This window comes from Heloderma suspectum, chromosome 13, assembly GCF_057233095.1.
Source record: "Heloderma suspectum isolate Gila_16-S chromosome 13, 16-S_ref, whole genome shotgun sequence".
Lineage (NCBI taxonomy): Eukaryota > Metazoa > Chordata > Lepidosauria > Squamata > Helodermatidae > Heloderma > Heloderma suspectum.
In genome coordinates this window covers 7,665,757-7,786,673 of record NC_139470.1, presented here as the reverse complement: position 1 = coordinate 7,786,673, position 120,917 = coordinate 7,665,757, and the positions used below count along the sequence as shown (strand labels likewise).

The 120,917-nt window shown below is 46.9% G+C and overlaps 3 protein-coding genes and 5 non-coding genes across 12 annotated transcripts; 7 read left to right on the top strand and 1 right to left on the bottom strand.

The window, feature by feature from the left end:
- The first annotated feature begins 3,790 nt into the window (after positions 1-3,790).
- Positions 3,791-44,205, top strand: BRI3BP (BRI3 binding protein). Its single transcript, XM_084820121.1, has 3 exons — positions 3,791-4,085; positions 38,508-38,610; positions 40,379-44,205. The coding sequence occupies exons 1-3, from the start codon at positions 3,888-3,890 to the stop codon at positions 40,795-40,797; spliced, it is 720 nt and encodes a 239-aa protein (XP_084676247.1). The 5' UTR covers positions 3,791-3,887; the 3' UTR covers positions 40,798-44,205.
- A 12,749-nt stretch (positions 44,206-56,954) lies between these two features.
- Positions 56,955-101,246, top strand: DHX37 (DEAH-box helicase 37). Of its 5 annotated transcripts, none has more exons than XM_084820118.1 (27): positions 56,967-57,185; positions 59,493-59,662; positions 62,259-62,371; positions 64,657-64,972; positions 65,975-66,123; positions 67,883-67,975; positions 69,011-69,107; positions 70,228-70,341; positions 72,335-72,436; positions 73,056-73,170; positions 76,386-76,481; positions 78,218-78,288; positions 78,902-79,052; positions 81,592-81,674; positions 82,581-82,813; positions 83,224-83,335; positions 84,623-84,729; positions 88,485-88,673; positions 90,632-90,756; positions 90,835-90,951; positions 92,967-93,139; positions 94,093-94,150; positions 94,991-95,128; positions 96,120-96,214; positions 97,090-97,163; positions 97,857-97,954; positions 99,438-101,246. In XM_084820118.1, exons 1-27 carry the CDS (start codon positions 57,065-57,067, stop codon positions 99,515-99,517), a joined length of 3,390 nt encoding a protein of 1,129 aa, XP_084676244.1. In that variant the 5' UTR covers positions 56,967-57,064; the 3' UTR covers positions 99,518-101,246. The 5 variants fall into 5 exon arrangements, with proteins under 5 accessions (XP_084676245.1, XP_084676244.1, XP_084676243.1 ...); XM_084820117.1 differs by having other exon boundaries at positions 94,036-94,150; XM_084820119.1 differs by having other exon boundaries at positions 56,955-57,185; positions 90,632-90,951; positions 94,036-94,150.
- Positions 101,247-102,948: 1,702 nt separating this feature from the next.
- TRNAA-UGC (transfer RNA alanine (anticodon UGC)) lies at positions 102,949-103,020 on the bottom strand. Its single transcript has one exon. It is a non-coding gene; the product is annotated as a tRNA-Ala (tRNA).
- A 709-nt stretch (positions 103,021-103,729) lies between these two features.
- On the top strand, positions 103,730-103,801 carry TRNAD-GUC (transfer RNA aspartic acid (anticodon GUC)). The gene has a single exon. It is a non-coding gene; the product is annotated as a tRNA-Asp (tRNA).
- Positions 103,802-108,668: 4,867 nt separating this feature from the next.
- On the top strand, positions 108,669-108,741 carry TRNAF-GAA (transfer RNA phenylalanine (anticodon GAA)). Its single transcript has one exon. It is a non-coding gene; the product is annotated as a tRNA-Phe (tRNA).
- A 609-nt stretch (positions 108,742-109,350) lies between these two features.
- On the top strand, positions 109,351-109,422 carry TRNAD-GUC (transfer RNA aspartic acid (anticodon GUC)). Its single transcript has one exon. It is a non-coding gene; the product is annotated as a tRNA-Asp (tRNA).
- Positions 109,423-111,189: 1,767 nt separating this feature from the next.
- Positions 111,190-111,261, top strand: TRNAA-UGC (transfer RNA alanine (anticodon UGC)). The gene has a single exon. It is a non-coding gene; the product is annotated as a tRNA-Ala (tRNA).
- Positions 111,262-116,452: 5,191 nt separating this feature from the next.
- UBC (ubiquitin C) lies at positions 116,453-118,728 on the top strand. Its single transcript, XM_084819576.1, has 2 exons — positions 116,453-116,514; positions 117,275-118,728. Exon 2 carries the CDS (start codon positions 117,281-117,283, stop codon positions 118,652-118,654), a length of 1,374 nt encoding a protein of 457 aa, XP_084675702.1. The 5' UTR covers positions 116,453-116,514; positions 117,275-117,280; the 3' UTR covers positions 118,655-118,728.
- The last annotated feature ends 2,189 nt before the right edge of the window (positions 118,729-120,917 follow it).

Here is a 120,917-nt window from a genome sequence, read left to right as displayed (position 1 = left end):
AACTTCCTATCTTCAGGGGAACACTTTCCACATCAATTTGACTGCTGAGGAGTTCATGCGCATCTCTTTATTATTAAAAAAAGCACAGATTTATTGAACCATAAAAATATTGAGGATACCAATACATTTCAGGCTGTTTAGCCCTTCTTTAGGGGAATACCTCAGTGTGTGTGGGGGGGAAATAATAAAATCTGAATTAATATTTTTGCAGGGAACTAAACGTATGGGCACATTTTCAGAAATACAAATGTGTACATGACCTAGCTCAGAATGAATTGAGATCCTGAATATTTTTGTGGTTTAGTAAATCTGTGTGCCTTTAATAGCCTTTTACATCAGCATTTGGTGCAAACACCCTCTTTTGAGTATAGTCAAGGAGGATTTCACCACACATGTCATGGGGCAGGTTTGAGGTAAGAATTGTGAAAATATCGGCCAATCCTACTATTACAAAAGGGGAAACAGCACACCTCAAAACAGAGCTCCCCATAGTGATAAAAACATAGCAACTAAGGGTGCAATCCTGTGCATGTTTAGACAGAAAAAAGTCCTGCTGGCTGGGGAATGCTGGGAGCAGTAGGACTTTTTCTGTCTAAACATGCATAGGATTGCACCCCAATTATACACAATTTCCTGCCTTTTAATTGTTGGGGTACCATTAAAAGGTAGGAAATGGTCAACAATTTTAAGTTTTGTAATATCTTTTTTATCAGCATTGGGATGCCATTTTTATTTTTTGCCTCAGCTACCGCATCGTCTTGGGCTATCTCTGTGAACTCACAGCTGGCCATTTTAACATACACCTGTGCCACATGAAGCGTGTGGTGAAAAACCCTCCCTCTCCACACAGTAGGATGCTGCAGACCACTAAGCTGAGGACCCCCACCCCAGCTTTGTCATCTTCATATGGAGCCTAGCCCGCCTGTGCATTTGCGCATGATGGCTGCGCACCTAAGGTGGTGCCATGTGTGACCGAATGATAAAAGCGGTTGTCTCGGCCAGCCCTAAAGTTAGGCCAGGTGACACGGCCCCATCTCATGCAAAAGATTTTTGAAGCAGAGCCGTCCCAAGACATTTTGCTGCCTGAGGCAGAATAGCAAATCGTGCCCCAGACCCCAGCAAGTCAAGTTGCAAAATACCCAAAGCTGGCAAAGTTCTTTTGGTACCTTAAAACAGAAAATCCCACAAGCACCTCTCCCTGGCTGGGAGTAAAAAATGTTATAATAAATTAAGGGTGCAATCCTGGACACACTTACTTGGGAGCAAGCCCCATTGAACTCAGCGTGGCTTACTTCTGACTGAATAGACATTTATTTATTTATTTATTTATTTATTTAAGTGATGTTTAAGCATCTTTAAGGGTAGAACGCACCCATAGGATTGTGCAACAAATAAGAATTTGTTGCCATTTCAAAACACCCCAAATTAGCTACTTAAGGCAGCTGCTTCTCTCTGCCAAATGGTTGGACCCATCCTGTGAGTATCATTAAAAGCAGCAAATTGTCAGTAATTTAGGCTGCACTCCCATGACCATTTATATAGGAATAAGCCCCATTCGGGTGCAATCCTATGCATGTTTAGACAGAAAAAAGTCCTGAAACTCCCAGCATGGCTTTTTTCAGTCTATACGTGCACAGGATTGCACCTTTAGTGAAGCTGAATAGGGAAGTACAGGACTGCAGTGTGGTGTAGTGGCTAAAGAGTGTTGGACTGGGAGCCGGGAGATCCGAGTTCTTGTCCCCACTCACCCATGGAAGCTCACTGGGTGACTTTGGGCTTGTCACAGACTCTCAGCCCAACCTCCCTCACAGGGTTGTTGTTGGGAGGGTAAAATGGAGAGGAGGGTTATGTACGCTGCCTTGGGTTCCTTGAGGAAGAAAAAAAGGCAGGATATAAATGTAATAAATAAAATACAAAATACCTTTATCTAGGAGTAAACCCCATTGAACTCACAGGGGCTTACTGCTGAGTAGAGCACATGTGCTTGTATGCTCACAGATTATTTTTTTTAAGAACCCTAACAATAAAACAAAATGAATGGCTGTTTTTGTGGTAATTGTTTAAAAAAGAAAGGTTCAAAAAGAAAGTGTAAATATATAAAAACAAAAAGGATTATTGCAGAGTTGTTTTAATGTTTCCCTGCTTTTAATGCTCTTGTATGGGGGGTGGGGGGGTGGGGGTTGGTGTTTGTATTCTGTTAAGGTTTTATTGTTTTAAATGGCTGTACACTGACTTGATGGCTTTTTTTAGCCAAAAAAAGGCAATATATAAATGTTAATAACAAATAAATAATAAATTGAATTCAAAATAAATAATGTTAGGATTCAGATTTAGTCAGAGGAAACCCACTGAGTTTAATGGGATGTAATTTAGCAGTGACTAACTTAGGCCCCTTGATTTCAACAGGTCTACTCTGAAGTAGAATTAAATGTGGGTCCAACCCATTGGAGTAAGGGAGGGAGGGAGAAAACCGCCCATGCAGGGGTGCTGCCCCACCCTGATCCAGTGAAATTAATGTCTCTCCTCTGAAGGACTAGGTCTGGATCCAACCCATTTCAGTGGGCCTACTCTGAAGGAGGACTAAATAAGGATCCAATCTATTGGAGGGAAGTAGCCCGGAGGCTCTCTGCCATGAGGGGCCGCTGCTCATTGGGATTCATTGAAATCAATGGGACGTAACTCAACCGTGGCTACCTTATGTCCCATTGATTTCAATGCGTCTCCTCTGAAGGAGGACTAAACCTGGCTTCAAACCCACTGGAGGGAGGGAGGGAGCAACGGAGGCTGCCCGCCACGAAGGGGCCCTGTCCACCGAAACCCATTGAAATCAATGGGCCGTAGTTTAGACGTGACTAGCTTACGTCCGATTGATTTCAGGGGGGCTCCTCTGAAGGAGGACTAAACCTGGATGCAACCCATTGGAGGGAGGGAGGGAGGGAGGGAGTCACACAGGCTGCCCGGCATGAGGGGGCGCTGCCCACCGGGACCCATTGAAATCAATGGGCCGTAGCTTAGCCGTGACTAGCTTATGACGCATTGATTTCAATGGCTCTATTCTGACGGAGGACTAAATAAAGGATCGGGTCCACTGGAGGAACGTAGCCACGCAGGCTGTCCGCCAGGAGGGGCCACTGCTCATTGGGATTCATTGCAATCAGTGGGACGTAACTCAACCGTGGCTAACTTACGTCCCATTGATTTCAATGCGTCTCCTCTGAAGGAGGACTAAACCTGGCTTCAAACCCACTGGAGGGAGGGAGGGAGCAACGGAGGCTGCCCGCCACGAAGGGGCCCTGTCCACCGAAACCCATTGAAATCAATGGGCCGTAGTTTAGACGTGATTAGCTTACGTCCCATTGATTTCAGTGGGGCTCCTCTGAAGGAGGACTAAACCTGGATGCAACCCATGGGAGGGAGGGAGGGAGCCACGCAGGCTGTCCGCCAGGAGGGGCCGCTGCTCATTGGGATTCATTGCAATCAGTGGGACGTAACTTGCCCGCGGCTACCTTACGTCCCATTGATTTCAATGCGTCTCCTCTGAAGGAGGACTAAACCTGGCTTCAAACCTACTGGAGGGAGGGAGGGAGCAACGGAGGCTGCCCGGCGTGAGGGGGCACCGCCCACCGCGGCCACTGGAATCAGTGGGCCGTGGCTTGGCCGTGACCAGCTGGCGACGCACTGATTTCATGGGTCCGCTCTGCGGAGGACGACACGCGCATCCAGTCCGTCGGGGGGGGGGGGGGGGAGCGAGGCAGTCCGCCCGCCACGAGGGGCGCTGCCGGGCCGGGGAAGACCGGCGCGGCGCCGCGCGGAGGCGGGGAGAGCGCGGCAGCAGCATCCCGCCTCCGGCCGCCGCGGCAGCAGCAGCAGCAGCAGCGCGGGGCGCGATGGCGGCGAGGCGCGGCCGGCCGGCGGCGCTGCTGCGGCTCGTCGCCCTGGGCCTCCTCCTGCTGGCGGCGCCCGGCGCCCGGGCGGCGCGGGGCCGCGGCGCCGACAAGCAGAACAGCCTCCGCCGCGCGGCCAGCGGCGTCTACCAGGGCGCGAGCGGCCTCCTCGGCGAGGAGAACGTGCGCGCCCTGCACAAGGTGAGCGGCGCAGGGGCCGCGCCGGGCCGGGGCGCGAGGGGGCGGGCGGCGGGCGGGACGCGGCGGGACTGAGCGTGGGCAGGGCGGACCCATTTGACGGCGATGGCGGGAGGAATGCTGGGGAGAGTGCGCAGGGGTCCATGTCGCGGCAAGCGCAGAGGAATGCTGGGAGCAAGAGCGGGGCGGTCATTCCAGTAGCGCCAGGAGAACAGCCCTGGGGAATGACAGGGGCGATAGGTATAATGCCGGCTGGGGTGAAGTTAGAGTAATGGGGATAAGAATGGGATGATAAGCAGGAATAACAATAGGGATCCGTGTCGCGGCAAGCGTATAGGAATGATGGGAGGAAGAGTAGGGGCAGTCATTCTAATAGTACCAGGATAACAGCCCTGGGGAATGACAGGGGCGATAGGTATAATGCCGGCTGGGGTGAAGTTAGAGTAATGGGGATAAGAATGGGATGATAAGCAGGAATAACAATAGGGATCCATGTCGCGGCAAGCGTATAGGAATGATGGGAGGAAGAGTAGGGGCAGTCATTCCAGTAGCGCCAGGAGAACAGCCCTGGGGAATGACAGGGGCGATAGGTATAATGCCGGCTGGGGTGAAGTTAGAGTAATGGGGATAAGAATGGGATGATAAGCAGGAATAACAATAGGGATCCATGTCGCGGCAAGCGTATAGGAATGATGGGAGGAAGAGTAGGGGCAGTCATTCCAGTAGCGCCAGGAGAACAGCCCTGGGGAATGACAGGGGCGATAGGTATAATGCCGGCTGGGGTGAAGTTAGAGTAATGGGGATAAGAATGGGATGATAAGCAGGAATAACAATAGGGATCCATGTCGCGGCAAGCGTATAGGAATGATGGGAGGAAGAGTAGGGGCAGTCATTCCAGTAGCGCCAGGAGAACAGCCCTGGGGAATGACAGGGGCGATAGGTATAATGCCGGCTGGGGTGAAGTTAGAGTAATGGGGATAAGAATGGGATGATAAGCAGGAATAACAATAGGGATCCATGTCGCGGCAAGCGTATAGGAATGATGGGAGGAAGAGTAGGGGCAGTCATTCCAGTAGCGCCAGGAGAACAGCCCTGGGGAATGACAGGGGCGATAGGTATAATGCCGGCTGGGGTGAAGTTAGAGTAATGGGGATAAGAATGGGATGATAAGCAGGAATAACAATAGGGATCCATGTCGCGGCAAGCGTATAGGAATGATGGGAGGAAGAGTAGGGGCAGTCATTCCAGTAGCGCCAGGAGAACAGCCCTGGGGAATGACAGGGGCAATAGGTATAATGCCGGCTGGGGTGAAGTTAGAGTAATGGGGATAAGAATGGGATGATAAGCAGGAATAACAATAGGGATCCATGTCGCGGCAAGCGTATAGGAATGATGGGAGGAAGAGTAGGGGCAGTCATTCCAGTAGCGCCAGGAGAACAGCCCTGGGGAATGACAGGGGCGATAGGTATAATGCCGGCTGGGGTGAAGTTAGAGTAATGGGGATAAGAATGGGATGATAAGCAGGAATAACAATAGGGATCAGTGTCGTAGCAAGCGTATAGGAATGATGGGAGGAAGAGTAGGGGCAGTCATTCTAATAGTACCAGGATAACAACCCTGGGGAATGACAGGGGCGATAGGTATAATGCCGGCTGGGGTGAAGTTAGAGTAATGGGGATAAGAATGGGATGATAAGCAGGAATAACAATAGGGATCAGTGTCGTAGCAAGCATATAGGAATGATGGGAGGAAGAGTAGGGGCAGTCATTCTAATAGTACCAGGATAACAACCCTGGGGAATGACAGGGGCGATAGGTATAATGCCGGCTGGGGTGAAGTTAGAGTAATGGGGATAAGAATGGGATGATAAGCAGGAATAACAATAGGGATCCATGTCGCGGCAAGCGTATAGGAATGATGGGAGGAAGAGTAGGGGCAGTCATTCCAGTAGCGCCAGGAGAACAGCCCTGGGGAATGACAGGGGCGATAGGTATAATGCCGGCTGGGGTGAAGTTAGAGTAATGGGGATAAGAATGGGATGATAAGCAGGAATAACAATAGGGATCAGTGTCGTAGCAAGCGTATAGGAATGATGGGAGGAAGAGTAGGGGCAGTCATTCTAATAGTACCAGGATAACAACCCTGGGGAATGACAGGGGCGATAGGTATAATGCCGGCTGGGGTGAAGTTAGAGTAATGGGGATAAGAATGGGATGATAAGCAGGAATAACAATAGGGATCAGTGTCGTAGCAAGCGTATAGGAATGATGGGAGGAAGAGTAGGGGCAGTCATTCTAATAGTACCAGGATAACAACCCTGGGGAATGACAGGGGCGATAGGTATAATGCCGGCTGGGGTGAAGTTAGAGTAATGGGGATAAGAATGGGATGATAAGCAGGAATAACAATAGGGATCCGTGTCGCGGCAAGCGTATAGGAATGATGGGAGGAAGAGTAGGGGCAGTCATTCTAATAGTACCAGGATAACAACCCTGGGGAATGACAGGGGCGATAGGTATAATGCCGGCTGGGGTGAAGTTAGAGTAATGGGGATAAGAATGGGATGATAAGCAGGAATAACAATAGGGATCCGTGTCGCGGCAAGCGTATAGGAATGATGGGAGGAAGAGTAGGGGCAGTCATTCTAATAGTACCAGGATAACAACCCTGGGGAATGACAGGGGCGATAGGTATAATGCCGGCTGGGGTGAAGTTAGAGTAATGGGGATAAGAATGGGATGATAAGCAGGAATAACAATAGGGATCCATGTCGCGGCAAGCGTATAGGAATGATGGGAGGAAGAGTAGGGGCAGTCATTCCAGTAGCGCCAGGAGAACAGCCCTGGGGAATGACAGGGGCGATAGGTATAATGCCGGCTGGGGTGAAGTTAGAGTAATGGGGATAAGAATGGGATGATAAGCAGGAATAACAATAGGGATCAGTGTCGTAGCAAGCGTATAGGAATGATGGGAGGAAGAGTAGGGGCAGTCATTCTAATAGTACCAGGATAACAACCCTGGGGAATGACAGGGGCGATAGGTATAATGCCGGCTGGGGTGAAGTTAGAGTAATGGGGATAAGAATGGGATGATAAGCAGGAATAACAATAGGGATCAGTGTCGTAGCAAGCGTATAGGAATGATGGGAGGAAGAGTAGGGGCAGTCATTCTAATAGTACCAGGATAACAACCCTGGGGAATGACAGGGGCGATAGGTATAATGCCGGCTGGGGTGAAGTTAGAGTAATGGGGATAAGAATGGGATGATAAGCAGGAATAACAATAGGGATCCGTGTCGCGGCAAGCGTATAGGAATGATGGGAGGAAGAGTAGGGGCAGTCATTCTAATAGTACCAGGATAACAACCCTGGGGAATGACAGGGGCGATAGGTATAATGCCGGCTGGGGTGAAGTTAGAGTAATGGGGATAAGAATGGGATGATAAGCAGGAATAACAATAGGGATCCGTGTCGCGGCAAGCGTATAGGAATGATGGGAGGAAGAGTAGGGGCAGTCATTCTAATAGTACCAGGATAACAACCCTGGGGAATGACAGGGGCGATAGGTATAATGCCGGCTGGGGTGAAGTTAGAGTAATGGGGATAAGAATGGGATGATAAGCAGGAATAACAATAGGGATCAGTGTCGTAGCAAGCGTATAGGAATGATGGGAGGAAGAGTAGGGGCAGTCATTCTAATAGTACCAGGATAACAACCCTGCGGAATGACAGGGGCGATAGGTATAATGCCGGCTGGGGTGAAGTTAGAGTAATGGGGATAAGAATGGGATGATAAGCAGGAATAACAATAGGGATCCGTGTCGCGGCAAGCGTATAGGAATGATGGGAGGAAGAGTAGGGGCAGTCATTCTAATAGTACCAGGATAACAACCCTGGGGAATGACAGGGGCGATAGGTATAATGCTGGCTGGGGTGAAGTTAGAGTAATGGGGATAAGAATGGGATGATAAGCAGGAATAACAATAGGGATCAGTGTCGTAGCAAGCGTATAGGAATGATGGGAGGAAGAGTAGGGGCAGTCATTCTAATAGTACCAGGATAACAACCCTGGGGAATGACAGGGGCGATAGGTATAATGCCGGCTGGGGTGAAGTTAGAGTAATGGGGATAAGAATGGGATGATAAGCAGGAATAACAATAGGGATCCATGTCGCGGCAAGCGTATAGGAATGATGGGAGGAAGAGTAGGGGCAGTCATTCTAATAGTACCAGGATAACAACCCTGGGGAATGACAGGGGCGATAGGTATAATGCCGGCTGGGGTGAAGTTAGAGTAATGGGGATAAGAATGGGATGATAAGCAGGAATAACAATAGGGATCCATGTCGCGGCAAGCGTATAGGAATGATGGGAGGAAGAGTAGGGGCAGTCATTCTAATAGTACCAGGATAACAACCCTGGGGAATGACAGGGGCGATAGGTATAATGCCGGCTGGGGTGAAGTTAGAGTAATGGGGATAAGAATGGGATGATAAGCAGGAATAACAATAGGGATCCATGTCGCGGCAAGCGTATAGGAATGATGGGAGGAAGAGTAGGGGCAGTCATTCTAATAGTACCAGGATAACAACCCTGGGGAATGACAGGGGCGATAGGTATAATGCCGGCTGGGGTGAAGTTAGAGTAATGGGGATAAGAATGGGATGATAAGCAGGAATAACAATAGGGATCCATGTCGCGGCAAGCGTATAGGAATGATGGGAGGAAGAGTAGGGGCAGTCATTCTAATAGTACCAGGATAACAACCCTGGGGAATGACAGGGGCGATAGGTATAATGCCGGCTGGGGTGAAGTTAGAGTAATGGGGATAAGAATGGGATGATAAGCAGGAATAACAATAGGGATCCATGTCGCGGCAAGCGTATAGGAATGATGGGAGGAAGAGTAGGGGCAGTCATTCTAATAGTACCAGGATAACAACCCTGGGGAATGACAGGGGCGATAGGTATAATGCCGGCTGGGGTGAAGTTAGAGTAATGGGGATAAGAATGGGATGATAAGCAGGAATAACAATAGGGATCAGTGTCGTAGCAAGCGTATAGGAATGATGGGAGGAAGAGTAGGGGCAGTCATTCTAATAGTACCAGGATAACAACCCTGGGGAATGACAGGGGCGATAGGTATAATGCTGGCTGGGGTAATAGTGTAATGGGGATAAGAATGGGATGATAAGCAGGAATAACAATAGGGATCAGTGTCGTAGCAAGCGTATAGGAATGATGGGAGGAAGAGTAGGGGCAGTCATTCTAATAGTACCAGGATAACAACCCTGGGGAATGACAGGGGCGATAGGTATAATGCTGGCTGGGGTAATAGTGTAATGGGGATAAGAATGGGATGATAAGCAGGAATAACAATAGGGATCAGTGTCGTAGCAAGCGTATAGGAATGATGGGAGGAAGAGTAGGGGCAGTCATTCTAATAGTACCAGGATAACAACCCTGGGGAATGACAGGGGCGATAGGTATAATGCTGGCTGGGGTAATAGTGTAATGGGGATAAGAATGGGATGATAAGCAGGAATAACAATAGGGATCAGTGTCGTAGCAAGCGTATAGGAATGATGGGAGGAAGAGTAGGGGCAGTCATTCTAATAGTACCAGGATAACAACCCTGGGGAATGACAGGGGCGATAGGTATAATGCCGGCTGGGGTAATAGTGTAATGGGGATAAGAATGGGATGATAAGCAGGAATAACAATAGGGATCAGTGTCGTAGCAAGCGTATAGGAATGATGGGAGGAAGAGTAGGGGCAGTCATTCTAATAGTACCAGGATAACAACCCTGGGGAATGACAGGGGCGATAGGTATAATGCCGGCTGGGGTGAAGTTAGAGTAATGGGGATAAGAATGGGATGATAAGCAGGAATAACAATAGGGATCAGTGTCGTAGCAAGCGTATAGGAATGATGGGAGGAAGAGTAGGGGCAGTCATTCTAATAGTACCAGGATAACAACCCTGGGGAATGACAGGGGCGATAGGTATAATGCCGGCTGGGGTGAAGTTAGAGTAATGGGGATAAGAATGGGATGATAAGCAGGAATAACAATAGGGATCCATGTCGCGGCAAGCGTATAGGAATGATGGGAGGAAGAGTAGGGGCAGTCATTCTAATAGTACCAGGATAACAACCCTGGGGAATGACAGGGGCGATAGGTATAATGCCGGCTGGGGTGAAGTTAGAGTAATGGGGATAAGAATGGGATGATAAGCAGGAATAACAATAGGGATCCATGTCGCGGCAAGCGTATAGGAATGATGGGAGGAAGAGTAGGGGCAGTCATTCTAATAGTACCAGGATAACAACCCTGGGGAATGACAGGGGCGATAGGTATAATGCCGGCTGGGGTGAAGTTAGAGTAATGGGGATAAGAATGGGATGATAAGCAGGAATAACAATAGGGATCCATGTCGCGGCAAGCGTATAGGAATGATGGGAGGAAGAGTAGGGGCAGTCATTCTAATAGTACCAGGATAACAACCCTGGGGAATGACAGGGGCGATAGGTATAATGCCGGCTGGGGTGAAGTTAGAGTAATGGGGATAAGAATGGGATGATAAGCAGGAATAACAATAGGGATCCATGTCGCGGCAAGCGTATAGGAATGATGGGAGGAAGAGTAGGGGCAGTCATTCTAATAGTACCAGGATAACAACCCTGGGGAATGACAGGGGCGATAGGTATAATGCCGGCTGGGGTGAAGTTAGAGTAATGGGGATAAGAATGGGATGATAAGCAGGAATAACAATAGGGATCCGTGTCGCGGCAAGCGTATAGGAATGATGGGAGGAAGAGTAGGGGCAGTCATTCTAATAGTACCAGGATAACAACCCTGGGGAATGACAGGGGCGATAGGTATAATGCCGGCTGGGGTGAAGTTAGAGTAATGGGGATAAGAATGGGATGATAAGCAGGAATAACAATAGGGATCCATGTCGCGGCAAGCGTATAGGAATGATGGGAGGAAGAGTAGGGGCAGTCATTCTAATAGTACCAGGATAACAGCCCTGGGGAATGACAGGGGCGATAGGTATAATGCCGGCTGGGGTGAAGTTAGAGTAATGGGGATAAGAATGGGATGATAAGCAGGAATAACAATAGGGATCCATGTCGCGGCAAGCGTATAGGAATGATGGGAGGAAGAGTAGGGGCAGTCATTCTAATAGTACCAGGATAACAACCCTGGGGAATGACAGGGGCGATAGGTATAATGCCGGCTGGGGTGAAGTTAGAGTAATGGGGATAAGAATGGGATGATAAGCAGGAATAACAATAGGGATCCATGTCGCGGCAAGCGTATAGGAATGATGGGAGGAAGAGTAGGGGCAGTCATTCTAATAGTACCAGGATAACAACCCTGGGGAATGACAGGGGCGATAGGTATAATGCCGGCTGGGGTGAAGTTAGAGTAATGGGGATAAGAATGGGATGATAAGCAGGAATAACAATAGGGATCCATGTCGCGGCAAGCGTATAGGAATGATGGGAGGAAGAGTAGGGGCAGTCATTCTAATAGTACCAGGATAACAACCCTGGGGAATGACAGGGGCGATAGGTATAATGCCGGCTGGGGTGAAGTTAGAGTAATGGGGATAAGAATGGGATGATAAGCAGGAATAACAATAGGGATCCATGTCGCGGCAAGCGTATAGGAATGATGGGAGGAAGAGTAGGGGCAGTCATTCTAATAGTACCAGGAGAACAGCCCTGGGGAATGACAGGGGCGATAGGTATAATGCCGGCTGGGGTGAAGTTAGAGTAATGGGGATAAGAATGGGATGATAAGCAGGAATAACAATAGGGATCCATGTCGCGGCAAGCGTATAGGAATGATGGGAGGAAGAGTAGGGGCAGTCATTCTAATAGTACCAGGATAACAACCCTGGGGAATGACAGGGGCGATAGGTATAATGCCGGCTGGGGTGAAGTTAGAGTAATGGGGATAAGAATGGGATGATAAGCAGGAATAACAATAGGGATCCATGTCGCGGCAAGCGTATAGGAATGATGGGAGGAAGAGTAGGGGCAGTCATTCTAATAGTACCAGGATAACAACCCTGGGGAATGACAGGGGCGATAGGTATAATGCCGGCTGGGGTGAAGTTAGAGTAATGGGGATAAGAATGGGATGATAAGCAGGAATAACAATAGGGATCCATGTCGCGGCAAGCGTATAGGAATGATGGGAGGAAGAGTAGGGGCAGTCATTCTAATAGTACCAGGATAACAACCCTGGGGAATGACAGGGGCGATAGGTATAATGCCGGCTGGGGTGAAGTTAGAGTAATGGGGATAAGAATGGGATGATAAGCAGGAATAACAATAGGGATCCATGTCGCGGCAAGCGTATAGGAATGATGGGAGGAAGAGTAGGGGCAGTCATTCTAATAGTACCAGGATAACAACCCTGGGGAATGACAGGGGCGATAGGTATAATGCCGGCTGGGGTGAAGTTAGAGTAATGGGGATAAGAATGGGATGATAAGCAGGAATAACAATAGGGATCCATGTCGCGGCAAGCGTATAGGAATGATGGGAGGAAGAGTAGGGGCAGTCATTCTAATAGTACCAGGATAACAACCCTGGGGAATGACAGGGGCGATAGGTATAATGCCGGCTGGGGTGAAGTTAGAGTAATGGGGATAAGAATGGGATGATAAGCAGGAATAACAATAGGGATCCATGTCGCGGCAAGCGTATAGGAATGATGGGAGGAAGAGTAGGGGCAGTCATTCTAATAGTACCAGTATAACAACCCTGGGGAATGACAGGGGCGATAGGTATAATGCCGGCTGGGGTGAAGTTAGAGTAATGGGGATAAGAATGGGATGATAAGCAGGAATAACAATAGGGATCCATGTCGCGGCAAGCGTATAGGAATGATGGGAGGAAGAGTAGGGGCAGTAATTCTAATAGTACCAGGATAACAACCCTGGGGAATGACAGGGGCGATAGGTATAATGCCGGCTGGGGTGAAGTTAGAGTAATGGGGATAAGAATGGGATGATAAGCAGGAATAACAATAGGGATCCATGTCGCGGCAAGCGTATAGGAATGATGGGAGGAAGAGTAGGGGCAGTCATTCTAATAGTACCAGGAGAACAGCCCTGGGGAATGACAGGGGCGATAGGTATAATGCCGGCTGGGGTGAAGTTAGAGTAATGGGGATAAGAATGGGATGATAAGCAGGAATAACAATAGGGATCCATGTCGCGGCAAGCGTATAGGAATGATGGGAGGAAGAGTAGGGGCAGTCATTCTAATAGTACCAGGATAACAACCCTGGGGAATGACAGGGGCGATAGGTATAATGCCGGCTGGGGTGAAGTTAGAGTAATGGGGATAAGAATGGGATGATAAGCAGGAATAACAATAGGGATCCATGTCGCGGCAAGCGTATAGGAATGATGGGAGGAAGAGTAGGGGCAGTCATTCTAATAGTACCAGGATAACAACCCTGGGGAATGACAGGGGCGATAGGTATAATGCCGGCTGGGGTGAAGTTAGAGTAATGGGGATAAGAATGGGATGATAAGCAGGAATAACAATAGGGATCCATGTCGCGGCAAGCGTATAGGAATGATGGGAGGAAGAGTAGGGGCAGTCATTCTAATAGTACCAGGATAACAACCCTGGGGAATGACAGGGGCGATAGGTATAATGCTGGCTGGGGTAATAGTGTAATGGGGATAAGAATGGGATGATAAGCAGGAATAACAATAGGGATCAGTGTCGTAGCAAGCGTATAGGAATGATGGGAGGAAGAGTAGGGGCAGTCATTCTAATAGTACCAGGATAACAACCCTGGGGAATGACAGGGGCGATAGGTATAATGCTGGCTGGGGTGAAGTTAGAGTAATGGGGATAAGAATGGGATGATAAGCAGGAATAACAATAGGGATCAGTGTCGTAGCAAGCGTATAGGAATGATGGGAGGAAGAGTAGGGGCAGTCATTCTAATAGTACCAGGATAACAACCCTGGGGAATGACAGGGGCGATAGGTATAATGCCGGCTGGGGTGAAGTTAGAGTAATGGGGATAAGAATGGGATGATAAGCAGGAATAACAATAGGGATCCATGTCGCGGCAAGCGTATAGGAATGATGGGAGGAAGAGTAGGGGCAGTCATTCTAATAGTACCAGGATAACAACCCTGGGGAATGACAGGGGCGATAGGTATAATGCCGGCTGGGGTGAAGTTAGAGTAATGGGGATAAGAATGGGATGATAAGCAGGAATAACAATAGGGATCCATGTCGCGGCAAGCGTATAGGAATGATGGGAGGAAGAGTAGGGGCAGTCATTCTAATAGTACCAGGATAACAACCCTGGGGAATGACAGGGGCGATAGGTATAATGCCGGCTGGGGTGAAGTTAGAGTAATGGGGATAAGAATGGGATGATAAGCAGGAATAACAATAGGGATCCATGTCGCGGCAAGCGTATAGGAATGATGGGAGGAAGAGTAGGGGCAGTCATTCTAATAGTACCAGGATAACAACCCTGGGGAATGACAGGGGCGATAGGTATAATGCCGGCTGGGGTGAAGTTAGAGTAATGGGGATAAGAATGGGATGATAAGCAGGAATAACAATAGGGATCCATGTCGCGGCAAGCGTATAGGAATGATGGGAGGAAGAGTAGGGGCAGTCATTCTAATAGTACCAGGATAACAACCCTGGGGAATGACAGGGGCGATAGGTATAATGCCGGCTGGGGTGAAGTTAGAGTAATGGGGATAAGAATGGGATGATAAGCAGGAATAACAATAGGGATCAGTGTCGTAGCAAGCGTATAGGAATGATGGGAGGAAGAGTAGGGGCAGTCATTCTAATAGTACCAGGATAACAACCCTGGGGAATGACAGGGGCGATAGGTATAATGCCGGCTGGGGTGAAGTTAGAGTAATGGGGATAAGAATGGGATGATAAGCAGGAATAACAATAGGGATCCATGTCGCGGCAAGCGTATAGGAATGATGGGAGGAAGAGTAGGGGCAGTCATTCTAATAGTACCAGGATAACAACCCTGGGGAATGACAGGGGCGATAGGTATAATGCCGGCTGGGGTGAAGTTAGAGTAATGGGGATAAGAATGGGATGATAAGCAGGAATAACAATAGGGATCCATGTCGCGGCAAGCGTATAGGAATGATGGGAGGAAGAGTAGGGGCAGTCATTCTAATAGTACCAGGATAACAACCCTGGGGAATGACAGGGGCGATAGGTATAATGCTGGCTGGGGTAATAGTGTAATGGGGATAAGAATGGGATGATAAGCAGGAATAACAATAGGGATCAGTGTCGTAGCAAGCGTATAGGAATGATGGGAGGAAGAGTAGGGGCAGTCATTCTAATAGTACCAGGATAACAACCCTGGGGAATGACAGGGGCGATAGGTATAATGCTGGCTGGGGTAATAGTGTAATGGGGATAAGAATGGGATGATAAGCAGGAATAACAATAGGGATCAGTGTCGTAGCAAGCGTATAGGAATGATGGGAGGAAGAGTAGGGGCAGTCATTCTAATAGTACCAGGATAACAACCCTGGGGAATGACAGGGGCGATAGGTATAATGCCGGCTGGGGTAATAGTGTAATGGGGATAAGAATGGGATGATAAGCAGGAATAACAATAGGGATCCATGTCGCGGCAAGCGTATAGGAATGATGGGAGGAAGAGTAGGGGCAGTCATTCTAATAGTACCAGGATAACAACCCTGGGGAATGACAGGGGCGATAGGTATAATGCCGGCTGGGGTGAAGTTAGAGTAATGGGGATAAGAATGGGATGATAAGCAGGAATAACAATAGGGATCCATGTCGCGGCAAGCGTATAGGAATGATGGGAGGAAGAGTAGGGGCAGTCATTCTAATAGTACCAGGATAACAACCCTGGGGAATGACAGGGGCGATAGGTATAATGCCGGCTGGGGTGAAGTTAGAGTAATGGGGATAAGAATGGGATGATAAGCAGGAATAACAATAGGGATCCATGTCGCGGCAAGCGTATAGGAATGATGGGAGGAAGAGTAGGGGCAGTCATTCTAATAGTACCAGGATAACAACCCTGGGGAATGACAGGGGCGATAGGTATAATGCTGGCTGGGGTAATAGTGTAATGGGGATAAGAATGGGATGATAAGCAGGAATAACAATAGGGATCAGTGTCGTAGCAAGCGTATAGGAATGATGGGAGGAAGAGTAGGGGCAGTCATTCTAATAGTACCAGGATAACAACCCTGGGGAATGACAGGGGCGATAGGTATAATGCCGGCTGGGGTGAAGTTAGAGTAATGGGGATAAGAATGGGATGATAAGCAGGAATAACAATAGGGATCCATGTCGCGGCAAGCGTATAGGAATGATGGGAGGAAGAGTAGGGGCAGTCATTCTAATAGTACCAGGATAACAACCCTGGGGAATGACAGGGGCGATAGGTATAATGCCGGCTGGGGTGAAGTTAGAGTAATGGGGATAAGAATGGGATGATAAGCAGGAATAACAATAGGGATCCATGTCGCGGCAAGCGTATAGGAATGATGGGAGGAAGAGTAGGGGCAGTCATTCTAATAGTACCAGGATAACAACCCTGGGGAATGACAGGGGCGATAGGTATAATGCTGGCTGGGGTAATAGTGTAATGGGGATAAGAATGGGATGATAAGCAGGAATAACAATAGGGATCAGTGTCGTAGCAAGCGTATAGGAATGATGGGAGGAAGAGTAGGGGCAGTCATTCTAATAGTACCAGGATAACAACCCTGGGGAATGACAGGGGCGATAGGTATAATGCTGGCTGGGGTAATAGTGTAATGGGGATAAGAATGGGATGATAAGCAGGAATAACAATAGGGATCAGTGTCGTAGCAAGCGTATAGGAATGATGGGAGGAAGAGTAGGGGCAGTCATTCTAATAGTACCAGGATAACAACCCTGGGGAATGACAGGGGCGATAGGTATAATGCCGGCTGGGGTAATAGTGTAATGGGGATAAGAATGGGATGATAAGCAGGAATAACAATAGGGATCAGTGTCGTAGCAAGCGTATAGGAATGATGGGAGGAAGAGTAGGGGCAGTCATTCTAATAGTACCAGGATAACAACCCTGGGGAATGACAGGGGCGATAGGTATAATGCCGGCTGGGGTGAAGTTAGAGTAATGGGGATAAGAATGGGATGATAAGCAGGAATAACAATAGGGATCCATGTCGCGGCAAGCGTATAGGAATGATGGGAGGAAGAGTAGGGGCAGTCATTCTAATAGTACCAGGATAACAACCCTGGGGAATGACAGGGGCGATAGGTATAATGCCGGCTGGGGTGAAGTTAGAGTAATGGGGATAAGAATGGGATGATAAGCAGGAATAACAATAGGGATCCATGTCGCGGCAAGCGTATAGGAATGATGGGAGGAAGAGTAGGGGCAGTCATTCTAATAGTACCAGGATAACAACCCTGGGGAATGACAGGGGCGATAGGTATAATGCCGGCTGGGGTGAAGTTAGAGTAATGGGGATAAGAATGGGATGATAAGCAGGAATAACAATAGGGATCCATGTCGCGGCAAGCGTATAGGAATGATGGGAGGAAGAGTAGGGGCAGTCATTCTAATAGTACCAGGATAACAACCCTGGGGAATGACAGGGGCGATAGGTATAATGCCGGCTGGGGTGAAGTTAGAGTAATGGGGATAAGAATGGGATGATAAGCAGGAATAACAATAGGGATCCATGTCGCGGCAAGCGTATAGGAATGATGGGAGGAAGAGTAGGGGCAGTCATTCTAATAGTACCAGGATAACAACCCTGGGGAATGACAGGGGCGATAGGTATAATGCCGGCTGGGGTGAAGTTAGAGTAATGGGGATAAGAATGGGATGATAAGCAGGAATAACAATAGGGATCCATGTCGCGGCAAGCGTATAGGAATGATGGGAGGAAGAGTAGGGGCAGTCATTCTAATAGTACCAGGATAACAACCCTGGGGAATGACAGGGGCGATAGGTATAATGCCGGCTGGGGTGAAGTTAGAGTAATGGGGATAAGAATGGGATGATAAGCAGGAATAACAATAGGGATCAGTGTCGTAGCAAGCGTATAGGAATGATGGGAGGAAGAGTAGGGGCAGTCATTCTAATAGTACCAGGATAACAACCCTGGGGAATGACAGGGGCGATAGGTATAATGCCGGCTGGGGTGAAGTTAGAGTAATGGGGATAAGAATGGGATGATAAGCAGGAATAACAATAGGGATCCATGTCGCGGCAAGCGTATAGGAATGATGGGAGGAAGAGTAGGGGCAGTCATTCTAATAGTACCAGGATAACAACCCTGGGGAATGACAGGGGCGATAGGTATAATGCCGGCTGGGGTGAAGTTAGAGTAATGGGGATAAGAATGGGATGATAAGCAGGAATAACAATAGGGATCCATGTCGCGGCAAGCGTATAGGAATGATGGGAGGAAGAGTAGGGGCAGTCATTCTAATAGTACCAGGATAACAACCCTGGGGAATGACAGGGGCGATAGGTATAATGCTGGCTGGGGTAATAGTGTAATGGGGATAAGAATGGGATGATAAGCAGGAATAACAATAGGGATCAGTGTCGTAGCAAGCGTATAGGAATGATGGGAGGAAGAGTAGGGGCAGTCATTCTAATAGTACCAGGATAACAACCCTGGGGAATGACAGGGGCGATAGGTATAATGCTGGCTGGGGTAATAGTGTAATGGGGATAAGAATAGGATGATAAGCAGGAATAACAATAGGGATCCATGTCGCGGCAAGCGTATAGGAATGATGGGAGGAAGAGTAGGGGCAGTCATTCTAATAGTACCAGGATAACAACCCTGGGGAATGACAGGGGCGATAGGTATAATGCCGGCTGGGGTAATAGTGTAATGGGGATAAGAATGGGATGATAAGCAGGAATAACAATAGGGATCCATGTCGCGGCAAGCGTATAGGAATGATGGGAGGAAGAGTAGGGGCAGTCATTCTAATAGTACCAGGATAACAACCCTGGGGAATGACAGGGGCGATAGGTATAATGCCGGCTGGGGTGAAGTTAGAGTAATGGGGATAAGAATGGGATGATAAGCAGGAATAACAATAGGGATCCATGTCGCGGCAAGCGTATAGGAATGATGGGAGGAAGAGTAGGGGCAGTCATTCTAATAGTACCAGGATAACAACCCTGGGGAATGACAGGGGCGATAGGTATAATGCCGGCTGGGGTGAAGTTAGAGTAATGGGGATAAGAATGGGATGATAAGCAGGAATAACAATAGGGATCCATGTCGCGGCAAGCGTATAGGAATGATGGGAGGAAGAGTAGGGGCAGTCATTCTAATAGTACCAGGATAACAACCCTGGGGAATGACAGGGGCGATAGGTATAATGCTGGCTGGGGTAATAGTGTAATGGGGATAAGAATGGGATGATAAGCAGGAATAACAATAGGGATCAGTGTCGTAGCAAGCGTATAGGAATGATGGGAGGAAGAGTAGGGGCAGTCATTCTAATAGTACCAGGATAACAACCCTGGGGAATGACAGGGGCGATAGGTATAATGCCGGCTGGGGTGAAGTTAGAGTAATGGGGATAAGAATGGGATGATAAGCAGGAATAACAATAGGGATCCATGTCGCGGCAAGCGTATAGGAATGATGGGAGGAAGAGTAGGGGCAGTCATTCTAATAGTACCAGGATAACAACCCTGGGGAATGACAGGGGCGATAGGTATAATGCCGGCTGGGGTGAAGTTAGAGTAATGGGGATAAGAATGGGATGATAAGCAGGAATAACAATAGGGATCCATGTCGCGGCAAGCGTATAGGAATGATGGGAGGAAGAGTAGGGGCAGTCATTCTAATAGTACCAGGATAACAACCCTGGGGAATGACAGGGGCGATAGGTATAATGCTGGCTGGGGTAATAGTGTAATGGGGATAAGAATGGGATGATAAGCAGGAATAACAATAGGGATCAGTGTCGTAGCAAGCGTATAGGAATGATGGGAGGAAGAGTAGGGGCAGTCATTCTAATAGTACCAGGATAACAACCCTGGGGAATGACAGGGGCGATAGGTATAATGCTGGCTGGGGTAATAGTGTAATGGGGATAAGAATGGGATGATAAGCAGGAATAACAATAGGGATCAGTGTCGTAGCAAGCGTATAGGAATGATGGGAGGAAGAGTAGGGGCAGTCATTCTAATAGTACCAGGATAACAACCCTGGGGAATGACAGGGGCGATAGGTATAATGCCGGCTGGGGTAATAGTGTAATGGGGATAAGAATGGGATGATAAGCAGGAATAACAATAGGGATCAGTGTCGTAGCAAGCGTATAGGAATGATGGGAGGAAGAGTAGGGGCAGTCATTCTAATAGTACCAGGATAACAACCCTGGGGAATGACAGGGGCGATAGGTATAATGCCGGCTGGGGTGAAGTTAGAGTAATGGGGATAAGAATGGGATGATAAGCAGGAATAACAATAGGGATCCATGTCGCGGCAAGCGTATAGGAATGATGGGAGGAAGAGTAGGGGCAGTCATTCTAATAGTACCAGGATAACAACCCTGGGGAATGACAGGGGCGATAGGTATAATGCCGGCTGGGGTGAAGTTAGAGTAATGGGGATAAGAATGGGATGATAAGCAGGAATAACAATAGGGATCCATGTTGCGGCAAGCGTATAGGAATGATGGGAGGAAGAGTAGGGGCAGTCATTCTAATAGTACCAGGATAACAACCCTGGGGAATGACAGGGGCGATAGGTATAATGCCGGCTGGGGTGAAGTTAGAGTAATGGGGATAAGAATGGGATGATAAGCAGGAATAACAATAGGGATCCATGTCGCGGCAAGCGTATAGGAATGATGGGAGGAAGAGTAGGGGCAGTCATTCTAATAGTACCAGGATAACAACCCTGGGGAATGACAGGGGCGATAGGTATAATGCTGGCTGGGGTAATAGTGTAATGGGGATAAGAATGGGATGATAAGCAGGAATAACAATAGGGATCAGTGTCGTAGCAAGCGTATAGGAATGATGGGAGGAAGAGTAGGGGCAGTCATTCTAATAGTACCAGGATAACAACCCTGGGGAATGACAGGGGCGATAGGTATAATGCCGGCTGGGGTGAAGTTAGAGTAATGGGGATAAGAATGGGATGATAAGCAGGAATAACAATAGGGATCCATGTCGCGGCAAGCGTATAGGAATGATGGGAGGAAGAGTAGGGGCAGTCATTCTAATAGTACCAGGATAACAACCCTGGGGAATGACAGGGGCGATAGGTATAATGCCGGCTGGGGTGAAGTTAGAGTAATGGGGATAAGAATGGGATGATAAGCAGGAATAACAATAGGGATCCATGTCGCGGCAAGCGTATAGGAATGATGGGAGGAAGAGTAGGGGCAGTCATTCTAATAGTACCAGGATAACAACCCTGGGGAATGACAGGGGCGATAGGTATAATGCTGGCTGGGGTAATAGTGTAATGGGGATAAGAATGGGATGATAAGCAGGAATAACAATAGGGATCAGTGTCGTAGCAAGCGTATAGGAATGATGGGAGGAAGAGTAGGGGCAGTCATTCTGATAGTACCAGGATAACAACCCTGGGGAATGACAGGGGCGATAGGTATAATGCTGGCTGGGGTAATAGTGTAATGGGGATAAGAATGGGATGATAAGCAGGAATAACAATAGGGATCAGTGTCGTAGCAAGCGTATAGAAATGATGGGAGGAAGAGTAGGGGCAGTCATTCTAATAGTACCAGGATAACAACCCTGGGGAATGACAGGGGCGATAGGTATAATCATGGTAGGGGTAATAGTTAGAATAATGGGGATAATAAACAGGAATAACAATAGGGATAAATGTAATAGTTAGAATATTGGAATAATGGGAGCAATTGTTGGGGCAGTTATTCTAATAGTAACACTATAACAACCATGGGGAATAACTGGGGCGATAGGTATAATAATGGTAGGGGTAATAGTTAGAGTAATGGGGATAATAATGGGCATAATAATGGGCATAATAATGGGGCTAATAAGCAGGAATAACAATAGGGATAAATGTATGAGTAAGTGTATAGGAATAATGGGAGCAATACTAGGGGCATTTATTCTAATAGTGACAGGATAACAACCGTGGGGAATTATAGGGGCGATAGGTATAATTATGGTAGGGATAATAGAGTAATGGGGTAATGGGGATAATAAGCAGGAATAACAATAGGGATAAATGTATGAGTAAGTGTATAGGAATAATGGGAGCAATAGTAGGGGCAGTTAATCTAATAGTAACAGGATAACAACCGTGGGGAATAATAGGGGCGATAGGTATAATCATGGTAGGGGTAATAGAGTAATGGGGATAATAAGCAGGAATAACAATAGGGATAAATGTATGAGTAAGTATATAGGAATAATGGGAGCAATAGCAGGCCAGTTATTCTAATAGTAACAGGATTACAACCCTGGGGAATAATAGGGGCGATAGGTATAATCATGGTAGGGGTAATAGAGTAATGGGGATAATACGCAGGAATAACAATAGGGATAAATGTATGAGTAAGTGTATAGGAATAATGGGAGCAATAGTAGGGGCAGTTATTCTAATAGTAACAGGATAACAACCGTGGGGAATAATAGGGGCGATAGGTATAATCATGGTAGGGGTAGTAGAGTAATGGGGGTAATGGGGATAATAAGCAGGAATAACAATAGGGATAAATGTATGAGTAAGTGTATAGGAATAATGGGAGCAATAGCAGGCCAGTTATTCTAATAGTAACAGGATTACAACCCTGGGGAATAATAGGGGCGATAGGTATAATCATGGTAGGGGTAATAGAGTAATGGGGATAATAAGCAGGAATAACAATAGGGATAAATGTATGAGTAAGTGTATAGGAATAATGGGAGCAATAGTAGGGGCAGTTATTCTAATAGTAACAGGATAACAACCGTGGGGAATAATAGGGGCGATAGGTATAATCATGGTAGGGGTAGTAGAGTAATGGGGGTAATGGGGATAATAAGCAGGAATAACAATAGGGATAAATGTATGAGTAAGTGTATAGGAATAATGGGAGCAATAGCAGGCCAGTTATTCTAATAGTAACAGGATTACAACCCTGGGGAATAATAGGGGCGATAGGTATAATCATGGTAGGGGTAATAGAGTAATGGGGATAATAAGCAGGAATAACAATAGGGATAAATGTATGAGTAAGTGTATAGGAATAATGGGAGCATTAGTAGGGGCAGTTATTCTAATAGTAACAGGATAACAACCATGGGGAATAATAGGGGTGATAGGTATAATCATGGTAGGGGTAATAGTTAAAGTAATGGGGGTAATGGGGATAATAAGCAGGAATAACAATAGGGATAAATGTATGAGTAAGAGTATAGGAATAATGGGAGCAATAGTAGGGGCAGTTATTCTAATAGTAACAGTATAACAACCATGGGGAATAATAGGGGCGATAGGTATAATGCTGGTTGGGGTAATAGTTAGAGTAATGGGGTAATGGGAATAATAATGGGGATAATAAGCAGGAATAACAATAGGGATAAATGTATGAGTAAGTGTATAGGAATAATGGGAGCAATAGTAGGGGCAGTTAATCTAATAGTAACAGGATAACAACCGTGGGGAATAATAGGGGCGATAGGTATAATCATGGTAGGGGTAATAGAGTAATGGGGGTAATGGGGATAATAAGCAGGAATAACAATAGGGATAAATGTATGAGTAAGTATATAGGAATAATGGGAGCAATAGCAGGCCAGTTATTCTAATAGTAACAGGATTACAACCCTGGGGAATAATAGGGGCGATAGGTATAATCATGGTAGGGGTAATAGAGTAATGGGGATAATACGCAGGAATAACAATAGGGATAAATGTATGAGTAAGTGTATAGGAATAATGGGAGCAATAGTAGGGGCAGTTATTCTAATAGTAACAGGATAACAACCGTGGGGAATAATAGGGGTGATAGGTATAATCATGGTAGGGGTAGTAGAGTAATGGGGGTAATGGGGATAATAAGCAGGAATAACAATAGGGATAAATGTATGAGTAAGTGTATAGGAATAATGGGAGCAATAGCAGGCCAGTTATTCTAATAGTAACAGGATTACAACCCTGGGGAATAATAGGGGCGATAGGTATAATCATGGTAGGGGTAATAGAGTAATGGGGATAATAAGCAGGAATAACAATAGGGATCAGTGTCGTAGCAAGCGTATAGGAATGATGGGAGGAAGAGTAGGGGCAGTCATTCTAATAGTACCAGGATAACAACCCTGGGGAATGACAGGGGCGATAGGTATAATGCCGGCTGGGGTGAAGTTAGAGTAATGGGGATAAGAATGGGATGATAAGCAGGAATAACAATAGGGATCCATGTCGCGGCAAGCGTATAGGAATGATGGGAGGAAGAGTAGGGGCAGTCATTCTAATAGTACCAGGATAACAACCCTGGGGAATGACAGGGGCGATAGGTATAATGCCGGCTGGGGTGAAGTTAGAGTAATGGGGATAAGAATGGGATGATAAGCAGGAATAACAATAGGGATCCATGTCGCGGCAAGCGTATAGGAATGATGGGAGGAAGAGTAGGGGCAGTCATTCTAATAGTACCAGGATAACAACCCTGGGGAATGACAGGGGCGATAGGTATAATGCCGGCTGGGGTGAAGTTAGAGTAATGGGGATAAGAATGGGATGATAAGCAGGAATAACAATAGGGATCCATGTCGCGGCAAGCGTATAGGAATGATGGGAGGAAGAGTAGGGGCAGTCATTCTAATAGTACCAGGATAACAACCCTGGGGAATGACAGGGGCGATAGGTATAATGCCGGCTGGGGTGAAGTTAGAGTAATGGGGATAAGAATGGGATGATAAGCAGGAATAACAATAGGGATCCATGTCGCGGCAAGCGTATAGGAATGATGGGAGGAAGAGTAGGGGCAGTCATTCTAATAGTACCAGGATAACAACCCTGGGGAATGACAGGGGCGATAGGTATAATGCCGGCTGGGGTGAAGTTAGAGTAATGGGGATAAGAATGGGATGATAAGCAGGAATAACAATAGGGATCAGTGTCGTAGCAAGCGTATAGGAATGATGGGAGGAAGAGTAGGGGCAGTCATTCTAATAGTACCAGGATAACAACCCTGGGGAATGACAGGGGCGATAGGTATAATGCTGGCTGGGGTAATAGTGTAATGGGGATAAGAATGGGATGATAAGCAGGAATAACAATAGGGATCAGTGTCGTAGCAAGCGTATAGGAATGATGGGAGGAAGAGTAGGGGCAGTCATTCTAATAGTACCAGGATAACAACCCTGGGGAATGACAGGGGCGATAGGTATAATGCTGGCTGGGGTAATAGTGTAATGGGGATAAGAATGGGATGATAAGCAGGAATAACAATAGGGATCAGTGTCGTAGCAAGCGTATAGGAATGATGGGAGGAAGAGTAGGGGCAGTCATTCTAATAGTACCAGGATAACAACCCTGGGGAATGACAGGGGCGATAGGTATAATGCTGGCTGGGGTAATAGTGTAATGGGGATAAGAATGGGATGATAAGCAGGAATAACAATAGGGATCAGTGTCGTAGCAAGCGTATAGGAATGATGGGAGGAAGAGTAGGGGCAGTCATTCTAATAGTACCAGGATAACAACCCTGGGGAATGACAGGGGCGATAGGTATAATGCTGGCTGGGGTAATAGTGTAATGGGGATAAGAATGGGATGATAAGCAGGAATAACAATAGGGATCAGTGTCGTAGCAAGCGTATAGGAATGATGGGAGGAAGAGTAGGGGCAGTCATTCTAATAGTACCAGGATAACAACCCTGGGGAATGACAGGGGCGATAGGTATAATGCTGGCTGGGGTAATAGTGTAATGGGGATAAGAATGGGATGATAAGCAGGAATAACAATAGGGATCAGTGTCGTAGCAAGCGTATAGGAATGATGGGAGGAAGAGTAGGGGCAGTCATTCTAATAGTACCAGGATAACAACCCTGGGGAATGACAGGGGCGATAGGTATAATGCTGGCTGGGGTAATAGTGTAATGGGGATAAGAATGGGATGATAAGCAGGAATAACAATAGGGATCAGTGTCGTAGCAAGCGTATAGGAATGATGGGAGGAAGAGTAGGGGCAGTCATTCTAATAGTACCAGGATAACAACCCTGGGGAATGACAGGGGCGATAGGTATAATGCCGGCTGGGGTAATAGTGTAATGGGGATAAGAATGGGATGATAAGCAGGAATAACAATAGGGATCAGTGTCGTAGCAAGCGTATAGGAATGATGGGAGGAAGAGTAGGGGCAGTCATTCTAATAGTACCAGGATAACAACCCTGGGGAATGACAGGGGCGATAGGTATAATGCCGGCTGGGGTGAAGTTAGAGTAATGGGGATAAGAATGGGATGATAAGCAGGAATAACAATAGGGATCCATGTCGCGGCAAGCGTATAGGAATGATGGGAGGAAGAGTAGGGGCAGTCATTCTAATAGTACCAGGATAACAACCCTGGGGAATGACAGGGGCGATAGGTATAATGCCGGCTGGGGTGAAGTTAGAGTAATGGGGATAAGAATGGGATGATAAGCAGGAATAACAATAGGGATCCATGTCGCGGCAAGCGTATAGGAATGATGGGAGGAAGAGTAGGGGCAGTCATTCTAATAGTACCAGGATAACAACCCTGGGGAATGACAGGGGCGATAGGTATAATGCCGGCTGGGGTGAAGTTAGAGTAATGGGGATAAGAATGGGATGATAAGCAGGAATAACAATAGGGATCCATGTCGCGGCAAGCGTATAGGAATGATGGGAGGAAGAGTAGGGGCAGTCATTCTAATAGTACCAGGATAACAACCCTGGGGAATGACAGGGGCGATAGGTATAATGCCGGCTGGGGTGAAGTTAGAGTAATGGGGATAAGAATGGGATGATAAGCAGGAATAACAATAGGGATCCATGTCGCGGCAAGCGTATAGGAATGATGGGAGGAAGAGTAGGGGCAGTCATTCTAATAGTACCAGGATAACAACCCTGGGGAATGACAGGGGCGATAGGTATAATGCCGGCTGGGGTGAAGTTAGAGTAATGGGGATAAGAATGGGATGATAAGCAGGAATAACAATAGGGATCCATGTCGCGGCAAGCGTATAGGAATGATGGGAGGAAGAGTAGGGGCAGTCATTCTAATAGTACCAGGATAACAACCCTGGGGAATGACAGGGGCGATAGGTATAATGCTGGCTGGGGTAATAGTGTAATGGGGATAAGAATGGGATGATAAGCAGGAATAACAATAGGGATCAGTGTCGTAGCAAGCGTATAGGAATGATGGGAGGAAGAGTAGGGGCAGTCATTCTAATAGTACCAGGATAACAACCCTGGGGAATGACAGGGGCGATAGGTATAATGCCGGCTGGGGTGAAGTTAGAGTAATGGGGATAAGAATGGGATGATAAGCAGGAATAACAATAGGGATCCATGTCGCGGCAAGCGTATAGGAATGATGGGAGGAAGAGTAGGGGCAGTCATTCTAATAGTACCAGGATAACAACCCTGGGGAATGACAGGGGCGATAGGTATAATGCCGGCTGGGGTGAAGTTAGAGTAATGGGGATAAGAATGGGATGATAAGCAGGAATAACAATAGGGATCCATGTCGCGGCAAGCGTATAGGAATGATGGGAGGAAGAGTAGGGGCAGTCATTCTAATAGTACCAGGATAACAACCCTGGGGAATGACAGGGGCGATAGGTATAATGCTGGCTGGGGTAATAGTGTAATGGGGATAAGAATGGGATGATAAGCAGGAATAACAATAGGGATCAGTGTCGTAGCAAGCATATAGGAATGATGGGAGGAAGAGTAGGGGCAGTCATTCTGATAGTACCAGGATAACAACCCTGGGGAATGACAGGGGCGATAGGTATAATGCTGGCTGGGGTAATAGTGTAATGGGGATAAGAATGGGATGATAAGCAGGAATAACAATAGGGATCAGTGTCGTAGCAAGCGTATAGAAATGATGGGAGGAAGAGTAGGGGCAGTCATTCTAATAGTACCAGGATAACAACCCTGGGGAATGACAGGGGCGATAGGTATAATCATGGTAGGGGTAATAGTTAGAATAATGGGGATAATAAACAGGAATAACAATAGGGATAAATGTAATAGTTAGAATATTGGAATAATGGGAGCAATTGTTGGGGCAGTTATTCTAATAGTAACACTATAACAACCATGGGGAATAACTGGGGCGATAGGTATAATAATGGTAGGGGTAATAGTTAGAGTAATGGGGATAATAATGGGCATAATAATGGGCATAATAATGGGGCTAATAAGCAGGAATAACAATAGGGATAAATGTATGAGTAAGTGTATAGGAATAATGGGAGCAATACTAGGGGCATTTATTCTAATAGTGACAGGATAACAACCGTGGGGAATTATAGGGGCGATAGGTATAATTATGGTAGGGATAATAGAGTAATGGGGTAATGGGGATAATAAGCAGGAATAACAATAGGGATAAATGTATGAGTAAGTGTATAGGAATAATGGGAGCAATAGTAGGGGCAGTTAATCTAATAGTAACAGGATAACAACCGTGGGGAATAATAGGGGCGATAGGTATAATCATGGTAGGGGTAATAGAGTAATGGGGGTAATGGGGATAATAAGCAGGAATAACAATAGGGATAAATGTATGAGTAAGTATATAGGAATAATGGGAGCAATAGCAGGCCAGTTATTCTAATAGTAACAGGATTACAACCCTGGGGAATAATAGGGGCGATAGGTATAATCATGGTAGGGGTAATAGAGTAATGGGGATAATACGCAGGAATAACAATAGGGATAAATGTATGAGTAAGTGTATAGGAATAATGGGAGCAATAGTAGGGGCAGTTATTCTAATAGTAACAGGATAACAACCGTGGGGAATAATAGGGGCGATAGGTATAATCATGGTAGGGGTAGTAGAGTAATGGGGGTAATGGGGATAATAAGCAGGAATAACAATAGGGATAAATGTATGAGTAAGTGTATAGGAATAATGGGAGCAATAGCAGGCCAGTTATTCTAATAGTAACAGGATTACAACCCTGGGGAATAATAGGGGCGATAGGTATAATCATGGTAGGGGTAATAGAGTAATGGGGATAATAAGCAGGAATAACAATAGGGATAAATGTATGAGTAAGTGTATAGGAATAATGGGAGCAATAGTAGGGGCAGTTATTCTAATAGTAACAGGATAACAACCGTGGGGAATAATAGGGGCGATAGGTATAATCATGGTAGGGGTAGTAGAGTAATGGGGGTAATGGGGATAATAAGCAGGAATAACAATAGGGATAAATGTATGAGTAAGTGTATAGGAATAATGGGAGCAATAGCAGGCCAGTTATTCTAATAGTAACAGGATTACAACCCTGGGGAATAATAGGGGCGATAGGTATAATCATGGTAGGGGTAATAGAGTAATGGGGATAATAAGCAGGAATAACAATAGGGATAAATGTATGAGTAAGTGTATAGGAATAATGGGAGCATTAGTAGGGGCAGTTATTCTAATAGTAACAGGATAACAACCATGGGGAATAATAGGGGTGATAGGTATAATCATGGTAGGGGTAATAGTTAGAGTAATGGGGGTAATGGGGATAATAAGCAGGAATAACAATAGGGATAAATGTATGAGTAAGAGTATAGGAATAATGGGAGCAATAGTAGGGGCAGTTATTCTAATAGTAACAGTATAACAACCATGGGGAATAATAGGGGCGATAGGTATAATGCTGGTTGGGGTAATAGTTAGAGTAATGGGGTAATGGGAATAATAATGGGGATAATAAGCAGGAATAACAATAGGGATAAATGTATGAGTAAGTATATAGGAATAATGGGAGCAATAGTAGGGGCAGTTAATCTAATAGTAACAGGATAACAACCGTGGGGAATAATAGGGGCGATAGGTATAATCATGGTAGGGGTAATAGAGTAATGGGGGTAATGGGGATAATAAGCAGGAATAACAATAGGGATAAATGTATGAGTAAGTATATAGGAATAATGGGAGCAATAGCAGGCCAGTTATTCTAATAGTAACAGGATTACAACCCTGGGGAATAATAGGGGCGATAGGTATAATCATGGTAGGGGTAATAGAGTAATGGGGATAATACGCAGGAATAACAATAGGGATAAATGTATGAGTAAGTGTATAGGAATAATGGGAGCAATAGTAGGGGCAGTTATTCTAATAGTAACAGGATAACAACCGTGGGGAATAATAGGGGCGATAGGTATAATCATGGTAGGGGTAGTAGAGTAATGGGGGTAATGGGGATAATAAGCAGGAATAACAATAGGGATAAATGTATGAGTAAGTGTATAGGAATAATGGGAGCAATAGCAGGCCAGTTATTCTAATAGTAACAGGATTACAACCCTGGGGAATAATAGGGGCGATAGGTATAATCATGGTAGGGGTAATAGAGTAATGGGGATAATAAGCAGGAATAACAATAGGGATAAATGTATGAGTAAGTGTATAGGAATAATGGGAGCAATAGTAGGGGCAGTTATTCTAATAGTAACAGGATAACAACCGTGGGGAATAATAGGGGCGATAGGTATAATCATGGTAGGGGTAGTAGAGTAATGGGGGTAATGGGGATAATAAGCAGGAATAACAATAGGGATAAATGTATGAGTAAGTGTATAGGAATAATGGGAGCAATAGCAGGCCAGTTATTCTAATAGTAACAGGATTACAACCCTGGGGAATAATAGGGGCGATAGGTATAATCATGGTAGGGGTAATAGAGTAATGGGGATAATAAGCAGGAATAACAATAGGGATAAATGTATGAGTAAGTGTATAGGAATAATGGGAGCATTAGTAGGGGCAGTTATTCTAATAGTAACAGGATAACAACCATGGGGAATAATAGGGGTGATAGGTATAATCATGGTAGGGGTAATAGTTAGAGTAATGGGGGTAATGGGGATAATAAGCAGGAATAACAATAGGGATAAATGTATGAGTAAGAGTATAGGAATAATGGGAGCAATAGTAGGGGCAGTTATTCTAATAGTAACAGTATAACAACCATGGGGAATAATAGGGGCGATAGGTATAATGCTGGTTGGGGTAATAGTTAGAGTAATGGGGTAATGGGAATAATAATGGGGATAATAAGCAGGAATAACAATAGGGATAAATGTATGAGTAAGTGTATAGGAATAATGGGAGCAATAGTAGGGGCAGTTATTCTAATAGTAACAGTATAACAACCATGGGGAATAATTGGGGCGATAGGTAGAATAATGGTAGGGGTAATAGTTAGAGTAATGGGGTAATGGGGATAATAATGGGGATAATAAACAGGAATACCGATAGGGATAAATGTAATAGTAAGAGTATAAGAATAATGGGAGCAATAGTAAGGTTATTTATTCTAATAGTAACAGTATAACAACCATGGGGAATAATAGGGGCGATAGGTATAATAATGGTAGGGGTAATAGTTAGAGTAATGGGAATAATAATGGGGATAATAAGCAGGAATAACAATAGGGATAAATGTATGAGTAAGTGTTTAGGAATAATGGGAGCAATAGTAGGGGCAGTTACTCTAATAGTAAGAGTATAACAATCGTGGGGAATAATAGGGGCGATAGCTATAATAATGATAGGGATAATAGTTAGAATAATGGGGGTGATGATGATGATAATGGGGGGTAATGAAGGTGGTGATAGGGATAATGAGGATAGCGCCTTTAGGGCTCAATCCTATGCATGTTTGTTTGTTTGTTTATTAGATTTCTTAATCGCCTATCTGGCCGGTCTCCCGGCCACTCTGGGCGATGTATAATAATACAAACAGTTTAAAACTGTGGGGATGAGGGAGAGGGCCTTCTCTGTGGTGGCCCCCACTCTGTGGAAGTCCCTCCCTAGGGAACTCCGCCATGCCCCCTCTTTAATGAGCTTCCACTGAGCATTACAAATGTGGTTGTTGAGGCAGGCATTTGGGGTGGGTTAGGGTATTTTTAGAAAATGATGTCTTTAATGTAGAATTTTGTTGTTTTAAACTGTTCTATTATATACTCTGTACATCACCCAGAGTGGCTGGGTGACTGGCCAGATGGGCGACTGGTAAATTTAATAAATAAATAAATAAATAAATAAGTTGAAAACAATAAAATTACACATTAAAACATCATTTTCTAAAATTTCCCTAGCCCACCCCAAATGCCTGCATGAACAGCCAAGTTTTCAATGCCTTGCGGAAGCTCATTAAAGAGAGAGCTGGCTGGGGAATGGTGGGAATTGTAGGACTTTTTCCTGTCTAAACATGCATAGGATTGTGCCCTTAATTTTATGGTTTTAACCAACTGAACTGATGGCGTTGATTCATTAAGTGCTCATTACAGTCATTGAGGGGTGGTTGGGTGTCCTGTAGAAGCGTAAGGGCAACTACATGTCTGTGTAAGTACCGCTTGTGTTTCCTTTTTGACGATTGTGTCAAATTGGAATAATTGTCACTGTTGTAATGAGAATGGCTTTATGATCTTGCAGTTTTGACAAATGGAACTGAAGTAAGTGCGTATAGCAATGGTTGGGGGCAAAGGGTCAGAAAGGTGAATATCTTGGCAAGAGAGTGTGGTGTAGTGGTGAGTGTTGGATTGGGACTCAGGAGACCTGGGTTCTAGTCCCCACTCGGCAATGAAACTCACTGACAGACTCTCAGCCTAACCTACCTCACAGGGTTATTGTGAGGATAAATTGGAGAGGAAGAGGGCTGTGTAAGCTGTCTTGGGTTCCTTGCAAGAGGAAAAAAGGTGGGATGTATATATAATAGTAATAACAATAAAAGAGGTGAAAGGGGAATGCAATACCCAGGTAACTAAATAGTCATGATTTCTTCATGACTTGTGTGGCTTTTTTACACAAATCGAGCAGAAAAGGGACCTATCAGGCTACCATTACAGATGGGTAACATGTTCTTTGGCCCAAAGACTAGATTGCAAAGGACAAAAAGCCTCTTGTCTCTTGGAACACTTCTGTAGAGGAAGGGGAGAATTTCAGTAAGTGCAGCTTTCCTCAGCTATGCTTCACAGTCAGCATCTGCTGAAACGCCCGTCTGCGCTACTACTTGAGGGAAGCAGTAGAATCTCTCTAGCTGTGTTGCTGTTTGAAGGGGGCATTGCAGTTGTAGATGAAGACGTTGAACATTGCAGGGGGTGGGCTGTATTTCTGTACCTATAGGAGAATGAAAGTTCTGATTGAAGTTGAACCTGGTGGACAGGACTTAAAACATTTTAGGGCACGTTGGAAGAACGGATAAAGAACACTGAGTTGGAGTGCAATCCTACGGCTGCTAGTCACTGGAGGCGTTCAAGACGAGGCTGGACAGCCATCTGTCAGGGATGCTCTGACTTGGATTCCTGCATTGAGCAGGGGGTTGGACTCGATGGCCTTGTAGGCCCCTTCCAGCCCTACTATTCTATGATTCTAGTTAGTGGCTAGACAGCTGTAGGATAGGTCAGTTCCCTGAGAACTGGCCTTCATCCCCTCCTGCACTTGCCTCATAGGCAGCACAGAACAGCCCTGCGCTCTGTATTCGGAAGAGGAGTGCGAAGCAGTGAAAACGGGTGTTCCTGGGCACGTGCCAGAGTGGGGAAGTCCGAAATCCAGTATGACACACCCAACATGTCATGTGGCCACTGCTTCCTGCGCTCCAACTTCCCGTGGAGGACGATCCCCTCCTCACTTCTCCTGCCCTGCATTGGATAGGCGGTCACCTCCGAGTTCGGAGGCAGCCACCTCTCCGGGTAGGATTGCTCCCTTAATGACCTTACTGCAACCTAGATGGCTTGTTTCTGACTTTGACGGATCCCTACACTGCCTGTCTTTTTGCTCTTTGGTTGTGCTTGCCTAACTTCCTGCCCAGGAAGCACTGAAATTGATGTTTTTCCCTCGGTGACCTCCCTCCCTGTGTGAAGGTGCTGTTTGAATGCAAAGCCTGGTGCTGAAATTTTTCCTAGAGATGCTGCCACCCTGTCTCATTCCTTCTCTTGTCCCCTGTAACCACAACGGAAAGGTCATATTTCTAAAAATAAAGCCACTTTGTGAAGATTGGCATGAGAAGTGAAGAGGAAAGTGGGGGGCGGTGGGGGAGAGGGAGAAAGAGAGAGTGAAATAGATTACATGAAATAAAAAATTCTTAGAGACCCTTAATGAAATAATGCTTATAAAATAAATGAAATAATGGTGGGGTCGGGGGAGGTGGGGGGGGGACATGCTGGGTTTTTTTTCTTCATTCCTCCTCCCTTCCCCATTCATCACAAGCTGATTCCTGGGCATCTCTTCAAAGCTCAGGTCTCAAAAATCAACTCTGGAAGAAATGGCTCAAACTGACACCTCATCCCAGGAGGCAAGAGCCTTCAGGCGCCCTTCCAGGGCTTTGAAGGAGAGAATGGCAAGAGCCTGTGGCTTTCTCTCTAGCAGGTCCGTGTCCTAAAATGCAAGTTCTTGATGTCTGAGAGCCTATGTTAAGCCTGACACTGTGTTTTGCTTTGCATGTGCTTGGGTTTGATTGAGAGTGGGCACTTCAAAGCATGCGGTGAATTCAAAGGGTGACGCGAACAGTAATAAAAGCATGCATTTAAGAACATAATGAAGGGAGGGCCTTTCTGATGCTTGAAAATGAAACCAACAGAATAGGATAGCATAGGAGTTCTCTTAACCTTTTGCTCCTTCTAAAGAAGCCGTTTTCAGACTTCCATCCATCAAGGGAACCCTTTATACATTCCTTTCTCCACCAAGGAGCCCCTGTGTATTACAGCACACCTTAGAATCCTCTGTACGCTCCCCATTTATGTGGGATATCAGCCAGGCATCACATCCTGTGCAAACTGACCTGGTTCTCACATAACGGCTTAACTGTGGGTTAATCAACCCATAGTCAGTTGCAGCTGTGCAGCAGCAAGTATGCACACTCATCACTGCCATTTTCCTGAACAACCCAGGAATGCCCCGATCTTAGGTTGTTATTACATTTGAACCCTGAAACTCTGGATTGTTGGGTTAAGTCTAGGTTGTTGTCTCCTAAACAACAAACCCAAAGTTTCCAGGTTTGCACATAAGAGTAACCCAGCAACGGGGCATACCTGGGTTGTTTCAGGAAAGCGGGCAAATGGGTGCGAACCAGCACATTCGCTCGCTTGTTCCTGTGCACTCAAAAACAAACCATGGGTTGTTAACCATGGGTAGTTTGATCATGTGAATTGGGTCTGTGTGTGCCTAGAATGTTCCCATTATCCCTCCCCCCTCCCGTGGCAGTGCATGGTGGGGAAACTTGCTTGTCTCACTAAGGAAACCTAGGAACTGAAAGCTACTGTGTGGGTTTTAGCTTCCAGCATGTTCTCTATGAAGTCATGTACTTTTTTCTCTCTCTTTCTGTTGGATAGTTATATAGCAGCGCACACATTTACTGCCAACAGCATGGTGGGAAGAAATAGAGATGATGCAGTCCCTGTCCACAGGGTTTACAGCCTCCATAGACAGCCAAGTGAGGTATAGGATGGAGAGGTTGGAGATTTAAATAATGGGTTTTGTAGTAAGGCCAGAGAAAAACAGCTGGAAATCAATAAAGCAGTGAAGGGAGGCATTGGACGGTGAAGAGCAGGAACTTAGGAGAGGTAATGTAGCTATAAAACAAGCATTAGGAGAGGGGCTTTGTGATTCACATGCAAAAGATTGCAGGTTAAATCCCTGGCATCTTCAGGTAGGGCTGGGAAAGATCTGGGCCTGAGATCCTGGCTGCCAGTCACTGTAAGCAATAAACTCAGTTGGAGGTTCTGTTTTCTGCAAATTCTATTCCAGTGGTCCACAGGAAGTTTGCAGAACAGTCAGGAATACTTGGCCCTGTGCTCGATTTGTTTTTTCTGACCAGGACCAGATTATGGAAGCAGGATAACAAGACCCTGGCCTAGTGTCCACGATTTACATAGCACAGAATTGTTGCCATAATATATTTTCTCCTAAATTTACCCGTTAAAAGGCCCTTCTCAGCAGCCTGGCTTATGACCATAATTTTCATTAAATGGCAGGGGGGGGGGGGCAGCGATGCCAGTGCTGAAGAAAATCAAATGTTATTACGGCGTGAGCGAAGTTTGTGCTTTGATTTGTAGAACACAAAAGTAAAAAATCTAAGTGGCCTGCCAAGAAATAAAGTAGTGGCCTGTGAAGAAAAAATAACGTTTGAGCTAGATGGTCTTCTTGCTATAAGGCAGCTTCTGATGTTCCTAGGGAGGGAAGACCTTGCCTGGAACGTAGCAGAGTGCAGGGTGGAAGAGACACAGATGAGGGAGGAGAGATTAATAGGGCCAGTAAAGTATAGCAGATCAGTCTGGGCAAGGCAGCAGAATGGAACTTGGGCGATGGGGGAGGCTTAGCTTGTATTCCCCCCCCAAAAAAAAACCCTCCCTATAAGTGGGGATGCTAGTAGATCTGGGAAATTGGTGGTCTTGACCCCTTTTCCCTGTTGCACTCATGTTTTTTCCAAGGAGGAACATTGAAAAATAGCGTCCCCCCACCTGTAGCCTGAACTGGCATGGTGGTATCTGTTCATCCTGCTGCATCTGTGGACCAAGCCGTAGTTCAGACCTGGAAAGAATACTAAGCATTGGGGAGTAGTATTCATGTGGAATATCTAGTCCAGCCTTCCCCAACCTGGTGCTGTTCAGATTAAGTATTCCCCAGCCAGCCCTGTTGGCTGGGGGATTCTGGGAGTTGTAGTCCCACACATTTGGAGGGCACGAAGCTCAGGAAGGTGGATCTAGTCATTCCGAAGCTCTTTGACAGCTGTATGGGAATGGCAGAGATCATACGTTTGGATAGCCCTTTTCACGAGGCTTTCCTCCAGTTCCTTTATCAGGGTCATCTTTACTCTGGGAAGCTTGTGCATGCATAAGAGGTGTTTGTTTGGTTTTAGCTTGCCCCAGGAGAGCGGTTTAAGTGCAGGACTAGTATAGCTACTTAATTTTGTTATAGAAGATGGAGGAGGAGAGAAATCTAGAAGAATGTTGGTGGAAGAAAAAACTGAGGCAAGATTTGGTGGCGTGCAGATATAGAGCAATGCTGTCCAGTTATAATTAGATGATATAAAGGGATAGAAGGGGTGGAAAAGCTTCTCACCATAGTCCATACGATACTGGAGACCTTGATGACATATGTTTTAATTTGGAAGAGTGATGGTAGCCCCTTTCATTGGCTTGGTACTGTACTGAGCATGTTTATAATTGAATTTCACTCTTCCCCACCAATATACTTCACAGTATTGTGTGGCTTGCCTGAAATTACAGTAATTTTTAAACTAACAAGAGTATCATTTTCACATCATTGACCTTCTTTGAACATCTTAACAGCATGTCAGTTTTCTTTCGTTCTGTAAATGCAAAGGACCTTTGTTCTCACAGACCTGTCATTAATTAGTTGAAAGTCTACAAGGAAAAACAACTCTCAATAAGTGAAACATAAGTTTCAGTTGTAGACTGGGAAATGTAAACATGTAAACATTTATTCCAGTTTATTTAGCACTCTTAAAGTGCTAAATAGTCTTTGCAGACTTGGGTTTACCTAGCCAGCGGTGGCCAAATTACTGCCCTTCAGATGTTTTGGCTTACATTTTGCCCACCTCGGCCTAGGCCCATTGAATCTATAGGTGTAGGCATGGGTAACTTGTGTATGGGATCAAGATATTAATATGCAAAGTACTTTGCAGTTTTAATTCTCACTGGAGCCCTGTGACGGATCTCACTGCTAGGTTGACAGCCCAGTGATAGAGTTCGTGCTCTGCTTGCATGAACTCCCAGATTCCATCCTCAGCATCTCCAGATAAAAAGGGTCTCAGGTAGCAGAGTTTGGAAAGATTTCTTAGCCTGAGACTTTAGAGAGCTGCTGTCAGTCATGCTTTGGGGCCAGACAGGCTAATGGTGTGACTCTGTGTAGAGCAACTTCACATGTCATTAGTTGCTTACACTTTACAGCTTGGATATCTGCTGCTTGAGAGTTCAGCACTGGAACCTGCTTTCCAGGGTCCAGATATAGAATCAGTATGCTTCTGATCATGTGCAGAGAACACTTTCACAAATTCTGGAGCCTTCCAGATCGAATATTGTGCCTTCCTTGCCCCAGTGCTGCCTTCATTTGAGGTTAAGAAGAACAGTGTAAGGGCCTCACTTACAAGTGTTGTCAATTGAATGAAATCTTTCAACTCTGTTTTTCGGCTCTGCTTTCCCAGTTTTTCTCCAGACTGACTGAGCGATTCGTATATGGTGTGGATGTTCTAGTAGATACATTCTGGAGAATATGGACAGATCTTCTGGATGTCCTTGGGATTGATGGTAGGTGTGGAAAAAATTTACAGAAGTCTGCTAAATATGAAGGGGATTCGAATAAAATTAGTATTTACAATTTCTAGGGGGTAGTTGTTTAGTCTACTGCAGCAAAAACAACAAAGGGGCTGTTCACACAACATGCTAACCCACACTCAATGGTTGAGTGTGGGTTGTTTTGAACCGTGGGTTGTTTGTTGAACCGTGGGTTAGCATGTTGTCTGAACGCAGCCAGGGTGGCTTGTTAACCATGCAATGTGGCTAATTTTCTCAAATAAACCCATTTGAGAACCCATGGTTTGTTGTTGGGTTGTTCAGGGTGGTTAACAAGCCACACTGGCTGCGTTCAGAGAATGCGATAACCCATGCTTCAGCAAACCAACCCACCGTTTGAAACAATGCACACCCAACTGCTGAACGTGAGTTAGCATGTTGTCTGAGCAGCCTCAAAGAGTCTTGTGGCACAACAAAGGCCAACAAACTAATTCTGGCATAAGCTTTCATGGACTATAGCCCACTTCATATGGAGCGTTACCCAGAGCTTCAGGTATATATATGGTATATATGGTGGTGGGACAGGATTGTAAACAGGGTGGTAGTGGGAGTAGTAGACATACTTTTTGGTTCACAGAGTGCTACAGTAGTTGTTGTACAATAGTTGTTAAACCACTGGGGTTGAGCAAGGACATCTTCGACAGCAGTTAACCACAGCTTCCTTTAAGGCAGTTGTACTATATCCTTGCTCAGAGAGGTGTTCACTACTGACTCCATCCACAAGGCTAGGCTAGTGCTGGCTGCCTGTATTAGCCAGGTTGGGAAAAGATTAAGAGAGCACATGATGGGCTGTGCATCTCGATGGATCCTGTCTATATCAGGCTATGCATGATAAATGTATCCATTGCGAAAGGACAAGCAGAAACCAAGGGCATCTTTTCCGTAGATATCTAATTTCATCCCCCCCTATAGATACATGATCAATAATAGCCATGGATGACATGAGGTAGTTCTTCGTTTGAATGGGTGGGTTTATGACATTGTACTGTTCCTGTAGTGGGTTCATGCATAAGGCACAGGATTGAATACATTTGCCCAGAAATTTAAATCCCTATCTGGAAGTCCAATTTCCATTAGGCAGACTTTCATTTCTCCAAAGAGGTGGGGGAAAACCTTGCAGTTTCTTCTCCTCTGCTTATAACTGCTCAAGGGAAAAGAGGAAGAAGGACTTTTAAAAGGTTTTTTTGTACTTGAACTAAATGCATTTTTTTGTTCAGTGTTCACCCCGCTTTTCCCTTCCATTTTGTACTAGTTGACGTTTCCAAGTGGTTCCAGGGGCAGCCCCAGGTAGAGTATATAACAGTAGTCCTATCGTGATATAAGTTGTGCACATAGGACAGGGGTTGGCAACATATGGTCCTCCAAATGTCTTGGCCTACAACTCCCATCAGCCCTCAACATTGGCTGTTCTGGCTAGGGTGATGGGAGTTGTAGGCTAAAACATCCTGAGGGCCACAAGTTGCCCACTTCTGATGTAGGACCGTGGCCAGGTCTGACCATACCAGGAATGGATGCAGTAGGCACACCAGTTGACACCCAGCAAAAGCACTCCAGCATGAAGTCTCAGCAGAGGAATTGCCATGATGAAATCATGTGTGTAGAATCATTCCTTCCGAACTCATTTGCTGCTTTTAATGTGTTGTCCATTTGTTGAAGATGTTGCCCATCTTCATGGTTCCAGGTAGCGACTGTATCTGATGAACCTTTCTTCTTTAATTTTCAGGTTCCAATTTGACCCATTATTTCAGCCCCGGAGCCCTCGCCAACAGCCCTGCTCGTGCTCTTTTGCTGATTGGCGCAGTCTTGCTTTCCTATTGGTTTGTGTCTCTCCTCCTTGGGTTCTTCTTTTATCTCTTGCATGTGCTATGTGGCCGATTCTTCTGGATCGTGAGGGTTGCCCTCTTTGCGCTGTCCTGCGTGTACATCCTCCAGAAGTACGAAGGCGAGCCGGAACATGCGGTCCTTCCCCTGTGCTTTGTCGTGGCTGTCTATTTCATGACTGGGCCAGTTGGCTTCTACTGGAGGAGGAATAGCCATAGCACTCTTGAAGAGAAGATTGACCACCTTGACAGCCAAATCAGACTCCTGAATATACGTCTTTCTAGGGTGATTGAAAACATGGACAGAGGCAATGACCAATGAAACAAGATTTAGTTCACCTTTGACACCAGCTCTCTTAGGAAATTGCTAAGCGCTGTCTCTAGTCCATGAAAAGTTAGCAAAGCAACAAACCAACACTGGGGTAAACAATGTGCAACGTTAAATGTTAAGAGTAGTTTATCTAGACAATATACTGAAAGAAAAAACAAAAATTACACTTGTAAAATAATCTTTAGCTGTATATTCAGAGATTTTCCTCCATGAGTAGAATTTTATCCGCTTACTTTTTTCCAAGCACTTAAAACATCTTTTGTAAAATGTTTTTATAAAGGCATATTAAGTAGTCTGTTTAAAATGACTAACAATTCAACTGAAGCTTTATGCAGATTTGACATTTTAAAAGAAGGAAGAAAGCTTAAAAGAATTCTACGAAATGCTTCTGCTGAGAAACGTTGTTTATAGGGGTCAGTTTCTCACCTTATTTTTTATTTTATTTTGCTTTCACCTGTGACTTAATTTAATTGCTTCGAGTTGCCTTTTCGTATAATTGCAAAGGAAGGTGTGTGTTCTAGCCAGATCAGAAGGTCACACATTGTGGCTTTTAATGACAAGAGAGAGCATCTTTGGGACAGCAAGTGCCCGTTAAAGCCCCCCCAAAGTGTTTCTTGTGTGTTTTTCCTTAGCTAGTCATACTGTAGATAGGCAGCCCTGATAGAGTTCCAGCGAGGGGGTTCCAGTGTGCACATAAACTTGACCTGTCTGTAACAGTTTCCCCCATTCACTTCAGTGGAGAGGGTTGCCCTGTATGTTCACACAGAAGGATACATTCTTGCTCCATGGTAATGAATCAGAACCACTCATTCCGGAGCTCTGTTACCAATGAGTAAAGGTGCAGATCACCAGAACTGCTCCTGCAAAAGCCTTCCTTGAACCACAAAAGCATTGCTGTGTTCTATGAAATTCCCACCCGTTTTAGCAGCGCTTAAGCAGGAGACACTGACCAAGAAAATTGGATTGTTTTAAAATATCGCTGGAAAGGCACAGTGCACAGGCAGTGCAGAGCTGGTCTTTGCAATACAATATTTTCTGAGCAGAAGTAATTTTAAATATACATTATGCATTGTCTTTAAAGAAAAGAGAGAGCTCCCCACCCCACAACAACCTCAGGACCCCTAGCAGCTTCATTTTTAAAAAGCAGGAGATAAAATAACATTGCTAAAACATTGGCTGCTGAAATCATTCTCAGGACCAATAAGCGGCAATAACTTATAAATCATACTTTCAGGAAGATCCGGTGCTTTTCTTCACTTGAAGTCGGTGTCATCTCCACAGTGGGTGTCTGGGGAGGACAGTCATGTTCAGAGTGCCAGGATAGAAAGAAAACCCACATTTGAGGGATCAGCAGTAATACTTCACCAGAATAGCGATATGGGATTCATGCTGTGAAAGGTGCCCATAAAACAGTGATGAGGCAGGGTGAAGTTTTCTACCTAGAACTAATCTTCTGTTGCCTCAGAACCAAATCCTTCCTAAGCTCCTGTTGCACTAAATTGTTATTTAAGTCATATTCAATAGCATGCTATTTCTTGGGAAGACTGAAAAAATATCAAGGGAGCCTGGAAATGCTCAGCCAAGTCCTGTCTGGTAGAGTGCCCACTAGTGCCCATAGGACTGGGCAGGATTTGGCCAGCTTCATTGCTTGGGTTGGATGAAACCGGAATTGCCATCCATATATATATGATGTAATTTTTAAAATGAAACTTGCTGCTTATGCTGACAATTATTGGCTGTTCAGATTTTTAAAAACCCAAACAGCCAGACAATAGGTATCTTTTTTAAGGTATCTGAAAGTGCGTTTCAGCATTTATTGAAAGTTGGCTTACAGGTAAGGTGTGTGTGCGCACGTGCGTGTCTGTCTTCCGACCCTCTGCTGTCAACTTGCTCTGGAGTTACTATCATTGACCTAAAATGGAACTACTTCCTGAGTAAGTACAGAGGACCACAACCGCCCTCTGCAATCAAATGCTCCAATTACTGTTGGGAAAACAAGTGCATCACTGGATTTCTTTTTAGTTGAGAAAACAAATGTAAAACGTATTCCTGTTGCTCAAAATCAGCTCATCGTGGTGGTTATGTAGGAAGAATGTATATATTTTTATACACAAACATTTAACTGTATAAGGTTATTGTTGAGAGAAATACTGATGTAAATTTCGCACACTGTGCTTGGACAGTATATGTAAAATTGGCTAACCTGGTGTGTGTCTCCTAGTTCTCTCCTGCCCTCTTCATTTATGTATGGTCTGTTTTTAAGATTAGACAGGAGCACAAACTATTGTCCACTGTACTTGAAAAATGTTCTGATCATTACCACGTAGTGCAGCTATTATGCTTTTGAAGGTAAATGTGATGTTGCATTAACTTTTTTCTCCAGTTCTATAAAATGCAAGCACTGTGTTTCCTGTAGTTGGCTCCTGAGTTCCGTTTTTCATAATCTCATCCCTAAGGGGACTTCTCTGTTTTTGTGCTGCTGCTGTATTTGAGACTCTGGAGCCCTTTTATGGAGAAGAGGGCACCTTTATCACTATTTAACTGAGGGTTACTTCGGGAGACGAGAATTTAAGTGACACGGCTGCAGGCACTGCAGTTGGCCACTGATAGAGGTAGGAATAAAACTTAGGCCTAACTACTAACTTAGGCCTATCTAGTTCTTGTCCTGTGGATTTTAGGTATATTTCGGTATTGCTGCCTGCTGGGATTTCTTCAGCGTAGACTGGGGTTGGATTTGCACAATGGTTTTATTCCTCTGCAAGGTGTCTTCTTGCATTTACCTCAACTGGCCCCATTTTGGTCAGAATTGCAGGCAGCTGAGCACAAATTGGTTCATAATGGGCAAGTGTAGGTGTAACATTCCTGATCTCTTACCCATGGTTAGGAAGCTCACATTCTTCCTTGGCAAGTGAATGTTCTGCTTTCTGTAACTGTACTGCTCTACATCTGCATTGGCACCAACCTTGGTTAATACTAACTAGGTTTGTCCTTGTAACCATGTTTACAAAGCAACCCTGGTTAGCATTATCCAAGGTTAGTACCAATAGAGAGACTGCTCCATGACAGCTAAAGCAAGCCACGGAAGGGAGTGAAGAACACATGTCCCCGAAAGGATGATGCATGCAAAACCCCACACTCTGTACCTTCTGTCTATGGTTAGATTGGCCCAAGGTAGGTGCAACACTCCCAATGTGAACGTGTGTTGAGCTATGTATACTCCTGGTGTACAAAAAACTATTGTGCATGTCTTCCCTTTGATGATCACTGATAAATGACCCATCTTCAGTTCCTCACATATTGAAAGCTACTGCTTGAGGGAACCCAATCCTTCTTTGGAAATCACAGTGTAGCAGCTTAAGGGATAAAAAAAAAAGCTGAAAGAGCTCCGCTTTTTGCCATTTACCCAAGATTAGACTGCTGTGCAGTATCTTGTCATCCATCGGTACAAATGTAGTAGAAGCATCATCCGATGTCTCGATCTTGTTGACAAACAGAACAGAGTTGCTGTATTCTGAATGTAATGCTTTTTAAGAAGTGAAACGATATTCAAGTACCGTGTACCAAGCCTGCTGTAGCTTAATGCCATATTTTGTCCTCTTCGGTGTAAATCAGCTTTTTAAAAGCTTGTTTGCAGAGTTAATATGGATGGTTCGTTGTTTCTGCTGTAGCTTTTTTTTTGATGGAGGTAAATTCTGTTTCCTGTGACTGAAGAGCCACCCCAGTAATCTGTATTCGGCAGCTAATGATCTATCTTGACCATTTGTTTTTTTCTTTTCGGGGGAGAACATTAATTTCTACTGTGTTCTGCATGTGAATTTAAACTTCTTGGATGATTCCATTGAGCTATGATGCCAAGTGTCATGTTTTGAAATCTGTCCTTTTTTTCTGTTAAGCAGAAGAAAAAAATATTGAGCATAACGCTGTTTATCTGCACTGAATATAGTGATTTCGTAACCTATTTTGGACATCTGAACTCAAGTATTAGGTAGTTTTTTTAAACAAAAACCAAAATTGTGTTGTGTTTAAAAAAATGATTTTTGTCAGAAGAAAATGTATGTATTGTTTTAATCTATGATCTTTAGGGAAATACTAGGTTCTACTGATGATGATGTGGAGTAGCCATGAAGATTTCAAAAGCTATTTTTTAAACTCAGCTATTCATGCCATTATTTATTATCTGACCACCAGATCAATGTACTACTATTTAGTGGATTGTTTGTAGACTGATTTCACAACTGAATTATGGTGTTGTGACCAATTAAAGCTTAAATGTTTACTGTAACTTTGCAATGGAGTGTTTGGGGGTCATCTTTTAAGGTGTTATTCCACTGGTTTGGGGACTGTGTTCTGGGGAATCCTGGGGCACTTTGGAAACAGGTTCAGTGATAAGAATATTAGTTAGAAGCGAACTCCTGAAAGACGGCCTGCCCAGGACCCACCATGACTAACCTTCCTCTGCAATACACAGTTGCAGAAGAACATTTGAGTGCATTCTAGCATGAGGGACCAGGGCCCCCCTATGAGCCTAGCCTCTGCTGTGCGTGGATGTGCAACACAGAACCATTTGGAACACATGGGTTCCTTGGCCATCCAATCAAAGTGGAAAAGTTTGTCTCCGTCCGTTAAAACCACTGGCTTTTTTTTTAATTTCAAGGGTGGGCCGCACATAGTCTGCGTAACTATTGTGCAGCATGCAGGACTTGGTAGAATCCAAGAACTGAATTTTTGAGAAAGCTAGATTCTAGTCTTCATGGGTTGGATCCAGATTTAGTCATTCTCAGAGTAGATCCATTGAAAGAAATGGGGCTTCAGATACTCGACTCAATCTGGATCTAACCCATTCTCTTTTTGGAGGTCAAATCAAGTATCTGCCTGGCCCAGCACTCATTGGCCATACAGCTTGCAAGCAACACATCATGGCATCCCCCCTCCCCCCCCCGCCTGCCCAATTGGTCTCCAATTTTGGGTAATCCAAGGTATCTGAGCCTGGAGATACTATTTTTAGATATCGCCTCTCTAATAGCAGTCAATAACCTATTCTTTGTAACTTTATTTAATCCTTTTTAAAAACCATCTAATCTAGGGACTTGATGCATTCTTTGTGCTTGTCCTTCCTTCAGCCAATCAGTTTCAAAGGCTGACTTTTAGGACTTTCAGAGATAATTCTCTGTGCTGTCTTCACACCATGCTATCGCCTATGTTGATCCTGATTAATGTGGCATCTTCTATTGATCCAACTCTTATTAGAGGAGCTGATCTTACAGTGAAGTACATCTACCCATTTACCTCAAATCAGCACTCTGTAATGTTACCTCCTGCCAGCAAGGCATGCCTTGAAATTTAAGGAAGCAGCTTAATCTTTTACAGTCTTGTAACGGTTCTCATTGTGCAGACTTTTTTTTAAAAGCCCCAAAGAATGGTAAAGCATGCTTAATCTGGATTAAGCAATCATGCGGTTCATAGAATTGTATATGTTTTGATCCTCAAACTAGAATTTTGCCAGCCATGGACGCTTAGGGCGCAATCCTATGCATGTTTAGACACAGAAAAGGCCTACAACTCCCAGCATGCTCCAGCTATAGGGCACAATCCCATGTGTGTTTTAGACACAGAACAGGCCTACAACCCCCAGCACGCTCCAGCTATAGGGCGCCATCCTGTGCATGTTTGGACACAGAACAGGCCTACAACTCCCAGCACGCTCCAGCTATAGGGCGCCATCCTGCGCATGTTTAGACCCAGAACAGGCCTACAATTCCCAGCACACTCCAGCTATAGGGCGCCATCCTGTGCATGTTTGGACACAGAACAGGCCTACAACCCCCAGCACGCTCCAGCTATAGGGCGCCATCCTGTGCATGTTTGGACACAGAACAGGCCTACAACTCCCAGCACGCTCCAGCTATAGGGCGCCATCCTGCGCATGTTTAGACCCAGAACAGGCCTACAATTCCCAGCACACTCCAGCTATAGGGCGCCATCCTGTGCATGTTTAGACCCAGAACAGGCCTACAACCCCCAGCACGCTCCAGCTATAGGGTGCCATCCTGTGCATGTTTAGACACAGAACAGGCCTACAACCCCCAGCACGCTCCAGCTATAGGGCGCAATCCCATGTGTGTTTTAGACACAGAACAGGCCTACAACTCCCAGCATGCTGCAGCTATAGGGCGCCATCCCATGCGTGTTTAGAAACAGAATAGGCCTACAACTCCCAGCACGCTCCAGCTATAGGGCGCCATCCTGCGCATGTTTAGACCCAGAACAGGCCTACAACCCCCAGCACGCTCCAGCTATAGGGCGCCATCCTGTGCATGTTTAGACACAGAACAGGCCTACAACTCCCAGCACGCTCCAGCTATAGGGCGCAATCCCATGTGTGTTTTAGACACAGAACAGGCCTACAACTCCCAACATGCTGCAGCTATAGGGCGCCATCCCATGCGTGTTTATACACAGAATAGGCCTACAACTCCCAGCACGCTCCAGCTATAGGGCGCCATCCTGCGCATGTTTAGACCCAGAACAGGCCTACAATTCCCAGCACACTCCAGCTATAGGGCGCCATCCTGTGCATGTTTAGACCCAGAACAGGCCTACAACCCCCAGCATGCTCCAGCTATAGGGTGCCATCCTGTGCATGTTTAGACACAGAACAGGCCTACAACCCCCAGCACGCTCCAGCTATAGGGCGCCATCCTGTGCATGTTTAGACACAGAACAGGCCTACAACCCCCAGCACGCTCCAGCTATAGGGCGCCATCCTGTGCATGTTTAGACCCAGAACAGGCCTACAACCCCCAGCACGCTCCGGCTATAGGGCGCCATCCTGCGCATGTTTAGACCCAGAATAGGCCTACAACTCCCAGCACGCTCCAGCTATAGGGCGCAATCCCATGTGTGTTTTAGACACAGAACAGGCCTACAACTCCCAACATGCTGCAGCTACAGGGCGCCATCCCATGCGTGTTTATACACAGAATAGGCCTACAACTCCCAGCACGCTCCAGCTATAGGGCGCCATCCTGTGCATGTTTAGACCCAGAACAGGCCTACAACCCCCAGCACGCTCCAGCTATAGGGTGCCATCCTGTGCATGTTTAGACACAGAACAGGCCTACAACCCCCAGCACGCTCCAGCTATAGGGCGCCATCCTGCGCATGTTTAGACCCAGAACAGGCCTACAACCCCCAGCACGCTCCAGCTATAGGGTGCCATCCTGTGCATGTTTGGACACAGAACAGGCCTACAACTCCCAGCACGCTCCAGCTATAGGGCGCCAGCCTGCGCATGTTTAGACCCAGAAGAGGCCTACAATTCCCAGCACACTCCAGCTATAGGGCGCCATCCTGTGCATGTTTAGACCCAGAACAGGCCTACAACCCCCAGCACGCTCCAGCTATAGGGTGCCATCCTGTGCATGTTTAGACACAGAACAGGCCTACAACCCCCAGCACGCTCCAGCTATAGGGCGCAATCCCATGTGTGTTTTAGACACAGAACAGGCCTACAACTCCCAGCATGCTGCAGCTATAGGGCGCCATCCCATGCGTGTTTAGAAACAGAATAGGCCTACAACTCCCAGCACGCTCCAGCTATAGGGCGCCATCCTGCGCATGTTTAGACCCAGAACAGGCCTACAACCCCCAGCACGCTCCAGCTATAGGGCGCCATCCTGTGCATGTTTAGACCCAGAACAGGCCTACAACCCCCAGCATGCTCCAGCTATAGGGTGCCATCCTGTGCATGTTTAGACACAGAACAGGCCTACAACCCCCAGCACGCTCCAGCTATAGGGCGCCATCCTGTGCATGTTTAGACCCAGAACAGGCCTACAACCCCCAGCACGCTCCAGCTATAGGGTGCCATCCTGTGCATGTTTAGACACAGAACAGGCCTATAACCCCCAGCACGCTCCAGCTATAGGGCGCCATCCTGTGCATGTTTAGACCCAGAACAGGCCTACAACCCCCAGCACGCTCCGGCTATAGGGCGCCATCCTGCGCATGTTTAGACCCAGAATAGGCCTACAACCCCCAGCACGCTCCAGCTATAGGGCGCCATCCTGCGCATGTTTAGACCCAGAACAGGCCTACAACCCCCAGCACGCTCCAGCTATAGGGTGCCATCCTGTGCATGTTTAGACACAGAACAGGCCTACAACTCCCAGCACGCTCCAGCTATAGGGCGCAATCCCATGTGTGTTTTAGACACAGAACAGGCCTACAACTCCCAACATGCTGCAGCTACAGGGCGCCATCCCATGCGTGTTTATACACAGAATAGGCCTACAACCCCCAGCACGCTCCAGCTATAGGGCGCAATCCCATGTGTGTTTTAGACACAGAACAGGCCTACAACTCCCAGCACGCTCCAGCTATAGGGCGCCATCCTGTGCATGTTTAGACCCAGAACAGGCCTACAACCCCCAGCACGCTCCAGCTATAGGGCGCCATCCTGTGCATGTTTAGACACAGAACAGGCCTACAACCCCCAGCACGCTCCAGCTATAGGGTGCCATCCTGCGCATGTTTAGACCCAGAACAGGCCTACAATTCCCAGCACACTCCAGCTATAGGGCGCCATCCTGTGCATGTTTAGACCCAGAACAGGCCTACAACCCCCAGCACACTCCAGCTATAGGGCGCCATCCTGTGCATGTTTAGACCCAGAACAGGCCTACAACCCCTAGCACGCTCCAGCTATAGGGCGCCATCCTGTGCATGTTTAAACACAGAACAGGCCTACAACCCCCAGCACGCTCCAGCTATAGGGCGCCATCCTGTGCATGTTTAGACCCAGAATAGGCCTACAACCCCCAGCACGCTCCAGCTATAGGGCGCCATCCTGCGCATGTTTAGACCCAGAACAGGCCTACAACCCCCAGCACGCTCCAGCTATAGGGTGCCATCCTGTGCATGTTTAGACACAGAACAGGCCTACAACTCCCAGCACGCTCCAGCTATAGGGCGCAATCCCATGTGTGTTTTAGACACAGAACAGGCCTACAACTCCCAACATGCTGCAGCTACAGGGCGCCATCCCATGCGTGTTTATACACAGAATAGGCCTACAACTTCCAGCACGCTCCAGCTATAGGGCGCCATCCTGCGCATGTTTAGACCCAGAACAGGCCTACAATTCCCAGCACACTCCAGCTATAGGGCGCCATCCTGCGCATGTTTAGACCCAGAACAGGCCTACAACCCCCAGCACGCTCCAGCTATAGGGTGCCATCCTGTGCATGTTTAGACACAGAACAGGCCTACAACTCCCAGCACGCTCCAGCTATAGGGCGCAATCCCATGTGTGTTTTAGACACAGAACAGGCCTACAACTCCCAACATGCTGCAGCTACAGGGCGCCATCCCATGCGTGTTTATACACAGAATAGGCCTACAACTCCCAGCACGCTCCAGCTATAGGGCGCCATCCTGCGCATGTTTAGACCCAGAACAGGCCTACAATTCCCAGCACACTCCAGCTATAGGGCGCCATCCTGTGCATGTTTAGACCCAGAACAGGCCTACAACCCCCAGCACGCTCCAGCTATAGGGTGCCATCCTGTGCATGTTTAGACCCAGAACAGGCCTACAACCCCCAGCACGCTCCAGCTATAGGGCGCCATCCTGCGCATGTTTAGACCCAGAACAGGCCTACAACCCCCAACACGCTCCAGCTATAGGGTGCCATCCTGTGCATGTTTAGACACAGAACAGGCCTACAACTCCCAGCACGCTCCAGCTATAGGGCGCCATCCTGCGCATGTTTAGACCCAGAACAGGCCTACAACCCCCAGCACGCTCCAGCTATAGGGCGCCATCCTGTGCATGTTTAGACACAGAACAGGCCTACAACCCCCAGCACGCTCCAGCTATAGGGTGCCATCCTGCGCATGTTTAGACCCAGAACAGGCCTACAATTCCCAGCACGCTCCAGCTATAGGGCGCCATCCTGTGCATGTTTAGACCCAGAACAGGCCTACAACCCCCAGCATGCTCCAGCTATAGGGTGCCATCCTGTGCATGTTTAGACACAGAACAGGCCTACAACCCCCAGCACGCTCCAGCTATAGGGCGCCATCCTGTGCATGTTTAGACCCAGAACAGGCCTACAACCCCCAGCACGCTCCAGCTATAGGGTGCCATCCTGTGCATGTTTAGACACAGAACAGGCCTACAACCCCCAGCACGCTCCAGCTATAGGGCGCCATCCTGTGCATGTTTAGACCCAGAACAGGCCTACAACCCCCAGCACGCTCCGGCTATAGGGCGCCATCCTGCGCATGTTTAGACCCAGAACAGGCCTACAACCCCCAGCACGCTCCAGCTATAGGGTGCCATCCTGTGCATGTTTAGACACAGAACAGGCCTACAACTCCCAGCACGCTCCAGCTATAGGGCGCAATCCCATGTGTGTTTTAGACACAGAACAGGCCTACAACTCCCAACATGCTGCAGCTACAGGGCGCCATCCCATGCGTGTTTATACACAGAATAGGCCTACAACTCCCAGCACGCTCCAGCTATAGGGCGCCATCCTGCGCATGTTTAGACCCAGAACAGGCCTACAATTCCCAGCACACTCCAGCTATAGGGCGCCATCCTGCGCATGTTTAGACCCAGAACAGGCCTACAACCCCCAGCACGCTCCAGCTATAGGGTGCCATCCTGTGCATGTTTAGACACAGAACAGGCCTACAACTCCCAGCACGCTCCAGCTATAGGGCGCAATCCCATGTGTGTTTTAGACACAGAACAGGCCTACAACTCCCAACATGCTGCAGCTACAGGGCGCCATCCCATGCGTGTTTATACACAGAATAGGCCTACAACTCCCAGCACGCTCCAGCTATAGGGCGCCATCCTGCGCATGTTTAGACCCAGAACAGGCCTACAATTCCCAGCACACTCCAGCTATAGGGCGCCATCCTGTGCATGTTTAGACCCAGAACAGGCCTACAACCCCCAGCACGCTCCAGCTATAGGGTGCCATCCTGTGCATGTTTAGACCCAGAACAGGCCTACAACCCCCAGCACGCTCCAGCTATAGGGCGCCATCCTGCGCATGTTTAGACCCAGAACAGGCCTACAACCCCCAGCACGCTCCAGCTATAGGGTGCCATCCTGTGCATGTTTAGACACAGAACAGGCCTACAACTCCCAGCACGCTCCAGCTATAGGGCGCAATCCCATGTGTGTTTTAGACACAGAACAGGCCTACAACTCCCAACATGCTGCAGCTACAGGGCGCCATCCCATGCGTGTTTATACACAGAATAGGCCTACAACCCCCAGCACGCTCCAGCTATAGGGCGCAATCCCATGTGTGTTTTAGACACAGAACAGGCCTACAACTCCCAGCACGCTCCAGCTATAGGGCGCCATCCTGTGCATGTTTAGACCCAGAACAGGCCTACAACCCCCAGCACGCTCCAGCTATAGGGCGCCATCCTGTGCATGTTTAGACACAGAACAGGCCTACAACCCCCAGCACGCTCCAGCTATAGGGTGCCATCCTGCGCATGTTTAGACCCAGAACAGGCCTACAATTCCCAGCACACTCCAGCTATAGGGCGCCATCCTGTGCATGTTTAGACCCAGAACAGGCCTACAACCCCCAGCACGCTCCAGCTATAGGGCGCCATCCTGTGCATGTTTAGACCCAGAACAGGCCTACAACCCCTAGCACGCTCCAGCTATAGGGCGCCATCCTGTGCATGTTTAAACACAGAACAGGCCTACAACCCCCAGCACGCTCCAGCTATAGGGCGCCATCCTGTGCATGTTTAGACCCAGAATAGGCCTACAACCCCCAGCACGCTCCAGCTATAGGGCGCCATCCTGCGCATGTTTAGACCCAGAACAGGCCTACAACCCCCAGCACGCTCCAGCTATAGGGTGCCATCCTGTGCATGTTTAGACACAGAACAGGCCTACAACTCCCAGCACGCTCCAGCTATAGGGCGCAATCCCATGTGTGTTTTAGACACAGAACAGGCCTACAACTCCCAACATGCTGCAGCTACAGAGCGCCATCCCATGCGTGTTTATACACAGAATAGGCCTACAACTTCCAGCACGCTCCAGCTATAGGGCGCCATCCTGCGCATGTTTAGACCCAGAACAGGCCTACAATTCCCAGCACACTCCAGCTATAGGGCGCCATCCTGCGCATGTTTAGACCCAGAACAGGCCTACAACCCCCAGCACGCTCCAGCTATAGGGTGCCATCCTGTGCATGTTTAGACACAGAACAGGCCTACAACTCCCAGCACGCTCCAGCTATAGGGCGCAATCCCATGTGTGTTTTAGACACAGAACAGGCCTACAACTCCCAACATGCTGCAGCTACAGGGCGCCATCCCATGCGTGTTTATACACAGAATAGGCCTACAACTCCCAGCACGCTCCAGCTATAGGGCGCCATCCTGCGCATGTTTAGACCCAGAACAGGCCTACAATTCCCAGCACACTCCAGCTATAGGGCGCCATCCTGTGCATGTTTAGACCCAGAACAGGCCTACAACCCCCAGCACGCTCCAGCTATAGGGTGCCATCCTGTGCATGTTTAGACCCAGAACAGGCCTACAACCCCCAGCACGCTCCAGCTATAGGGCGCCATCCTGCGCATGTTTAGACCCAGAACAGGCCTACAACCCCCAGCACGCTCCAGCTATAGGGTGCCATCCTGTGCATGTTTAGACACAGAACAGGCCTACAACTCCCAGCACGCTCCAGCTATAGGGCGCCATCCTGCGCATGTTTAGACCCAGAACAGGCCTACAACCCCCAGCACGCTCCAGCTATAGGGCGCCATCCTGTGCATGTTTAGACACAGAACAGGCCTACAACCCCCAGCACGCTCCAGCTATAGGGTGCCATCCTGCGCATGTTTAGACCCAGAACAGGCCTACAATTCCCAGCACGCTCCAGCTATAGGGCGCCATCCTGTGCATGTTTAGACCCAGAACAGGCCTACAACCCCCAGCATGCTCCAGCTATAGGGTGCCATCCTGTGCATGTTTAGACACAGAACAGGCCTACAACCCCCAGCACGCTCCAGCTATAGGGCGCCATCCTGTGCATGTTTAGACCCAGAACAGGCCTACAACCCCCAGCACGCTCCAGCTATAGGGTGCCATCCTGTGCATGTTTAGACACAGAACAGGCCTACAACCCCCAGCACGCTCCAGCTATAGGGCGCCATCCTGTGCATGTTTAGACCCAGAACAGGCCTACAACCCCCAGCACGCTCCGGCTATAGGGCGCCATCCTGCGCATGTTTAGACCCAGAACAGGCCTACAACCCCCAGCACGCTCCAGCTATAGGGTGCCATCCTGTGCATGTTTAGACACAGAACAGGCCTACAACTCCCAGCACGCTCCAGCTATAGGGCGCAATCCCATGTGTGTTTTAGACACAGAACAGGCCTACAACCCCCAGCACGCTCCGGCTATAGGGTGCCATCCTGTGCATGTTTAGACACAGAACAGGCCTACAACTCCCAGCACGCTCCAGCTATAGGGCGCAATCCCATATGTGTTTTAGACACAGAACAGGCCTACAACTCCCAACATGCTGCAGCTACAGGGCGCCATCCCATGCGTGTTTATACACAGAATAGGCCTACAACTCCCAGCACGCTCCAGCTATAGGGCGCCATCCTGCGCATGTTTAGACCCAGAACAGGCCTACAATTCCCAGCACACTCCAGCTATAGGGCGCCATCCTGTGCATGTTTAGACCCAGAACAGGCCTACAACCCCCAGCACGCTCCAGCTATAGGGTGCCATCCTGTGCATGTTTAGACCCAGAACAGGCCTACAACCCCCAGCACGCTCCAGCTATAGGGCGCCATCCTGCGCATGTTTAGACCCAGAACAGGCCTACAACCCCCAGCACGCTCCAGCTATAGGGTGCCATCCTGTGCATGTTTAGACACAGAACAGGCCTACAACTCCCAGCACGCTCCAGCTATAGGGCGCCATCCTGCGCATGTTTAGACCCAGAACAGGCCTACAACCCCCAGCACGCTCCAGCTATAGGGCGCCATCCTGTGCATGTTTAGACACAGAACAGGCCTACAACCCCCAGCACGCTCCAGCTATAGGGTGCCATCCTGCGCATGTTTAGACCCAGAACAGGCCTACAATTCCCAGCACGCTCCAGCTATAGGGCGCCATCCTGTGCATGTTTAGACCCAGAACAGGCCTACAACCCCCAGCATGCTCCAGCTATAGGGTGCCATCCTGTGCATGTTTAGACACAGAACAGGCCTACAACCCCCAGCACGCTCCAGCTATAGGGCGCCATCCTGTGCATGTTTAGACCCAGAACAGGCCTACAACCCCCAGCACGCTCCAGCTATAGGGTGCCATCCTGTGCATGTTTAGACACAGAACAGGCCTACAACCCCCAGCACGCTCCAGCTATAGGGCGCCATCCTGTGCATGTTTAGACCCAGAACAGGCCTACAACCCCCAGCACGCTCCGGCTATAGGGCGCCATCCTGCGCATGTTTAGACCCAGAACAGGCCTACAACCCCCAGCACGCTCCGGCTATAGGGCGCCATCCTGCGCATGTTTAGACCCAGAACAGGCCTACAACCCCCAGCACGCTCCAGCTATAGGGCGCCATCCCATGCGTGTTTATACACAGAATAGGCCTACAACTCCCAGCACGCTCCAGCTATAGGGCGCCATCCTGCGCATGTTTAGACCCAGAACAGGCCTACAATTCCCAGCACACTCCAGCTATAGGGCGCCATCCTGTGCATGTTTAGACCCAGAACAGGCCTACAACCCCCAGCACGCTCCAGCTATAGGGTGCCATCCTGTGCATGTTTAGACCCAGAACAGGCCTACAACTCCCAGCACGCTCCAGCTATAGGGCGCCATCCTGCGCATGTTTAGACCCAGAACAGGCCTACAACCCCCAGCACGCTCCAGCTATAGGGTGCCATCCTGTGCATGTTTAGACACAGAACAGGCCTACAACTCCCAGCACGCTCCAGCTATAGGGCGCCATCCTGCGCATGTTTAGACCCAGAACAGGCCTACAACCCCCAGCACGCTCTGGCTTTAGGGCGCCATCCTGCGCATGTTTAGACCCAGAACAGGCCTACAACCCCCAGCACGCTCCAGCTATAGGGTGCCATCCTGTGCATGTTTAGACACAGAACAGGCCTACAACTCCCAGCACGCTCCAGCTATAGGGCGCCATCCTGCGCATGTTTAGACCCAGAACAGGCCTACAACCCCCAGCACGCTCTGGCTATAGGGCGCCATCCTGCGCATGTTTAGACCCAGAACAGGCCTACAACCCCCAGCACGCTCCAGCTATAGGGCGCCATCCTGCGCATGTTTAGACCCAGAACAGGCCTACAACCCCCAGCACGCTCCAGCTATAGGGCGCCATCCTGCGCATGTTTAGACCCAGAACAGGCCTACAACCCCCAGCACGCTCCAGCTATAGGGCGCCATCCTGCGCATGTTTAGACCCAGAACAGGCCTACAACCCCCAGCACGCTCCAGCTATAGGGCGCCATCCTGTGCATGTTTAGACCCAGAACAGGCCTACAACCCCCAGCACGCTCCAGCTATAGGGCGCCATCCTGCGCATGTTTAGACCCAGAACAGGCCTACAACCCCCAGCACGCTCCAGCTATAGGGCGCCATCCTGCGCATGTTTAGACACAGAACAGGCCTACAACCCCCAGCATGCTCCAGCTATAGGGCGCCATCCTGCGCATGTTTAGACCCAGAACAGGCCTACAACCCCCAGCACGCTCCAGCTATAGGGCGCCATCCTGCGCATGTGCATGCATCCTGTAGGCCTGTTCTGTGTCTGAACATGCGCAGGATGGCGCCGGATGGATGCTTTTATGTCCCTTTTAAGCGCACTTTTAATTTAGGTATTTTGAGATCTATGGTCCACTTTTTCTATTTTTGGCCAACGCGGCCTCCCAAACAGCGTATAAAGCTGGAACAAAGGCACAAACGTGGGAGAGTAACAGCGCCGATGCAAATGCAACCGGCGGGAGAAGCGTTTTGCCCCCCGCCGCCTCCCCTGCGCCTTCGCATCCTCTCCTCCTCCCTCTCCCCCCTCCCTCTCTTTTTGGGCAAAGCCAGGGCACGTGACCCCCGTGCTGGGTCTCGCGAGGCTCGGCTGCTCCGCGCCTCGCGGAAGGCGGAAGCGCCGGTCCGCGGCCGCGCCGGGGCCGCACGTGGGCGGCTCCCGCCAGGGTCGCCCCGATGGGGAAGGCGCGCCAGAGGCGCAACTGGAGAGCGCGCCTGCCGGGGGAGCGCGGGCAGCCGGGGGAGCGCGGGCAGCCGGGCGGCCCGCCCCAGGAGCCGGCGCAGCTGGAGCTGGGGGGTGAGCTTGGCCCTGCGTGACGCCTTCCCTTTGGGGGCGGCTTCTGGGTCGCGGCGGGGGCGCGCCTCACGCCCACTGAACTCCTTGCTTCGGCCGTGGATCAAGGCGCAAAGCCCGCACAAGAAAGCTCTGCTGGATCAGCCCCAAAGTTCGGTCTAAACCCAGCATCCTGTGCCCAACAGCGGGCAGCGTCGGACCTGTAGGGACCTTTTGTTCCTCCAGATGCGGTTGGACCCCCAACTGTCATCAGCCCCACCCAGCATAGTCAGCCGGGGATGGTGGGAGTTGCAGTTCAGCAGCACCTGGAAATAACCCTCCGTTGTGGGCTGTCCCAAGCATCTGGTACTGAGGGGTAGACTGCAGCCTTTCCCCCGAACGGGTGCCCTCCGGGCGTTTTCAGCTGCCACTCCCAGCATGCCCATGTGGGCTGGGGTTGATGGGAATTGGAGGTCCAAAACATCTGGAGGGCACCCAGTTGGGGAAGGCTGATATACTGCATCTGTACGTGAAAGTTTGATCGCATTGAGCAGGGGGTTGGACTCGATGGTCTTATAGGCCCCTTCCAATCCTACTGTTCTGTGATTCCTGTCGTGGTTAATAGGTGCTGATAGATAAATCTGCCTTCAAATGATGCTTTAGGAGAGCTGAAGCCCATCTAGTCCAACACTGTCTTTTCCAATAGTGGCCAGTCCAGTCCTTTTTGGGAAGCCCAAAAGCAGGGGATGAAGGCAGCAGTTCTCTCTCACCCCCCCTCCCCGGGGTTTCAAGGTAAGCTGCTTTTGAGCATGGAGGTTCTATCTAGCCTGTTATGGTTCATAGCCATTGATAGACCTCTCCTCCTCTGGGAATCTGCTCATTCCCCCTTTTTAAAGCCCTCTAAGTCATTTCTAGTCACCACCTCTTGTGGATGATGCATGTTGCACTGAGAGTCCAGCTTCATTCAGCTCCTCCTGTCCCTGAACTGTTTCAGTTCAAGCTGGTTGTCTCTAAGAACGTTGGAACTTGTAAGAAACTGGTGCCTGAGTTTGCTTGTTTTCCTTTTCCCTCCCCGTGCCTTTTTCCTTTCCTTTCGTGTCGTGTCTTTTAGATTGTAAGCCCATGGGCAGAGACTATCTTGTTCGTTGCTGATCTTATGTAAACCACTCTGTGAGCTTTTCTGGCATAAGAGTAGGGTAAAAAAAAATGCTTTAAACAAATGAAGAAACAGATCTTGTCATTCCAGAACTGATTGCCAGTCAGTATTATTGGGTGATGCTGGCCCCTGTGGGAACAGAATGGTGGAATAGATAGGCCTTTGGTCTGATCCAGGAGGGCTCTTCTTATGTTCAAATGAGCTCTGGTATTACACTATGTCCAAACTCAGACAAACTGGTTAATCTTACCTGTGGTTTATTGATGTGGTGCGGAACATATGGCCTCCCAGATGTTGTTAGCTTGCAGCTCCCATCATCTGGAGGGTCACGCATTTCCCATCCCTGGTTTATTGAAACAAGCCAGCTTCATAACCTTGTTTCAGAAAACAGACCATAGTTAAGGTTAACCACAATTTGTCTGGTTTGAGACATAACATTTAGCTGTGGCAAATGGAAGCAAAGGCTTCCATTCTCCTTGTGGCTGTGCTGGAGGAGAAGAGGGGAGCACGCAAGCACCAGACTCAGAGAGGCCTGCTCACATAATGCTAAACCAGAGTTTAGTGTTGCATCTGAATAAGCTGTTTTGTATCCAGAAGCCCACATGTATGGCTAAATTTGAACACAACAGGGAACTGCAGTTAGTCTGTGGCATGTATTATTTGTAAAATTACATCAGCCTTTCCCCAACCTGGTTCTCCTGGTGTTGGACTACAACCCCCATCATCCCTGGCCAGCTGGCTGGGGCTGATGGGGGTTGTAGCAGAACACATATGGAGAGCGCCAGTTTGGGGCAAGCCGAATTACATGTTTGCAGACATGTGTTCGGGAGCATTTCTGCTTCATGTCTTCCGATGTACATGTAAAAAATTTCCAAGGTGCCCCTTTTAATTCATGCCTAAGAAAACATGATATATCAAGCAGCCTTGAGCCAGCCAAAGACACCAAATACCCCATGCTGTGTCGACTTGCAGGGATTCAACAAGCTGAGAATAGGTCAAAAGTTTATGTGAGGCGATACTCAGTTTAAGGGTGAAATCCTACGCATGGGTGACCTGGGAGTGCCTGTCAATGACCCTTACTTTGGAGTAAACGTGTATTGAATGGGGCTGAAAACACTTAAAAGATTGCAGTGACCAAAATAACCCTTCTCTCTCCCCATCTTTTTCCCCCCCAGATGACGCCATCGTGAAAGGAGTGGATGCGAGTAACGCATTGGTCCTTCCATCACGAAAAACCAAGGATAAAAAAGTAGCTTGCAAAAAGGGTCCAGAAAAGAAACCCCTGAGCAAGAAGCAGAAGAAAATTCTGCAGAAGGTTTTGGAACAGAAAGCCAAGAAAGAAAAGGTACATTTTGGAACGTGGAGGTTGAAATAGCACAAAGGAAATGAGTGTCTGTGTGTGTTAGTGATGTTCACAAGATGGGGAAAATGGCCAGCTTTGTTAACTTATCTTCTGGTCATTTAAAATAATTTTGTTTTATCTAGTCAGACTTTGTATGTCTGCTCAGATGCAGGTCTTGTTGCCTCTAATTTTTTGTCAGAATTGTTCAGCATCTTGCATGTTGTAGAATCAGAGTATAGTAGCGTTGGAAGGGGCCTATAAGACCATCGAGTCCAACCCGCCACTCAATGCAGGAATCTAAGTCAAAGCATCCCTGACAGACGGCTGTCCAGCTTCGTCTTGAATGCCTCCAGTGTGGGAGAGCCGACCACCTCCCTAGGGAATGGGTTCTATTGTCGTATTGCTCTTAACAGTCAGGAAGTTTTTCCTGATGTTCAGCCGGAATCTGGCTTCCTGTAACTTGAGCCCGTTATTCCGTGTCCTGCACTCTGGGATGATCGAGAAGAGATCCTGGCCTTCATCTCTGTGTCAGCCTTTCAAGTGGACTATATCATGGCTAGAGACAACCTTGTCTCTAGCTATGATATAGTCCATTGAAAATTCACACATGCATGTACATTGCTGGATCGCCCGTCGCTTGCTGACTCATAACCAAACATGTGAACTACCTCAGTTGACAAGTATTGTGTGTTGAGTGGACACCCAAGGTGCTTAGAAAGTTCTGTCCTTAGAAGGCTAGATGTGGGGCGATGCATTCACACATGCAAGTCTTCCCTTGATGCTGCAGTTATCCAGTAATGAACATAAATATGTGAAAGAAGCCAAATTCACATTACTTGTGTACAGCCCAGAGCCACTTTGAAATCCATTTCCTGTATGGAAAGCATGAGAAGTGATCGCCACCTTTGAAAATCGTATGTGCACCTATTTTAAGCGGGTGTGTGCTTTTCTGAAAAGCTGGTATTGGTTGCACTTTCCCAGCTTAGGTAATCCTATGGCTGCATTCAAACTTAAAAAGATAAACCATGGTTTATCATGACTGAAACTAACCAAAGTGAGTCTTGGATTCACACCTCCCCCTTTCCTCCATCACATCCAGGTGGAGGAGTTCTGAACTGTTTGCTTCCACACTTGAATGATTAACCATAGTTTGTGTTATTCAACGAAGTGGATCATCTCAACTAGGGTTTATTTGAAACAAGCCAGCTTCAAACTGTGGGTTATGAAGCTGGCTTATTTCAACAAAGCAGAGCTAAGATTAAGCATGGCTGAAGCTCAAATGTTTTGGCCACCTAATGCGAAGAGAAAACTCACTGGAAAAGACCCTGATGCTGGGAAAGATTGAAGGCAAAAGAAGAAGGGGACGGCAGAGGATGAGATGGCTAGATAGCATCACCGATGCAATGAATATGGACTTGAGCACACTCCGGGAGAGAGCAGAGGACAGGAAGGCCTGACGTGCTATGGTCCATGGGGTCACGAAGAGTCGGACACGACTGAACAACAACAACAAAGGGTTGGGATAACAGGCTAAACTGCAGTTTATCAAAAACCAAACCTTCTGATCTCTTCTTTGTAACTGCTTTGGAGGAGGGCACAGGCCCAAAGCTCAGCCAGGCCTTTTCCTGTCAGGACCTTTTTGCCCCCACTGCTACATGCGGCCCTTGGGAGCAAAAAAATTGCCCATCCCTGCTATAAGTCTAGAAACTTGTGGTGATTTTGAATAATGAATCTTGAGATTCTTAAGAAGCTGCATTTATTTCTTTCAAGCATTTTCAGCCAAGAAGACTACCACAGCAACTTTCAAAAGATCAATAACGCAGTCCCTGTCCGTAGCCTTACAATCTAAGACACAGCACAAAAGGAAAAGGGGAGAGGAAAAACGAACGAATGGGGGCACCAGTTATTAAAAGTTACAAAGTTCTTATAATGGCTACCATGAATGGAAACGGTTCAGGGATATATATGTGGCCCTGGCTATGAGTGCCTCCGGGATGGAACATCCGCCATCTTTGAAGCTGCCCCTGTTACCAAGAACTGATATAATACCTGTCAAGAATGAATCTGAGTGTGTGGAGATATCCGGCAGCTCAGATTCAGAATCAGAATGGGAACAGCCAGAACAGGGGCAGGCACCCTCCCCAGTGAGCCCAGATACGGCGAGACTTTCTTCCCAAGACCTTGAGACACAGATGGCCCAGCCTGAACGGCTCCCCCATTCCTCCACCAGGTGAACTCAAGTTTCAGAGGGAGAGGAGGAGGAGGGCGAGAGGTGTGACTTGAAGGATGCAAGGGTCTGCCACAGAATGGAGTGGAAAAAGTTAGGGGCAGGGCTCAGACGCTCCACCAGGTTGGCCACTCATGGAAGCCAACATAGTCTGGCCACCCAGACTGCTGGCAACTCCTCTAACTTCCACCTCCTCTATTGAGATACTATTCCTAGATGTGTAGATTAGCTGGTTCTATGCAGTCTGAGAGTTTCCTAGAATCTGCATTTGTAAAGAAGCTAGTCCTGTTGGCCTGGAGCTTTGTTTCCTGGAAGGAACATGACACCACCAAAGTATTAACCCCTTTCTTTCCCTTTTTCTTGTAATCCTAGCGAGCTGAGTTGCTGAAAAAGCTGAGTGAAGTCCAGGCACCTGAGGCTGAAATGAAACTGCTGTACACTACTTCTCAGCTAGGGACAGGAAAGCGGATGTACCAGGCTAAACGGTACGATACAGAGCTATAAAGCTGGCTTAGCCGCACTGCTCTTATTGCATTATGGGCCTGCTCTTCTCTTCTTGGCCTCTTCATGATCCAGAGTTTTTCCGTGTCACTCACCTTGCTGCCCTTATGCCTGGCACCTGCTCCCAGAACACCTGTGTGGTGCTGCCTCTCTTTTCAGATCCCTCCACAAAACCCACATTTTCTGTGAATCCCTTGTTTAACTCTGCTTTTTGTATCCAATCACACAAAATCTATGTTTCTCCCTGTTTTTCCCGCTGACCTGGTTTGCGTGACACGACAGCCCATCGTGGGTCAATTTACCCTTGAGGAGCCGTAGTGCGTGCCGGCGGCCATTATATATACGCAAGTCCCAACCAGGGGTTGCCACGGCTTGTCATGTCATGTGAATCCAGCCAGCAGAGGTTATTTGAGGGTTTAAATAACCCTCACATAACTCTAAAACAGACCATGGGTTATGCGAGGGTTGTTTAACCCTCAAACAACCCCTGCTGGCCAGGTCTGCACAACACGACAAGCCATGGCAACCCCGGGTTGGGGCTTGCATAGTCATAATGGCAGCCGGCATGCACCACAGGGCAAAACAACCCACAGTGGGTTGTCATGTGATGCAAACAGCCCCTCTCTTGAGTTAGGGACCCTTTCATCTGCCTTTTTGTCTAGTGCCAAGTACACAGAAGGTGCTGTGTAAATAATACAGACTTTTAACTCTGTATTTCTTGGTGATGGAGAGAGCAATCCTATGCCCCCCAAAAAGTGTCTAGGGGGACCTAAGATAGTACAGTTTCCTGGCTCCGACCCTGGAAACAGGAAACTGCACTCCCCAGCCCAGCCCCCTCCCAGCTGGCATGGAGAGAACCACTCCAGCTACCTGTTTTCCAGCTCAGAAAATAGACACGGATATGAGGACAAGGGCGTGTTCCCAGGGGCGGGGTGGGGAGGAGACCAGGGTGGCTGTGATACGGCATATCCTACAGCCACCCCAACTGCCTTCCCTCCCGCTCTGAGGTGCTGCTGCTAGACTGGCCAAATCGCCCATCTATCAGAAATGCAGGGTGGCTGGAGCACAAAGGCAAAGATCACCTCTGCTGTCCTCCTGTCCTCCATTAGATACTCGGCAGCCTCTGGGTTCAGAGGCTGCCGGCCATCATCTTAAGATTGCACCCTAAATAGCTGAGATGGGGAAGAGGGGCATTGTGTTTGCAAGTGACGCGGGAGGGCCATTGACTCATTTGGAAGAACGCTTGCTTTGCATGCCAAAGGCCTCAGGTTCAATCTCTGCCATCTCCAGTTGAAAAGATCTTGGGTAGCAAAGCTTGGAACACCCTCTCTTGATAAATAATAAACTTATTTATTTAAAACATTTTTTATAACCTGCCTTTCCTCAAAAAGATTTCAAGGCAGCTGACAGCCAGTTAAAATAATGAAATATTTTAAAAATCTAAAAAGGTTAAAAGAGGCAGAGATTAAAACAGTAATTGACAAGCACCCATGAAAATAAACAGTTTCAAACAAACGTCAAACACTTGCGCTTTTGGTCATCTTAAAAGGGATGGTCATTGCCATCCAGCAAAGCCATTAGAGAGGCAGCAAGGTGGGTTTCCTGGGGCACAGCAGATCTTGTCTGCTTTGACTGGCAGCCATTCTTCAATATCAGGGAGGGAGGGGGTATAAGGCAGCTTCGTAGATGAAGAACAGAAGAAGAAGAAGATGAGAAGATCCCTGCTGGATCAGACCAAGGGTCCATCTAGTCCAGCATTCTGTTCAGGTTGAGTTAGACAGCACTCATCCATTAGACTCACTTCCAGTTATGCCCTCAGTTTCTGATCCAGGTGGCGATAGAAGTGGGGCTGTGAGTCTCACCTGGTGTCTCTGATTCTATAAAGCAAGGGTATAGAACCTCCGGCCCGCAGCCAGTTGTGGCCCTCTGGGGTTCCCCAGAAGGCCCTGCCCTTTTCCCTTGACCACTGATTGTTTGGGGGTTTCCTGGCGTTTGTGCAGTTTTCCCTCATTCTCAAAGGTTGAACTGCCTCTCCCAAGGCTGGGTGACTGGCAGGAAGAGCTTGAAGCTAAAACATGCTTGAATTTTGGCCACACCCCTTTTGCCTTTGGCCACGCCCACCACTGCCTTGCGGCCCCTGAGATCTCCAACATTGAATTTGGCCCTTGGGACAAAAGAGGTTCAACGCCCCTGCTATAGAGTATCTGAGAACTTAACTGTGTTGGGGGGTGAATTGGCCTCATGTGTCAGTGCAGCCTTGGCATTTCAGGGCCGTCCAAGAAGCAAGCACCTCCCATCCAGAAAAAATCAGAAGCGTTGGCGGTGCAAACCGGAAAAGATGCAGACTTGAAGTGGAAGAGCCTGAGGAGGAGGCTGGGAGTTGTAGCGAGGAGGAGGAGGAGGAAGAAGAAGAAGAACAAATTGAAAAGGCGGCCCAAGTGGTCTCTGGCACTGGCATGCTGCTCAAGCCGCCAGCGAATGCTGTTGTGTCTCCTCCCAGCATGCCAAAGCAACGTGGTCCAGTTTCCAAGCCATCGTCGGAGCCTGCGGTTTTCATCCCAGTGGACCGAACCCCCGAGATTCAGGTCAGTTTTGAGTGCAGGTGTCCCAAAATTATAGTCCCATTTGTCAAGGACATATCCAAGGCAGATTAGGCTGAACAGTCAGAAATTTATTAAAGCACATCACAGCTGTGGGAGAGACAGTCGAAACTGTGTCTCTCCAATACAAGAAACAGGATGCATTTGTGCAGACTGAAAAAATACACTACACATGCTCAAGAGCTCATTTAGCTCAGCAACAGTCTGATCAGCACAGCTGCCTGCTTATCTTCAGGGATGAGCTACTTTGGTGGACAGGAATTTCCTGCTTTTAATGAGCAAGTTACAATTACCTTCTCATGGTCAGACACATACACATTCTGTCCCATCAGGCACCTCGCCTGAACCAAACTACTTACAAGGCCTAATCAGGCCGAGCTTCGCACATTCCATCACGAGTGACAATTCACACCCTTGAGATGCGCTCCGGCCACCATTTTGAGTATGCAAGCTGCAACATATCATGTTGTGTGAACCTGGGAGTCATGGGTTATATAAGGGTTAAACAACCCATGGAGAACCTTAGAACAACCCATGGGGTTTGCACGATACAACAAGCTGCGTGTGCCCCACCACGGCTTGCATATTCAGAATGGTGGCTGGTGCATATCTCAGAGCCCTGCGGGTGAATTAACCCACGGTGGCTTCCCGTGACATGCGAACCAGAAGATTGTTTCCTACTGGGCAGGTGACAATGTCCTAGAATGTTGTGGGTCTACTTTGTGTAAATTCTGCAATGAGATGTGCAGCCGGAGCAGGATTTTTAACCAAGGGAATTGGGTAACCAGATAGAATTAGTTGAGAGAACAAAACAAATGACAAACCGTAAGTAACCACATAAGGTTACATGCCCATCACGGTAAATTACTGCATCCTCATTTTTCTCCACCTCGAAGTGGGGTTTATAATGACTTGATCGCCCTCTCGGCTATAACTGGTCTTTAGTTGGCCTTTTATGTACGTAAAGATGTATCTTTGTTTTGAAAGGAAGCCAGGTTGAAGCTCCCCATCCTTGCAGAAGAACAAGTCATCATGGAAGCCATTAATGAGAATCCAGTTGTTATCATATGTGGAGAAACTGGCAGTGGTAAAACCACACAGGTGCCTCAGTTTCTCTATGAAGCAGGATATGCTAGGTATGACCTTTTTTCCTTCTTATATCCAAGGTACAAGCCAAAAGTAAAGAGGGATAAGGAGGAAAGGGGAAAACAAGCAAATGTAGCCACCGATTGTTAAAATTCTCCCAGTTCACCAGCCAGTTCTTTGGGTTGAGGCTGCTAGTAAGATAAAAGAGAAACCCTTTTCTTTGGTCTCCCAACTCTGGAATGCTCTCCCAAGAGAGAGTAGCTTGATACCAATGTTGTAATCTTTAAGGTGGTGGGTTAAAACTTATTTATTATTACTATTATTATTATTGAACATTTGTATATTGCTGCATATATTAAAAACCTCAGAGCAGTTTTCAAGAGTAACGAATACATCAAAACCACATGCAAAAACAACAAAAACCATCCCAACAACCAATAAACAATAAAACATATATCTCAAAACATATATTTATATTTGCCTGGGCCTTTTGTCTTGTTTTTAACATTGTGATACAGTTTTAGCTGGTGGATGAGTTCTATCATTTATGTTTTATAGTTTGCTATTTTATTGTATTTTAGTATTGGTTTTTTCCCCAGTTTTTTATTGTGAGTTTTAACAAAACAAAACAAAAACATAACAAAACTGAAAAAGAGCAAAATAAAAAAACCCATATTTTAAAAATTACTTACCTGCTTCTTGGAATGCAACACATGGTCAGCGTAAATTGATTTTTGATTTAAATTGATTTTTTGCGCCATTTTGGTTGCTAAAGGACTGATACGATATTGGAAGGATAAAAGCCCAGTGCCTATAATGTGATGGACTGAAGACTTAAAAACACTAGCAACATTTGAAAGAGTGGTATATAGGCGTAACTTGAAGATGCACTTATATCTGGATATTTGGTCTGCTTTTACTGAAGTGTATGTTTAACCTATTCCCCCCCCCTTTTTTTTTCCTTCTCGAATATTGTAATATTTGAAACTGAGGATTTTAGAATCTGTTGTTGTATTTTAGTATTGTTGCATTTTACCTTTGTACACTGTCCTGTACAAATATACATATTTGTATATTTGTATACAATATGCATATGATAACACTGTCCTGGAACAATATACATATGATAACACTGTCCTGGAACCCACTTTTGCAGGTGAAAGGCAGTATAACTTCTTTTCTGAAATGAATAAACAAGAGAGCAGTCCTGTGGTTCCTGAACAAAAAGCTCAGAAAACCCCTTCTCAGGTCAGAGACAGTGTTCTGACCATGGAAGGGGGAGTTGGAGATTTGACCCTGACCTCTCACAGCCAGCATGGAGAGAACTGCACCACCTGCCTCTCCGAGGTTGGAAAATCGACCTCAGAGAGGGGGGAAAGGGGTGTTCCAGTGGGCCGGGAGGGAAGGAAATTGGAGAGGCCAGGATATGATTTATCCTCAGCCTCCTCCAGCCTCCTTTCCTCCCCCTCTGACACATGCTCACTAGACAGACTGAAAAGCTGTCTAGCGAAAATAAAGAGATCAGAGGGCAGGGAGGCAAAGATCGCCTCCGCCGTTCCCCCCACCCTGCTGGCTTCAGTCCAGCAGGGCATAGGAATCTCGGAAGCCTCCGAGTTTGCGGGCTTCCAAGCAGTGAGGGCACAGTCCGCAGTACTGCACCTTAAATGAAATAGGATACTTCCCCCGTAAACCTACAGCCTCTAATCAGTTCTCTGCAAAATGGAAGGCGCGTGGGTTGCGTTGTGGGATAATATCATCCCACGCCTCCGTAGTCAGCTTACATGAATCTTTTCTTGACTCTGCTTGTAGCTCTGGCAGCTGCATCGGCATCACAGAACCGCGGCGTGTAGCAGCAGTGTCGATGTCGCAACGCGTTGCGGTGGAAATGAACTTGTCGCATCGGTGAGCACGCTTCATGCACCCGAAACATTTTGCACACAGATCATCAGAAAAGCTTTAAAAAGAAATACAAACGTCGGCCTACCTGTTAGAACAACCTTCCGCAGCCTGGTTCCCTGTAGACATGTTGTATCCCATCCTTCCCCCAGTCCACAGCCAATCAGGAGCCAGTGTTAGAGCACACTCAGCAAATGCCTTAAACCCACTTCCTGCTTTGAGCTCATACTCCGGCTCACAATTCTGTCTGGGTAAGTAGGATGTGCTCCTCCTCTTCCAGATGTCACCACCAGCAGCCATTCCAGCAGGATGTAACAGAGGGAGATGAGAGTGGAAGCAGGGCCATTCCACCAAACCTGTTGAAAGATGACTTAATCTTTTCCTCTTCCCTCCTCATCCATCCTTCCTTTTGTGCCATGTCTTCAGATTGTAAGCCTGCAGGCAGAGACCAGCATGTTTAACAGATTGATTGTAAGCCGTTCCAGGAGCCTTTGGGGGGATTGCAGCCATGGGTGGGGGCTAGGCTACAAGGAAAAGTGAGTTCGGAAGGGATTGTAGGTAGTTCCCATAACAACTTTTTTAAAAAGTAATGTTACCCAAGTGGTAAAAGTTTAATGTGTCATGATGGCCACCAATTTGGATGGCTTTAAACCGAGGTTAGATAAATTCCTGGAGGAGAAGGCTATCAATGGCTACTAGTCCTGATGGCTCTGTCCACCAATATCAGAGGCAGTGAGCCTATGTACACCAGTTGCTGGGGAACATGGGTGGGAGGGTGCTGTTGTGCTTGTGTTCTGCTTGTGGGCTCCTGGTCAACAGCTGGTTGGACACTGTGTGAACAGAATGCTCGACTAGATGGACCCTTGGTCTGATCCAGCAGGGCTCTTCTGATGTTCTTTCCTGAGTTGACAACACCAGGACCATGGCCCTAAATGCTCCAGACGGACAGAATGTGCTTCCACATAATGTGTTTGGTGCCAGTGCACTGGTTTCATTTGCCGTTGGGGTGATTCTGATGTTGCTTTCATTCTCTCTGCTCAGGGTGGTTTCGTACCAAATCCGTTATGAAGGGAACGTGACCGATGACACTAAAATCAAATTCATGACAGATGGTGTGCTGTTGAAAGAAATCCAGAAGGTAAAGGATTTGGAAGCTCACTGGGTGACTTTGGGCCAGTCACACACTCTCAGCCCAACCCACTTCACAGGGTTGTTGTTGTGAGGATAAAATGGAGAGGAGGAGAAGGATAATGTAAGGCGCCTTGGGTTCCTTGCAAGAGGAAAAAAGGCGGGGTATAAATGCAGTAAATAATTAATAAATAAAATAAAGGCATTTTTCCCTATTGAGGATGAAATAGGGCTGTTGTTTTTAAAGTCTGGGGGAAATATGTATGTAATATCACTTCCTAACGTGCAGTCACACTTTACTTTGACCAACAGACAGAACTGATGATGAACTCTGCAGGGTGGATTGTCAGTGGGTGGGTCACTGGGGTGAGGAATTCTTCCCCCCTAAAAAAAAAAAATGAGTTAGATTCAGGAATGGGGAAGGAAGGCCTGTACCTCTGTTTGGTTTAAGGGTGTAGCTTAGGCCTGCATTTTATAAAACAGGGTTGTCCTTGCTCATCCCCTGGCAATTTGGGGCAGGTGATGCTTGATGGCAGCGCTATGCACACAGAAGTTACAGGGGATTAAATCCCTAGCATCTCCAATAAAAAGGTAGCAAGTGACCCTAGAGGGTCATGCACCTCAGAGGAACCTCAAAGGTCATTTAGCCCACCCCCTGCCAATGCAGGAAACCTACTCTAACAAAACAGAGTCCAAGGAAGACTGTTCCTCCATCAAACAGCTCTTCATAATGCTTGGTCAAAATTTCCTTCCTGCCAATTTGAACCCATTGGTTATGATCCTGCCTATTGGTGTTTCTGACTTCTTCCTGCGTTGGCTTTGTCATTGGCGTTTTTCCCCCAGACCTAAATTGCTTATTTTAACTACTGTCCTCTTGCAAGGATCTCTTGTTTTCATGAAGCAACTCAGCTCTTGCCAAGCTCATTTTGTTTCACTTATGAGACAGGGAGATTGCTTAGGAAAGCTCAGTGGGAAAGAAACATTTTGGGAGCGCCTGAGATTAAATTCATGTAGGCCTCCATGAAAAGTCCTGAGTACTGAATTCCACCCCATGGGTCAAATCTCGGTTGATGAGCTTGATTGAGTTTTAGATGTGGAATCCCTCAGTTTCTTCCTTTTGGTCTCCTCAGGATTTCTTGCTTTCCAAGTACCGAGTCATCATACTTGATGAAGCCCACGAGAGAAGCGTGTACACAGATATCCTTATTGGCCTTTTATCTCGCATTGTGCCCCTTCGGGCCAAGGTAAGAAGAATTGGAAACTTGGGTAGTGTTCTCGCATTTGGCTGTTTTGGTTTTAGCAGATACGTAATGTGCTGGTTCTTACATTCACATAAACTCTAAGAGTGCAGTGTTTTGTTGAGTAATTGGCTAGGTTAATCTATGTTTTAAAACACAAACTATTTCATTTAACTGAAAGGTATCCCCAATTAATTGGTCAGCAGTAAAGAAGGCAAAGGTGATTGGGACTGGGGGGGAGACACATCCCCGCCACCGCCGCCTTTTTTTTCTGTGGAAAAAAATGGAAATTTGAGGAAAACTGGGAAAGGGTTCCTCTCAGTGTTTTCGGAATCCTGGCTTCTGAAGGTTCATGGGCAAGTCTGCTGATGCCTGCTATTTGACCTTTCCCACTTGGCTCCTGCAAGTGCGAGTGGCTAAACTAACCAGCACAGAAAAACTTAGCATTACATTCAAACCCTGGTTTGTTGCTCCTTTAATAAGCCTGGATCTGTAAGCCAGCTTCAAGCTCTCGCTTGTTAGAGGAGGAACAACCTAGGCGCCCAGCTTGGATGTAGCAACAATCTTTCCTCCCCCTGGAAATTTCCTGTTTAGTTTAGCCATTCCCACTTGCGGAAGAAGTCAAGCGAGAGCAGTCAGATCGCGTTCCCCGGCATGCTTACTCGTGGACAAAAGGCCGGGATTCTGAAGAATTCTGACATAGTGCTTTGTGCAAACGTGGCCAATGAGTGACACGCTTTTTAAGGTGGAGTTTTAAAATATTGTTTTAGCTGATTTCATATTAATAATAATATTTATATCCCACCTTTTTAACAAGCGTATGCCGGGGTCCTCAACTTTTTTACATCAGTGAGCGCATTTGGAATGTTGAGAGAGCATTGTGGATGCTCTCACAAAATGGTTCCCATGGGGAGGCTCGCCCATTCATGAAATGGCTGCCACAGTGAGCAGGGCCAGTGAGAAAACACTCATTCCCCAGAAGGCAAACTGGTGAGACTAAAAGAAAAGGAACCTGCCCAAGAACCCAAGTGGGGCCTAAGCTGCAGAACCACTCTTTTGAAGCGATATATGGTCTGAAGGCACAGGAGGCAGCAACCTTGCTGAAGCTAAGCAAGTCTGGGTCTGGTCAGTGCTTGGAGGGGAGACTGCCTGGAAACCACATGGTGGAACCTGGAGTTCCACAGTGGAAGAAAGGTGGGATATAAGTAAGTAAGTGTGTGTGTGTGTGTGTGTGTGTGTGTGTGTGTGTGTGTGTGAATAAATAAATAAATAAATGTTTTTTTAAAAGGTGCCGGAGGGCAGGACTTTGCTTTGAAGCATGCCAGCCTTTCAGTTTAGAAAAGAATTAATTTTTAAAAACCTTAAATACAATTAAAACCAAGAGGTTCAGGAAGGCTGGCCGGTACCCAGAGGTGTCCATGGGCATCCCATTGGAGACTTCAAGCATATGCACAACAGTTATACATAACATCAAAATGACGCACATTGCTGCCTTAAATCAACATTACACAAAATCAACAGCAGCTAAAACACGCCCTCCACCCAAGCGATGCGCCTGGTGCCAACTTCACAGTCATTTCAGCCCCAGGCTTTGCGCCATTTATTCTCCTGGGCCTCCATGAGTGGCTAGCTCTACTGCTGACTAATTGGTTTGATTGGGGTTTTATTTTTTTATTATTTTATTGGTGGCTGCTTTAGTGTTGTTAACCGGCCTGCAGTTTTTAAATGAAGGGTGGGATATAACTGGAAATAATACATCACCAGCAGTCTAAAAAAACTCAGTAGTAGATAAATAAAAATCAGCACTGAACTCTGCTGATTTATTTATTTTAAGCTCTCTCTGGGTAGAATTGGGAGCCGGGAGAGCAGGATAACACTCACTTTTTAGGCCTTTCCATTTCACCCCCAAGTTCCTTGCCTAAGCTCCCCCTGGCTACCTTGAATCCCTCCCTACCAGGCAAAACTGTGACCGCCCTCCCTGTGTTGTGTGCATTCACAGAAGGGGCATCCGTTGAAACTGATCATCATGTCCGCTACGCTGCGTGTGGAAGATTTCACCGCCAACCAGAAACTGTTTTCTGCTCCTCCTCCTGTTATACAGGTAACCGGCCTGAGAGCCAACATGGGGAGTCGCGATTAGGGTTTGGGGACTTTGATCTGAGTTCAAATCCCTGCTTCAATCCCCTGCTTCAATGTTCCACCCTTAAAGGCGATGTAGAAATAAGGATGGATGCATGGATAGATATGACAGTTACACAGCGAGATTGGGGTCAGTCGCACACACTCGGCCTAACCTACTTTTCGGGGTTGTTGTGAGGATAAAATTTTAGTTTAGCTTAGGAGTAAAGCAACTTCTGGTTTAGCTCATGAAACAGGAATAGAGTGAATGACAGTTTTGTAGAGAAGTTATATCATTTAAACAGCTCAGTGCTGATGAGGCTGCCCTCTGCACATGCTTTATGGAACACTTCTTTTTGCTACCACGTTTTGCATTCCGGGGAGAGGCCCTTATGTGGAAAACAGGTTCTAAATCGCAGTGATGGGTGGCTTGGACAACATCCTGACTTAACACAAAGCCCTGTCTTGGGCACGTCTCAAGTGTCCCGTCGTATCCCAGAATACTGGTCTCAGGCCTGGGTTCAAATCCCAGTTGGTACATGGACTCTCAATGTGGCTGTCGGCAAAGCACTCTTCCTTGACCTGTGATATTTTTACTGTAGGTGGATGCGAGGCAGTTTCCTGTGGCCGTTCATTTTAACAAGAGGACCCCACTGGACGACTACAGCGGGGAATGCTTCCGAAAAGTCTGCAAAATTCACCGAATGTTGCCCCCAGGTAAGCAGATACATAAAAATGAGCACTGAACTCTGCTGATTTATTTATTTATTTATTTATTTATTTATTTATTTTAAGCTCTCTTAATGAAGACATGTCTCCATATAAAAGCCCTTGAAGTTTTCAATTTCCAAACTAGCAACTGGAGTGATAATCTTTGTCCACTATGGGGCTGTTCACACAACACACTAACTCACATTCAGTGGTTGTGTGTGGGTTGCTTTGAACCGTGGGTTGTTTGTTGAACCGTGGGTTAGCGTGTTGTCTGAACGCAGCCAGGGTGGCTTGTTGACCACGCAGCGTGACTTGTTAACCACCCTGAACAACCCAACAACAAACTATGAGTTCTCAAGGTAGCTTGTTCGAGAAATAAACCACACTGAATGGTTAACAAGCCAGCCTGGCTGCGTTCAGGCAACACGCTAACCCACAGTTCAGCAAACAACCCATGGTTTGAAACAACCCACACCCAACCACTGAGTGTGTGTTAACATGCTGTATGAACAGCCCCTATAGCTCATGATTTCAACTCTCAGTCTGACGGGATGCTTAGTTTTCTTAAAGATAGACTTCTCCCATTGCAGGGACATAGGAAGCTGCTTTATACTGAGTCAGACTGGGCCGTATAGCTGGTCCGTATAGCTCATTATTGACTACTGCAGTTACTAGCACTGGCTGTCCTAGGTTCCAGACAAGAAGCTCAGCCTTACCTCGAGAGCCCAGGGATTGGCATGCAAAGCACATGCTTAGGGCAGAAGCCCGTAGCTCAGTGGTAGAGCCCTTGCTTTGCATGCAGATGGCCCCCAGTTTGATCCCCAACATCTCCAGGTAGGGTAGGAAAAAAATCCTGCCTGAAACCCCGGAGAGCTACTTCTGGTCAGTGTTGACAATACTGGACTAGATGGATCAAGGGTTTGAGTCTGTCTAAGGCAGCTTCCTATGTTCCTATGACTCTGGCACATATTCTGGGCTTCATCCCCTTCCAGTTGGGGAGAGGCCTGTAGTTCAGCAGTAGAGACCCTGCTTTGCATGCATAAGGTCCCCAGTTCGATCTCTGTCATCTCCAGCTATGGCTGGAAAAATTCCTGCCTGAAACGATGAAGACCCGCTGCTGCCCGTCAGTGTCGACAATACTGGGCTAGATGGACCAAGGGACTGACTCAGTCTAAGGCAGTTTCCTATGTTCCTCTACCACTGAGTAACGCTCCTTCCCCCAAAAATGCCTCGGAATTGAACCAGGGTCTGAAGAATGGGAATCTTGCATGATACCACTACGTCAGTAGCATACTACTGCATCTGGTTAATCAAACAAGAAGTTTGCAACTATGTTCTCTTGAGGTTTTGTATTTTGATTTCTTTTTGTTTGGGGTTGACTGCCTTTGTCTTCGCTTATATCTGAAAGGATGGGAAACAGCCATGGGGATAGGAAGCTGCCTAATACCAGATCAGGCTATTTTTCTGGCAGCACAGACAGTTGTCTTTCCCATCACCTGCTCCTTTTAACAGGGATTGAACCTGGGACCTTGCAAATGCAAAGCAGGTGCTCTCCTACTAAGCTGTGGCCCTTTTCCTACAGGACCAAGGAGTTACCAGCTCACATTCAAAAGCATCTTTGCAGCTGTCTGGATTCAAATGTAGGGGAGGGGAAGGAAGGGCTGCTGCCCAGAAAAGAAATTCCAAAATCTAGCACGTGCACAACAGTTTGCACATGCATGTAAAGGGGATTCTCTGTGTAGAGGACAGTGTGTCCTGGCAGAGTCTCCACAAAGGCCCACAACAGTTAGAAATTCAAGATATAACACTATCTGCAAAAGTGGGACTACTATCTCTTTATATGGACTCTTAATACACAAATAAGACATAAAACACTTTTTTCTGGACAGCAGCCAGGTTGGTCATAGCTGCTAACTGGAAATCAGCAAATGAACGTTCTCTTATATGGAAATAGAAAATGTGGGACTTTGCACTAATGGAGAAACTCACAGTGAACATCTTCAGGCACAAAGAGGCCAAGTAGAAATGGACACTTTTTATGGAATATGGTATCTGCTTATTGAATTTGCTAATATTGAGAAGAATCCATGACAGCCTCCTAAGAGACACAGAACTCTACAGCATGATCTAGTTAGGACGATGAGTGATAACTTTATCAGATAATCTTTCTTGTGCCAAATACAAGAGCCAGTGTGGTGTAGTGGTGAGAGTGTTGGACTGGGAGTCAGGAGATCTGGGTTCTAGTCCCCACTCAGCCGTGGGAGCTCACTGGATGTCTTTGGGCCAGTCACAGACTCTCAGCCCAACCTACCTCACAGGGTTGTTGTGAGGATAAAATGGAGAGGAGGAGGAGGATAATGTACACCGGCTTGGGTTCCTTACAGAGGAAAAAGGCGGGATGTAAATGTAATAAATAAATAACTAATCAGGCCATCGGTTCATTGAGGCCAGCATTGCCTACCTGCTTTGCATTCAGAAGGTCCCAGGTTCAAGTTTAATAAATAGAGAGAGATTATTTATTTATTCATTTCATTTCATTTCTATACCGCCCAATAGTTGAAGCTCTCTGGGCGGTTCACAAAAGAGATCTGGGGTGATCAGAAAGACTGTAAAGAAATTAACTCATATATGGTGTATGTGGATTGCTTACTGTTCATTGTTACTTTGAAAAATTCAATTAAAAAATAAAATAAAATATGGGAGCAATCCTATGGCTGCTAGTCAGTGGCTAGATGGCCATAGGATATCTAGTTTTCCAGGAACCGACCTTCCACCTCTTCCGCGCGGCCTGCAAGGCAGCGCCGAACAGCCCCGTGCTCTTCACTTGCAAGACGAGCGCGGAGCGGCCAAGACGGGGCGTTTCGGGGCGGGGAAGGCGGAGATGCCAGTACGACACATCCTGTGTGTCATCCGGCAGCCTCCTCCTCCCCCGCTCCGCTGTCCTGCGGCCGGACAGCCAAAATCGGCCGTCTAGCCGCGAATGCAGGGCAGGAGAAGCATGGAGGGAACAATCCCCTCCGTGCTTCTCCTGCCCTGCGTTGGATAGGCGGTGGCCTCCAGGTTCGGAGGCGGCCGCCTATCCCCATAGGATTTCACCCTAATTTGTTTCACACCGGGGAGCTAGGCCAGCCTGTGTTTCGAGGAGCGGAGGCAAGTGCTTCGTGCGACTGCTCCTGCAATGGTGTCTGCGGCGCGAGGTAAGACACGCTCTTCTCTTGCAGGGGGCATCCTGCTGCTCCTCACCGGCCAGGCCGAAGTGCGCTCGCTGTGCAGGAGGCTGAGGAAATCGTTCCCTTTCCGCAGGAACGTGCCCCAAGGTAACTCGGCTGCTCTCGGAAACCGCGTTGGTTGAAACGCAACAAAGGGAGAGCTAGAATGAGCGCTCTGCGGTCTTGCAGAGCTTCCACAAAACGGCTCAATGAAAAGCATCCTCTGACCTGGAGGCAATGAGCTTAGAGCCCTCCAGGCCTTCAACTCCCATCCGCCCAAGCCAGTGGTGAGTGGTCATGGGAGCCGTCCCCCAAAACGTCTGAAGGGTACCAGGTTGCTCACTCTTGCCTTAAGACTTCGCAAGTGGCCCGGGTTATGTCTGGGGCGGTGAGGGGGACGGAATTGGGGGGGAAATATGCATTTATTTATTTATTCCATTTCTGAACTGCCCATTAGCCGAAATTCTCTGGGCAGTTTGTGAAACAAGGCTGAAAAAACATAAAACACAATAGCATAATGAAATATAACAGAAACGCTTTAAAACATTTAAAACAAAATAGCGCTAGATTGGAAACAGCCAAAGTAAAAGCTATTTTAAAAAATGAAGATACTTCTCCGGCAGCCACGGCTTTTCTTTGTTTGGTGACAGGTTAAAGCGGTGACCTCAGAGTGACCGATTTCCCCCAAGCCCTGTGTGTCCTTGATGTGAATGCATTTGCTCGTACCAGAGCCAGGTATAACAGCCTAACAGGCAAGAGCAAACCCAGGCAAAGCTGAAATATGACCCAGAAGCTTTTATATCCTAAAAACATAAGAGGAGCCCTTCTGGATCAAACCAAAGGTCCACCTAGCCCAGCATTCTGTTCACACAGTGGCCAACCAGCTGCCCACAGGAAGCCCACAAGCAGGACGTGAGTGCCACAGCACCCTCCCGCCCATGTTCCCCAGCAACTATTCCAGCAGCTCCTGGAAGCTCCCAGTTTTAGCCCCAGCAGCTCCTGACATGCGCACTTGGAACCAGCAGTACTCAACTGTTGTATTGCTCTGATCTGTGCCTCAACTTCAGCTTTTTTGGAGGAAAACTCCCATGACCCCTCACCACTGGCTGTACTGGCTAGGGCTGATGAGGTGAGGCCTCATCTGGAGTACTGTGTCCAGTTCTGGGGACCGCACTTTAAGAAGGATGCAGACAAGCTGGAGAGGGTTCAGAGGAGGGCAACGAAGATGATCAGGGGACTGGAAACAAAGCCCTGTGAGGAGAGACTGAAAGATCTGGGCGTGTTTAGCCTTGAGAAGAGAAGACTGAGGGGAGATAGGATAGCACTCTTCAAGGGCTTGAAAGGTTGTCACAGAGAGGAGGGCCAGGATCTCTTCTTGATCATCTCAGAGTGCAGGACACGGAATAATGGGCTCAAGCTACAGGAAGCCAGATTCTGGCTGAGCATCAGGAAAAACTTCCTGGCTGTTAGAGCAGCATGACTATGGAACCCATTCCCTAGGGAGGTGGTGGGCTCTCCCACACTGGAGGCATTCAAGATGAGGTTGGACAGCCATCTGTCAGGGATGCTCTGACTTGGATTCCTGCACTTAGCAGGGGGTTGGACTCGATGGCCTTGTAGGCCCCTTCCAACCCTACTATTCTATGATTCTATGAAATTGTAGGCCTAAACATCTGGAGGGCTGTAAGTTTCCAGACCCTGGTTTACAGGATTTGCACACACACCACCTCTTTAGCAGTGCAAAATCTCTCTGTCCACCCAGCCCCAATCCTTTCATCAGTTTATGTTTACAGCGTTTTGTCTGTTGGTGTTTATTGATGAAGTTGCTTCTTACTTCTTCCCAGGTGGCGAAGATAAGGAGGACTCTGTTGAAGAAATGCGAAGATTTAAGAAATCCAAACAGAAAAAAAAAGTCGTAAGTGTGACCACTAAAATCTTCAGTGTCTGTCTTTTTTTCTCTTCACCACATAACACAGTCTTCCAAGTTAACAAAATTTTGACTCAGACAAGAAGATACTTGGCATGCAGAAGGATGAAAAACTGAATAAATTTGGCCTTCTTTTAACTTCCTTCTTGTGTTTCTTGTACTTCGGTGTTCTCTTTTTTCAACAGTGCAGCTCATAAGAACTAAACCTGTATCGCATTTTTAAAAAATGGAAACTAGAGCTCCAAGGTTTTGAGAAAGTACCTTGTTAAGCTGTGTGCATCCTGCATTGCTTCCTTTTGTTAAACCATCCCAGATGGCCTTTTAGAATAGCTTTACAAGTAAATCTCATAAAGGTTACTAGCCCACACCTGTGTTCATTACCTAAAAGCAGAGAAGGAACAATTTGTGTCAAACCGTCCTGTCTGGTCAACTGGAGATGTTTCTTCCTTGCCCTAGGCGACCAGGCATGTGGCTACTTTTCAAGAATGGTCCGAAAGAAACAGCTGGGTGTAGTGCCCGAATGTGCTCTAAATTTCAAATTTAAACAAGTCATGTAGCCTTTGGTGGTGATGTTTCTCTTGCCCTCCCTCCCACTTTCTAGATATTACCCAAAATTGATCTGGACAGCTACTCCGTTACGCCAGTTGATGAAGGAGATGAAGACAGAGATGCTGGAGCAGATGACGACGAAGACGCTGACATTGCAGGCTCAGATCTTGACCTAGATTTGGGAGACGATGGTTTAGAAGAAGGTGTGCCTCTTAGAAATCTGTTACATGGGTTGGGACCAAACTTCATCATTTGCGTATCAAACTGTCTTGTTCTGCTGATTCGACATCTGGGTAGCTGGTGTACCCTGATTCATCCTGACCTCCATTTTGTTGAGTTCTCCTTGGTCCAAAGAAATGGCATTCTTTTTGTAAAGAGAGTATATATTGTGGTATAGTTCCCCTGAAACTTTAGTAGCTCGTAGCAAGGGTATTGGACCTCTTTCAGCCCAAGGGCCAAATCCCATTTTGGATAAGCTCCCGAGGGGCCACATTCCAGTGGTAGGCAGGGCCCAATTACTAAAAATACCAACATATTTTAGCTTGAAGCTCGTACTATAGGTCTCAGGGCTGTTGCTAGGGATTTAAAAGATTTGCGGCTCAGGCCCATGGCACGCCGATCTGCATAAAACTTGTGTATGCTCTTGAGCAAATAAGCATAAAATCCTTCACCTGTGACAAATGGCCAACCAGAATTGATCTTCCTCAGCTGTCTAATTAGTTCAGGAATGGGCAGAAAGTAGAGCAGGATTTACTGGTAGATGATTTGCAGTACATCGGCAAGAGTTCCTTTGCAAGAGCCAAACAGCCTTTTCCCCCTCTTCTAAATGGGGCTGTAACGATCCCTGATCTTTTATAACTCAGATATAGATTTGAACTTGTGTATGGGGGCCATTCTAGTGCAGCCTTCCCATCTACATGTTGTTGTTGTTCAGTCATTAAGTCGTGTCCGACCCTTCGTGACCCCATGGACCATAGCACGCCAGGCCTTCCTGTCCTGCGCTCTCTCCCGGAGCGTGCTCAAGTCCATATTCATTGCATCGGTGATGCTATCTAGCCATCACATCCTCTGCCGTCCCCTTCTCCTTTTGCCTTCAGTCTTTCCCAGCATCAGGGTCTTTTCCAGAGAGTTTTCTCTTCGCGTTAGGTGGCCAAAATATTTGAGCGTCATCTTCGGTATCTGTCCTTCCAATGAGCACTCAGGGTTGATTTCCTGTAGGATTGACTGATCTGACCTCCTTGCAGTCCAGGGGACTCGTAGAGTCTTCTCCAGATGAACTCCCATCATTCCCAGACAGCATAATCCCAGTGCAGCGTTCCCTGACCTGCAGCCCTCCAGTTGTTTTAGCTTATTGGCCATGCTGGCTGGGGCTGAAAGGAGCTGAAGTCTGAAACGTCTCAGGGACACCTGGTTGGAAAAGGCTGCCCTGTTATATGGCAGAGGGAGTACTATATGGCTTCACCCCCGAGTTATTATTTTGCACCTGGCTCCCATTGGTGGACCTTGTGGATCTGGTAACTAAACCAAAACACCCCAAAATGGATCCCACAAGACTGAAGCCTGACCACCCCTGGTCTGGTAGGTAGATCGTTTATTTTGGGACAGATAAAAGGCAGGACTTCTTCACGCAGCACAGAGTTAAACTATGGAGTTCGCTACCATGAGATGTAGTCATGGCCACCAATTTGGATGGCTTTAAAAGGGAGTTGGGCGAATTCCTGGAGGAGAAGGCTATCCGTGGCCACCAGTCCTGATGGCTATATGCTGCCTCCAGTATCAGAGGCAGTATGCCTGCGTACACCAGTTGCTGGGGAACATGGGTGGGAGGGCTGTTGCACTTTTTTTCTGCTTGTGGGTTTCCAGTCAACAGCTGGTTGGCCGCTGTGTGAACAGAATGCTGGGCTAGATGGACCCTTGGTCTGATCCAGCAGGGCTCTTCTGATGTTCTTATTTAAAATTAATTCACAGACCTTTTACAGTTTTTTACAAACAAAAGAAAAATGCACACACAAGACAAAACATACATGCTGATAACAACAAAATCAGGACAATTGCATACGCTTAATGTTAAATGAGCAAAGTCAAGGATCGTCATTCACCAGAGTCTTTGGTCAAAGTTTTAAAACTGTATCTAAAACTGTTACAAACTTCTGGGTAATCTTGACATTACACCCCTCCAGCTGTTTTAGAAGTAGCACCACATCTGAATGACCAGGAAAGGATTGGCCGAATCATTTTTGCTCTGACCCCCTGATAAAAGACCCTGGTCTTGTAAAGTCACAAAGATCTCAGTTCTCGTGTAACGTATATAACCTAGTATCTTGTCTCTCGGACCGATTTTCCAAATTATAATGAAACAGCAATAATGTAAGAGTGGTGCCACCACTTAAAAGCTGCTGTCGAAGCCCAAACAGAAGCAGAGGTAAGAAACAATAAATAACCTTTGCATATCAGCTGTCCCAGACTGCAAAGGGATATTATTCTGAGCACAAATTCCACTAGAAAACTGCAAGCGCTGAAAATGTGACACACTCTCCCCCCCCCACACACACACCCATTTAAAATGCAAATTGGTGCAGCCCAGTCTGCCAGCACATTCTCTTGTACATGCAGACCAGCTCTTGGCTCCTTGGGGCAGAGACCTCTTCTCGTAAATTCTGATGGCGAAGTCCAACGAACGTTCAGTAGACCTGCAGGCTGTTATTTAACTGAACTTAGGGTTGTGCTTTCTATTTCATTCAGGTACGGATGAGAAATGGGATTCCTCCCTCCCACTCTTTGTTCTTCCCCTCTACTCCTTGCTGGCACCTGAAAAACAAGCCAAGGTAAAGATTTGCACCTCCGGAGGTATTGAGCTTGTTAGGAAAATGTAACCATTTGTACATTTATAGTGGAAAAGCACTATATAGGATAGTGTTTTTCCTCTATACGCAAACTTGTTCTCCAAGCGTATGGGTCCTTTGTGTCGTAAGCGAATAGGCATTAGGCTTGCAGGATCTGCCGTTTGTTTGTTTTTTCAGTATAACCCAGAGGTTCACCAACCAGAGCCAGGTGCAAAATAGCAGCCTGGGAAGACAGACATCGGATTGTAGCACAAGATGCTTCTGAGCTGGTTCAGTACCAGACCTAGAGCTCGGGCACAAATCCTTCTGCACACAAATCTGCTCCTGTTTCCTCCCAAGGTGTCTTGATTTCACCAGCCTGGTTTAGGAGGAAAAGGGGCTTTTTGTTGTTGCTGTTGGGAGTCAGAAATCCTTGCTGATCTACTGCAGATCACCTGGGGGTCTACCAGTAGAGCCCAGTCTCCCTTCTGCCTCCCTCTGCTTTTATTAGCAAAACAGAATGATCCATGCACAAGAAAGAGGGAGGTGTCAGCAGTCTTGGGGGAACCTCAAGGTTTGCAGAAGTACAAAGTCCTCGGGGAAACCTCCCCCTGAAAACAACCCATTTACTGAGCATGCTCAATAGAACAGAATGCTGACCACCTGTGTGGCCACAGGAAATGGAGGTGGAATGGAGTTGGAAGAGGGTGTGGCTGGCTGGAGCCCTGGAATGGAATGTCTTGAAACAGGTCCTGGCTGGCTGGAACCCTAAACGGGAGCACTCCACGCGGACAATATTTTTTTGCAGGCCTCAGTTGTAGAATTAATCAATAATAGGCACTATCATCCATATGTGATGTGACTTTCCCCGCCTTTTCATCGACCAAAAAACTGTGTGTCTTGTTCCAGGTTTTCAGGGCCCCTCCTCCTGGGACGAGACTGTGCGTCGTAGCCACCAACGTGGCTGAGACGTCTCTGACCATCCCTGGCATCAAGTATGTGGTTGACTGCGGGAAGGTCAAGAAACGCTTCTATGACAAAGTCACTGGAGTCTCCTCATTCAAAGTCACTTGGACATCCCAGGCCTCCGCCAACCAGCGAGCAGGCCGAGCCGGGCGGACGGAGCCTGGTCACTGTTACAGGTCAGCTGACTTTCCTTCTCTGATAAGTGGACTGTCTGTCTAAAATTATTTCTAGGTTTCCCCTAAGGGTGGAACCTGGGGGAAAAGAGCCTCCTAGTCCCACCGCTGTATATTACTACTACTACTACATTTATAGCCTGTCTTTTTTCCTCTTACAAGGAATGTGAGGCAGCTTACATAGTTCTCTTCTCCATATTATCCTCACAACAGCCCTGTGAGGTAGGTTAGGCTGAGTCAGCGACTGGCCTAAAGTCACCCAGTGAGCTTCATGGTCAAATGGGGACTAGAACCCGGATCTCCCAAGTCCCAGGCCAGCACTCTAACCACTGCACCACACTGCCTCTTTTAAAGCCATTCTTGGCAGCTGTCCATCACCCGGCCTCTGCACGTGTTTCTCACTCTCGTTGCAGGCTTTACTCTTCGGCCGTCTTCAGCGATTTTGAGAAGTTCTCTGCTCCGGAGATCACTAGGCGACCTGTTGAAGATTTAGTTCTGCAAATGAAAGCTCTGAACATAGACAAGGTGAGAGTTGATTTTAGAGCAGCCCTCCCCAACATGGTGCGCTCTAAATGTGATGGACTACAACTCCCGTCATCCCACACCTATTGCCCCCACCCCTTGAAATACAACTGCCTGGGAAAAGAGAATGACCGCTTAAGTTGCTTAAAGTTTTTAATATGGATAAGTCTCTAATGTGGATATTAACATAAGAACATTAGAAGAGCCCCTCTGGATCAGACCAAAGGTCCATCTAGTCCAGCACTCTGTTCACTCAGTGGCTGATCAGCTGCCCACGGGAAACCAACTCTCAGGACATGACTAGTCACCATTGACAGCCTTCTCCTCCAGGGATTTGTCCAGTCCCCTTTTAAAGCCATCCAAATTAGTGGCCATCACTACATCCTGTGGTAGCGAATTCCACGGATTAACTCTGCGCTGTGTGAAGAAGTCCTGCCTTTCATCCCTCCTGAATCGCCCACCGGTCAGTTTCATGAGATGGCCCCATTGGGTTCTAGTATTTTGAGAGAGGGGGAAAAATGTCTCCCACTCCACGTTCTCCATACCAGGCATAAATTTTGTACACCTCCATCATGTCTCCCCTGACCCTCCTCTTTTCCAAGCGAAACAATCCCAGCTGTTGTAACCTTCCCTCATCGGGGAGAGGCTCCAGCCCCTTGATCATTTTAGTTGCCCTTTTCTAACACTTACAGCAGAACAACAACTCCTGGTCGCAAAAAGGTACCCCAAAAAGGCTGCTTCTACTGGCAGTTGAGCTGAACTTATATGGCATCCAGCGTGCTACTGAAATCTAATTCAGCGCCTTTCTGGTGACATAGAGCTGGGAGACAGCATTCTCATGGCTTAGGGAGCTCCCCATTAGCCTGCTGGTGCCAGATCAAAGTCCTCCTGTTCCAGGGTCTCTTACCTGGTTCAGTCCGAGGGCCAAATTCCATTTTGGAGAAGCCCTCAGAGGCTGCGCTCCAGTGGTGAGCCAAAGGCAAAAAGGATGAGGCCAAAAATACCAGCGTATTTTGGCTTAAAGCTCTTCCTGCCAGTATCTAAGTCTTAGGAGAGGCATTTCAACCTTTCGGAATGGGGGGGAAATGGCACAAAAGCCAGGAAACCAGCAAACGCCTGGAGGTTGTGGGAAAGGGGCAGAGCTAGGGGGAAGGGGCGTGGCCATCTGGGGACCCCTGGAGGGCCAGACTGGAACCTCCAGTGGGCCAGATTTAGCCACTCCTGCCGTGTTCCATTGTTGCCTGTGTCGCCCGTTCATGTCACCCGTGGCTGTCCCCTTTGTCTTACTAGGTGATCAATTTCCCCTTTCCTACACCGCCGTCGACTGACGCACTTGTCGCTGCGGAGGAGTTGCTGATAGCCCTGGGGGCCTTGCAGGAACCCCCCAAATCTGGAAGGTAGAGTGCGCAAGTTCATATTTGATACTAGCGAACTGTTGGCTTCCTAATGTTCTAGCTGTCGTACTGATTCTTTTTGAGGTTCTCCCGCCTGAAATATCGATCTAAGTAAGTCCATGGACTGGGCTGTGCTTTCTCCCCATTTTCTTTTCTTCTTTTCTTTGCTAGCTTCAAGGGGAGCTGTTGGCAGATTTCTAGCAGTCCTGTCCATAGACATAAAGGATTTCCCGTAAAGATAAAAAATTAATCGCCTGCTTTCAAATCACTTAAATAAGTGTGCGTATTGCCACAGCCTCAATATAGTGCCTTCTTGAGATATTAGAAGAAGTGTGAGAGAATGCACAATTTAACAAACAGACACTACCACACATTTAGAGGCAGCGGGGAGGCCACCTTCTTATAGGCCTCTTCCAACCCTACCATTCTATGATTAATTTATTTTTTCATTTCACGTTGCAGTAATAATACTGGGATTAGCGTAGCTTCAAAACAACATAAACACTTGTGCCCTTCACTCTTAGACCTATAGGTTAAAATTGTGGGTGGGTGTCTGTCTGTCTCTTTCTCTCTCTCTCTCACTGACACACACACGCACACAGATAATTAATATAATATAATGTGTGTGTATATATAGGTATATATGTACATACATACATATATATATATATATTGTTCAGTCGTTCAGTCATGTCCGACTCTTCATGACCCCATGGACCATAGCACGCCAGGCCTTCCTGTCCTGCGCTCTCTCCCGGAGTGTGCTCAAGTTCATATTCATTGCATCGGTGATGCTATCTAGCCATCTCATCCTCTGTCGTCCCCTTCTCCTTTTGCCTTCAGTCTTTCCCAGCATCAGGGTCTTTTCCAGAGAGTTTTCTCTTCACATTAGGTGGCCAAAATAGGTGGTTCCTTAGGTGGCCAAGGAACAAGCGTCTTTTAATTTCATGGCTACAGTCACCGTCTGCGGTGATCTTGGAGCCCAAGAAAGTAAAATCTGTCACTGCTTCCATTTCTTCCCCTTCTATATGCCAGGAAGTGATGGGGCCAGATGCCATGATCTTTGTTTTTCTAATGTTGAGTTTCAAACCAGCTTTTGCACTCTCCTCTTTCACCCTCAACAAGAGGCTCTTGAGATCCTCTTCGCTTTCTGCCATTAGGGTGGTATCGTCTGCATATCGGAGGTTGTTGATAATTCTCCTGGCAATCTTAATTCCGACCTGTGATTCATCCAACCCGGCGTTTCTCATGATGTACTCTGCATATAAGTTAAATAAGCAGGATGACAATATGCAGCCTTGTCGTACTCCTTTCCCAATTTTGAACCACTCGGTTGTTCCATGTCTGGTTCTTACTGTTGCTTCTTGACCCTCGTACAGGTTTCTCAGGAGACAGGTAAGGTGGTCTGGTACTCCCATCACTTTCAGAATTTGCCACAATTTGTTGTGATCCACACAATCAAAGGCTTTAGGCATAGTCAATGAAGTAGAAATAGACGTTTCTCTGGAATTCTCTTGCTTTCTCCATGATCCAGCGAACGTTGGCGATTTGATCTCTTGTTCCTCTGCCTCTTCAAAACCCAGCTTGTACTTCCGGTAGTTCTCGGTTCGCATACTGCTGAAGCCTAGCTTGTAGGATTTTGAGCATCACCTTGCTGGCATGTGAAATGAGCGCAATTGTACGGTAGTTTGAACACTCTTTGGCGTTGCCCTTCTTTGGAATTGGAATGTAAACTGACCTTTTCCAGTCTTGCGGCCATTGTTGAGTGTTCCAGATTTGTTGGCATATTGAATGCAGCACTTTAACAGCATCATCTTTTAGGATTTGAAATAGCTCAGCTGGAATACTGTCATCTCCGCTAGCTTTGTTGTTACTAATGCTTCCTAAGGCCCACTTGACTTCACTCTTGAGGATGTCCGGCTCAAGTTCAGTGACCGCACTATCATGGCTATCAGGGACATTCAGATCTTTCCTGTATAGTTCTTCTGTGTCTTCTTTCCACCTCTTCTTAATCTCATCTGCTTCTGTTAGGTCCCTGCCTTCTTTGTCCTTTATCATGCCCGTCTTTGCACAAAACGTTCCCTTGAGATCTCCAATTTTCTTGAAGAGATCTCTAGTCTTTCCCATTCTGTTGTTTTCCTCGATTTCTTTGCATTGTTCATTTAAGAAGGCCTTCTTGTCTCTCCTTGCTATTCTCTGGAACTCTGCATTCAGTTGGATATATCTTCCCCTTTCTCCCTTGCTTTTCGCTTCCCTTCTTTCTTCAGCTACTTGTAAAGCCTCATCAGACAGCCACTTGGCTTTCTTGCATTTCTTTTTCTTTGGGATGGATTTCGTTGCTGCCTCCTGAACAACGTTACGGACCTCCGTCCATAGTTCCTCAGGCACTCTGTCTATCAGGTCTAATCCCTGAAATCTATTCCTCACCTCCACTGTATATTCATCAGGGATATGATTTAGGTCATACCTGAATGGTTTAGTGGTTTTCCCTACGTTCTTCAATTTAAGCTGAAATTTTGAAACAAGAAGCTCATGATCTGAGCCACAGTCAGCTCCAGGTCTTGTTTTGACTGACTGTATGGAGCTTCTCCATCTTTGGCTGCAAAGGACATAATCAATCTGATTTCGATATTGACCATCTGGTGATGTCCATGTGTAGAGTCGCCTCTTGTGCTGTTGGAAAAGAGTGTTTGCTATGATCAGCGTGTTCTCCTGACAAAACTCTATTAGCTTTTGTCCTGCTTCATTTTGTGCACCAAGGCCATGCCTGCCTGTTATCCCAGTGATTTCTTGACTTCCTCCTTTATTATTCCAATCCCCTATGATGAAAAGGACATCTTTTTTTGGTGTTAGTTCTAGAAGGTGTTGTAGGTCTTCATAGAACCGATCAACCTCAGCTTCTTCGGCCTCAGTGGTTGGGGCATAGACTTGAATTACTGTGATGTTGAATGGTTTGCCTTGGATTCGTACTGAGATCATTCTATCGTTTTTAAGATTGTACCCCAGTACTGCTTTTCCCACCCTTCTGTTGACTATGAGTGCTACTCCATTTCTTCTAAGGGATTCTTGCCCACAGTAGTAGATATGATGGTCACCTGAATTAAATTCGCCCATGCCTGTCCATTTTAGTTCGCTGATTCCCAGGATGTCGATGTTCAATCTTGCCATCTCATGTTTGACCACCTCCAGCTTACCTTGATTCATTGATCTGACATTCCAGGTTCCTAAACAATATTGTTCTTGACAGCATCGGATTTTCTTTTCACCACCAGACACATCCACAGCTGAGTGTCCTTTCGGCTTTGGCCCAGCCGCTTCACTCTTTCTGGCGCTACTTGGAAATACCCTCTGCTCTTCCCCAGTAGTATATTGGACACCTTCCGACCTGAGGGTCTCATCTTCCGGCGTCATATCTTTTAGCCTTGTGATACGTTCCATGGGGTTTTCTTGGCAAGGATACTGGAGTGGGTTGCCATTTCCTTCTCCAGCGGACCACATTTTGTCAGAACTCTCTGCCATGACCTGTCTGTCTTGGGTGGCCCTGCACGGCATAGCTTATGGCTTCACTGAGTTACGCAAGCAGAAAGCTTTAGCAGGAGAGTCTACCAGTTTAAGGCTGTGATCCTACTCAGTTTAGAGTATGCCCATTGACCACAGGAGGACTTACTTCCAAGTAAACATGTGTAAAGGATTGCGCTGCACATCCGTTAAAATGTGCACCTCTGTTCCCTGGCATGACCCCCTCTTCCTTCTTCCAGGCTGAGAAAGCTGCAGGAAGCCAAGCTGACCTGTCCCATCACCCCCCTGGGTTCCACCATGGCATCGTTTCCTGTGGCTCCCCGGTACGCAAAGATGCTCGCCTTGAGCAAACAGCACGGTTGCCTGCCCTACGTCATCACCTTAGTGTCGGCCTTGACAGTTCGGGAGTTCTTTGAAGAGTTTAACAGGTGAGGTTCCCCCTAAAGTGTTAGGCCTACACTCCGTGCTTTTTTTTTTTTTTTTAATATGTATTTTTGTCCCAGTTTGGGCCAAAAGGTCTCCAGGATGCTTAGCAAATTTAAAAAACAGTAATTTAATACAATATCACAAAAATCGAAATAAAGCACCAAATAGAAATCAGTGTTAAGTACAGCAAAATTAAGCAGGTGTCGCTAAGTACTCAGGAGAGAGCAGAATTTTAACCCGGGACCTAAATGACGCACTTTCACTGCAGCTTTGCTAGGGAGGAACAAAACTGGTACCATGTTATTGCCTGTGCCGCTCTCCAAAGTAGCGACCCAAAGGGCTAACTCCCTTTGCTGATAATCCACCAGCAGTGACCCCAGTTAAAACAGAAATTAAAAAAAAAAAATAGCATTGTCTGAAAATAGTTACAGTCCTCAAGAAGGCGGAGCATCCTCTCTGTCCTGCTGAGCTCAGACAGCCTTAGCTGCTGACTTTGCAGAAGACTTGTAATTAGCCCTTAGCCTGCTCACCTGTGGTGAACAACAGCAGTGTCAAGATGCCCCTTTTGCCCACTTAATCCTCCAATAGCCAGAATCAACACCCAGACAAAAGGGCTGCTTTCCTTGGCTTTAATTCCATTCGTCCTAATGAAGCATACAGATGCTAATTGCCTGAGACTCAGAGGAACTACAAAGGGACAGCCATCTAGGGGTTTCTAAGTGTTAGGACATCAATTGATCTCCGTTTGGGAAAAACGCGGCAACTCTCTGAACTTAAGGGGTGGGAGGGGAAGGTCTCCCCCTCTCCCGTGATGCTTCTGGGCGCAGCTGTTGACATCGAGCCAATCAGGCTGAGCACCTAAGCTCGGCTCCTGCAATCTCTCGCTTGTGCCTGCGCCTCGCATCTAAAAGCTCAAGTTGTCCCTCCCTTTCCATGTCTGGGTCACTGTCGCTCCCAGGGATGTGAGCGGGGGGGCTCCCTCTCCAGCTGCGTCTCTGAAGTCTGAGAGAGTTCCTCCCCCATGAATTGTATCTTCTCCTCTGAATCAGAGCTGCCTTGGGACTCTATGGGCTCAGATAAAACCCTGAGAAGCAGCCTCCAGGTGAGCGGTTAAGGACACATACTTAAATTGCCTTTTTTTAATACATCACAAACGTGATAAAACAGGTATATATGGCAGAGATACACCAGTGTCTTGCATTGCAGTTCTCTGCAGGAAGTAAGCCCCACTGAGTTCAGTGAAACGTACCCTCTGGTAAGTGTGTGTATGACCTGGTACACGTGTAACGACTAGCCATGGTTAGTTGAGGCCACGCAGCAGCAAGCAAGGACACTGCCTCCTGCCCTTTCGCCACTTCCGCTTTGCATTCGCTTTCATAAACAACCCTGGGTTGTGTTGCTGCGATTCAAACCCGGAACTCTGGGTTCTTGAGGGACAAACAGCGGAGGACTTTAAGCCAAGAACAAACCATGGATTAAAATTCTGGGTTGTGTTGCTGCAAGGTCCAAACCCGGAACTCTGGGTTCTTGAGGGACAAACAACGGAGGATTTTAAGCCAAGAACAAACCATGGGTTAAAATTCTGGGTTGTTTGTCCCCCAACAACCCAGAGTTCCAGGTTTGCACATTGCCGCAAACAGTGCAGGTTGTTTATGAAAATGGATGCAAAGAGGAAGTGGTGAGCTGGCAGGAGGCATGCACTCGCTGTTCAGGCACAGCCCTGTCAATTAATGAGTTAAACAACCCGTGAATTGGCGTTACGTGTGAACCAGGTCTGTGTGCGTAAGATTGCAACTTTGGAAAATTTAAACCAGGGGCCTTCATCTGGGGACCATAACAAAATGCACTTCATTCCACTGAAACTTGTTCAGACTGTGCTGTAGGAGGCAGGGTTTTTTTCAGTCATCAGCCTACACTGAGGACGTGACTGCATTCCGGGCCTTGTGTCGTTTTTCTGCAGACCTGCTGTGAGCGAAGAAGAGCAGGAGAAGCTCAAGGGTAAACGGGCACGAGTGGTACAGATGCAGCGGATCTGGGCTGGACAAGGGCCCTCTCAGAAGCTGGGGGATCTCATGGTGATGCTAGGTGCCCTCTTCTTGTTCTTTCATTTTTGTGTATTGTTAGGATGTTTTTGCTGGGTTCCTTATGTGCCTTCTATTCCAGGAGCTGTGGGGGCCTGCGAGTACGCCGGATGCACGCCTGAATTCTGCGACGCAAATGGCCTGCGCTACAAAGCCATGGTGGAGATCAGGCGCTTGCGTGGGCAGCTAACAACAGCAGGTAACGGTCCCCAGGAACCTGCTGTTTGTTCCTCGGCTGTGCTCTGACGTTGCCAGTCTGTGTTGGGAGGACACCAAAGAACTGGCTCCTTTTCATTAGTTATGCATCGTTAAGTAACAATTGGTCTTACTTTTTGTGAAACCCCACTCCTTAGAGTTAAAACGAATGTCAAATGTACAGAGAAGAGGGTAGAGGGAGAAGCGAATTTTATTCTAGGAATTGTGTCAAGCACCTTACTGCATTACTGTAATAATAATTGTTATATCTAGTGCCTACAACATAATTAAAAGGCTGGCCCTTGTCTGTTTTCCCAGAAAGGTCACAGGGGTTCAAAGCATGTTAGGAATTCTGGGATATCTTCCCCCATGTGATATCTCCTCCCATATGAGGTTCCCCCCAAATTGAGGTTAATTCATAAAGCTAACCTTACTGCCTGCCTTCCTGACTTAACATCTGTAAGAAGCAGGGCCTTTTTGGTGGTAGCCCTGAAGCTTTAGAATGCTCTTCTGTGGGCTGAGTGCTTGTCCTCCTCATTGACATCATTTCAAAAATAAGAGCAGATGCTCTTATCATGCTGCCCTTTGGGGGAGTCGATTCCTGCTGGTTTTGTTTCCCCATGCACCTGTACTTACGATATTGAATTCTTTTTTTTAATTGCATGATATCAGGCTATGTAACTTTTAATTCTATTTGGACCTCAATTTGGGAGCATTAGTTGAAAAGTACTATACAAATGCTGCCAGTATTGTCTTCCGGAGGGCGTAGCTATACTGCTTTGCTCCCGCAGTGGAAACAACTAAAAGTCTTGTAGCGCCTTAAAAATTGAACTGGTTTATTACAGCATAAGGCAGGGATGTTGAACCTCTTTCAGTCTGAGGGCTGGAGCAGCTCTTAGGGGTGGCATTCTGGTGCTGGGCGGGGCCCAAGGCAAAAGAGGCAAAGCTAAGAATACAAGGAATACCAGCGTAATTTAACTTAACACTCTTCCTGCCAGTAACGAAGCCCTGGGTCCCACACACGGTCTGAAGGCACATGAGGCGGCCCCTTTGCTGAAGCTGAGCAGGTCTGGGTCTAGTCAGTGTTTGGAGGGGAGACTACCCGGAAGCCACATGGAGCCACTCTGAGTTCCATGATGTAGGAAAGGTGGGATATAAATGTAATGAATTAGGATAGGCATTTCAGCCTTTTAGCATGGCGAAAAAACCGTACAAAAGCCAGGAACCTGCCAAACCATCGGTGGTTAGGAGAAAAGGGGGTGGCTCTCTGGGGGACCCCAGGAGAGTTGGGTTGGGACCCCAGATCTGATCTTCCCCACCGCTGGCACGTAACCTTTCGAGGACTAGAGGCTACAAAAAGAAATCTTGGTGGTTGTTTTTCAGCATAAAACGTGTCCTTCTGATTTCAGCCATTCATTGTTTTTCGGAGTCTTGCAACACCCAGTGCCAATCTGTTATTTATTTATCGTATATTGCTCCACGCCTAAACAGACTCAGGAGCGGTGAACAAGAGGTAAAATGAACAAAAGATAAAAAAGAAGAATGAAGTGTGATATTAAAATTATTCTTCAAAAAACAGAGATGCCAATAAAAGCAAGGCTGGTCAACCCAGGAAGCCTTCCTGGAAAAGAGCTGTTTCAGGAGGCGCCAAAAACAATGCAGTGTTGGCGCCTGCCTGACCTCCAGAGGCAGGGAGTTCCATGGGAAGGGGGCCACCACGCTGAAGGCTCTTCTACGAGTGGACTCCAACCGGGCCATAGGTCCATGTGGAACCCCCAGGAACGTGCCCTCAGATGACCTCAGTGATCAGGCAGGTTGGTAAGGGAGAAGGCGCTCTCTCAGGTATCCTGGTCCCCAAGTTGTTTAGGGCTTTGTACACTAGCACAAAGCGGTACGGTACTAGTACAGTAGCGAGTAGGCACGGAGCCAGTTCACTCTAGCCCCTTTCCTCCGTCTGAGATTCATCTGACTTGTTGTTAGCGTGGTTTCCCATTTGTTTGTCCCTGCCTTTTCTCCCAGTGAATTCCGTCTGCTCCGATGCTGGCCTCTTCGTTGATCCCAAAATGAAGCCCCCAGCCGAGACACAGGTGACCTTCCTGAGGCAGATAGTCCTGGCCGGGCTGGGAGACCACGTTGCCCGAAGGATCCAAGCCGAGGAACTTCTGGATGAGAAATGGAAAAACGGCTACAAGGTACATAAGAACATAACATAAGGACATCAGAAGAGCCCTGCTGGATCGGACCCAGGGCCCATCTAGTCCAGCATTCTGTTCACACGGTGGCCAGCCAGCTGTCGACCGGGAAGCCTCGTGCAGGACACGAGCGCAACAGCACCCTCCCACCCACATGTGGTGGTATTCTCCCTGCTCAGTTGATCCGCATGTCTTTCAGCGCAAGCACTTTCAAGGGAAGCCTCCCCCAACCTGGTGCCCTCCAGATGTTTTGCTCTGCAACTCCCAGGATTCTGGACCATTGGCCATGCTGGTCGGGGTGGTGGGAGTTGAAGTCCAAAACTTCTGGAGGGCACCAGTTTGGGGAAGTCTGATGTAATCTTTAAAAACTTTTATGTGTGCATATACTTTGTTTCGTTAGCTGATACTTTCAGAAGCCTTCCCCAACCTCGTGGGCCTCCAGAGGTTTTGGACTTCAACTCTCATCAGCCTCAGCCAGCGTGGCCAATACTCAAGCATCCCGGGAGTCGTAGTCCAAAACCTCTGGAGGGCACCAGCTTGCTGAAGGCTGGCGTAAGGCAAGGGCGGGCTTGCAGAATCTCCTTTTGCTCAAACTCAGAAGTCTTCCATCTGGACCCAGGTGCAAAAGAGCGCTTCATTTAGTCAGAGGCAAGCCCTAACTCATGCAGGGAGGCAGCAAGAAGCCTCCTCTGCAGGTGGGTTATTCTTCTGTGTCTCGGCGTCGGGAGCGATCACATGGTCTCCTTGGGCCCAGTGCCAAGGTGCGGAAGAATCGAACGTTCACGTGGCGGCTGTGGCGGCCTGCTTTGAAATCTAGCTGGTCTCCAACGTTTGGGGTTTTGTTTTTGCTTTCTTCCTTCTCCATGTCACCCCCCCCCGCACACACCTCAATTTAGACACCTCTTCTGGACGATCCTGTCTTCATCCACCCCAATTCCGTCCTCTTCAAGCAGCTCCCCGAATTTGTGGTGTATCAAGAGATTGTGGAAACCACCAAAATGTACATGAAAGGTAAAATGGACTCCTTTTCCTCTTGGGATAATCCTAGCTGTTGATTTAAGAGCATCAGAAGAGCCCTGCTGGATCAGCCCAAAAGGTCCCTGTAGTCCAGCGACCTGGGTCTCACAGTGGCCACCCAGTGCCTCCAGGAAGCCCATGAGTAGGACAGGAAGGCAGTAGCCCTCTCCTGCAGCTGCTTCCAAGCAACTGATATTCCAAGATACACTGCCTCTGAACATGGAGGTTCCACTAAGCTATTGTTTGACTGATTGACTGACTGACTTGACTGATTGCATTTCTATGCCGCCCAATAACCAAAGCTCTCTGGGCAGTTCACAAAACAAAAATTAAAACCATAAAATACAACACCATAGTCAAACATAATATGAAAAAACGCACGTTTAGAACAGAATGAAACCCAAATAAAAACCAGAGGGAAAGCCAGCAGCGGGGCAAAGATCTAAAAGCGCACCGCCACAATTTTTAAAACTGAAGCCTGGAAAAACAATTACTGCAATTATTCAAGCAGCACCGTCTGTGCACAGGCTGCTTGACAAAGAACTGCCTCAAAAACAGCTAAATCCCTGCCCCAAGAGGCTTACAATATAAACAATACACTGGGAAACAACGGAGGAAGTGTGTGTGTGTGTGTGTGACATAAATAGGCAGGGGAAGAATATGCGATTATTTTGTCACTGGAACTCTCAGGGTGGAAGGGGCCGGAGAGCAGTAGCCTCAGCTCTTGTACTGGCAGGGAGTGTTTTGTGTGACTTCAGTATCTCGCCAATTTCTAGACTAATAAAAGATTCTCCTCCCAACCTTCCTCCGCTGCTTGTCTCTGTTCTTCTGAAGGTGTTTCAGCGATCGAACCAGAATGGATCCCGCTCCTTCTGCCTCCCTATTGCCACTTCCAACCCCCCCTGGACAACCCTCCCCCTTCTTACTGTCCTGAAAGCGGCAGCGTTCGATGCCACAGGCCGAGTGTTTTCTGTAAGTTTCTCAAAGTAGGGGTGTTGAATTGTTTTGCTTTCTAGATTTATTTATCTTTCAGTGCAAAGTACTGCAGAAGTTTCCTTCTTAGCACAACCTTTGTAACATGCGTCAGGAACAGGACTTCTACTGTGACTCCCACTTACATTTTTCTGGCTGCTGTCTGTGTCCCTCAGGCCATATATGGATGGGGCTTAGAGCAGGAGTGCAAAATACCTGGCCCACAGGCCTAATCCGGCCTGCGGAGCCTCTGGTGTTGCTCCAAGCCCCGCTCTCTGGAGGGAATCCTCACTCTCATCTCCAGTCTGAGAATGGAGATAACAGCAGGAGTTGTGGACAGTGGGAGACTCTGCCAGCGCCGGGAAGAGCAACAGAGTCCCTTCCTCCGTTCTGAGAAAAACCAAAATGGGGCAGGGGTTGGGGCCAGATGATGTCAGTGGGTGTAGCCATGCCCACTAGTCCTCCAGCCTGTGGAGTATCTGGTGGAGAGCAATCCAATTCTCCATCCAGGGCCGGCCCTACCATTAGGCAAAGCGAGTCGGTTGCATCAGACAGCAAATGCTGAGAGGCGGCGGTGAGGTGGTGGAAGAGAAAATTGTGTGCCATGTGGCCTTCCCTGCAACCCCTAAGCTAGCCTGCTGCCTTCAGGTGTGGTGGAGGAAGCTGTCCCATCTGTCGGTGTTGAAGAAAGATGTTCAGCCTTGAAAAAATACTTTTGTATGTGGAATGAGAGGGGGTGCCATCTTGTTCTTCGCCTCAGGCAGCAAAATATCTTGGGCCAGCCCTCCTACACCAGAAAAAGGTTCTGCACTCCTGGCTTAGAGAATACAAGCAAGAACCAGAATTCAAACTGGAGAGTGGAGAATCCTCCCTCCCATTTTGTTTTCTTCAGTTAAGGGGGAGACAGAATGAAGGGCAAAGCATGCTCAGTGCTAAACCAGCCAATGAGAGAGTCTTAACCCGCTTCCTTCCATACCCTTTTTCTCTGCAGATCGAATTGGATGGCAGCTTCCGGCTGTTGAGGTAGATTACCCAGAAGGCATTGAATGCTACAAATACTTTGCCAAGTTCTTACTGGAAGGGAAGGTATTAACATTCCTCTCTGCCTAACTATTACTGCCCCTTGACCTGTTGTTGTTTTTTTAATTCACTGTATTTTAATTTTTTATTGTATTATGACTTTGTAAGCAACCCTGGGAATTTTGATGAAAGGTAGGGTGTGAGTACCAAAAATAAAATAATTTTTAACAGCACATTAATGAGGGCTGCAGCATTTTATCTGATAAATGTTATTGTGTTGTGTTTTTTATTGTTATAAGCTGCTCAGATATATAAATATTACTAATAATTTTTATTTTAAAATATTAATAAGCCACCATTTAGGGCAAATGCCCTCCCAAAGCCAGTTCCATCAGAGTTACAATACTCATCCAAATAAAATAATTACAAAAATAATCATGAAAACATATAATCATAGAAATGAACTAAAGCCATAAAATGCTATCAAAAATTGCCATCAACCAGCATTATTATAGTTGTTATTAGCAATATTTATATACCACTTCAGCATAATATCATATAAAACCAGGAGAGCTGTAAGAACCATAAAAATACAATTTTAACCAGTAAAAAACAAGTGAATAATGAAATCAGGGCAGGGAACCTGCAGCCCTACTGATGTTGCTGGAACTTCAACTCCCATCAGCCTCAGCCAATATGGCCATTGGGCAGGAAGGATGAAGCTGTGATCCAGCAAGATCTGGAGGGTCATAGGGCACCCACTCCTGATAATAATAAAAACAGTATGCTTTTTTCTTTGAAAACCATTTGTTTTGTATTCATATGCAAATTTAATCAAGTCAAATTCATGTGATCATGAAGATTGTCTTAAGATTTATTTAATTAGTAGCAGCCCTTAAAAATCAACGCATTAACACACACATTAACATGTCTTCTTTCAGGTTGTTAAAATGTTGGCCACCTACAGCCGCTGTTTGCTGTCCAGTCCAGTCACAATGCTGAAAACCTGGTCCAAGTAAGTTGTTTAGTAAGGGGGTATTTGCTCATGGGTATGTCTTTCTGTCTGCTGGAAAAAGGGAAGAATGCTTTACAGCAGCCATAGTACACTACTGTGTTTCCTTGGCCAGGGACATGAAGTACAACGCAGTGGCTGCTGCTCAGACATAATAGCGGTGGGGCCACATCTGGCCATCTGGAGACTTTTTTTGCTCGCCACAGACAACCAGCTGAGTGCTTAATTTATATGGCTGCTTGACAGGAAGCTGCCTACTTAACAGGAAGTCATCACCTGCCCAACCAGCCCAGTCACCTGCCTTCATTGCTTATCAGTGATTTGGAGGAAGAGTGGATAGCGCTGAGAGCCATGACATAAAAAAATGTTTTTGCTCTGAATTGGTCCTACTGGCCTTCTCCAGTGGCTACCCAGAACAGCCCTGGGTATCGGCAGGTTCAAGGGAACCCCACAGTTTGCGAACGTACAAAGAATCATTACGAGAAAAACTCTTTAAGGGGGCCAGGGAGCCCCAAACTGAGTACATGAAATGCTAACTGGTTGTGGGGAGGGACAGAAAAAGGGTATTCTGGATGGTGGCATGGCTGGCTGGAATCTTGAACAGGAGCACCCTGGAATGCATCTTTTTGTTGCAGCCTCCACTAGTCAGTCTTAATTTGTATGCTTGACTGGCTTTTATGTTGGGAATCCTTGCAGGCTCCAACCGAGGACGGAATCCCTGCTCCAAGCTCTTGCCTCCGAAAATGCCAATAACCGGGATGCTTTGCTCATTGCCTGGAAGAAGAACCCAAAATGTAAGCTTATCCAGACGTGCAGGGAGCATGCTTAACAGTTCTTGTGGGAGGTGGTGTTGGTGATGGTTTCATTACACTTATATCCTGCCATTCATTCAGTTATGACACTTATATACTGCTGAATATAATAAAATCCCTCAGTGGTTCACAATAAATATTAAAATCACATTTAAAATACAGTGTTAACAATGCAACATTAAAAACATTTCCAACTACAATTAAAAAAAACAATGAAAGGAGTGGTAACATGGAGTGGCATGATTAATTTAATTAAAGCCCAGGGAAAGCCTGGGAGAACTAGTGTGTTTTCAGGAGGCATTTAAAAAATGCCACATTTCTCGCCTCCCGAACTGCACGAGGGAGGGCTTTCCAGCGGGTGGGTGCCACTACCGAGAAGGCTCGCCGTCAGGGTACTGCATGGCGGCATTCCGTTCGTTTCGGAATGAGCCGCAAGGCCTCCTCTGGTGATTTGCCTGGGTATGTATGTATAAGGGAAGGCGGTCTCCTAGGTATCCTAGTCCCAAGTTGTTTAGGGCTTTGTATCCCTTTGCAAGGAACCCAAGGCAGCTTATATGATCCTCTTCATTTTATCCTCACAACAACCCTGTGAGGCAGGTTAGACTGAGAGTCACCGACTGGCCCAGCGTCACCGAGTGAACTTCAGGACCAAGGGGGGCTAGAACGTGGATCTCCTGAATCCCAGTCCAATGCTCTAGCCACTATACCGACTGGCTCTTGTTGCTGCTTTTGCTTCTGAGCTTCAACCAAAACACACATGAGGGAAGCTGTCTGCCTTTACAGATTGTGGACATAGGGAGACTGGCCTTTCCCTTGGAAGCAATGCAATGACCAAGGATCTAATCCTTGATGCAAACAGAAACAATTCTGTTTTAAATAATTCTTTCCTCCCCTGTGGTCACCATGGAACCTTCAAAGAGCAGGCACAGCACCAGAATAAAACTTGGCAAGTGTTCATTTCCCATTTCCCAGAGCCTTCATCATTTGCTACTGCCTTAAAAAGATTCTTACTATATTATGTATTAATTTTTGCTTATTTTCAGGAAGAGAACCAGAATATAAATATTTATTTGTTTCATTCAGTTATTGAAAGCATATTTATACTATTCCTCAGGCAAAAGAGGGCCCGGAGCAGCTTATATACAGTCAGTAAAAACAAGGCAGTCCCAGTAAAAACAAGGCAGTCCCAGTAAAAACAAGGCAGCTTACAATCTAAAAGGACACAGCACAAAAGGAAAAAGGAATGGGAAGGGAAGGGAAGAGGAAAAAAGCAAGCAGTCTTTCAGCAGGGTTGGTGGAATGGCCCTGCTTTTCCATGTCATCTCCCTCTGCTGCAGCCTGCCCATATGCACCCATGATGTCAGTTACTACACCAGGGGGATTTGAAAGCCTTAATAAAAAGTCTCACCAAATCATATTACACAGCCACCCCTCTTCTTGTCTGCTTTAATCTCCTCTATTTCAGATTTGTTGACAGAATATTGCCAGTGGATCCCAGAAGTTACACATGCAGAGGTCTCGAAAATCTGGCCACCTGTGCTGTGATGCTGTGAGCTTTCAAGCAAGCTGTCCTCCAGTTCATGCCATCCACCCACCTACCTCTTCCACAAAGACCCAACCGGGAATTAGCACTAGGCGTGAAAACGCAGAAGGGAAAGAAGCATCCGTGTTTGCAAGGGGAAAGGGGGTGCCTTTTCCAAAGAGCAGCGGGCAGTATTAATTGGCTCCCTGGCATGTGGTCCGTACAAGCTTGCCATGTTTCAGTTCAAGGCAGGGAGTGGTCCACACACGCAAAGGGAAAACCCACACACTTGTTGGCCCTCCATTGGACTGAATGGAGAAGCTCTAATGGGGGCTGTGTTACATGCTCATCTATAAAGCAAAATTTCGAGGTAACCAGGGACTGTCTTAACTGCTGGTACCTGTGAGGTGTTCTGGGGCCTTTGGGACTAAAGAGCAGGGTAAAGATGCTTTAAACAAAATAATAAACTGGTAGCTGAGACTCACAAGTAGGTTGCCCCCTGACTGAACGTGGGCCATACCATTGTGACCCCACTATTTTTCCCCCTTGGTTGTTTGGATTTCTTTTTGGATAGAAGGGAAAAGATAAATGGCCAGATCAAAAACAGTGATCTGGAGGAGTGATCTTTCACAGCGGGATAGAAGGAGATGTTTTGATAGGGGTGGCTCTTCTGGCCTCTACATGACAAACGGTGCCTGCCAAAATGCCCTTTTCGATCCAGCTATTAGAAATTATAAGAGTGCCCCCCCCATCTCCCTTTGCATCTGGTCACCCTAAAGCAGGTGCGCAAAACCCCCAGCCCATGGGTCATTCAGACCCTAAACTGTGGTTAGTCTTAACTATGGTTAGTTGAAACAAGCCAGCTTCATACATTCTGGCTCTGAAGTTGGCTTGTTTTCACTAACCATAGTTAAGATTAACTGCAAGCTTGTCTGGGTTCAGATGACCCTGCAAATTCTGGTCAATCCAGAATGGAAGTGTGCACGTTAGAGACAAAGGAATATGGAGGCTCCGCAATCCGATGAACTTATGAAAACAAACCTTCCACCTTGGGTGCATTTTTAAACCCCGTGCTTCATGCCTGTTGCCATCCATCCTGGTGCTTTGGGTTCATATTTATTTGATCTCCTTCTGCTGTGATTTCTGTCTTTATTTCCACTTAGACGTGTACAAAGTATTTTTTAATTTGAATGTAAAATAATAGAAGCATTGCCCAAAAAATGCCATTTCGAGGAGATGTAATTTTGAATGAGAAACACACGTGGTTTCTAAAATGCTCATAAGTGCCTCTGTTAAGTTTGGACCTGCAGCTATGTGGGTCCTTTTGGATGAGTATGAGTGTCATTTCATACTGCTCCAGGTGTGTGAGAGTATAGAAAGGCCCCCTGAACAGCACCAATCCCATGGGGCTTTTCTTATCCATTTGTCAAGCTGGAAGGGAGTCACTGAAGCTAGAGTTCCCTTGCTGGTTTGCACTGGATAAATGCATATCCCTTGTGGAAAAGGTATTTTCAGATATGAGAAGGCTCATGTTGCCTTTGGCAGGGTGGGGAGTTAGAACTGCTCAGCTAACTGGTTCTGAAGGGAGCACCCCATTTACTGTGCCTCATCTCTGTTGAAACTACAGCTGTGGCAGGTCCTTTATGTGAATATCGTTGTTGTTTTAAACACGCTCCGCATCACGAATTTGTAAATTTGTTTTGGTATTCCAATGAGGCTGTTTTCTGAAATACACTGATCTTTGTTTTTCTACCCAACTGTGTCTGTTGCCATCTCTGATGCACAACCTTGCAGAGTAGCCTGCATATGCTCATCACCCCAAAAGCTTTATCCCATGCTGAAGGATTAAGGGGAGCTCTGCACATAACGCCTGTGTCCCTCACACTTCGGGGCTAGGCCAGGGATTGTGGGACTTATCGTCCAACAACATCTAGTCCAGCCTTCCCCAACCTGGTGCGCTCCAGATGTTTTGGTCTACGGTTCTCAGGATTCTTGATCATTGGCCATGCTGGCTGGGAATTGATGTCCAAACCATCTGGAGAGCACCAGGTTGGCTGATCCAGAGTCAGACAGGTTCCCCAGTCCTGTCCTAGGAACTTGATGTGGCGCAATTGTTTGAAACGATTGATTGATTGATTTTTTTATTTTTTTATTATTAAATTTATTACTCACCCAGCCACTCTGGACGACGTACAAAGCATTTAATAGAACAGTTTAAAACAATAAAATTCTACAATAAAAACACTATATTTCTGAAAATACCCTAAGCCACCCCAAATGCCTGCCTGAACAACCATGTTTTAATCTGCAGCAGAAGCTCATTAAAGAGGGGGCATGGCGGAGTTCCCTAGGGAGGGAGTTCCACAGAGTGGGGGCCACCACAGAGAAGGACCTCTCCCTCGTCCCCACCATTCTAGGTGTCCTGGCTGATGGGACAGAGAGAAGGCCATCCAAGGCTGATCTTGTTAAGCGGCCTGTCTGGTGTTGCTGGAGGCTCACAACTGTCCTGTATTTCTTCATTCCATTTATGTGTTGCCCTGTAGCAGAAGCTTTCAGGGCAACATACATAATAAACGTACATGTAAACCTGTCTGGACCCTAAGATCAGCTTCAGCAGTCCTTCTCTGGTAGCCCCTACCAAAGGAAGTGAGGTGGATGGCTACAAAGAAGAGGGCCTTTTCTGCTGTGGCACCCTGGTTGTGGAATGAGCTTCCCAGAGAGGTTTGCCTGGCGCTTACATTGTGCTCGTTTGGGCACTGAGTGGAGACCATTTTATTTTCCAAGACATTTAAGTTTTTCAGGTTGTTAGCACTGCTGCTAGATGCTTTTTGGTTATTTTTATATTGTAGTTTTAAACATTTATATTGTATTTTATCATCTGCATTTTACGGTTGTAATTGTCACGAACCGCCCAGGGAGCTTTGGCAATTGGACACTATAAAAATGTAATAAGGAGATAAATAAAATAGCAAAACCAATAAAACATATATCAGAAAGTATTTCAAGAACAGCAACCCAAAAAAGAGATAATCCAACCGCAAAAAAACAAGATTAGTTTAAAATTTTTGTGCAAGAGAGGATAGAAACATGATTTGAATACTTTGGTGGTTGTAAAAAGGTAAAGGTGTCCCCAACCAGTCGTGTCCGACTCTAGGGTGCGGTGCTCATCCCCATTTCTAAGCCGAAGAGCCAGCGCTGTCCGAAGACGCTTCCGTGGCCATGTGGCCGGCATGACTGAACACCGAGGCGCACGGAACGCTGTTACCTTCCCCGCCGAGGCGGTACCTATTTATCTACTTGCAATTTCTTGCTTTCGAACTGCTAGGTTGGCAGAAGTGGTTGGTGGTTGTGGGGGGAGGCAAAAGGAGAAGTGGGAAAGTAAATCAAAGCATGGGATCAATGTTCTGCCAAATGCCTAGTTTTATTTCCAAAATCTGCGGAGTAGAAGGAAAAGTGGAGATGCCGGGGATTGAACCCGGGGCCTCATACATGCAAAGCATGCGCTCTACCACTGAGCTACATCCCCTGAATGGCAAACGCTCTTCAAAAAGGAAGTACAAACCCACTGGAACATGCTACTTGATTGTTCCCCATCTCCTTTCCCAAAAGGTTTTCCTTTCGCCTTTTCCACTTCTGGCTCTTCCATTTAAACAGAAACCCAAATACTCTGGCCGCTGGAACCTACAAGCAGACGAGCTTTGCTTGCAGGTTAGGTTGCAACCTCATTTGCTATTCACACACAACAGCTTTTTACAAGAAGCCCCCCCTCCCGCCTGCGTTGTTTAACGTGCAGCCTGATGAACTAAAACACTAAAAAGGAAGAGTTCTGTGGAACGCGAAAGCTTGCTGACTACTTTCTGGTGTTTTCGGCGGCTTGATAAAATGCTATGGGGTTCTGGAGGCAATGATTAGGATCTTTTAAGAGGGCGGCTTCCCCCGGCGGCCATGCAACGATTCCCTGGGTTGGGTTTGGGAATAATGAAATGTTGTGAAGGGTTACACAACCCGTATTCCTCGCCAAATGTTCCCAGCCCTTAAATCCCCCTGCTACTTTTGCAACATTTTTTCCCTACCAAAACAAGCATGCATGAACACCCGTGCGAGCTTTCGCAATGATTGCTACTCCGATCTGCCGTTTGAGTTGCTCGGCTTTGCAAACTACTTAGGCAGGAAGCAGACAAGAGAAAAGTCTGGTTGCTTTATCGGAGGTTTTAGGAATAGGGTCTGCAAGCTTTTCCTCGTTAGTATAGTGGTAAGTATCCCCGCCTGTCACGCGGGAGACCGGGGTTCGATTCCCCGACGGGGAGGCTGAGACCTTTTTCCCTTTAAATTGCAACATTTTAAGACAACCTTTCATTATCTGCTGCGTCCCAGGTAGCTGCACATGCTGGGGGTTACAGTCAAAGATGTTGGCTGTTTTTATTATTATTATTATTATTAATTACATTTCTATACCACCCAGTCCCCTTCATGGATCACTGCCTTGTTGTGGCGAAGGGGCTTGCGTAACTCAGTGAAGCCATAAGCTATGCCGTGCAGGGCCACCCAAGACGGACAGGTCATGGCAGAGAGTTCTGACAAAATGTGGTCCACTGGAGAAGGAAATGGCAACCCACTCCAGGATTCTTGCCAAGAAAACCCCATGGAACCTATCACAAGGCTAAAAGAGATGACTCCAGAAGATGAGCCCCTCAGGTCGGAAGGTGTCCAATATGCTACTGGGGAAGAGCAGAGGGTATTTCCAAGTAGTGCCAGAAAGAGTGAAGCGGCTGGGCCCAAGCCGAAAGGACACTCAGCTGTGGATGTGTCTGGCGGTGAAAAGAAAATCCGATGCTGTCAAGAACAATATTGTTTAGGAACCTGGAATGTCAGATCAATGAATCAAGGTAAGCTGGAGGTGGTCAAACATGAGATGGCAAGATTGAACATCGACATCTTGGGAATCAGCGAACTCAAATGGACAGGCATGGGCGAATTTAATTCAGGTGACCATCATATCTACTACTGTGGGCAAGAATCCCTTAGAAGAAATGGAGTAGCACTCATAGTCAACAAAAGGGTGGGAAAAGCAGTACTGGGGTACAATCTTAAAAATGATAGAATGATCTCAGTACGAATCCAAGGCAAACCATTCAACATCACAGTGATTCAAGTCTATGCCCCAACCACTGAGGCCGAAGAAGCTGAGGATGATGGGTTCTATGAAGACCTACAACACCTTCTAGAACTAACACCAAAAACAGATGTCCTCTTCATCATAGGGGATTGGAATGCTAAAGTAGGAAGTCAAGAAATCACCGGGATAACAGGCAGGCATGGCCTTGGTGTACAAAATGAAGCAGGACAAAGGCTAATAGAGTTTTGCCAAGAGAACATGCTGATCATAGCAAACACTCTTTTCCAACAGCACAAGAGGCGACTCTACACATGGACGTCACCAGATGGTCAATATCGAAATCAGATTGATGATGTCCTTTGCAGCCAAAGATGGAGAAGCTCCATACAGTCAGTAAAAACAAGACCTGGAGCTGACTGTGGCTCAGATCATGAGCTGCTTCTTGCAAAATTTCGGCTTCAATTGAAGAACGTCGGGAAAACCACTAAACCGTTCAGGTATGACCTAAATCATATCCCTGAAGAATATACAGTGGAGGTGACGAATAGATTTCAGGGATTAGACCTGATAGACAGAGTGCCTGAGGAACTATGGACGGAGGTCCATAACATTGTTCAGGAGGCAGCAACGAAATCCGTCCCAAAGAAAAAGAAATGCAAGAAAGCCAAGTGGCTGTCTGATGAGGCTTTACAAGTAGCTCACGAAAGAAGGGAAGCGAAAAGCAAGGGAGAAAGGGGAAGATATACCCAACTGAATGCAGAGTTCCAGAGAATAGCAAGGAGAGACAAGAAGGCCTTCTTAAATGAACAATGCAAAGAAATCGAGGAAAACAACAGAATGGGAAAGACTAGAGATCTCTTCAAGAAAATTGGAGATCTCAAGGGAACGTTTTGTGCAAAGACGGGCATGATAAAGGACAAAGAAGGCAGGGACCTAACAGAAGCAGATGAGATTAAGAAGAGGTGGCAAGAATACACAGAAGAACTATACAGGAAAGATCTGAATGTCCCTGATAGCCGTGATAGTGCAGTCACTGAACTTGAGCCGGACATCCTCGAGAGTGAAGTCAAGTGGGCCTTAGGAAGCATTAGTAACAACAAAGCTAGCGGCGATGACAGTATTCCAGCTGAGCTATTTCAAATCCTAAAAGATGATGCTGTTAAAGTGCTGCACTCAATATGCCAACAGATTTGGAACACTCAACAGTGGCCACAAGACTGGAAAAGGTCAGTTTACATTCCAATTCCAAAGAAGGGCAACGCCAAAGAGTGTTCAAACTACCGCACAATTGCGCTCATTTCACATGCCAGCAAGGTGATGCTCAAAATCCTACAAGCTAGGCTTCAGCAGTATGTGAACCGAGAACTACCAGAAGTACAAGCTGGGTTTAGAAGAGGCAGAGGAACTAGAGATCAAATCGCCAACATTCGCTGCATCATGGAGAAAGCAAGAGAATTCCAGAAAAACGTCTATTTCTGCTTCATTGACTACGCTAAAGCCTTTGATTGTGTGGATCACAACAAACTGTGGCAAATTCTGAAAGTGATGGGAGTACCAGACCACCTTACCTGTCTCCTGAGAAACCTGTACGAGGGTCAAGAAGCAACAGTAAGAACCAGACATGGAACAACCGAGTGGTTCAAAATTGGGAAAGGAGTACGACAAGGCTGCATATTGTCACCCTGCTTATTTAACTTATATGCAGAGTACATCATGAGAAATGCCTGGTTGGATGAATCGCAGGTCGGAATTAAGATTGCCGGGAGAATTATCAACAACCTCCGATATGCAGACGATACCACCCTAATGGCAGAAAGCGAAGAGGATCTCAAGAGCCTCTTGTTGAGGGTGAAAGAGGAGAGTGCAAAAGCTGGTTTGAAACTCAACATTAAAAAAACGAAGATCATGGCATCTGGCCCCATCACTTCCTGGCACATAGAAGGGGAAGAAATGGAAGCAGTGACAGATTTTACTTTCTTGGGCTCCAAGATCACCGCAGACGGTGACTGTAGCCATGAAATTAAAAGACGCTTGCTCCTTGGGAGGAAAGCTATGGCCAACCTAGACAGCATAGTAAGAAGGAGAGACATCACCTTGCCGACAAAGGTCCGTCTAATCAAAGCTATGGTTTTCCCACTAGTAATGTATGGCTGTGAGAGCTGGACTATAAGGAAGGCTGAGCGCCGAAGAATGGATGCCTTCGAACTGTGGTGCTGGAGAAGACTCTTACGAGTCCCCTGGACTGCAAGGAGGTCACATCAGTCCATCCTAAAGGAAATCAACCCTGAGTGCTCCTTGGAAGGACAGATACTGAAGCTGAAGCTCAAATATTTTGGCCACCTAATGCGAAGAGAAAACTCCCTGGAAAAGACCCTGATGCTGGGAAAGACTGAAGGCAAAAGGAGAAGGGGACGGCAGAGGATGAGATGGCTAGATAGCATCACGGATGCAATGAATATGAACTTGAGCACGCTCTGGGAGAGAGCGGAGGACAGGAAGGCCTGGCGTGCTATGGTCCATGGGGTCACGAAGAGTCGGACACGACTGAACGACTGAACAACAACAACAACCACCCAGTAGCCAAAATTCTCTGGGCGGTTTACAGAATTACATTAAAATACAATATACAAAGTTTAAAATCCATTTACATAAAAGCACACAGGCAATATACACAAACAATACATAACGAAAAGCAACTTTTAGGAAGTGTGGTGTTCATTCTCCTCGCTCTTAACCAGAAGAGCAGGTTGGTAGATAATCTTGCTCCAGTTGAATGAATTTCCTTTTTTCTTTTCTTTTTTTACTTTTCACTTCATTACTTTCCCCCACTTTCATGGGAAGCAGTGAGCGGCATAAGTGCTTTGGGGGGAGCAGAGTGTGTGTGTGTGTGGGGGGGGGGGGAAACAGCACCTTCTGCTTAAAGAGAGACCTTTTGTGGCTTTAACCTCCAAAAAAGTATAATTTGGTTTTCCACTTAGTCCTGGCTAGAGATGTGAAGCCTGCAAAGAAAAGAGAAAAAAAAATGGGGGGAAATAGAAAAATTTTGGAGAGGGGGGAGGGAAACTTTTTTTTTCTTTCCAAAGTTTCCAAAAATCCATAGAGAAAAACCGATTTTTTTTTTTTCCTTTCTGGCCCCCCCACCATTTTTCCTAGGCCTTCCCATCTCTAGTCCTGTGTTGACCTTTGTCTGTAATTTCCTCCTAGGGCAGGTGTTTCTGCTTTGGAGGATATTCGGGGGATATCAACAGAAAATAATCTTTTCCCTTAAATAATCTAGAATTATTCTTACATTGCCTAGGGAGACCATCAAAGTACTTCCTTCTGCGCAGGAGCTCTGGATCTTCGTGTAAAAGCTCATCAGAGTGCAGCGAGGTCATTTTAGGGTGCAATCCTATGCATGTTTAGCCAGGAAAAAAGTCCTACAACTCCCAGCATCCCCCAGCCAATGGCTAGCTGGGGAATGCTGGGGCTCGTAGGGCTTTTTTCCTGGCTAAACATGCATAGGATTGCACCCTTAATGGTCTACCCTGGGGCTGTTTACCATGAAATTTTAAATTGGAACACAGCCCCGGAATATATTGACTTGTGGATGCTCAGGAAGTGAATTGCGGCTCATTAATAGTGCTTAATTCCTGGGCATGAATAAAGATAAACGTTTCTTGTCCCGGTGCAGTTGTTAATTTCCCTAGCAAAGCTAGGATGATTGTGTTGTTAATTACCACCCATTCCAGCTGTCATGAATGGTCACTACATGCTTACTTCGCGTGCATTTCAGCTGTAATTTAATCGCCACCGACTTTTAACGTGTTGCATTTCGTTGCCATTTTACTCCATTTCTTTTACATTCCCACCCCCCTGCACCCACACACCCATATGCGTGCATACAAGAGAAGCTCAGTGATGGTGTGAGTGACCTTCATTGAGAGGGAAATGTTTTAGGTTCCAAAAAAGGAAACATACGTTTGCACGAAATAAATGAATGGCTAATGGTTTAAGCCAAACACCCAGGAGGGACGTCATAATCAAGTAGAGCTGGCCAAGAAGCTCGGCCGTCGCCCGCCGAAATAGCTCAGTTGGGAGAGCGTTAGACTGAAGATCTAAAGGTCCCTGGTTCGATCCCGGGTTTCGGCAGATGCTTTTGTTCTTGCTGGCTCTTAAACATCTACATTATGATTCGGAATCTCCCTAGACCAAAATTACCAATCCTGTGCAGCCTACACCACAAAAAAAAAAAAAGGGAAGACCCAGACGCCTGAACGGAATCTCACCCAACTTTCAGCACATGCCGTTTCCTTTCATTTATTTTGGCAGGTTGCGGAGGGCACAGCTTTGCAATGTTTAACAGAGAAATGCTGCATTCGTGGGGTCGATGTGAACACCCTAACGCGGAACCTGATGCGTTTTAGACTTTGCAAAGCCTCTGCATCCAGCGCCTGACTCCTTTCTGCTTTCCCTGAAACACACAAGAGTGTCGCATTTGCTGGATCACATCAGAGATCCCTCTAAACCTCCCTTCTTTCTTTTGCAAAGAAGGGCACGTCTGAATGGCTGAATGATCACAGCAGTGACGACACTGACTCTATATTCGTTGCTAATCAGATGCTCCTAGGAGAAAAAAAATAGCTTTTCGTACCTCTCCTAAATGGAAACTAGATTTCCCGTTGCCAAGCCAATTAGAATATATGTATTTATTGAACTGTTGTCTTAAGTGACGTGTTTTTAAAAACTGAGTGTAGCATTTCCTCGTTAGTATAGTGGTAAGTATCCCCGCCTGTCACGCGGGAGACCGGGGTTCGATTCCCCGACGGGGAGGCTTGACTTTTTTTCAGTTGTATTCCCAAACTTTACTTAGATACGTGTTTTTTTATAGCAAAGCCCTATTCCGCAGAGTGTGTGTGTGTGTGTGTGTGTGTGTGTGTTTGTTTGCTTTTTGCCTCCATCGCTCAGTTATGGTATGCTTGTATTGCATTCGGATATGACATAGAAGGCTCCCTTGTGGACCGTGGGAATGCTGTAGACATCATATACCTCGACTTCAGCAAAGCTTTCGACAAATTGCCCCATGATATCCTGATGAGCAAACTAGCTCGAAGTGGGCTAGATGAAACAACGACCCGGGGGATCCACAGTTGGCTACAGAATCGGACTCAAAGAGTGCTCATCAATGGGACCTTCTCAAGCTGGGGAGAGGTAACGAGTGGGGTACCGCAGGGCTCGGTCCTGGGCCCAGTGCTCTTCAACATTTGAATTAATGACGTGGAGGAGGAGGTGCAGGGAATGCTGATCAAATTTGCAGATGACACAAAATTGGGCGGGATAGCTAATACCCTGGAAGACAGAAACAAAATTCAAAGTGATTTGGATAGACTGGAGCGCTGGGCAAAAAACAACAGAATGACATTTAATAGGGATAAATGCCAAGTTCTGCACCTAGGAAAAAGAAACCAAATGCACAGTAACAAGATGGGGGATATGTGGCTCAACAACACTACAAGCGAGAAGGATCTTGGAATTGTTGTCGATCACAAGCTGAAGATGAGCCAACAATGTGATGTGGCTGCAAAAAAGGCAAATGCTCTTTTGGGCTGCATTCATAGAAGCATGGCTTCCAAATCCCGGGAAGTACTCGTTCCCCTCTACTCAGCACTGGTTAGGCCTCATCTGGAGTACTGTGTCCAGTTCTGGGCACCACACTTTAAGAAGGATGCAGACAAACTGGAGAGGGTTCAGAGGAGGGCAACGAAGATGATCAGGGGGCTGGAAACAAAGCCCTATGGGGAGAGACTGAAAGAGCTGGGCATGTTTAGCCTTGAGAAGAGAAGATTGAGGGGAGATACGATAGCACTCTTCAAGTACTTGAAAGGTTGTCACAGAGAGGAAGGCCAGGATCTCTTCTCAATCATCCCAGAGTGCAGGACACGGAATAATGGGCTCAAGTTACAGGAAGCCAGACTCCGGCTGAACATCAGGAGAAACTTCCTGACTGTAAGAGCAATACGACAATGGAACCAATTCCCTGGGGAGGCGGTGGGCTCTCCCACACTGGAGGCCTTCAAGGCGAGGCTGGACAGACACCTGTCAGGGATGCTCTGACTTGGATTCCTGCATTGAGCAGGGGGTTGAACTCGATGGCCTTGTAGGCCCTTTCCAACCCCACTATTCTATGATTCTATGGAAGAGATGCAAAGGCAAGCAATTCGTAGATGGTGCGTGCATTGCCCCTGGGGTGTCACCCCCCAAATGAGCATCTCCTCCTTGCACTTTTGCACAAGGCTTTTGCACTGCGCTGCACCGAATGCATTGCACATCATTGCTTTGTCTCTTGCGCTGGGTTTGGACTTTTGCATAAAGTCGCAAACCAGCATAGCTGAAACATGCAACGAGCTGTTGATACCTTAAGTTGAGTGCATACGTAATTCTTCCCCCCACTTGCCTCCCGCCTTCCTTTTCCGGACGTAATCCGCCCGCGCGCCACCTACTCTCTACCCCAGTCGCGTTTCCTCTTAGTCATAACGAATGCTCACGCCTGTCCTTATTGTGATATCTTATTTTGCAGGAACCTTTTTTTTTTCCGTATCAGGGGATGTAGCTCAGTGGTAGAGCGCATGCTTTGCATGTATGAGGCCCCGGGTTCAATCCCCGGCATCTCCACTTTTTTCTTACGCACTTGTCACAGCAGCGCTCCTGTGCCAAATAAATGTGTCCTGATAACCCGCCAGCAGACGTTAGTTTCAGATCCCTGGCAAGCCCGAATGCGTGTTTTACATGGGTGAAAGAAAGGCCGTTGAACTTGTTTTCCGCAGATTTTGTTTTGGTGTTTGTTTTATGCTGCTTCAGTATAAAAAAGAGGATTCTTAAAAGTTGCTGTATCAGCTCATTTAGCAGGAACAGGAAGTTCAGACACAAACTGGAGAAAGAAAACTAAGATGATGCAGCTAGAAATTATTTGGAGCGGGTTTGTTGTTTGGTTTCATGAGTCTGGTTTCTAAAGTCTGACATATATACCTAATTCTTGGACGGTACACAAATTTGCACTTTCTTCATCCTACAAGACCCCTGATTCCAATCTTTGAATTATCTTTTTTCCCTTTTTAAAAATAGAATATTGTAATATTTGAAACTGAGGCTTTTAAAGCATGTAGTTACACTTGCAATTTTTTGGTTTGTTTTTGTTTCTTTGTTTAGTTGAAACTCACAATAAGACATTTTTTGAGGAAGAAAAGAAATATAATCAGAAAGACTGGGGCTTCTTCAGATCCCCGACAGAGCATCTTTCACTAACTGACAACCGTCAGATGTGCAAACCTAAGGCAGACTCCTGCCGAATCAGGTTGATATTTGGAGTACACAAAATTCTCTCTAAGACAAAGAAAGGACCTGTGTGGCCCATGCACTACAGAAGAAGTCCAGAAGAGAAGATATATTTTGTTCCAGTGTCCTAAACATGTAGGAGTCCAACAATTATTTCTTCAAAGTCAGTAAAATGCTCCTTTAGAAAATAAAGATGGGACATCTAATTTAGCTTGAAGCTTTTCATGTTTTCCACCTTCTGCCTCTTAAGGTACTTTTGCATCAGTTTAGCTGTTCTACTAAACTGAGCATGCAAGACAGAATCCCTGGATGATGTGGGGGAGGGCGGTCATTACACCTATATTCTTTCTTCCTGAAAGGTGAGCTGAGGAGAAGGGTATTCCTGTATGATCAGCATTATCTGAGCATGGGTAGGCACTCTGTGGCTGACAGATCAGATGCAATGAACACATGCATCTAACCTCCTGCAACAAGAAGCAATCACATGCTTGCTCCTCTGGAGAATCAGCAATTTCAACATAGTTGAAAAAAGGTCATTGTACAGTTGGGAAAAGTGCAGAAAAAGGCAGCTAAAATGATCAAGGGGCTGAAGCAACCTTTTCCAGTGAGGAAAGGTTACAACAGCTGGGATTGTTTAACTCATCAAAAAGGTGAGAAAGACAGAGGTGACAGAGGTGTACAAAATTATGCATGGTGTGGAGAAAGTGGATAGGGAGACATTTTTCTCCCTCTCTCAAAATACTAGAACTCAGTGGGATCATCCCATGACACTCATTGGTGGCAGATTCAGGGCGCATAAAGGGAAGGACTTCTTCACACAGCACATAGTTAACAGTGGAGCTGGCTACCACAAGACATAGTGATGGCCACCAATTTGGATGGCTTTAAAAGGGGGTTGGACAAATTCCTGGAGGAAAAGGCTATCTATGGCTACTAGTCTTGAAGGCTATGTGCTACCTCCAGTACCAGAGGCAGTGAGCCTGTGTACACCAGTTGCTGGGGAACATGGGTGGGATGGTGCTGTTGCACTCATGCCCTGCTTGTGGGTTCCCAGTCAACAGCTGGTTGGCCACTGCATGAACAGAATGCTGGACTAGATGGACCCTGGGCCTGATCCAGCAGGGTTCTTCTGATGTCACCTGAGAGAGCGCCTCCTTCCTTACCAACCTGCCTGGTCACTGAGGTCATCAGAGGGCATGTTCCTGGTGGTTCCACATGAACCCATGGCCCGGTTGGAGTCCACCAGGAAAAGAGCCTTCAGTGTGGTGGCCCCCTTCCTGTGGGATTCCCTGCCTTTAGAGGTCAGGCAGGCGCCAACGTTGTGGTCCTTCCGGCACCTCCTGAAGACATTATCTCAAGAGGCCTTCCTTGCACGGCCAGCTGTGGTTTGTTAAATTCTACTTTGTTGGGGTTTGTCTTTTTTTCCCTTAATGTTTTAACTCTTTTAACCTGTTGTTTTATTCTTTTATCATGTTGTTCACCACTCCAAAATCTTCTGATGTGGAGCAGTATATAAATATTGTAAATAAATAAATAAATAAATAAATAAATAAGTGTTCTTATGTAGGCGCCAAAGAAACCAACCTTGAGCTAGAGAGAGAACAATGCAGCTGGTCATGTGAACCTGTCTTGCTAGCCAGGGGCAACCCTCAGACCAATCCAACAGCTGTTGATGAGGCTGTTGCTGGAGCTGCAGTTCCTGATACCTCCTTGTTTTTCATCCTGTTGCTGCTGGCTGTCTCAGCTGTTTGTGCAGCAATTTCCTTTTGAGCGGATACAAAAAGACAGGATTTCTCAGGAAGGCAACTGGGAGGAAATGGCTTCTATGTGAATAATCAGAACAGTAGATTAGGGATCTATGTTGGGGGGGGGGGTTGCCTGTGCCCTGGCCTTGCACCGGGAGATTATAGGTGAGGTATCCGGCTTTGGAATGTTCCCCAAGTTGTTAAAAGCCAAAACAGCTCCTTGCAACTAAAAAAATAGTAAACCAGGGTGAAGTATTCTAGCCCAGCCTTTTGCCTGCTTTGCTTATTTGCAGGGAGTTTGCAATGGAGAATGTTCAAAAATATGACCCACACCCCACCCACATTCTGAAATTTTATCACATTCTTCTGCAAAATGAGGGAAAGGGCTCTGATAAACCTTTCTTCTTGATGTGCTATTTTTATTACATGCAGGGAGTTTTGGTTCTTTCTGAAATGGGGGATCGGTCAAAGATTCAACACCTCCTTTAGACTGAAATCTAGTTTTGCTCTTCCCATTTACTTGGTGACTCAATGAGGCTTACTTCTGTTCTGTCTAGACACTCATAGGATTACTCTGCCACAGTTTGTTATAATGTATATGTCAGTTCTGAGGACTGTAACATTTTGTTTGTTCTGCCAAGGCCGGTGTGGAGGACACCAGGTTGAGGAAAGCTGGAGCAGAGTCTTGTGGAAAAGTACCAGAAAGGGTATAGTGATAGGAAGCAGGAACTAAGGTCTCTCTCTCAAGATCAGAGCGTGATAAAAAAAAATGTTGCAAAGCATGTGAACTAAACGAAGACCAAGCAAGAGTTGCATAGAGTGTGTAGAATGAGTTGGTTTGTGTGTAGAACTGATAACCACAAATTGTTCTGGGGTCAAGATGTACCCTAAACTGGAAAATTCCAGTTTAGTGAGAATATGTGCTTTTGTTTTTACTGATAAGCTTGGCTGGTGTATACTGGATCGCTTCACTTGCTTATGCTGTTGCTGTGTAGTTCTAATCTCTGAGCATGCGCAGATGTACTTATGCTACGTACAGAAAAGTATATAAGCTCATGGAATGTGACAAGGGGGTCTTCTCTTGCCCAGGCTTGAGACCACCACACACAGCTGTGTTGTTTGGGGAATAAACCAGAGCTTGAGAAGATCAGAGAGTCATGCCCTTAGATTCCTCCACACTGGACAGATTAGCCTTTTTTGAAGGGAAGTCTGGATTTAAAGGTCTGGGCCAGAATATCAGATAACCTAACACCTACCATATTCTTCTGGAATTATCCAATGTAGCCTTTTGGGTAAAACAGTTCTGCATTGTGTCACTTTATGTCATTCATTTTTGATCCACAGTGCCCTTTGTACTTATGCAGGGCTGGGCAATTTGCGGCCATCCAGATGTTTTGGCCTACAACTCCCATCAATCCTCACTATTGGCTATGCTGGCTAGGTCTGATAGGAGTTGTAAGCCAAAACATCTGGAGGGCCACAAGTTACTCATCTCTGGTTTAGAGGTTAAAATCTGAAAAGTCAACAATAGTGTAATACACCTTTTATTAGGGCCAGCTAGATTCTAGTTGCTAAAAGGTCATGAAGAAGTGAACGAACTTCAAGTTCACTGGAACTCTTCATTGGGTTGGATTCTCAACCCCCCAAAGCCTACAAATGAGGAAATTCTTTTATCTCATCCCCCTTTCTTGTTGTTTTGCTTAATATGCATTTATATTTCCTTATATCTAACTGATTTTAATTTGTGAGCTGCTTTTAGTTTCTTTTTTAGATAAAGAAAAACAGAAGATAGGCTGTTAAAATAAAAATCCAGCCTGGAGGATTCTGGTGAACTCGAAAGCTTGCTTCCTTATAAATGACCTTCTAGCTAGTCTTAATAAAGCTATCACTCTCTTGTTACTTTTGGATTCTTTACCCTTATTTCTACATAGGTGTGCATTGCATGTGGGCTTATTCTGAAGTAAGTCATCCTAAATTCAATTAGACACCCCCTGGTAAGTGTGCATAAGTTTGCGGCCTTTACCATACTCCTACATTCACTATCAGTGTAACTGAAGCATTGTAAAAATGTGTCTTTCTGAAATGAATATATACTATTTATGTGAAAACCGAAGCAGATTAACTTTAGTTGGTGTTAAGTGACGCATTCAGAGATTTGCGTCCCCCTTACTTCATTTACTATTTCCTTCCTATTCTGTCCGCAGTTTAAGCAGCTCAAGGCAGTGTACACAATTCCTCCCCACCCCACTTTATCCTCACAACAAACTTGCGAGGTAGTCAAGTTGAAAGACAGTGACTGCTCCCCTTTCTCTCATATATACAAATGCAACCTCCTCTTCCCCGTCCTCCGTGGCTTTTTTCAAACCTATAACCAGCATACTCATACAAAGTCCATGTTATTAAGATCAACTTTCTTTCTTTCTCCTTTTCTTGTTTTAACCCATTCCAGATTAATAAAGAGTTCCAATCCAGGTTTTTGTTCCAACCCACTCCCCCTCACTCTGCTTCCCCCCACCACCCACCCTTCAACTGCCAATTAAAACTCATCACGACTGAGGCGATTTTATCCCTCCGCGTTCCGCCGCGTGAAAGGGGGCGGGGTTACCCGCTCCTTACGTCGCGTCAGACTTTTTCTCCCCTCACTATTGGCCACGGCCCAGAAGCCGCGCGCACGCGCGAGACGAAAGATAGTTCCGCCGCCTCCCCTCTCTACGAACGCGTTTTTTGGCGGAGTGATCTTCTCCCGGAAACCTATATAAGAGGCTGTCGCTGCCGGTGGCGCAGTTAGACCAAGTCGCCTCTTGTCGCAAGCTGATTGCTGCCTGCCAGGGCCGGCTGGAACTCTGTGGTGAGCGTTTGAGCTGCGGTTTCTTTTTTTCATTCCGCGCGTCTAGTTAACGTTGTTCCGCCGTGGGGGGAGGCGGCTTGTGGGGGACAGTTGGGCTTCTGTGGGTCGAGGCTTGGGGGAGCGAGTCGGCGAAGCTGACGGGAAGCCGTTGTGCAGAAGGGGGTCGAGTTCTCGGCTTGTTGTTGTTAGTTTAAGCGTGAGGCAGCTCGCAAGGGCGGGGGGGGGCGGCTTGCTGAAGGGTGGCTGTTCCCCCCTCACACCCGGGCAGCCGGCAGGGACGTTACTAGCTCAGCGGCCCTCGTCTGACCGCGGCTCAAAATGGCCGCCGCGAAAGTGGGACGGGGCGGGGGGAAGAGACCGAGGCTCCGCCCCCCGCGCGTGACGCAGAGACGCGCTCTGTGACGTCACGCGGGCGTGTCGCGGCCCTGCTGTAGGTAAGGACCTGCGCGCGCACCCTCGCCCGGCCCTTTCTGCCCTACTGGACCGAAGCAAGCGCAGTTTGTTTGCCATAGGCTAGTGAAGGACGTGGGTACCTTACGTTGTCCTCCATGCCGTCGGGCCTCGCCCCAGGGGGTGGATGGCAGCTTGCCTTACGGGCTGGGGTGCTTCTTAGAATCATGGAATAGTAGGGCTGGAAGGGGCCTGTAAGACTGTGGAGTCGAACCCCAAGAAAATCGTAAATGATTTTCTCTTCCAATTCTGAATCGTTACCTTTTTTTGCTAATCTGAATTGTATTTGCTTTTGCTTCTTCCATTGCAGGAAAAAATGCAGATCTTTGTGAAGACCTTGACCGGCAAGACCATCACCCTGGAGGTGGAGCCGAGTGACACCATTGAGAACGTCAAGGCCAAGATCCAGGATAAAGAAGGCATTCCCCCCGACCAGCAGAGGCTGATCTTTGCTGGCAAGCAGCTGGAAGATGGACGCACCCTCTCTGACTACAACATCCAGAAGGAGTCCACCTTGCACCTGGTCCTGCGCCTGAGGGGTGGGATGCAGATCTTTGTGAAGACCTTGACCGGCAAGACCATCACCCTGGAGGTGGAGCCAAGTGACACCATTGAGAACGTCAAGGCCAAGATCCAGGATAAAGAAGGCATTCCCCCCGACCAGCAGAGGCTGATCTTTGCTGGCAAGCAGCTGGAAGATGGACGCACCCTCTCTGACTACAACATCCAGAAGGAGTCCACCTTGCACCTGGTTCTACGTTTGAGGGGTGGGATGCAGATCTTTGTGAAGACCTTGACCGGCAAGACCATCACCCTGGAGGTGGAGCCGAGTGACACCATTGAGAACGTCAAGGCCAAGATCCAGGATAAAGAAGGCATTCCCCCCGACCAGCAGAGGCTGATCTTTGCTGGCAAGCAGCTGGAAGATGGACGCACCCTCTCTGACTACAACATCCAGAAGGAGTCCACCTTGCACCTGGTTCTACGTTTGAGGGGTGGGATGCAGATCTTTGTGAAGACCTTGACCGGCAAGACCATCACCCTGGAGGTGGAGCCGAGTGACACCATTGAGAACGTCAAGGCCAAGATCCAGGATAAAGAAGGCATTCCCCCCGACCAGCAGAGGCTGATCTTTGCTGGCAAGCAGCTGGAAGATGGACGCACCCTCTCTGACTACAACATCCAGAAGGAGTCCACCTTGCACCTGGTCCTGCGCCTGAGGGGTGGGATGCAGATCTTTGTGAAGACCTTGACCGGCAAGACCATCACCCTGGAGGTGGAGCCAAGTGACACCATTGAGAACGTCAAGGCCAAGATCCAGGATAAAGAAGGCATTCCCCCCGACCAGCAGAGGCTGATCTTTGCTGGCAAGCAGCTGGAAGATGGACGCACCCTCTCTGACTACAACATCCAGAAGGAGTCCACCTTGCACCTGGTTCTACGTTTGAGGGGTGGAATGCAGATCTTTGTGAAGACCTTGACCGGCAAGACCATCACCCTGGAGGTGGAGCCGAGTGACACCATTGAGAACGTCAAGGCCAAGATCCAGGATAAAGAAGGCATTCCCCCCGATCAGCAGAGGCTGATCTTTGCTGGCAAGCAGCTGGAAGATGGACGCACCCTCTCTGACTACAACATCCAGAAGGAGTCCACCTTGCACCTGGTTCTACGTTTGAGGGGTGGTATTTAAACTTGCTGCTTACTTACAGCCACCCAAGTAAACGTCACTGCACTTTGTTTCAATAAAGCTGTTGCATTCCCAAATGTTTTTGTCTTTCGTGAGTTAGCATGGGATTGAGGTTGTGTTGAAAATGCCGAAATTGCTTGGAAGGGGAAGGGGTTGGTTTTAGTTAAAAATGGTGAAAATACTAGCTTTAACTTGAACATACTGCTAATTCACTTGAGTCAGAAGCTGAAGTAGTACTGGGTAACTGGATTGTAACTCACAACGTTAAGCAGAGAATTCTTGCATGAATCTTAAGTGGTCTGGCAGGGAACCGTGGTTATATGGGGTGGTTAATTTCAGTCAAATTGGCATAACGGCAAAATACCAACATGTAATGTAAAACCCAAGTTTTTCAGAGAGCAATCCTTTGCCCCTAGACAAAATCAGGGATGGGGGGAAGCATAGAATAGTTGGGATTCCTGGATTTGAGATTGGAGACAGGAGTCAGAGCTCCCTTCACAGCTGGCACAGAGAACCACACCGGCTGCCTCTCCAAAGTCACAAAGGTGACCTTGATGCAAAGGGGTTGTGCTGAGGGGAGGGGGGCCTGTATCCCCAGGCTCCATCCCTTCCTGATGCTTCAGTTAGTTGAAAACATGTGGGCAGGAGTGTGGACGCAAAGATCACTCCTACTCTGCATAGGATTCCAGTCAGCCTCCCAAGTTCAGAGGCTGATGGGAATCCTGCTAGGATTGCACCCTTAATCTATGGAATTTGATACCAAAGCAAGCCTTAATAATTATAAGCTCCTAATAGGATTAGGTAGAGCTGTTGAAAATAGGGAAACTGTCAGATTTGATCTCTGGGTGGCTTGATGCTAGGTCAGAGGTAACAGGAAGTAGGTGTAAGATCATTTTTGGAACATCCACAACCATCTAAAGGGTAGGTTCTTCAAATTTCAGTGTATTCAATTGAATGCATCAGTAACACTAAAACTCCCCATAAATCTGCCTCTCCTAAAGGTGCAGCCTGTGTTTGCAGTCTTTGGGTCCTGAAGTTTAGGATCTGTAGCTTGATGCCTCCTCCAGTGGAATAACCTTTCGCCAGAGCTGGGGAACCTGTGGCCCTCCAGAAGTCAAGAGAGATTTCCTCACTGCTGCCAGCATGGCTAATGGATGTGATTGGAATCCTGTTCTAAAACCATCTGGATGGAGAGCCCCAGGTTTCTCAGCCCTGCACCCAACAGGTCTGAATACACAAGTTCTGCCCCCTCTTGTACTATATAAGGGTTTCTTTAGCCCTTGTAGCCAACTTATTTCTAGGAAGGGGATAGATGGTGGTAAACACAACCTGCTACCAGGCAACAAAAAAATATTCACCGGCTTAAAGTACATTTTTAAAATCAGTAAGTGAACTGATCCAGGAAAGCTGGCCATTTTGCTACAAAACTAGTCATATTCAAAGCTAGCCATGGGGCTGTGTAGTGTAGCTCTGAAGAAATTACTGAAATGTGATGCACAATGCTGTAAGATATAGACCAGTGGTGGGGAACCTCAGGCTTACAAATTAGTAATGCCCTGTTTCCCCTGACTCATCCATTCAATGGTTTTCCCCCATTCTAAAAAGTTGAAATGCTTCTCTTAAGGTTTAGTTACTGGCAGCTAGAACAAAAAGCTAAAATATGCTGGATTTTTAGTATTTTGGCTACACCCCTTTGGTCTTTGTTTCTGCCCACTGGAATGCTACCCCAGACAGCTTCTCTGAAACTGAATTTGGCTATTGGGCTGAGAGTTTCTGCATACTTGGTACAGACCAAAAGCAAGACAAATTTGAGCTGGGAAGAAATGATAGGTCAGGTGGAATGTTGGATGGTATCTGAAGCTCGAAAGAGCCATTATGCCTGTATACTACCCTTTCCTAACCTTTTGCCCTTCAGGTGTTTTTGACTTCAACCCCCATTAGCTTCAACCAGCACAGCCAGAGGTCAGAAATGCTGGGAGTTAAAAGTCCAAAACATCTGGAGGACACCAGGTTGGGGAAAGCTGCTGAATAGTAATATCTGCCTATTGGAGGGTAAACTACTGTTGAGAAAATAGCCTGGAACTAATTTAGTTTGCACTTCAGATTCAGCAATGTTTCCAAAGAACCTTGAGTGTCTTAGTATGCTTATCAGAGATTAAAACTTACACAACGGATTTCCTTAAATATGCCCCACCGCATGTACACACGTGTAAGCATGTTACAGAGGTGTACAAAGAATGATTTTACTCCAAACTCTCAACAGAAT

What these genes read in the sequence shown, in the direction of transcription:
- UBC (XM_084819576.1), top strand. Translation starts at nt 117,281, where the DNA reads ATGCAGATCTTTGTGAAGACCTTGACCGGCAAGACCATCACCCTGGAG.
- DHX37 (XM_084820119.1), top strand. Translation starts at nt 57,065, where the DNA reads ATGGGGAAGGCGCGCCAGAGGCGCAACTGGAGAGCGCGCCTGCCGGGG. An exon ending in TATGAAGCAGGATATGCTAG is followed by an intron (nt 66,124 to 67,882) that starts GTATGACCTTTT and finishes CTCTGCTTGTAG; the next exon opens with CTCTGGCAGCTGCATCGGCA. An exon ending in CACCTGAAAAACAAGCCAAG is followed by an intron (nt 81,675 to 82,580) that starts GTAAAGATTTGC and finishes GTCTTGTTCCAG; the next exon opens with GTTTTCAGGGCCCCTCCTCC.
- BRI3BP (XM_084820121.1), top strand. Translation starts at nt 3,888, where the DNA reads ATGGCGGCGAGGCGCGGCCGGCCGGCGGCGCTGCTGCGGCTCGTCGCC. An exon ending in ACGTGCGCGCCCTGCACAAG is followed by an intron (nt 4,086 to 38,507) that starts GTGAGCGGCGCA and finishes CTGCTTTCCCAG; the next exon opens with TTTTTCTCCAGACTGACTGA. An exon ending in GGATGTCCTTGGGATTGATG is followed by an intron (nt 38,611 to 40,378) that starts GTAGGTGTGGAA and finishes TTTAATTTTCAG; the next exon opens with GTTCCAATTTGACCCATTAT.